Source organism: Martes martes (genome assembly GCF_963455335.1).
Source record: "Martes martes genome assembly, chromosome: 5".
Classification (NCBI taxonomy): domain Eukaryota; kingdom Metazoa; phylum Chordata; class Mammalia; order Carnivora; family Mustelidae; genus Martes; species Martes martes.
In genome coordinates, this window is record NC_137892.1 from 22,094,915 (window position 1) to 22,239,093 (window position 144,179).

The 144,179-nt window shown below is 42.7% G+C and overlaps 2 protein-coding genes across 4 annotated transcripts; both read right to left on the reverse strand.

Moving 5' to 3' along the window:
• Positions 1-16,748: 16,748 nt before the first annotated feature.
• PGGT1B (protein geranylgeranyltransferase type I subunit beta) lies at positions 16,749-67,312 on the reverse strand. 2 transcript variants are annotated; one of them, XM_080805114.1, is made up of 9 exons: positions 67,150-67,312; positions 56,978-57,096; positions 47,669-47,736; positions 42,982-43,133; positions 41,484-41,616; positions 35,709-35,754; positions 27,860-28,044; positions 22,761-22,869; positions 16,749-18,303 (listed from the first exon to the last, which is right to left on the reverse strand). In XM_080805114.1, the coding sequence occupies exons 1-9, from the start codon at positions 67,287-67,289 to the stop codon at positions 18,122-18,124; spliced, it is 1,134 nt and encodes a 377-aa protein (XP_080661240.1). In that variant the 5' UTR covers positions 67,290-67,312; the 3' UTR covers positions 16,749-18,121. The 2 variants fall into 2 exon arrangements, with proteins under 2 accessions (XP_080661240.1, XP_080661241.1); XM_080805115.1 differs by having other exon boundaries at positions 56,974-57,096; positions 67,150-67,299.
• A 1,842-nt stretch (positions 67,313-69,154) lies between these two features.
• On the reverse strand, positions 69,155-98,218 carry CCDC112 (coiled-coil domain containing 112). Of its 2 annotated transcripts, XM_080804043.1 has the most exons (10): positions 97,973-98,218; positions 87,850-87,971; positions 84,199-84,320; positions 81,058-81,147; positions 78,797-78,872; positions 77,999-78,389; positions 74,115-74,528; positions 72,160-72,255; positions 71,290-71,408; positions 69,155-70,938 (listed from the first exon to the last, which is right to left on the reverse strand). In XM_080804043.1, exons 1-10 carry the CDS (start codon positions 98,087-98,089, stop codon positions 70,896-70,898), a joined length of 1,590 nt encoding a protein of 529 aa, XP_080660169.1. In that variant the 5' UTR covers positions 98,090-98,218; the 3' UTR covers positions 69,155-70,895. The 2 variants fall into 2 exon arrangements, with proteins under 2 accessions (XP_080660169.1, XP_080660170.1); XM_080804044.1 differs by lacking the exon at positions 72,160-72,255.
• Positions 98,219-144,179: the final 45,961 nt, after the last annotated feature.

The following is a 144,179-nucleotide window of genomic DNA, read 5'->3' on the forward strand; positions in this document are numbered from 1 at the left end:
AAGCCCAGCTGAGGATGTGTGCGGAGATAAGTTTACAATTACTGAAGACGAGAAAGGACGTAACAGGAGAACATGATTTTTTTGAGAATGTGATTTTTTAAGGTGGATACAGATCGGCTCTCATAAGGACTTCTTAGTATCTTTACAGAAAGAAAACCAGGATCAATATTTAGGCTTAGGTTTTTTTAAAAAAATAAGCCCTGAATGGTGATTGATAGGGGGCCTATCAGAAGATGTTTTTGTTCTATAACTTATTTAGATGAGATGTAACTTCTCCTTGCAATACCTTTATTACAGTCTTGGAAAAGTGAGGCCATAATTTTACATCTGGCTTGAGGGATAAGCAATGGGTGTACACGTTATTTTGCATTTTGTGAAACTGGCTACAAATCAGAGAGTTACAAACAGAATTATCTTTAACTGATTTATACGTATCATACACGACGCTATGGCCTTTAGAGGAAATGGTTTTCTGGACGACACGGGCAGCAAGATTCCCTGATTGATGGATCCAATAAGCATGACTTTTTCACCTACCATGTGCTGTGTTCGCTCCCAGAAATTCAGAGATGAGTAAATCTGAGCTGCTGACACCAAGAGCTTGAGGTCTGCTTGAGAAAATAGATAGTAAACAGATGATTACTGTCTAATATGATGCATCTGTAACAGTCACAGAGACTGTGGGAACAGCAGGTGGACTTTATAAGGGACCAGTGTCCTGCTCTGCCTAATTCAGCTGGGGCTGGTGACCCCTGGCTTTTGAATTGATAGCTGAGGGGCACTTGGGTGGCTCAGTGGGTTAAGCCTCTGCCTTCGGCTCAGGTCATGATCTCAGGGTCCTGGGATCAAGCCCCGCATCGGGCTCTCTGCTCAGCAGGGAGCCTGCTTCCCCCTCTCTCTCTGCCTGCCTCTCTGCCTACTTGTGACCTCTCTCTCTCTCTCTGTCAAATAAATAAATAAAATCTTTAAAAGTAAAAATTTAAAAAAATAAAAATAAATACATACATTGACAGCCAAAGCGTGAGCAAGTGTTCAGAAGAGCAGGGAAGCGCGTTCTAGGCAGAGAACCCACCATGCAAAGAACAGAGCGCAAGGTGCCTTCCAGCGATACCGACACTTCACTGTGATCCGGCTGGGGAGGAGGAATGACCAAAGGGGAGGTTGGGAAGGTCCGTAGGGCCTAGCTCTCCTTACATAGGGCCTGACAGAGCACGCAAAGAAGGAAGACATTAGACATTACCCTGTAGACCAACACTTCTCCAACTTCAGCGTCCACAAGTTTCCTTTACGGAGCTCCTTTAAAATGATGGTGGAAAAACAATAAAAAATAAAAATAAAAATAAAATAAAACGACACTCTATGGGGGGCCTGGGTGGCTTTGTCGGTTGGGTTGCCAACTTCTGATTTTAGTTCAGCTCATGATTTCAGGGCCTTGGGATCCAGCCCCACACTGAGCCCTGCATCAAGCTTCACACTCAGCGGGGAACCGGTTTCAGGATTCTCTCTCTCTCCCTCTCCCCCTGCTTGCTCTCTCTCGCTCTCTCTCAAATGAATAGATAATTTTTATTTTTTTTTTATTTTTTTTTTAAAGATTTTATTTATTTATTTGAGAGAGAATGAGTGAGAGAGAGCATGAGAGAGGAGAAGGTCAGAGGGAGAAGCAGACTCCCCAAGGAGCTGGGAGCCCGATGCGGGACTCGATCCTGGAAGTCCAGGATCATGACCTGAGCCGAAGGCAGTTGCGCAACCAACTGAGCCACCCAGGCGCCCGAATAGATAATTTAAAAAAAAATAAAGATAAATAAAATGACATCTGATGGGTCTGAGTGCCCCGTCTCTAACGAGCCCCAGGTGCTCTACAATCAGGTGGCCTGCAGGCCTCACTGAGGGAGCAAATCATTATGGACTCCAGCACCAGGAATGGACTCCTTGTGTGCGCTAAGCTCTGATACCTTCTGCCCTTGAGAGGAGGGGTGCGCAGTGGGACCTGGGCCACCACAGCCTCTGGGCTGTGCCCACAAGCTGCGTCCTGGGTTTATGGCAGGTGCGCTGCGAGTAATATTTTCCATGCATTCTGCGATGGGCAGGAAAGGGGGAAAGAGTGCTGGTTCGAATAAGCAGGTGCACACTATCGGAGCCATAACTTGGCTTTCTGCTAGGAACCCCGTGTTGCAACAGCTCCTGTTGCCCAAAGCCGCTGACAGGGGCTGTTGGCATGTGTGGCCCACAGCCTCCTCTCCTTAAGCATTCAGTGTTTGGAGACTGAAATCCCAACTCCTAATCGTCTCTGCCGGTGGCGCTGAGTTCATCCCAGCCTGTGGTGGTTTTTGTAGCGGCCCCTGTTGCCCCTCAAAGTGGCAAGACTCTGTCATGTGGTGGCAGCCAAGGAATGATGGATGGAAAACACAGAATCTCATTCTGGGACCTCCCAGTAATTAGTGCTTCATTATTATAGTTATGGCTTTATATGTCATTTAAAGTCATTTATTTTTTTTTTTTTAAGAGTTTATTTGAGAGAGAGAGAGAGAGTGAGAGAGCGAGCGCACAAGCAGGGCAGAGGGAGAGGGAGAAGCAGGCTCCCTGCTCGGCAGGGAGCCTGATGCCAGACTCAATCCCAGGACTCTGAGATCTTGACCTGAGCTGCAGGCAGATGCTTAACTGACTGAGCCACCCCAGCGTCCCTTAAGTCATTTCTTTGTCCATTCTCAAAACAGAACCAAGATGATTAGGTTGGCCATTTCTCCTAATGAAGTAGTAGATATCCCTCTGGCATAGGAAAATGCCAGTCTATGTCAAATGAATGCCAATTTGAATTTCTGCTGAGGCTGTTGGTCTTTGGGTCACTATTGTGAGAAAGTGTGTGAGTATGAACATAATCACACATAGTTGGTTATGTCTGGAAGTCCATTTCTAGAAAAGAAATGGAGGGAGGTCTCTTTTTTTTTTTTTTTTTTAAGATTTTATTTATTAGAGAGAGACAGAGAGCAGGGGGAGAGGGAGAGAGAAAATCCCAACCAGACTCTGCACTGAGTACAGGGCCCAACCTGGGGCTCGATCTCACGACCCTGAGATCATGACCTGAGCCGAAATCAAGAGTCGGACGCTTAACCTTCTGAGCTACCTCAGTTGGCACCTCCCCGACTTTCTTAAAAAAGATTTTCTTTTTAAGTAATCTCTATACCCAATGTGGGCTCTGAACTCACAACCCCAAGATCAAGAGTCGCAAGCTCTTCCGAGTGAGCCAGCCAGGGGCCCTGGGGGCCTTCTTGTCCACACTGACTTCTGTCCTGCTTACAACTTTTCTGACATGATTGTTCACCTTTTCTAAAAAAAAAAAAAAAACAAACAAACAGAGAAGACAGAGGCGTGTTGCTGTGTGGAAAGCATGGGGACATTTGAAGCAGCCACTGGTTGTGCTGGTTTGGGTAGAAACACTCACTTCCCTCCGAGTGTATCTCGTCTCCAGACTCCTCCTGTTGTGTGCGTTTCGGGGGAAGACGTGAAAGTTCTTCCGTCTCCTGTGTTTGCACCCACACTGCTACGTTATCGGGAGTCTGCTAGTGAGGAAACACGTCTTTGAAATTACAAATTCCCCTTAAGTCATAGTGTTTTTAGCTGTGTCTCCAGCTGATGATTTCTGCGCTCCCTTACGACAGCAGTGAACCATAAGCGAAAGGAGATACGATATTACAAAATTAGAAGGACCGGGAGGGAAAACGTTTGTTTTTAACACAAGCAAGCCTCTTCCTTGCTGCCCCTCCCACCACCCTCTGTCCCCAAATACACTGTTGCAGAACTGTGGGGGGAAAGCAACGCCCAGAGATAAGTCATCCTTGCTCTCAACATTGAATAGATAACCTGCTTTATGTTATTATATATTTGTGAGCAGGGAAGAGGCATATTCATGTCTCATAAATACGACAATTAAACATTCAACAGCTAGAACCCACTTTGTAATCTTCTAGGACTTAAATGCAACCTCATTTTAATAAACTGGAATGAGTTTCATGGGCTCCTCTAGACTCTACAGTAATGCGAGTCTGTTCCCCTTGAAGGAACAGGAGCCGAAATCATTTGGTTTAGAGCTCTGTCACGCTGTCCCCTATCTCCTCGCCTCCTGGTGGGTAAGACGCTTAAGAGCCCTGTTTCCTGAAACTCTATTTGTCTGTTCACATATTAAGTACACCTTCCATTTAGACATGCTTCCTACCCTTGCCGGTTTCATCCTTGAGATATTCAGAGATAAAAGAGAAGTGCCTGGGTGGCTGGGTGGCTGAGTCAGTTAAGCGTCTGCCTTCAGTTCAGGTCATGATCCCAGGGTCTTCGGATTGAGCTCAGCGTTGGGCTGCCTGCTGGGCATGGAGCCTGCTTCTCCCTCTCCCTCTGCTGCTCCCCCTGCTTGTGCTCTCTCACTCTCTCTGTGAAATAAATTAATAAATAGAATCTTTAAAAAAAAAAAGAGAGAGAAAGAGAGAGAAGTGTTTCCTGTTGACAAAAAACCTAGAGTCAACCTCCAGCGTGAAATGTTTTCAATGACAGCTTCTTCCTTTTCCAGTGGTGGACACAGGCTAGACCAATGAGGACTGAAGTGGAAAATCGAAAGCTGAGCTTTCTTTTTTTTTTCTTCCTCCCTCCCTCCCTTACTCTCTCTCTTTTCTTCCTTTTTTCAAATCTCCGGGCTTCCTACTATTGATGCCCCTTCCAGAAAAGGGATCCTTTTGCTAGAAACTTAACAGCCTCCTAAAGCCACAGTTCCCGACCAATATTTTAAGAAACAGTGCATTTATGAGCTTGAGGTCACCTTAAGGCCATACACTCTCCTTGTTAGAGGGAACCTTTTGAATTATTTAATATAGTGATCCTAAACCCGGCTTCTCATCAAAATTGCCCACAGAGCTTAAAGATTTTTTTTTTAATTTATTTGACAGACAGAGATCACAAGTAGGCAGAGAGGCAGGCAGAGAGGTGGGGGGGGGGGGCGGGGGAAAGCAGGCCCCCTGCTGAGCAGAGAGCCTGATGCAGAGCTCAATCCTAGGACTCCCAGGACCCTGAGATCATGACCTGAGCCGAAGGCAGAGGCCCAACCCACTGAGCCACCCAGGTGTCCCCCACAGAGCTTAAAAAAAACGAAAAGATTGTTGTCTCTACTATAGTTTTCTGAATAAAAAGCTTTGGAGGTAAGTCCCACTAGTTTTTTTATTTTTAATTTTTTTTTTTTTTTAGATTTTAAGTAGTCTCCACACCCAACATGGGGCTCAAACTCACAATCCCAAGATCAAGAGTTTCATGCTCCACCAACGGAACCAGCCAGGCACACCCCACTATAGTCTTTTTTTTTTTTTTAAGATTTTATTTATTTGAGAAAGAGAGAAAGAGAACAAGCCAGGGAGGGGCAGAGGCAGAAGGAGAAGCAGGCACCCCACTGAGCAGGGAGCCCAATGTAGGGCTTGATCCCAGGACCCTGAGATAATCCCATGGTGAAGGCAGATGTTTAACTGAATGAGCCACCTAGGCACCACCCCCCCCCCATCTTTCTTTTTTTAAAGATTTACTTATTTAAGACAGAGACAGAATGTAGGAGCACATGAGGGAGGGAAGGGCAAAAGGAGAGGGAGTGAGAGTCCCGAGTGGACTTACCTCTGAGCATGGGGCCCAATGCAGGACCTGATCCCAGACCTGAGATCGAGACCAGAGCAGGAACCAAGAGTCAGATACCCAACCAACTGCACCACTCAGGCAGCTTCCCCCCCTACCCTAGAGTCTTTTTAAAGAAAAGTTCTGGAGATGCCTGGGTGGCTCAGTCGGTTAAGTGTCTGCCTTCAGCTCAGGTCATGATCTCAGGGTCCTGGGATGGAGCCCTGCATCGGGCTCTCTGCTCAGTGGGGAGTCTGCTTCTCCCTCTGCCCTTCCCCCCACTTGTGTGTTCTCTCTAATAAGTCAATAAAATGTTTTAAAAAAAAAAAAGCAAAATTTGTAATTTGTCAACCCAAATTCAGTACACATCTCTAAAATAAGAGAAAATTTTTATATAAGAAGCCGTTGTCACAACAAATGAAATTTAAAAATTCTTTAATGTTCTCTAAGATCTAGTTCACAACCAAATTTCCCTAACCAACTAAGAAATGTCTTTTAAAAGTTAGTTTGTACAGGGGCGCCTGGGGGTGCTCAGCCAGGTAGGTGTCTGACTCTTGATTTCAGCTCAAGTCATGATGTCAGGGTTGTGAGATAGAGCCCTGAGTCAGGCTCTGGGCTAAGCATGGAATCTGCTGGAGGTTCTCTCTCTCTCCCTCTCTCCTTGCCCTTGTTTTTTTTTTTTTTTTTTTTTCCCTCTCTCTCTCAAATAAATAAATCTTAAAAAAAAAAAAAAAGTTTGTACAAATTAAGACCCAAACAAACCCCACATGTTGCCTTTGCTTGCTCTGTCTCTTGTATTTCTTTTAATCTAGAGCTGCCAACCTCATCCCTGACCCCCCATATTTTTTATGCTACTGACCTGAAGAAACCAGGCTTGTCTTGAGGATGGCCTGTCTTCTGGGTGTGGCTGATGGCTTCTGTGTGGGGCCATTTTACTTTCCCCTCGGGAGAGGTTAGACCTAGCAGACTGGTGAAGATTTAGTCTCACCTCCTGGGATTAGCGATACTTCACAGATAAGACTCTTATTTCTCAGAGCATTTCACCGGGAGGCAGGTGATGCCAGCTTGTCCTCTCCGAGGCCGAGGACTCGGGCTCTGGCACCGGCCCTTCCACTGTCAGGTTCTCCACCAACTTCTCTCCCACCGGCTTTGGCGCTTGCTGCCTAGACCGCGTTAGCCTTGGCAGAACAGTTCTTTTTTTTTTTTTTTTTTAATAAAGATTTTATTTATTTGACAGACAGAGATCACAAGTAGTCAGAGAGGCAGGCAGAGAGAGAGGGGGAAGCAGGCTCCCCACTGAGCAGAGAGCCCGGTGTGGGGCTCGATCCCAGGACCCTGAGATCATGACCTGAGCCGAAGGCAGTGGCTTAACCCACTGAGCCACCCAGGTGCCCCAGAACAGTTCTTTTTTATCCCCACGGTTCTTCCATTATGAGCTGAGCATTTTTCTGACAAAGGGAACTTCCCCTCACCCCTTAGGATAATATGTTTGCTCTGAAAACGCAGTCTCAATGCTTGCTTTTTAGGGACATGGGTTAATAAAGACAAGCGTGTGCTTGTTTCCGCATGAAACACCGCCCGCCCTGTCCCGCCCAAATGCCCTCTGCCAGTGGGTCTCGCTGCGCCCTCCCAGCCTGCGGACCTGCGCTCCATCTCTGCCTTCCCGCTGAGCCTCCCCTTCTCCAGCACCAGGGGACTTACTGGGGCTTCCCCGGCCCCGCTTCCTGCAGCTCCCCATGTCCCAGGTTCTGTAGGTTTCTCACACAGCTATTCACGGGTGAACACCACCATTGCACAGGTGTTCTGGGGTGTGTGTGCTTGCTGGTGGAGCAGGAGTGCGGCTAAGCAGGGGTGTGCGGTTAAGACCGACCTAAATCCTCCCCCGTTCCCTCTAAAGCCACCTGACATAAATGCCTCACAAATATAAAGAGATCGAACGACACGCAAATCTCCTTCCAGGCAAGTCCTCCAGGCCTCATCTGCTTACTCACGGCCCTGCCTCGAGATTGTGAGTTCAAGCCCCCTGAAATGACAAATAGCTATTTTCGCCCCCTGCCTCTCTCCCCTCCCCCAAAACCTGATCTTCCCACCTCCGACCTTTTGAATGTGGGGCGGCTTGGACGGACGGCGGTGTCCTGAAAGTATAGAGCACACTGATGTCGCCTCTTCCCTGCATTCTAGCCAATGCCAAAAAATTTTAATGCATTTGCCTCGGCATTTCCTGTTCCCCCAGAGGCACTCATTTGCCTTGAAAGGTTCGGAGTATTTCCGCATGGAGAAAGGGGAAGAAAGGCGCAGCTTTTGAGGTTATAGCAAAACGAGATTCCTAAAGCCAGGCTTTTGTCACGTAGGAGAGGATTTTCCAGATTTCCTACAAGTCCAATGAACAAACACATCAGGTCAGCTGCAGAGAGGACCCGGGAGGAGGGTAGTTCTGGGACCCTGGGCCCTGGGATGGTGTGGAAGGCAGGGGCAGAGGAGGGGTGGGGAGGTGTCAGGATGTCCAAGGACCCGACATGCATGAACGGGGGCGCTGGTGGTCTGCCAGTCCCGCCCTGAGATCAAGCCCCCCACACTTCAGGGGACCCCATCCCAACCCTCCGTAAGATGAGGAATTGGTGGGGCCCCTTTCTAGATCCTGGTGCTCCTGACTGAACCCACTTCCTGGCTCCTTTCCCTGAAAGGGTGATGATGGTGAAGGGGGAGGCTGGGGACAGGTAAGCAAAGATGGCCTGACTCAGACCATGTGGCGTCTCAGATAGAGTGTGTGCAGATGGGCGAGGAGCTGCTCCTACACCCCCTCTAAGAAGAAAAAGCTGGGCACCTGGCCAGTTTAGTGGGTAGGGCATGCAATTCTTGATCTCGAGATGGTGAGTTCAAGCTCCACGTTGGGCAGAGTTTGCTTTAAAAATAAACAGAAAAAAAGAGGAGAAAGCTGATGCTTAGTCTGTGGATCTCCCCAGGGACTGCAGGAAGCCAGGACTGGCCAACCAGCACCCCAGGGAGACAGCTTTGCACACGGCAAACTCTGTTCTAGGCCGGTGACCACCACTGCCAGATAATGGCCTAGGGTGGAAAATGAAGTTAATCATGGATTTGTGTTATTTACAGTTATTTGTATGACCTGCTGTTTTTCCAAATCTGTCATTAGATATATTTGTCAACCAGGAAGAACATCGTAGTTTTTCTAGGTTGATGTGTAACTCTTAGACACTTACACATGGGGTAATGGGGTGACCTTGGGACCTGCTTCTCTCCAGGCATAGCCTCCAAGATGCTGAGTCCTAGAAGAAACACACTTTCCTTCGCTCTACGTCCAGCACCAAAGTGAGAGGGGAGGTAGCTAGATAATAGGAAATGGGGTCAGAGATTTGGGCATACAGACTGGCCTGAGAGCAAAGAGGCCACAGTGCTGGGACAGCGTTATCAGAGGCAAATGGCAGTGACCACCTGGAATGGACACACTAGACCTGCAGACACTCAGTGGGCACCAGGTGAGGGACAGGATCAGAATGGCAACCTACAGGAGAGAAGCCATCAACCTCCAGGAGGCACATACATCCAGACAGCAAGGAAGGGGAGACTGAAAACTGTCAGCTGGTGAATTTAAATGGCTCCACTCCTGGGCCTGCCCCACCCTGAGAGCCAAAGTTATCCACAAATGAAGACTGGGTCCATTCGAGAAAATGTTTTCTTTGCACATTTGAGCATTAACTACCTTTGCAGCCCTGCTACCACACACAAAGACAGCATCAACTTTCTGGGCTGGGAGTAAAGGCCACGTTGTTGAGCACATACTGAGCTGACTGTTGACTCAAACCTCTATGTTTTTTGGGGAGCTTGGCTGTCTCAGTCAGAGGAGCATGCAACTCTTGATCTTGGGGTTGTGAGTTGGAGCCCCACGTTGGGTGTACAGATTACTTAAATAAATCAAACTTAAAAAAAAACCTGTCTTTTAAAAATGATATTTGCAATAACTTATGGGGTTCTCATTTGCTTCTCCTGCCCAAGCTGCTTTTTCCACATCAGTGACTGGTTCTCAAACTTGACAGTACAGCAGGACCACTCGGAGGGCTTGCTAAAACACAGATGGCTGCTCTCCCCATCCCACTCCCCCCACTCCTGAGGCAATAGGCTGAAAGTGGGACCAGAGGATTTGCATTTCTAAAAGCTCCTAGATGATGTCAGTGCTCCTGACTGCTGGCCAGATACTTCAAAAACTATTGCTAAAAGCCTACGCTAATGGAGAAACATTATTCTGATTTCACTCTTACAGACATGAAACAATTAGCCTTGACTCCTACAGCACAAATCAACCTCACCCAGACTTAGCAGGGCTTGTTTGCTACATGTGGTTTTTATCAACAAGGGAACGCCAATTTTCTCAGTATGCAGAATGGGAAAACTTTAATACTGATAACATCCAGTGTTGCAGAGGATATAAGGAAGAGGTATTCCAATCTCCTGCTGATGAGCTTCTGAATGGCTAGCCTCTTTTTGGATCCAATTTAATAATAACTACCAATACTATATATATATATATATATATATACACACACACATATATATGTGTGTGTGTGTGTGTGTGTGTGTATTGGTGCCACAACCTGGCAACTACCAATACTTTTTAAGTACACATCCTCTAATCCAGAAATTGCCTGGTAGAAATCCCACAGGAAAAAAATATATATATGATGTTCACAGCAACACTTGTAAGTTGGAAATAATCAAATGTCCCTGAATGAGAAATATTAACATCAGTACCAAGAGTCATAAAAGTAAAAGGTATTACCTGAACGATGCTTCTTCTATGCATGCCTCTATAACTTAACCACTGAATAATTTTCTATAGTATGTTCTGTAGCAGAAAAGAAGATACTCTGTAGCAGAATATCGCTTGTGGATATTCTCACGTGAAGTCAGCTGCTGAAATTCAAATGCAAGATGAAAATCCATTAACATTCGAGCAAGCGACTTCTGTCCTTTATCAAATTGATTCTTTTAGTGATTTTCTTTTGCTCCTCAGAGAGTTCATAAGGTCCTACCAAACTCCCTGGCTTGCACATCTAGGATTACAGGAAAGCAAAAGGGGCTTGGAGTTCCTCTAGTGAATTTACATGCCTTTCGTGTTCCCGCAGATACTTTTAAAAACTTTTTGAAACGTTTAGGAACTCACAGTAGGTTGTGAGTGAACTATGAGGACGACCCCGGCACATCAGTGGTGTGAACGGCAGGGCCTCATGTCAATTCAGGGAACCCCACGTGCAGTTTTAACGGCAACTCTTAGTCAAAGCCTTGGGAGCCTCAGTGAAAAGTTACTAGAACTGAACATCCGGGAAAACCTGACAGTGGGCAAAGGGACACATACCTCAGTCAAAGGAATGTCACTGCGGGAGAGAGTATCTGTCCTGGAGACGGAAAGCGCTGCCACCAACTATACATATGTTAGAAAACATTTCTCTGTCTTGCATGTCTCTATTTATACATAGATATGTATGTTCTAGAGATAGAGACATTCTTATCTAATAGGGTACCTATATGATCATGCATGAGAGCTTTCGTCTTTGGGCCTCAGATTTATAGTTTGTAAAATCAGAGTGAGGAAAGAAGCCACTAAGGTCTTTTCCAATGGCACAAGTCTGAATCACATGATGGTGTTTTATTATTCGAAGATTATTTTCTGTTATTTAAAATCTCAATGTCAAGGTAGAAGCATGTCCCAGTACAATCTGAAAACAATGTCTTTTTTGGAAAAGCTATCAGAATTTAAAATGTGCGGACTCTTTGCCCAGCCATTCCACATCCATAAACTTAGCTCAAAGAGTCACCCAAGTAGGTGATGATACATTTTCAAGGATCTTACAACATTTTTGTGACTGTGAGAAATGATACTAATCATGATACATTTATGCAACATAATGCTAGTAATACTACTACTATTACACAACAGTTGAAAACAAAGTATGGATATTGAAAGACATTCTTAACATATCACTGAATGGAAACAATCTGCAATACTTAATACATAGTATCTCATGTTTGTATGGCAACTCATGTAATTCTTTATGTACGTATGTAGTGCTGGAATGACTACTGCTTAAATACAGTTGTATAAACATACATGTGTACGGAACAAGATGAAAAGATTGAAGATTCATACAACAGTGGTGATTATTAACTTCCAGAATGATAGGATGGGGGTGGGATGGGGTGAGGACTACTACTGTTTTATATTTTTTAAATTAAAAGAATAAAAAGTGTTCATTGTGTAAAAAAAAAAAAAGGTTCAAAATGAAGGAAGTTATAAATTCTTTAACAATATATGCAGATATCTGAGTAATCAATCACTGGTCATTCCCATCTGATTTATTTTAAAGTAAGTTCATTTTCTCTGGATGGCTGACTGGCTTAGTGGGTAGAGCATGCAACTCTTGATCTTGGGGTTCTGAGTTTGAGCCCCACACTGGGTATAGAGATTACTTAAAAATAGAATCTTTAAAAAAAAAAAAAGAAAGAAAAAAGTTCATCTTCTGAGTTGAGACTCTGCCTTTACAGTATGGCTACCATTATTGGGTCTATTCCTGGAATTTCTCCTCTGTCATGCCTATTCATGTGCCAATACCAAACTTTTAATTATGGAGGATTTAATAAGAGTGTGTTTTTATGTCTGGTAGGGCTAGTCCCTCTCATTCTTTTCAGTTCCATAGCTTTTCTTGCATGTTCTTTCAAATAGAAGCAAACATGATCACTTTTACTGGGATTTCATGTTGAGTCTTCTTAAGAATAAGATACATATATTTATTGTTAAAGTCTAATTTTCGAACAAGAGTTTATTTTTTAAAAGTTTTCCTCATAAGGGCACCTGGCTGGCTCACTGGGGAGGACATGTGACTCTTGACGTCAGGTTCATGAGTTTGAGCCCCACATTGGGCACAGAGATTGAAAAAATGAACTTTAAAAAAGGTTTACACGTACGTTTTTGTAATCGCAAAAAGGGGTCTTCTCTTTTCAAGGGCATCTTCTAACTAGGTTTGTATATATATAAAGTCTTTTATTCTTTTTAGTAAACATTTTTATTGAACTGTAACTATACATACGGAAAAGTGCACAAATCCTAAGTATACAGCTTGAGAAGTAGTCATAAAATGAATGCACCTATGTAACCAGCACCACAGACGCTGCCTCTACTCTCCCTGGCTTTGCTGAATAGAGAAGCCAGATGAAAAATAACTGTACATGATTCCACTTACATAAAGTTTAAAAACAGACAAAACCGATGGTGATTTCGTCATGATAGTGCCTACCTTGGGCGAGCGGGGTAGTGACTGAAAGACAATGCTGATTTTTGACATCTATATGTATGTTTTGCCTGTTTTGAACTTCATTGAAATGGAGTCAGAGTTACATACACTCTTTAGTGTCTGGCGAGTGCTGATGCTTAAATGCAAGTATGATATTTGAATGTTTATTTGTAATTGCTATTTTAGTAAAGTTCTCTTACAGTTATTCAACAAATTTCTTCAGGTCTTCCAGATATGTGTATCTGCAAATACTTCCTCCTTTCCATGAAATTCACACAGCTTTGTTTTGTCAAACAGCACTGGCTAAAACCAATACAATGTTAAGTGGTAGACAGAGATAGGGGTACGTCTTGTTTCACTTCGTGGAAAGCCTCTTTTGTTTCGACGTTGAGATGCTGGCATTTGGGCAGAGGTACAATGTGAATGACTTACTCATCAGTTTCTGTTTTTTGAGTACATTCAGCATGGACTGAAGTCTCAATTCTGTCAAATGCCTCTTCTGAAAAATGGAGAATGAGTTTCTCCTTAACTCTTTTAATATGATGGATATTAGTGGATTGTCTACTATCAAATTATCCTTGCATTCCTATAATAAACCCAACGTTGTCATGATTTACTACTTCTTTAAAGTGCTATTGGAGTGTTTGCTAATGCAAACACAATGTATATTGTGAGTGGTCTATAACTTCCTCTTTGGTACCATCTTTTGTCAAGTTTTAGAAATGCTATTGTACTCACTTTATAAAATCAATTCAGAAGTCTTAAAAAAAATTTTTGGCACCTTTTGGTTCAAGATTCTTTTTCTAGCTTCTGGAATTGTATCAACAACATTGTATTAAAGGTCTAGCAAAAATCCCTTGAAATAATTAAGGCCTTACAATTTTTTGGTAAGGAGTCCTTTATTAGTTCCTTCCATGGTAATTGGTTTAAATTTCTGTATCTATGAGGGTAAACCCCAGCACTCTGCATTTTTCTAGGCCAGTTGTTTTTCTAATTTATTATATAAAATTAGTCTTGTAACTCTGAAAATTCTCCTGTTTTGTGTTTATTTCTCCCATTGTGTATTTCAGTGTGTATTTCTGCGTCCTCCCTTTTTCTTGAATGGGTTAGCTGGTGGTTTGTCTATTTAAATTCACTCCCTCTTCTCCCTTTTTACGACTTCCTCCTTCTGTTTCCTTCTGGTTTGCTTTATTCCTCCAGTTTTTAAGGCTTGGTTGTATAATTTTCATCTTCTCCCATCTTTAAAGATACAGTTCTAAATACCATACATTTCCTGTCATAAATGCTTTTTAAACAAAGATTGAGGCCTGTATCAGTCTTGTGGTCATATCTGTCTGGTATGCTCTCCCCGTCTTCGGGGATGCTGCCTTGCTTATTCTCTTACTTCTTCTAACTTCTGAATGAGATTTGATTGTAATCCTCAGTTTTGTTTTGGTTTTTTCTTTGGAAGAGATTTTTCCTGTACTTTGTGGGAGGGGCCTGCTCCACGAGGACTTTTCTTAGCTCCACTGCCCTGAAGCTCCCTTTTCATTTCCACAAAGTGACAGGACATTGCTACTGACCTTCCTTCCCAACGTTTACCAGGACTTCTCTTTTCTTTGCCCTCTTGTACCTGTCCTGTCAGGCTGAAATCCGAATTCTAGCAGTTTCTCCTCAGTGCTAGGCTTTGTCTCATCAGCTGTGAAACACGCACAGCACTGGGCACACTCGTCAGACCTGGCTACATTGCCATGACACTCCCCTGCAAATGGAACTTGTCGAAGCCTGCCCAGTTCCAGCTTCTACGGACTGGCCCCTGCCAGTTGGCTGAAAAATGGGGGCGGGAGGGACTGTCAGAACACAGCCGCCTACGCTCCCCATCCCCACACACAGATGATGAAACTGTGTCGGCCAGTGGTCTGTCCTTCCTCACTTGTACTTTGAAGTTCATGGGGACAACGGTCATCTAGTTTTGTAGAACCGGTTCTGGGGCTACACTGGTTACTCTGTATTCTGGCTGCAAGGTTCAGAAAGTACACTGTTGCCATCATTGTCCCCGAGCTTAACCCCTGTGGGATCTCTATTACTGAAGAGAGATTTTAGTAACAATCATTTTTGATGGTTAGGATAGAAATTTTGATTAGGAATTTACTGTATTTCAGGTCCTATGCCAAGTGCTTTATAATTCATTCTTGAATAACCTCAGGAGTTGGGCCCCCCTCCCTGACTTTATGGATGGGAAAGTTAGGGCCCATGATCACACTGCGCAACCTGCAGATCTGGGATTTAAACCCAAGTCATCAGACCCCAGAGCACCTCCTTACATAAGAGACTCTCAAGTATCATTAGGTCTGACCATTTCCAAACTAGGGACCACTGTAAGCAAAACCTCTATGTGAACTGAAATTAAGTATTAACTATTAAAAGATCTGACAAAAATGTATACATATTACAGGTCAAACCTAAAAACACTGTAGGGGCGCCTGGGTGGCTCAGTGGGTTAAAGCCTCTGCCTTCAGCTCAGGTCATGTTCCCTGGGTCCTGGTATCGAGCCCCGCATCGGGTTCTCTGCTCAGCGGGGAGCCTGCTTCCCCTCTCTCTCTGCCTGCCTCTCTGCCTACTTGTGATCTCTGTCTGACAAATAAATAAATAAAATCTTTAAAAACACTGTAGATGATGAATACATTGAACTGTGTTGTATGACTTGATTAATCTTATTTTCATGCAAATGCTCAAAACAAAGCTTCCACTAACTTCCGAAAAATACCATAATGAGGGTGGGGGCGGAAACACAAGAGTTATTTGAGATTCTGGACTTCCTATTTCCCTGCTCATTATGATACCACTGCCAAAGAATAAGTATGTGAAATATTACTTATAATTTAGTCTATTAATAAATACTGCTCTTGTAAATAACTGTTTAGAAACAAGAGTCATTTCTCTGCAGTTCTCTGGCCTGTGTTTTGGTTGGCACGCCACAAAGGAAGGTAAACACTCAACTGGGCCACAAGATTTCATAAAAAGGCCCCTCACATGTGTACCAATTTGAATCATATTGTAATTTATAGTCTTATACTATTAAATTGTAGGAGTTAGGAAATATTTCTTAATAGTTCTATGAAATGGGGTGCCTGGGTGGCTCAGTGGGTTAAGCCTCTGCCTTTGGCTTGGTCACAATCTCAGGGTCCTGGGATCGAGCCCCGCATCGGACTCTGCTCAGCGGGGAGCCTGCTTCCCCTTCTCCCTCTGCCTGCCTCTCTGCCTACTTGTGATCTCTCTCTCTCTGTGTCAATAAATAAAATCTTTAAAAAAAATAGTTCTGTGAAATACTTTTAAACTTGGAATTCTCTTCCGTTTGTGGATATGGTTACTATTACTAACTTTCTTCTAACTGCTAGTGGCAATTCAAGAAAAACAATCTGGGTTTTTTATAATAGCTCTAAAGCCATTCCATACAGGCTATTTTAACTCCCAAAGTCTAGGAAGTGACTTAGTTTGAGATAGGGATGTCTTAATTTGCCAGGATTTAAATAGAAGCAACTGAAATAACTTGCTGAAAGATAACATCTGCTGTTAAGCTTCTATTTTCCCCACAATCAGAAAATGGATTTTATTTCTAATAAAAAAAAATAATAAAGTTGACTCTGGCAAGAGGAGTTTTAAAACTAAGGATCCAACAACAAATGAATCTTTTCCCAAGCACATACCAGATTTTCCTTTGGAAGGATCATTATTTAAGGGCATTTCCCCCTAAAATTTAGGAAAGAAATTAAAATTTATATATTATAATTCCTAAACAGTTATACTAGTAATTTAGTTTTTACACTCATAGTTGTAGAGTAGTTCCACATTTATTATCACCAAAACTTTAACTTTAACCCAGCTCCTGCAGTGAAAAGATTGTACTTTTCTCGCATCTCTGTACTTGTCTCACATCTCTGTACTTGTCTCACATCTCTGAACAACATTCAACAACAGTGATGGATGTGATTTACTGATAAATTGGTTACTAATGAAGATGAGTTTTTACACTATTTCCTTTATAATTAGCTAGTTCACAGACTGAACAAAACAAAAAGAATAAAAGTGACACCCTTTAACACCTAACAGAACACTTCCCTTCCACTTACCTGAAAATATAAAAATATAAATGACCATGTATGGAGCTGCACCATTAAATTTACTTTAGTGGTTTTGTTTTTTTACTGAGAGTTTTACTTATTTTGAAAAAATTAGAAAATTGTCATTTTGAAATCAGAACCACTAAAACATTGGACACAACAAACTAAAAAAAACCAAATGGCTAAAAATAACTCCCTTATAAAAGTACAAGTATAATTTACAATATCACGTATTTCAGAAAAATAAACCAAACCACTCAATGTCTCTTTCCTTCTAGGTGACTATTTTCTCCCCAGAAAGAAGAAAAAGCAACTAATGAAATTAAAAAATCAGACACAACTGTTATTCTCCCTCACAACATCTAAATAAGTGACCCACACAGCACAAAACTTTCTCATTCACAATCACATACAGTTAAATTATTTTTCCCTCAATTACATAATAGTCTTCTTAAATCAATGTCCTTTTAGAAAATTACTGTATTAGTTAAGCCTATTCATCCTTGCTATGAAGTTAATTTCATTTATATAGGCCACATAAGTTTAACTGGCACACTTAATAAGCCAAAATAAGTCATTCTTCTTTTTAAAAATTATGGAACCATCTGTTTTCAAAGAAGAATCCTAGATACTTAATTCATTAAAGCAATTTTCTACCATCAGCTATCAAGCTTTTTAAATGATCCCTAAGTGTTCACCCAAAGATTATCAATGCTAAGTGAACTGTAAACTTGTTTTGAAGATTTGTGTCCATTTATAGTATGATACAATTTGTACTGAAGAGTTTTTTAAAAAGATAACCTACATACATATAGTTAATTTGCCTCAAAGAACTTCTTAGAAATACAGTATAAACATTTAAGAACCACAACAGAGTCCACTGTGGTTCCAACTTCAACAAAGATTTTCTTGAAACCCAGTACAAAGGTTACTGGCTCAAGACCATATTCCAAAGTGACATCGGCACGAGATTTGATTGTGAGACTACCTCTTAAAAAAAGAGCACACTTGGTTATACATGGCTTTTAACCTTGAGCTACAGTTATGCTACAAATCCCCCCACCCTCCCAACCTAAGCGAAGTCAGTCATGTGGAGATGTGCACATTCTCTGGGGACTGTTTAGAGTCCTTGGTTTTCCAGCTCTGATGGAGATCTCGAAGGCGTTCAGAAGTCCGTGTGCTTACATTCAGGGCAGGATGAACTTTACAAATTCCGCTTTCCTCCATTAGTGACAGGCCACAGATCCCAAAGTATGCATGCAAAGCATCTGAAAATGAGGTATTTTTTTTTATCATAATAGGCATTCTTATTTGTACATGCTGCAAAGTACCACAGCTACATATCTATTCACCACATTAAAATTAAATTTAGAAAAATGTTAAATATAGGTTTTGAAACATGTGCTTTCTCAAAGTCTCAAAACACCAATTAAAAAAAAAAACCAGATGATCAAAATCAGGTATTTTATCCAAGCAAATATCATTAACAAAGGAAAACAGTTCTCAAATGAAAAGGTGACATTCTCAACATGCTCTGTGATTAAAACACAAAGTAGAGTAGCAGTAATACAAGACTTCTCACTTAGGGTGTTTCCCCTTTGCTTACTACACAATACAGAAACAAGAGGCTTTAGCTCTGTATCATAAAAGGAAAAATTTTCCTGAAAAATGAAAATAAACCTCTGACTCTAAGTAGCAATACCCCTTCCCACTAAATTTTACCTCTGACATTTCCGTGACCAATACTACCTCACTACTGTGTTTGGTGAAAGATGCCTAAATGGAATAATCCGTTATGGAATGCTGTACCAAATTTAGTTTTCCTATTTAGGGGAATGTCAGTCATCCAAAAAATGTCTGACCTGACAGTAAAAACAAACTCACATTCTCTGTGGTTATAAATACCATAACCTTTCTTCTATACTGGCCTCACTACTGTTCCCCATCTTTCAGGGGGCAGTGACCCTCTTCCACTCAAGTGGCCACAAGAATCACATGGCTGCTGCCTGCTGGACAGCCCTATACGGACTCTGAAGAGCTCAGAGCTCTGCCGTTATGGGCAGACTACAAAAAAATATATTTTGTAGCCATCAAGCATTTTTCCTTTTTTTTTTGTGCTGGCCATCATTTATGGCCTCAAGAGCTACTGAAGTTCAGAACACGTTACCGACTTAAACTTTGTTAGAAAAATTAGGAAGTTTTACTTACATGACCATCATCTACTTTTCAAAACAGAGGGACAGACAGTTGTGCTTAGTCAAGATTATTTCTGAAAAACTTAGCTCACTAGTGGAGGCCTATGTCAATCCTCCTTCATGGCCTCTCTAGAGAATGCTTAGGTTTCTTCTGGCTCACTTTTCTCTCATTTTCAGACCACAAAAAATAAATCTGATTTCCCCTGTACTATGAAATTTTTCTTGTAGTTATTCTAAAATTAGAGAAGGTACAAAGCAATGTATTTTACTGACTAGAAATGAGGAAACTTTTCTAGGAAAAAATGCAACTAAAAGAGAAATAAAATCCATTCAGAATAACATAAATAGGATCTTCTACTTTCCACATAATGTAAAAATAAAGCATTTTTTTTCCTCAAAAAGCTTTTTGTAAAAGCCAATGAACCAGAACTTGTTTCAAAGCTCAAAGCTTTTCTTTTAAACGTCCTTATCTGTAGGTGTATTCAAGCATATCAAATGCTGAAATATATAGTTTCTTCATAATAGAAGTTCATTATTTTCCTAAGTTTCTTCTGTAAATATGTAAGAATTACTTTGTGTCAAATCTGCTACTAAATTAACTAGAACCAAGAATACGCTAATTTTAAAAACTCTTAAAAAATGATTTCCCCAAAGGTCCTATTAAAAAGGCCTTTCCAGGGGCGCCTGGGTGGCTCAGTGGGTTGAAGCCTCTGCCTTCGGCTCGGGTCATGATCTCGGGGTCCTGGGATCGAGCCCCGCGTTGGGCTCTCTGCTCAGCAGGGAGCCTGCTTCCTCCTCCCTCTCTCTCTGCCTGCCTCTCTGCCTACTTGTGACCTCTGTCTGTCAAATAAATAAATAAAATCTTAAAAAAAAAAAAAGGCCTTTCCACATAAATTCAACTTATGATACACAGACTTTCTATATTCTGCAGTTTACAGGTTCTGAAGACATTTTACTATATCTGTAAAAAGTATTACATCCAAGTACTTACATATATATTAAAGTTAGCAACTAAGTGCTGGAAAAAACCTTCAAGAATTAAAAAAAAAAAAAAATTATTCTGGGGCACCTGGGTGGCTCAGTCGGTTAAGCATCTGACTCTTGATTTTGGCTCAGGTCCTAAGTCTCAGGGGTAGTGAGATCGAGCCCCTTGTGGGCCCTGCACTCAGCACGGAGTCTGCTTGAAGATTCTTTCCCTCTGCCCCTCCCCTCACTCACACTTGCTAAGATAAAGAAATCTTTAAAAATATCTATTGTAAATACTGAAAATGTATTTCAGTATGTTTATACCAGACATGTTTTCCAAGATATTGTCATTTCCCTATTCCCATCTGTTAAAATAGTACAGTATTTGTTAAACTAGTACAAGCTCTGATGAAAAACAATGTCATCAAGACAATTCTCAGTTCTCTTGAGGTACTGCTCTAACATTCTTCTAGCTACGGTAACACATAGCAAAATTTTAAAAATTTTATTTTGCTTTAGAAATTAGAACATAAAACAAACAAACAAACAAAAAAACCCAGAAAGAACTCCCATAACTCAACAGAAAAAAAGAAACCCAAGTAACCCAAAGAAGATATACAAAAGCCCTACCAGTGCATGATGAGATGCCTGACATCAATAACCATGAGGAAAATGCAAATTAAAACACAGGGTGAGGGCACCTGGGTGGTTCTGTGGATTAAGCCGCTGCCTTTGGCTCAGGTCATGATCGCGGGGTCCTGGGACTGAGCCCCGCATCGGGCTCTCTGCTCAGCGGGGAGCCTGCTTCCCCCTCTCTGCCTGCCTCTCTGCCTACTTGTGATCTCTCTGTCAAATAAATAAATAAAATCTTTAAAAAAAAAAAAACCACAGGGAGATACTACGTCACTCTTGCTAGAATGGCCATCTTCAAAAGGACAAGCGATAACAAATGCCGGCATGTATGTGGAGAAAGGGAACCCTCATGCACTGTTGGTGGGAATGTAAACTGGCAGAGCCCCTATGGAAAAATGCCTGGAGAAGCCTCAAAAATTAAAAACAGAACTACCATATGATCCAGTAATATCCCCAAAGGAAATGAAAACACTAACTTCGTATCTACACCCCCATGTTCACAGCAGAATTATGTACAATAGCCAAGATACAGAAACAACCTGAGTGTCCACCGACTGATGCATGGATAAACAATTTGTGGTAGATACATACACAATGGAACATGATTTGGCCATAAAAATGAGGAAATCCAACTATTTGCAACAACATGGATGGACCTTGAAGGTGTGATGCTAAGTGAAATAAGTCAGGCAAAGACAAATACTGTGTGATCTCACCTATATGTGGAATCTAAAAACCAAAAACAAAAAACCAAACTCATAGAAAAAAAGAGCCTGGACTTGTGCTTAGCAGGGGTGAGGGTCGGGGGAGGGGGAACTGGAGGAAGGGGGTTAAAAGGAACAAACTTCCACCAATAAGTAAGTACTGGAGGTGTAATACCCAACGTGAGACTACCGCTCACCCTAAATGTACAGGAAACATGTTAGGACAGTTAATCCTAAGACTTATCACAAAAATAAATTGTTTGCCTTTTACTATTGCCTTCTTTCCTTCAGTATCGCTGTGAGGAGACAGGTGCTAGCTGAGCCTACTCTGGTAGTCATTTCACAGCAGATGTACATCAAACCATCATGCTGTGTGCCTTTACCTTACACAGTGATGTATGTCAAGGATTTCTTAATAAAACTGGAAAAAACATTCTTTGGCTTTAGAAATGAAAAGCACTGAAGAGAAAATCCATTTATAGTATAATATAATATTTATCAGAAAAAATCCATTTATAAGTGGATAGGCACAATTCAAACCTGTGTGGCTCAAGGATCAACTGGACTTATTAAATCTAAGAATCTTTTGTTCTTTACTTCTCTGCCATTCCTGAGTTTGGAAAACAATGAATATCATATTGTCTGAACCTATCTGGCTCCTGAGTTGTAGACAGTGAATAAGAGTTCAGACTGGCAAAGTATCCTTCTAAAAAAAAAAACAACACGAATCTGCTGAAATTCAGAGAACAAGGGTATGGACAGTGACAGACAGCTACCTTCAAAATTAGAGAAATTTATTTAATGGCTTCTGAACAGATTAAGAACAAGTTCCCTTCTGGACTTAGTAGTTCATTCTACTTAGCTCCAGTGACAGCTAATAATCCTAAAGATTCTGGCTGGACCAAATGATTCTCTATTTTGGACAGGGCCCATTGAAACCACCTGCCTCATTGCCTCAAATGAAATAAAACATGGGTAAGCGAAATATACAGAAAAAAGGCATACTATAGCAATACATCTTGATAATCCAACCCTTCCTTTATATCCCTCAACATGCTAAACTTCCCCTAAACTTAAAAAATTTTACCTTTTTAAAAAACATATTCTTTAAGTTTACAACTGTAGTTAAATTTTCTATCTTATGCCCTTACTGCAAAGATGCCTGAGAGTCTACTCAAGAAAGAAACAAAATAAAGTTGTTCTAGATTCATACAAAAAATAAATTACCTGGATGACTATCTGGCCACTTGGCAAATCCCCCTACCAGGCGATCTTGAGTTGATAAGATGTAATTTCTATTTTTCTCAAAGTTGGTGTATTGAAAAATTTTCAGAAGCTAAAATGACAGAACAAATATAAATTTACTGACATCAAACTTTCATATTGACCTTTGGCTCAATTTTCAGTTATACATCAATTAAATATGCTTCTCTTTAGCTAAGGCTCTCAAAGCAAGCCTCTGGAGACCTCAGCACTTAGAATCAATCAACCACATTATTATTATTTTTGTCGTATCACAGCTACTCTCCTTTACTTAACCTACTCACTATTTCCTTCTTCTGAACCACGCCCAACCAATCTCATTGCACCACATTTAGCTTGGTTCAAAACACAACTCTGTCAACTGTTCAACTTAATCAATCATTTTAAAAAGGACAATTTTATCTACCCATATTTTAATTCTTATGATAGGCCTTTGAACTATTACTTACAGACCGGTAGTAACCCGAACCAAAAATATTTCAAAAAAGAGCAACGAAAATTATTAACAAGATGATTAGAGATAGTTCTATTTGAGAACAGTTAAAAAAATTGTAGCTTTTTAATCAGGAAAGGTAAAAGGTGAGACAAATACAATTTTAGCATAAAAAAACTATGTAGCTTTAAAATTTAGGATATATATTTATTCTTTCTCTCAAGATCCCATTAAATAGAAAAAAATAAAGGATAAACCAAACTATGAAAAGGGGTGTGGGAAAGGGTGGAACAAGACAAGCAGACAAGAGAGTTCAAAATATTTCTGTTAAGACACAGAGCAGACAAGGGAAGGGGTGGGTTGAAGCCTCTGCCTTTGGCTCAGGTCATGATCCCAGGGTCCTGGGATCGAGACCCGCATCGGGCTCTCTGATCAGCAGGGAGCCTGCTTCCCCCTCTCTCTTTCTCTGCCCACTTGTGATCTCTGCCTGTCAAATAAATAAAATAAAACCTTAAAAAAAAAAAAAGACACAGAGCAGTCAAAAGTATGTTATATAGCAATACATCAAAGAGCCACAGAAGATACGAATGATTAAAGAAGCACTATTTCTTGGGGCGTCTGGGTGGCTCAGTGGGTTAAGCCTCTGCTTTCAGCTCAGGTCATGACTCCAGGGTCCTGGGATGGAGCCCTGCATCAGGCTCTCTGCTCAGCAGGGATCCTGCTTCCCCCTCTTTCTCTCTGCCTGCCTCTCTGCCTACTTGTGATCTCTGTCAAATTAAATAAAATCTTTAAAAAAAAAAAAAAAGCATTATTTCTCAAAAAGAAAAACAAAGCCTAAAAGAATTACGATACAAATAAGAAACAAACTTATTCATTCATTTTAATTTAGTCAATACAATAAAAAGGAAAGAGACCCTTTAGAATCCATCAGCTAGAAACATGTTCCATCAAGTGGCATATGGGTCATTACGTAAGAAGAAACTATAATCTTAAGACTGTACTTGGTTCAGCAATAAACAATATTTACATGATCATAGTAAGTGCTGATTCTTGGTTTTTAAATTTTAGAATCAACTCACAGGCAAAGCATAAAATACGTGAACATTATTACTAAATAAAATATAAATGCTACTTAACTTGACATTATAAAAGTAAAGGTAATATGACAGAATTAGAAGGTGGAAGAGGAAGAGAAAAAGTTCAGAACTACAAACTATATAACCAGTAAAAATCTGCTTGAAAAAAGGGAGGTTAAATCTTCATTCTCCATAGTTGGGAATCAAAGATATGTCTAAAGAGAAGTTAAGAAATCACTGAAAGTTGGGGCCCCCGGCTGGCTCAGTCAGTAGAGCATGTGACTCTTGATCTCAAGGTCATGAGTTCATGCCCCACGATGGGTGCAGAACTTAGTTAAAAAAATAAAATAGAAAATATTTCTAAAAACAACAACAAAAAAATCAGTTAAACTTATGGTGATAGCGAGTTAAGAATTTTTAACATTTGTAAAGATGGCTGCTTTCAGAAAGTTCTCAAAGACTACCAAGGTCATATCGAAAAGACTCAAGAGGGGCACCTGGGTGGCTCAGTGGGCTAAGCCTCTGCCTTGGGATCAGGTCATGATCTCAGGGTCCTGGGATTGAGCCCGATACCAGACTCTCTGCTTGGCGAGGAGCCTCTTCTCCCTCTCTCTCTGCCTGTCTCTCTGCCTACTTATGATCTCTTTCTCTGTCAAATAAATAAATAAAATCTTTTAAAAGAAAAGAAAAAAGACTCAAGAGCCTACTTGAAGGGGCTTTGACTGGCTAAAAATGGGATACTTTGAGCATCAAAATGAACAATACAACGGATTAAAACATATGTTAACCTCAATGGCCACTAAAATGATTCTGTAAAAAAACCTTATAACTTTTTTATACAACAGCAACAAACAATCAAAAAAGAAATTAAGAAAGCAATTCCATTTAAAACAGTGTATAAAAGAATTAAGTATTTAGGAATAAACCTGATCAAGGACATGAGAGACTTGTATGCTGAAAACTACAAAATACTGCTGAAAGAAATTAAACATCTAAATAAATGGGAAGACATCCCATGCTCACTGTAGGAGAACTTACGCTGTTAAAAGTCAATACTACCCAAAGTGATCTTCAGATTCGATGTAATAGCCTTTTTTGTAAAAAATGGAAAAACCAATTCTTAAATTCCTATGAAATGCAAGGGGCCTGAACAGCACAAACAATGATGAAAAAGAACAAAGTTGAAGGACTCACACTTCCTGGCTTTGAAACTTACTATAAAAGCTGCAAGAATTAAAACAGGGCAGTACTGGCATAGGGGCAGACGTATGGGCCAATGGAATAGAATAGAGAGCCCATAAAAAAAATACCCCATGCGTTATGTGTTCAGTTGATTTTCCACAAGGGTGCCAACACCATTTAATAGGTCAAAGAATAGTCTTCTCAACAAATGATCCTGGAAAACCAGGATATCCACATGTAAAACAATGAAGCTGAGCCCTTAATTTATACCATATACAAAAATTAACTGAAAATGAATCAAAGACCTAAACTTAAAAGCTAAAACTATAAAACTGTTGGAAGAAAATAGTGGAGAAACTCCTTTGGCTTTGGCAATGATTTCATAGCTATGACAATCAAAAGCACAGGCAAACAAGAAAAAACAGATAAACTAGACTTGATCACAATTAAAAACTTTTGTATATCAAAGGACATTACCAACAGAGTGAGAGACAACCACAGAATAGGAAAATTTATTTGCATACCATATATCTTGATAAGGGATTAATATCCAGAACACTTGAAGAACAAAAAACATGATAAAAAAATGGGTGAAGGACCTGAACTGACACTTCTCCAAAATACAGAAATGGCCAATAAGCACATCAGAAGATGTTCAGTATCACTAGTCATTAGGGAAATGCAAATCAAAACCACAACGAGATAGCACTAGGATGGCTATTATAAAAACTAAAACCAGACAGAAAAGTTGAGTGTTGTTGAGGGTATAGAGAAACTGGAACCCTGGTACACCCGTAGGACTGTAGAATGGCGCACACCCTCACTGTAGAAAGCACGGTGGTACCTCACAAAGTTCCACAAAGAACTACCGTATCATCCAGCAATTCCACTTCTAGGTAAATATACAGAAGAAATGAAAATATCAGCTCAGTTATTTGTACACCTATGTTCAGAGCCGACTTATTCACAACAGCAAAAACATGGAAATAACCCAAGTGTCCATCAGCAGATGAATGGATAAAAAAATGTGGTATAAACATACAATAGCATATTACTCAGCCATAAAAAGGAATGAAATTTTGATATATGCTACAACATGGATGGACCTTGAAAGCATTATGCAAAGCAAAATAAGCCAGACATAGAAGGACACATATTGTGATTCCACCTATATAACATAGCAAGTACAAGCAAATTCATAAAGGCAGAAAGCAGAACAGAGATGACCAGAGGCCAGAGGGAGAGGAGAACGGTAAGGAGTGGAGAGTTTATATTGAGGATAATGGAAATTTGGGGTATGCATAGTGGTGAGGGTTACATAACATTGTGAATGTAATTAATACCACTGAATTATATATTTACAGTTAAACTGATAAATAATACATTATGTATATTTTGCCATCATAAAATAAAAAGCTGATGGGGGACTTTATAGTGGATAAATCAGGTTTGATAGCTCTGGAGCCCTCTGAACAAAAGGAGATAACCAGAGATTATGTGCCTCTTGATGTGATGCAAAAAGAAATACACATAACCACTGACTAGATACTTAGTTATCAAGGAATTATGGCTGATTTTTCAGATGTGAAAAAGGAGTGACCCAGGCGCCCAAGGGAAAAGCAATTTTAAGACAGAGCAAACCCACTGGCTGGCTCAGTGGGTTAATATAAGCCTCTGCCTTCGGCTCAGGTCATGATCTCAGGGTCCTGGAATAATGGCTCACATCGGGCTCTCTCCTCAGTGGGGAGCCTGTTTCCCCCTCTCTCTCTGCCTGCCTCTCTGCCTACTTGTGATCTCTCTCTGTCAAATAAATAAATAAAATCTTTAAAAAAAACACAACAGAGCAAACTTGAGGGTATTTAGGGGTTAATAAGCTTATGAAATTGGGCATGTCACAAGGTAAAAGATGAAGAGAAGTGTGCAAACGTGTCAATCATTGAGTCATTCAGAAGGGTTAGCCAAACAAATCAATAAAAAATTAAAAACCACAAACTATTTTCGAAGAAATATCCATGGTTTGTTTATCTTTTAAGAATATTAATTTCCTATAAAGCCTTTACTGTTATGTTCAGACAGATCCCTGCTCTAGATTGACTACCGGTCAGTTTTGGTAACAAGATTTTTTACAACCTTATCCTTTCTTATGTACGCTCTGGGCCACTTAAGTTTTGTAAGAATGGCAATTTTCAAGTAGCACAGTGGATACGTGAAATCTATGGAAAAACCATACAGAAATTAGCTTTGCCAGAGCAACAGAAAACAATCAGCAGCCTAAGTTTCATGGTATTAATGAACATTACAAAGACCAAACCTTTTGAAGCACAGTTTGTATTAACAGAGAATAGGTTTCTCAATTTTATTCTTTCTCTTACCTTTAGAGTTGCTCCCACCCAAAAAGAGTAACAGGTGTCTACGGGCTTATTAGGTCTTCCATGATAACCATTCTGTTGCCTCATTATACACCATCTCTTTATCCGGTTCAATTCTTTTTCTGAGAAAACTTCTTCTAGTTTACCCATCAGACACAGTGATGCGATGCCACAAAAAGTCGATCCTCCTGTTAATTGAAACCATACAATACTTCACATGTCAAATCAGATGCCTAGGAAAATAGCATAAATGGCTAGAGAAAAAAAAAACCAGGGTTATGTAATTCCAGAAATCAGTCAAATAAATTTAGAAGACAATTAATTATACCTTTAAAATAACCAGAAGGCACTGAAGTCTTCAGTGTTTAGCCTTCAATATTAACTTGAGGAAAAAGACAAGAATTTAAAATAATTTAAAGCTTTAAGAAATACTTCACTTATGGGAAAAAAAAAAAAAGACTTTGGAGCTTAAGGAACATGTTCAAAATTACATGGTTTAATGGAAGAGTTGACACTGAAACCTAGTACTACTCCCTATCCAGGACTCTGTCGCCCTCCCAGTCTGATTTCATTCCCTTGAAGACCGTACAGTGCTCATGAACTAAGGTTCCATCTGCCTGAGACCAGACTAGTTTTCACAGATGACAGAGACAAGCTAGAAGCTTGTAAGGTAAGACACTACTCAACTTAAAAAACCTAAGGAAAGCAAGGGATGAGGGAGAGATGGTGTTGGGGCAGGGGGAGGAGAAGAGCCTGTCAGGAAGGAGACACTCAAGGAGAAACCATTCCCTGTGGCAGAATGAATAACAGCCTGCAAAGATTCAGATGTCCACGTCCTAATACCTGGAATACGTCAATGTTCCCTCCTAGAGCAGAAGGGACTTTGCAGGAATGTGATTACAGATTTTGAGATGGGAGAGATTTTCCTGGATTATCTGGGTGGGCCCTAAATGCAACCACAAGTGTACTAAAAAGGGGGCAGAAGGGGATTATAGAAAGAGGCAGCGATATGAGTATGAAGGAGAGACTGGAGTGACTTGGCAACACGTCAGGAATGTCGGCAGCCACCAGAAGCTGGCAGAGGCAAAGGAACAGACTCTTCCTTGGAGCCTCCAGAAGGAACCAGTCCTGTGAAGTGCAGTTCAGACTTCTGTCTTCCAGAACTGGAAGAGAGTAGACTTGCGCTGTTTTATATCCTAAGTTCACAGCAAAATGCTACAGTAGCAGCAGGAAACCAATACACTCGCGAAAGTGATTCCTTTCCTCAGGAACTGAAAAGTCTGTATTTGTCCACAAAGGAACAAGAAACAACACTTTTCACTGGCACTATTTGGTCAAGTCCAAACAATATGAAAATACTTAATTCAATTTATCACGACTTCGCGTACTGATAAATTTCTGCTATGGAAATGGATGGTTTATAACAGGCTTCATCCTACAACTTCCCTTTTACTGTGTAAGTCCTCATGCATTCTCTGGCAGAAGACAAATGAGCATTCCCTCTAGGAAACTCAAGGCAGCCAGCCATCACATTGAAAAGGTCAATGTCAGTAAGAACTACTTAATCTTCAGAATTTTCCCAGTGACTTGGGAGATCTACGTCAGCCATATGTTAATAAAAACAGAAAAATAAAACAAATTTATAATAACCTTCTAGAATAATTTCTATTAAACAACTACCAATCTTACTTCCTCTTGAGTGACCTACCAATTTCAATTTCTATTTCATGACAACCTTGCCAGGACTTCAGGTATCATTATATCATTAAATCTCCAACAGATAATATGTACTCACTAACTACCAAAGAGTACGGGTGCCTGGCTAGCTCAGTTGGAAGAGTATGCAACCCTTGATCTCAGGGTTGTGAGTTCAAGCCCCACGCTGGGTGTGGAGATTACTTAAATAAATCAAACGTAAAAAACAACAACAACAACAACAAAAACCTACCAAAAGGTAAAAAGAGGCATTTAATTGTTACTCTCCAAATTACTTGTTAGGATTCTTTAAAGCAAACTGGCACAATTCAAAGTAAAAATACTCTCTACTTTGCCCAAATCACCAGCTTTGCACAATGATAACTTTTGAAGTAAGTATGAGTTCTGAGTAGCTAAGAATACTTATTGCAAAGTCTATGCTTTAAGCTAAAATTCATTTACCAACATTTATCCCTGAGTGGTTCTCATTTTACACAAAATTCTAAAAAACCAACTCTAAAAACCTGGGCTAAGAGTATTAACTTAGGAGAGTGTTAGACACAGATACAAAGAGCAAGAAAATATAGGTAACAACTTAGTAAGTCAATTAAGAAATATAAAGAAGTGGGCACAGGAACTCATACTCTATTTAGCACAAAAAGGGGCTAAATAAGGCTATGTCAATGATTCCTACAAGCTTCAAAAAATTTCAAGAATATTACATAATTACAGGGGCACCCAGGTAGCTCAGTCTGTTGAACGTCTGACTAGGCTTAGGTTAGGATCTCAGGGTCAGGAAGTCAAGCCCACCTTCGGCTTTCTCGCTCAGGGGGGAGTCTGCTTGTTCCTCTCCCTCTGCTCATCCCCCCACTTGCACAAGCTCTCTCTCAAACAAATAAAATCCTTTTCTTCTTAAAACAAAATTCTCTTAAAAATTTTATTAACATTTAACAACGATAAACCAGTCAGCATTTTCCACAGTCTTCATGAAGTTTTTGTCTTAAAGATGAAATTCACTTCAAATGTCTTCATTTAAACCAACCATACATGAATAAACTTTTATAATGAGCTTCTCAAACACATCTTTTTAATTTTGGTCTTTTTTCTTGGCAGTACTATGATAGTATTAAGATTTGTTTTTATTTTAATTCAGGGGTGCTTGGGTGGCTCAGTGGGTTAAAGTCTCTGCCTTTGGCTCAGGTCATGATCCCAGCCAGGGTCCTGGGATCGAGCCCCGCATCGGGCTCTCTGCTCTACAAGGAGCCTGCTTCCTCCCCTCAGCCAGCCTCTCTGCCTACTTGTGATCTGTCAAATAAATAAATAAAATCTTAAAAAAAAAAAGGATTTGTTTTTAATTAAAATCAATTGTTTTCAAGATTAATTGTTACTAGCAAATCTTGATTTTTATTACTCTGCTAAGGCAAGATAGAAACGTGATACTTTAAAATTACTTTCAATTCCCTGTGAACCTATTTTATAGTAAAAAAATTATTTGGTACTAAGTGTTTCTTATGCTCGAATTCTAAAAGTAATCTTTAATTTCAACTGAACTTGGTACCCCAAGATTTAACAAAATTTTTTAACATTTACATAATAAATATAACTTTAATCACTCAGTTCTTCCTCATCTCTGAAATACATGCTTTTCTTTATCCTTGGGTCAAATAAATAAAATCTTAAAAAAAAGAATATCACATCATTACATTAAAGGACAATACAAAACCGCTTCTCCTAAGTTTCTGAATTCATCAAGAGAAGGTTAAGTTGTGTTCATTATGCCTTGGTTGGAGAAGGTATGAAAAGAATCTTCTGTCCTGAAGGCTCTTCCAGCAAGGCACACTAAGGCACATGCCAGCAAGAGAAAGACTGCCCTGCTGAGTCTGTCACCTGAGGTCAGATGCTCCGGTCATATGGATCTTTCCTGTGTGCAGAATACCACAGCCATGGACACCACACACAGACGGAAGGAACCCTCAAGGCTGGTTCTCTCGAACAACCGACCTCACTGCTCCCGGGGCGGTGGGGGGGGCTGGGGGCAGGGTGAAGGAGGTGTTCCTGCCTCTAGTCATGGATGCTAGGACTTACTTACATTTTAACAGTGTTTAACAGGTGTAAGCTAACTTACTGCTCCCATAAGGTTTTAAGGCCCAATTTTAAGCACTGTCTTGTATTTATTTGCATGTACCAAATTATATGAAGGAGTCCATATGTTCTGAAATATATAACTGAAGAAGGTTAACAATCATATAGCTAGAGATGAAGTAGAAAGCTAAAAATAGGTATACAAATAAAATTACACCACTTCATACTTAAACACCCCATGGAAAGGTAAAGTGAGGAAAATTCAAGGAGCCAAATGCTTACATGAAATTAGGGCAAAGAGCTGAGTATTTCTCTTCTGGATTAAGTAGTAGAGACAGTTTTGAGGAATCATGGAATCAAGTTTATTTATCTGAACTATTACTTTTATATCACGAATCCTGAGAGGAGACAATAGCTTTAATCCTAGCAAAGCAAATCCAAACACACGACCACTTTACCGTATAACTGTGCTAATGCTTAAGAGACTCACTAGGCTAAGAAGGAATCCTCACATCTGATGATCACGGCCTAGAAGGGTATTGTGTGCCTGTCTGGTCTGCAGGACAAATGGGCTGTCTCAGCTAAGCAATCGTGGCAGAACAGGCTGCAGCAGAAGGATACAGCCCACCCAGCCTCCCGAGCTTCGGAATGCCGAGTGGGAGAGAGGACAGCCACTTTAAACACTTGCTGGACAGCCAGCCGCATGGTACAGGGCTGGACCTAATGAGACCTACCGGCTCACATTAGCTCACGTTAACAGAGCCGCTAAGGCAAACAGGGAGTGCCATGAAGATGGTATGAACCAAGTATGCTGGAATACAGAAAAGGGAGGCACTGCTCAGGGCCAGGGGATGAGAGATGATGAAATGCTTCAGAGAGAATGGAATCAGCCAAAGGCAGACTGGCAAAATCAGAAGGTGAGAAAAAGGGAAAAGAGGAGAAGCAAGTGGAAGGGGATGATTTCAGGCAAGGGAAGAATGTCAGCCACGTCCCAAGGTGAAAAGGCACGTGAGAACATCTGGGGAACACATGTTCTCTGCAGCCTGGGATGCACAGAAGGGTGGCTCACGTGTGTGACTACGAAGTGAGGCTGGAAGCGGACACGGAGAACTAAACGAGGGATGCAAACGTAGGCAGAAAGGCCCTGCTGAGCATGCACAGGGCTTCAAGCGGGCTACGCCACATACCCGATGATAGATGAGCCTACGGGGGAAGTCCCAACTCTGAGAAAAATGGCAACAGTTACTGTGGTGGTTTGCTACCGTGTCCACCCAGCTCAGCCAGAAGTGCTTCCCTATGGGGTCTGCAGTCCGCCAAGTCTGGGTGGGATCCGTGGAAACAGAGAGAAGCAGCAGCCACTATCCTGGCTGTGGTTCAAGGAGCCAAGAGACAAAGACAGAGGTGCCAGGAGACTGCACCTTGCCCTGATTCTCCCACATACTTGGAATGCAAGTCTGCTTCACTTCTTGCCCTGGTGACCCAACACCCACAGTCAGATGCCGAAGCAACAGCCCCCGCCAGACTCCTCCACCACAGCCCTGCTCTGGCCGCTGGATGCCCCTTGACCTTCCAGATTCTCCTGCCAGGTCTCGTTGTCCACCTGGGCCAGGGCCGCAGGACAGCTTGTCAGTGACTTCCCCTCCACCAACCTCCCCTTTAGGCCCTTCTCTCTCCATACTCCTCCACAGTCGTGTACAATCTTATTCCTAGGATAAATCCAGGTTCTTTACTATTCATGGGGGTTTCACGTCCCTGGTGGAATCCGAGTCACACAAAGATGTGACTCCCATTCACACTCCCAGAGGACTGGTGTGAGGACTAACTGAGACTAACTGGTAGCTGGCACAGAGCAACTGCTTCATCATAAATTCCAGTCCTTTCAGTCTGTAGATCAAGGATTATAAACAGGCAACCTACGGGAGAACACTGGCATAACTGCAAACAGGCAAACAAAACAACAAAACAAAACAGAACGCGAGATCAAACACCCCGAGTTCCGGACTTCTGGCTTCTATGAACTGAAAAACCAGTAGATCTGGAAGTAGTTGTTCCACATTCCTGAGGGGCAAATGCAGACACCAGAGGAAGGAACAAAAAAACGATGGCTTTAAAACTGCGGCTTATGATGCTGAAGAGCTACGCAAGGGCATGTGCCTGTGTGTCTGAGAGGGGGCTCCAGACACGCAAGGTAGAGGGAGCGGTACCTGGGTGTTCCTGGAGCCCCTTCGCAGGATGCCAGCCCACTGTGGCACCCTGAGTAGGATGCCCTCCTCTGGAGCTGTGGGTCTCAAGCCCACCAAACAAATCAAAGAGAAAAGGAAGACAGATAAAAGCTTTTGGCACCAACCACAGTCCACGGCTGATCTCAATGGGTGTAATCCTACTCAAGTCATACAGACTTCAAATCACTACTAGTGTGACTCAGTGAGACACGTCTTCCAGACAGGATCTGCCAGCGAGAATCATGTTTGAGCAGCCCTCTGCTTCACATCCCAGCAAATGCAATCCCCGTTTCCTGGGATCCACGGTATCTGTTCCACAGGTCTCCAATACTGGTGACGTTCGTCCTCGCCACAGTGCCCGTTAACACCCTCTCCAATACCCAGCACAAGACCCTGGCTTCTCAGAAATTCACAGACGCCAGATTTCCTCTCTGTGCACCTACAAGTACATATCCTCCTCACCAAGTGGTGAGGACCAGTGACAGAACTGCTACTACAGCTTGCCCCAAGCCCAGTCTCATTCAATTGTAGGCACACACGGGAATTGTGGTGTCCTGATTATAGCACAGCTTCAGAGGAAACACTGAGACCGTCTTCTACATGGCCCTTCACGATAAGCACTCTGCAAATATCGACACTGAAGAAGGGAGTGAAGAAGATGTGTGAGAGGGAGAAGACCAGATAAGACAGTCAGGTCTCAGGGAAGTACAAGGATATGGGTCATGGAGTATATGTTAAAAATATCGTTTTATACATGTTTTATAGTTTCCAAACCACATTCCCCCCTTATCTCAGAATCCTAGCAACAATTTTAAAATTAAAGGAAGGTCCAATTATTTCTCGTCTGTCAACGAGGAAACCCTCAGAGAGGATAGGCAAGGGGCCAGGTCCCAAGCAGGTATCAGGGCTGAGACCTGTTCTTTCTGAGATCTGTTCTTGCCACTCACATGCTGCCAGAGGGAGGGACACAAAAGGCGAGCACAAAGAGACTGCCATAATAAAGAGGAAACTTAAGGTGTTCACTCAGGGTGCCTCCTTGATCTAGGCTCTTTCTTTTTAAAGAAAGGAACACGGCTGGGGAGCCTGGCTGGCTCAGTCAGCAGAGCATGCAGCTGCTGATTGTGAGTTCAAACCCTATGCTAGTTGTAGAGATTACTTAAAAATAAAATCTTAAAAAGAGAAAAAAAAAGGAAAGAAAGAAATTTTAAAAAATTGAATAGGAGCATGTAAAAAATAAAATAAAATAAAAAGGAGCATGCAGCTTACTCCTACATGGACATACTTAATTTGAAAAACCTCAGGCCATCGATGTACTGATAGACTAAGTATATCATCTCCCTATTCTGGTTCCACCCCAAGTGGGGAAAAGGGTGAAAGGAGAAATTGCATTAATTTATGTACGGAACATTTTGCTATGCAGCAAAATGTTTTATGGCAATGACTAAGGATTATTATATTAAGAAAGGTAAACAAAACATTTTCATTTCTTCACAAATTCATTGATTCACGTTTAATATCCTGCATCTAGCTTTTTGGTGTTATGCCAAAAAAGAAAACTTGCTGTCTTCTAGTGCTATTTTAAGAAATCACCCCAGGATATTATCATGCAGCTGACAGTCAAATATGTAACCTGAAAATACTAGAAAAGTATAAATATCCTAGTCTGAACATTCTCGGACCGATTACTGACCTAGAAGACATTCCAAGTGGCATGAAGTGTCAAAAGAGAGAAGTAGGAAAGACAACAACCATGGGCTGAGGCAAACTTCCAGGGTCCTCGATGACGTAGACACCATTATGATACTTAAAGGAACAAAAGAAACTACACGTTCATTTACTTTAAGATGTCTTACCATGAGATTCAAGTCCAGCTCCCTGTGCCAGCCCATTGTCATAGGACTGAAAAAGAAAAACATTGTTCAGTTTAATAGGGAAATGATAATAAGTAAGTCCTCACTATGCTAATTTTTGGTCTCTGGATTGATTTTGGTTTCTCCCTCATATCTCCTAAAATACTCACTTTCCCACAAAGGAGTAGTTGTAGGCATTTTCAAGTATCTGGTCTTGGCTTATTCATCAAGTCAAAGCACTGAATGCATACAGTAGGCACATTCTGAGACAGACTGTTCAAAGATGGCATCTAGATGTTCGATCTCTACCCAATAAAAACCCCAACCCTTATTCTTTTCCTCCTTGCCAGACTATACAAGTTTAAGGAAAATGTAAAGATGCTATGCTAATAAATTATAACAAACCCATGGAACAGGTCTATTTTGAGGCTTGTGGGTAGCCAAGGATAACAGCACCTGCCTAAACGTGGATCTCCCCACATATCCTACACAATCAAAACAGAAGAACAACACAACTATATAAAACTGAAACGTCAGCAAAGCTGGAAGACATGTATGAGCTTTAAATTACCTGTCTATAGAGTAAGAAACCTCCAATCCCAGCAAGCTGCCTCTCCCACTCCTGACACCCCTTTGCAGAGAGCAAGGGAAGTCTGTGGAAAATGAGGAGGAAGCCAATGGTAGGCATGAGATGGATCTAAAGTTCCCACCGGAGGGAGAAGGTCCACCCTAAGAGCGAAACGCCGGCAGTTTTTGTGCAGTTCGGAAGCGCACAAATTCAGGTAGCATTCCTTAGCCAAACAACACAATATAGTTCTAGTTCTGCAAGCATGCCATATTAACTATGAGCAACTGCACAAAGTACCAACCTGCAGCAAGCACCTCAGTTCACAGATCACCACGCAAACGACAGGTGCACGTCACCATCAGTAACCAGTCCCACCTTTTTCAGAGTCTCAGTAACTGGTCACTGCACACAACATTCACTCAGTTCATGCACAGCCAGCAACCTGTATGGCTGTGCTGTCTCTTCCTTTGTCTTAGTAATAAACCCACAGGACGTTCTCTGAAAAGACAGAACTGAAAGAAGACTGGCTACCAAATCAAGAAACGAGAAGCAGCAGCGCTAGAAGTGAAACTGAGCTCAAACACAGAGTTACAGAAAAAAACGGCTGTTCCTGGGAAGGCCCCTGGAGCCCCCTTCACGGAAGAACTCCGTGAAGGCAGGCACCTGCATGAGTGAGGACCGCAGCTGTGACGCAAAGGGCGAAGATGCTGTCAAAGCACTTCATGGGAAAGGAATCCTTGGAGATGTTTCACAACGACGAAAACACAAAGGAGAAAGTGTTGGCAGCTGCTATAAACTTAGGAAGGAGTCTGATCATTTACCGAGACAGAAAAGATGCTCCCTCCCTGTCCTAAGTTACGTAAGGAAACAAGGCAAACACTGCCCAAACTACTTAACAGATACATATACATATATACACACACATATATATACACATATATATGCATTTTTTTTACAAAGAAAACACTTTAACTCTCAATATTTTTAATGTTTTAATAGTACAACATACTAAAGACTGGTGGTACCGCTTCATACTTCTCTGTACACACACTTACGACTCCCAGAGAGTTTGTGATGTGATGGCAAAAGCAGCACAGGCCCCAGAGCACTGGTGATCTCCCCGATGACTCAGATCCTGGGCTGCATGTCAGCCGGCAGGGTCACGGTCCCCATCACCGGCCAGCCCCACCGTGCCAAGCAAGCGCGGCCGTGACTGCATGAGCTCTGGAACAACAGAGCGCAGACCACAGGGAAGGGACTTCAGACGGTGCACTGGTCAGACTGCGTGACTTTGATGAATCAAGTCAACAGAGAAGAGAGACGGGCCCTCCAAAGATCAGGTAATAAAGGACACCAAAGGAGCAACACTCAGAGACATGAGAAACAAGAGAACCTCTCTCCTACCAGACAATCATGAAACACACACTTTCCCCAACATGAAAAAAAAAAAATCAAACCCCACACAAACTCTAAATTTAAAAAATCATGCTTTGTTGTCTGGAAAGAGTATACTCTTAAACAGAAATTTTTCCAAGAAAAAAAAGAACATCCACAAAATGACTAAACAAAGAGACAAGTCTATATAAAGTAACTCGGAAACGAAAACACAGCAAATGGAATGAAAACATCTTGGTGTATGAAAATCTGCCCTCGCCTCCCCAAAATGGCCATAAAGCAGAAGAACACTGAAATACATTAGCCCAGACTCTGCTGCATGTTATCAAGCAAGCACCTGGGAATATGAAAAGGAAACTAAAAGTTAAAAACAGAAAGGATAAACAGTAGGAAGAAATAAATGGAGTTCAATGACTTCAGGAAAGAAATGGAAGAAAATAAGGAATAAGAAAACCAAGGAATAACAGTCTCAAAAGAAAAAACAGTAAGGGACACTGACGACAAGGCAGAAAACAGCCAAGAGACTAAAACTAAGATATAGTAGTAAAAAAGGTCAGAGGGAAAGTGACTGAAATCAAAGACAAGCAGAGAAGACAAGCAGAGAAGAAAGAGCACACACAGAACTGGAGTCCCTATGGGAAAAAGCAAACTAATGGACTGGAGCTTGGAGTTAGCAAACTGGGCTGCAGGCTACAGGTGCCTCTGCCTGGTCCTGTATCATCCTGGAGTAAAGACAATGGCAAAGCTCACTCATAATAAAAGAAATACAAATTAAAAATAAATACACTGAAAGATCATTCTTCACCCACCAGACTGATAAAAATTAAAAAGGATGATGACACGCTGTTTTGGTGAGGTGGTGTGGAAACAGGCACTCTCCTGCACTGGTGGGAACAGAAATTGGTCTGCCCTTTTTGGAGAGAAAATAGTTAACGTCTAGTAAAATTACATATGCATTCACCTTTTGGTCCAGCAAGTACACTGCTAGGAATTCACTCTGAAGATCTCCACAAATACATAAATGCATATGCAGATGGTTATTAACTTCAACATTGTTTGTCTATGGAAAATACATGTTCCATGTACAGAGTAGTTAAAAAAACTAGGTACATGCACACAATGGAGTACTATGAAACTAAGTACTATGAAACTAAGCATCTACGGTGTGCTACCTGGTGAGGAAGAAGGGAAGAGAAACAAAAATGGACATACTTGCTCATCAAGAACAAATACAGGAAGGACAAAGAAAATACTAATGAGACTGGTTCCCTACAGAGTGAACAGAACAAGGTGGCAAATACAGGAGTGAGGAAGGGGGCAAGAGAGAAGGGACAGGAGGTGAGGAGTAACCCATCTTGGAATATCCTTTTCTGTGCAGTTCTGACTTTCAGAACCAAGTCAGTATTTCACATATTAAGTAAACTTTTAAAAATCAACAACATTGGGGCACCCGGGTGGCTCAGTGGGTTAAGCCTCTGCCTTTGATTTAGGTCATGATCCCAGGGTCCTGGGATTGAGTCCCACAACGGGCTCTCTGCTCAGCAGGGAGCCTGCTTCCCACCCCCCCCCACCCCCCCGTCTCTGCCTGCCTCTCTGCCTGCTTGTGATCTCTGTCAAGGAAAAAAAAAAAAAAAAGGGAGAAAACCCCAAAATGGAGCCCAAACACAAACAAACTTAGCTGTATTTTAAATAAAAAAACATAACTATACTAAAGGGGTGGGGGGAATAAAAGAAGTAACTCTAGTTTTTTCTTTTTTTTTTAAGAGTTAATTTTTAAGTAATCTCTGCACCCAACGTGGGGCTCGAACTCACAGCCCGGAGTCAAGAAGGGCAGGCTCTACCCACTGAGCCAGCCAGGAGCCCATTAAAGTACTTCTTAAATATGGTATTTTGACTATATACCCTCAGGTTCAAAACAAATAGAGCCAATGTCTCCTGGATAATGGGAACCAGACTGACTGCTCACTGTCCGAGAAGGGAGTTTTAGAAAGAAAGGAGGAAGATAAAAAAGAACTGTGGTGCTGGACTGAAATTTGAGCAATCAATAGGACTCATGTTTTTTAATGCACACATAGATAAGGAAATAGATAGAGGGGAGAAGGTGCATATCAGGGGTTTCTGTGTACAGACACACGCATACGTACATTTCCTCACTCAGCCTGCTGAAAGAGGGACTAGGAGCCATGATATCCCAACACCCATGAGCACAGCTATCGAGCCCAAATCCTTGTTTCTACACACCATCCTCCAGTAGGAACCAGGCCTCCTTGCCGAAATGACTGAATCCAGGACTACAGCTAGGAAAGTACAAGATCAACCTGGAAAATCTTGAGCCAGAAAGCAAATTGCTTCTCAAAGAATGAAGGGGGTGAAACAAAAAAAAGGCACAAGCGTCTCCTTGAAGGGGCTCGCATTGGCTGAATGTGGGACAACATGGCCATCAGAATAAGTAATGACAGTAACAGGTAACAGCCCACAGGGTAAAACAAGAATCTAGAGTTCTAAGTGATGGAGACAGATGTAAAGAGAAAGCTTTCTCTAAAAGCAGAACTTCAACTGAAAATTAAAAAAGGAATGACAGAGCTGGAAGACCATCAACTGCAGACCACCACCAGTGGATAAAAGTCCGATTCGGACAGGTTATTTAATAGTCTCCAAATCCCTCACCAGAGGATACTGCATAATGACAAGCTGAGAAAAACTCACTTTCGAGAGAAAGACACGGCATACACTGCCTTAACCGGTGATCCATAGTCACCATCGCTGGTAGCGGGGCAAATCGACAGGCTGTATTTCCAAATACGACACACTGAGAAGAACCCAGTTTCACCACTGCAGCAGTCACCCCAAAACACACATCACCCATCCTTCTACTGAACAGAAACCTCCTCTCCCTCTGAAGCTCCTCAAAGGGCCTGTTCTGTCTGCTCCACTGGCCCTCCAAAATTTGGGCTCTTGCAGATCCTACAAAAACTGAGCCCATAATCACACGTTCAGTTAAAAAAATGTCACTCCTCTAAGAACTTAATTTTCATTTTGAAATACTGACTAGTAAAAGTTGAGTTAACAGCCTAAAATAGTCTCATCTATAAAACTACAACTTCAGATTTGGGAAGTAATAAACCTGGGAAGCAACATTTCTATGTCTCGGTTTCATGGGAAAGATGAAAAAGTAGAGCAAGGATAATTCCAGCCGAGACTAACTACTGCCAATGAAAAGATTAAGTTGTATCCTGAAAGAACAGCACTTCTGTTTGATACTTGCCTTAAAATAAACCTTAGGTTAAAAACAAAAAAAGCACACATACAAGTATTAACAAAAAGATCCAAAAATCTATTGTTAGCCCAGTCAATCTTGTTATATTTGGTTCTTGCTCATCAAATGGCTTACTGAACTCCCACCTCACACCAGATATAGAAAGAGTCTCGTCAACATATCGTCATTTTCCATTGCCTGGCCAGGGCTCTGCACTGACTCTGCTAGCCAAGACTATAGACTATCAAACACAGGCCTGTGAGATTTTACGTCTTCTTTTTTTTTTTTTTTTTTTTGCTTTAAGGCTGACCAATCTCTTTCTAGTAAAGCCATCTGTTTCCTTAGATATAATCAAATGACATTTGAATTTTAATGGTCAGTGAAGCAATCTGTCCTTTACAATTAAATGGCCGTTCTGATTAAACAAGGTATCCAAAAAGCAACCTTACTGCCCTTTTTTCCAGATTCTTGGTGGAGGAGAGATGGGACGTGCATTATACTGCGTCCCCATACAACAACAATAATAGCCTAAAATGGTCAATTTATCAACATAACTCACCATACTTCTTCTGATGTAATTGATGGCTTTTTTCATATCCATGCCAGACCAATTGTTGAGCATATAGCAAACACAGGAGGCACAGTATACAAATCGCATATCATTTTCACTGCCTTCAGGGACTGCACAGAAGCTGAAAGGAATAACAGTATGATTTATGATTACATCACACTAAAATTTAGTTTTTATTTCTTTTGTGGAGGGGGGAGGGTTGAGAAACTCTTATTCCTTCACGTGTTTACTCACAGAAAAACCCATGATTAAAACGGGTTTAAAAACCATATACTACTTGTATTAGTCAATAAAGAACAGGACTATTAACTTGAGTAATAGTAAATGATCTCCAAATCACTGTTCCATTTCAAAGTTCTGATTTCTGGGTAGCTTTACACACTGTCAGCTACTCGAAGTTTCTATGTTCCCTATCACAGACAGTTGGGACACACTAGCTTGAGAACTAACGAGGGGAAAAGCACCTAGGACCCACTGGGTAGTAAGAAATCCCCAAACCCAAGTTTTGACATGTGAAATTTCTTCTAAATGTGTATGTAGATAACCACTAATTGACAATATTGTATGGTAATTTTTTTTTTTACCTATTTCATTAGGTTTAGCAAGGTAACAGTCTGAGTCTGCTATCTATTCCTTTATTTATAAACAAGGAAAACGTGGCAGTCATCAATGACTATATGGAAACTTTGAGATACTAGTCACATGCACTAGCTGAGGTAAAGATTCAGTTCTACAGTATTTCCAACTAATGACAATTTATCTTACAAGTCTACATTAGTTTTCCCCTCATCAAGAGCAGTGTTTTCTAAAACCCTCAAAGGAAAACAGAGATACCAGCTGGTGGGAGCGCTGACATAACAATACAGCAGAATTGATCTGCAAAATCTTTTCCCTAGACATTAATCATTACTGCTTTGCCACTTCCTAGATTTGCGGGGAAAAGAAAGTTTCACCTAACTCCTAGGAACTCCAGGAAGATTCCTTAGACATACCATATAAACCACCAACTATTACTAACCAAGTTCTTTTTCTATTCTTTACAAATGTCACTGACACTACCTACACTAGAATATAGCAGTCAATGTTCCTTCCTTTCTCCCCCCAGCCACTGTGTCTTAAGGAACAGAAGTTCAGACTAAATGTATGCTCACTTTGTAATATCCAAGTTTTTCACCCAGAAGGTAAACTGAAGTCCATCCTAATATTAAAACCATTCAACCACTTCTTTATGAATGTATTCACTGTCTCAGGTAAAACAAGAGAACAAACAAGGAGCTCTGCTACTGTGATTTCTTTCTACTGAAATAGGAAAACTTGTATTATTTTCTGATTAGGGATGGAACAGACCGCGAACTTGAAAGGATTCTAAAAGGGTTTATGATAAACTCTAAAGTTCTCATAAAGTATTATACCCATTTTTCAGTTCCATAAAATTTTTCCAAAAAAAAAAGAAAAGGGAAAAAACGGAAGAGTGACCGACCCATACCTGCCATCTTCTAGCTGAAGGGCTCTCAAGCCTGCTAAACAAGCTTCCTTATTTACTCGGCTTAAGTCGTCTCCAAGAATAACTAAGCATGAAAGGCCCGTGTAGGTCATTGCTATGTGGCCACTATCGTAAGGATGAGCTGTTCCAGGATTCTAAATTCAAAATTAACATAATGTTAATTAACTAGTAAACTGAAAACTTCTTTCATTAAGTAATCTGACACTAGTTTCAAGAACTAGTAAAATTAAATGTTTGTACTGACTTATACCAACACCTGACTGAAAAAAAACAAACCTCCATTTTGTAGGTCTCAGGCTTTCCAGGCTACACAATTTTTAAATTTATCCTGCAAACCTCAAGCTTCTTAGAAGCAGTTCTGATACACAAATAAGCCAAAGTATTTGAACTCCGTATGTAGTCAACCGTATTACTTTTAACTTAAGTCTCATGAAGTTAGAAAAGCATACAGTCTTTCAATAAAAAAAGGTTTATAAAAGAACTAAAAATTCTTTTACTGTACAAATCCAATAACAGTAATCACCATATAAAAATATTATAAAACAATACAACTGAAAAACCTTATTCTGCTCTCATTTACAATTAAGTTATTTGAGCTCCTAATAAACATCAGCACTTAGAATAACTGTTACCCTATAGTATGTTGGATTAGTTTCACCGACCTGATTGTTTTAACAAAAGATAACGACAGTTAACAAAGATCTCTTAGGCTATAAAATATGTGGCAAAGTAGGAAATCCTGCAAAGAATCTAGATATTGGCACTGGCAATGATAAAACTGGACATAAAAAGTGTTTATTACACCAAGTAACTTGACGTTCCACCGGATATAAAGCATTTAGAAGATTTTTTTCCTTTAAAGATTTTATTTATTTATTTATTTGACAGACAGAGATCACAAGCAGGCAGAGAGGCAGGCAGAGAGGGTGGGGGGGAAGCAGGTTCCCTGCCGAGCAGAGAGCCCGACTTGGGACTCCATCCAGGACCCTGGGATCACAACCTGAGCCAAACGCAGAGGCCCAACCCACTGAGCCACCCAGGCGCCCCAAGCATTTAGAGTTTTATAATTAATTTCAAATAATCAGCCAAGCCTACGAATCAATTATTTTTAAAAAAAGATTTCACTTGTAAAATTTCATATTATATAACCGTATTTGTCAGCTTAAGAATGTTTTAAGTTTTGGAGCACCAGGGTGGGTCAGTTGGTTAAATGGCAGACTTGATTTGGCTTGCGACACGATCTTAGGGTGGGAGGACTGAGCTCCACGTCAGGCTCCACACTCAGCATGGAGTCTACTTCAGGATTCTCTCTCTTTCTCTGCCCCTCCTCCCCCTTTCTCTCTCCCTCTCTCTCAAATAAATAAATCTTTTTTTTTTTTTTTAAAGATTTTATTTAGGGTGCTGGGTGGCTCAGTCATTAAGTGGCTGCCTTCAGCTCAGGTCATGATCCCAGGGTCCTGGGATCAAGGCCTGCATCGGGCTCCCTGTTCAACAGGAAGCCCGCTTCTCCCTCTCCTGCTCCCCCGCCCCCGCTTGTATTCCCTCTCTCTCTGTCTCTCTCTCTCTGTCAAATAAATAAATAAAATCTTTTAAAAAATTTATTTATTTGAGAGATGGAGAGAGAGAGAGAGAGAGAGAGGCAGAGGCAGAGAAGCAGGCTGCCCTCAGAGCAGGGAGCATGATGCAGGACTTGATCCCAGGCCCCTGGTGATCACAACCTGAGCCAAAGGCAGACGCTTAATGGACTAAGCCACCCAGGCACTCTCAAATAAAGAAAAAAAAAAAAAGAATTTAATTTTTTTTTAAAGGTTTTATCTATTTATTTGACAGAGAGAGAGATCACAAGTAGGCAGAGGGAGAGGGGGAAGCAGGCTCCCCGCTGAGCAGAGAGCCCAATGCAGGGCTCCATCCCAGGACCCTGAGATCATGACCTGAGCCGAAGACAGAGGCCCAACCACTGAGCCACCCAGGCGCCCTTAATTTCTTTTTAAAATTGAAGTACAGCTGACACACAGTGAAGAACATTTTAATTTTGACAGAATACAGCATATTTTAAAATTCATCTCTGTCATAGGTTTCCCTTCTATTTGAGTCTGGGTTCATCAATAACTGCTTCAACTTCTAGAAAAATTGTTTATCATACTAGAAAGCCAAAGTGAAACTTGTACTGTTTCAGTTGAAGCAGACTCCTCTAACCACTATAATAAACGTTAACTTCTACAACCACTGATATGCATCAAATCCTGGCTCTACTACTCATTGGCTCACTTCACTTCCTCCTTCTGGAAAATGGGTATCAGCACCTCCCTCACAAGGTTACTGTGAGAATTTAATAAAATTACCGTCACAGAGATACTAGTTATCCTAATGATGATGCAATTACAAGGCAAATATCCAAAGGGCCACTACTTCTTGGGAGTCATGAACTAGGTTCCTGGAACCACCAGGGAGTGAATCACATTATTCTCCTGCTTGCCCACCCTCTGTGGTTCCTCATGCAACAGATTTGCAAGGTGTTCAATACCTTCTCTAATCGGAACCTACCCCACCCATCTGGCCTTACATAGACGATTCTTTATGTGGTCTCACAAACATATCAAAAAATTTTCATCTTGCTAACCCTTTCATTCCATGTTCCTCCCTAGAGCTCACACTCTGGCACTCCCAGCTGTTCCATTCCACATTTATAATAGCCTGCCTAGAACTCCTACAGCATATTTCAGTTTTGGGTACTTAAACTAAACATCTACCATGTTAAAAGCACTGTGGGGAATCCAAACAGAAATCAAATGTGGAGCTTAACCATAAGGGCAGAAGAAAGGGTCTGATCGAGTAATTACAATACAAAGTAGAATGTAGTAAGTGTCATGAGGGAGATGGAGTAACACCAAGATTCACTTTTTTTTTTTTTTAAGATTTTATTTATTTAACACAGAGTGTGCACAAGCAGGGGAGCAGGAGGGAGAGGGAGAAGCAGGCTTCCCACTGAGCAGAGCCCCATATAGGGCTCAATCCCAGGACCCTGAGATCATGACCTGAGCTGAAGGCAGATGCTTAACTGACTGAGCCACCCAGGTGTCCCAAGATTTATTCTTTTTAATTGTCATCTAATCTTCTGTTAGTTAAATCTGAAGACTGTTTCAATTTTTTTTTTAGGCTCCATGCCCAGTTGGGGCTTGAACTCACACTATGAGATCAAGATTTGCATGCTCTACTAACTCAGCCAGCCAGAGACCCCAGTAACACAAAGATTTAAATAAGGGATTTTTTTCTACAGCAGAAGAGGAGCTTGGTGGGTGGAAAGGAGAGGAGGCTTCCTAGGTAGAGAAAAAGTAAAAGCAAAAAAGCTAAAAGTAAAAGCAAAGTAGAAAAAGAAAATTCTGGGTATCTAGAATATATTGGGTACAACGCATAATTTAGCAGAGAATACAGAATTTGTGAAGGAAAACAATGAGAAAAGTGGGCTGAGAGGATCCAAAAGTGTCTCCCAAAAAGTACTCTATGGCCACCGAAGGTCCTGGGCATCTACCAGTAAGGCAACGGCCTGCAGGTGGGTTTGGTGGTTTCGGAAGAAAAGCTCCTGACACTACTGTGTTTATATACTTTATCAGACAATCTTATGTGCCTCCTCAGATTCCTGCAGACTCTCAGCCAACCACTCTCAGTGACAACTCCTGGGGGGCCAATATGAATCCCCTGGAGTCTCCTGCTCCTTCCACCACTCAAATTCAGATGAGCACAATGTGACATAGAGTGTGACCTGGCCTCCCCAGAAGATGCCAGGGGTCTAGGTGAGTGAGGACCAAAAATGGATGTCAGGAGACTCTGTAAACCAAGACAAAAATGGTTTCTTCTTCAATTTTACTCCTATTAGTTTAAAAATGTCTTGGGGGTGGAGGAGGCAAGAGGAAAGGGACTGGGTTTTAAAAGTAATGTTCTCGGGGTGCCTGGGTGGCTCAATGGTCATGGTCTTAGGGTCCTGGGGATCGAGCCCCACATCGGGCTCTCTGCTCGGCGGGGAGCCTGCTTCCCCTTCTCTCTCTGCCTGCCTCTCTGCCTACTTGTGATCTCTCTGTCAAATAAATAAATAAAATCTTTAAAAAAATAAAAGCAATGTTCTCAAAGCCCTGTTTTATTTCAGCCAGGGCAGGTATACATAAGGTATGGCACCACAGAGCGGTCACAATGAGCACGTGTCATGGCACCCAGATAGCCTGTCCACGAGGAGTAAAGGGAACGCGACCTTCCTCAGGACCGGTATCTGTTGGAAAAGATTACATGTATAGGAAAAAGGGAACATAGTTCACGAATCCTTTGTTTTTAGATTCCCTGCTAAAAGCAATGGACACACATGATTAGAGACATCATGGCAAATTCATCTGACCTTGATGCAGGCATTGGACCTACAGCCTATGACAGAGGAAGAAAGCTGAAGTAGGGCCTCTGTGATATCATGTTGCCTTCTCCCAAATCACTGCTATTTACTCCAGAATTTTGAAACACTGCATGAAAAAAATGGGGAACTGTAGCTACAATGTACGTTAGTAGATAGTATTCAGCTCTACCGAAACATGGAAGCTTGGGTCTATCTGGATAATTTCTCAGTTTTCTTTTGCACTAAATCCACCCACCTCCCTTCTCCTTCCTCCTGACCCAGAGAATAACTCACCTTTGACGGATTGAATGGAATACCCAGGTATGAAGAGCCTCGGAAACCACAGCGATTTAGATTTGATCCTAGAAAATAAAAACATGTACTTATTTAGAATGTACTTTATTTTTGTACTGACTCTAAAGCAGGTCAATTAAACTTTCTTTCAGAAACTGAGCATTTTAGTTCCAAAGCTTTGTCACTGTGTCCATTTTCATCCTAGCTAAATGTTAATGCTCACCATGTCCCAGGGCTGTTCTCTCTTTATGGGAATTTCTTCATTTAATTTTCAAAAAGATTTTTAAGTTTGTTTATTTTTTTTTTTTAAGATTTTATTTATTTGAGAGAGAGAGAGAGAGAATGTGTGCGTGCACCAGCAGGGAGAGAGGCAAAGGGAGAAGGAGAAGTGGGCTTCCCACTGAGCAGGGAGCCCAATGCGGGACTCTATACCCAGACCCTGAGATCATAACCTGAGCCAAAGGCAGACGCTTAACTGAAAGAGCCACTCAGGCATCCCTACTTATTCATTTTAAAGCAATCTATACCCCCAACATAGGGCTCAAACTCACAACCCTGAGATCAAGAATCGCACTCTTCCAACTGAGCCAGCAAGATACCCTTCTTGTTTATTTTTCAAACCAGAGACAAAATAATTATTTCCTACCATGCACCTTTAGTTTACAGCCTCCCTCACTGCATACAAAATGCTTCCATACCTTTCTATACAATCATTTTTCATGTGATCAACATATTCAACCCCATGCTAAAGAACAGAAAGTAGAAGCTCAGAGGTTAAAGGACATGTTCAAGGTAACGCATCAGAATCTGGAATTCTAATTTCCCATCCAGTGTCTTTTTACTTTACTTCACTGCTTCCTTATATGTGAGCAAACTAAAGGTATAAGCTCCTCTAGTTGCAAAAAATATATGTACTTTGTATTTTAGTATGGGATAAACTTTAATTCTGAGTCTAATAACACTTTGCTTTGACATCCTGGCTGGAAATGGACTCAGGCTGGAAACGTGAGTCACATCCATGAAAGGGGAGCCCTGTGCACTGGTGGCAGGAATATAAACTGGTACACCCATTATGGAAAATAGTATAGAGGTTCTTCAAAATACTATAAATAGAACTACCATATGATCCAGCAATCCCCTGGGTATACCTACCCAGCAATACCTACTGGGTATATATCCAAAGGAAACAAGATGACCATCTCGAAGAGATGTCTTGCTGCCCTGTGATCACTGCAACATCATTTATAATAGCCAAGACATGGGAACAACCTAAGCATCCAATGACAGATGAGTGGATAAAAAAAATTTCTCTCTCTCACACACACACAACCAGAATGTCATTCAGCCATAAAAGAGGAAATTCTGCCTTACGTGACATAACAGATGGAACTTGAAGGCATTATGCCACATGACATAGGTCAGAGGAAGAGACGAATACTATAATACTTTATGTTCTCCCTTCTACATGGAATTTAAAAAGGATGAACTCACAGAAACATAGTAGAATAGTGGTGGTCAGGAACTGAGAGAAATGGGGAGATGCTGGTCAAAAGTACAAACGTCTACCTGAGAGACGAGTAAGTTCTGGGGATCTAATGTATACCATGATGACTCTAATTCACAGGACTGGACTATATCCTTGAAAGTTATACAGAGAAACATCAAATGTCACCATACACACACACACACACATACACACACGAGGAAATTCTGTGAGGGGACTGTGGTAATCATTTTGCAATATGTTCATGTATCAAATCATCATGTTATATACCTTACACTTATATGTATGTCAATAATACCTCTACAAAGCTGGGGAAAAAAATAAGAAAACTAAAAAATGAGCAATTAGTTATACCCACAATAAGAAAGTAATTCAGATTTTGATAGCTATTAGGAAATCAGCATGACAGATATAGAGGACAGAAATGTATTATCCACAGAATGTACATGCATTCATTGTTAATAAAAAGTCAAGTAGATTTGGGGTGCCTGGGTGGTACAGTCAGTACAGCGCCTAACTCTTGGTTTCAGCTCAAGTGTGATCTCAGGGTTATGAGCTTGAGCCCCACGTCTGGGTCCGGACTCAGCATGGAGTCTCCTTGTGTTTCTTCTCTCTCCCTCTCCCTCTGCCCTACCCCCTGCACTTTTTCACTCTCTTAGTCTAAAAATAAATAAATCTTAAAAAAAAATCAAGTAGATTTATAAATAGGTTTTGATCTAAGAAACTAGTTTCCTATCTCTTACAACTGGAACATGACTAATTCATAGTAATTGGTTTTCACTCTTCTATTTCTTCAAATCAGGTACTCTACCCAGCTTTATATCTTGAAAGTACTCAGAGTAGCAGCTTAAACATTAATTTCTTGAACAATTTAGGGAACTTTACCCACTAAATTTAAAACTTTCCACTAACTACCTTTCCCTGTTGACAAAAAACGTATTTGAAAAACGGTATTATCTAATATAATGAACAGTTCTCCCATCTTTGCTAAAGGCTTTTAAATGGGTAAGCCACTTAAGACTTGTCAATATATAACAAGAGTATTAAAAAGGCTCAGACTCTGACTGGGTAATGATACATCTGAGAATTTACTCCAGTAACTTCTAATGTAAGAAAGGCCACATGTACAGAAACACCCAATGCAGTATCACACTGGCGAAACCCCGAAGCAAACAGAAGTGCAACAGGTTAAATGCAACACTGTATCTCCTGAAACACTTAGGGAAAACTATGGACCAACAAAGAGAAATGATCAAGAGAAAAAGTAGGACACAAACATTTATGTGATTATGTTTATAATTAAGCAAAGGACACTTATCAATAAACCCAGAAGGGAATAAACAAAATAATACCGGGTGGTATGACAGGAGCGTGAATTCTGTTCTTTGTAGGAGTCATTTTTGCCTTCACAAATTATCACAAACTTACTACCTTGATACCACACCCACTTACTATCGCACCATTCTGTAAGCTCTGAAGTCTGAGACAGGTCCCCAAGGCCAGAGCCCAGCGCTGGTAGGGGCTGCACCCCTACCGGAGGCTCTGGGGAACAATCCCCCTCAAGCTCCTTCAGCTTGTTCAGCAGTCGTGGGACTGAGGGCTCCATGTGTTTGCTCGCCACTGTGGGCTGGGGCCCCATAGCTCCCGGAGGCCACTCTTGCCACTGCCGGCATCTGGGCCCCTGCACAGCAGGGCCTGAAACATAGCTGAAATTCTTCTCGTGCTGAGATTCTCTCTGGCTTCCCCTTCTGCAGCACCTCTCAGACTCTTGGACCTTCCTCTCTTTGAAAGGGCTCATATGATTGTACCAGGCAACCCCCTTTCCCTGTACACGCAACACCTGCAAGCAATCTCCCTATTTTGATGTCAGCTGATTAGTAACCTTAACTTCATCTTCAAAGTCCATAGTGCCTGGTGCCTGAGGGACCAATAAAACTTGAACACCAGTAAGACTTTCACCACATCAGCAATCAGGTTGTTTTGCTTTATCATTCGTGTGTTCACTTTTTTTTAAGTTTTATTTTTGCTTAAGTAATCTCTTAGTTCGAGCCATGTGAGGCTCAAGCTAACATACCCGAGATCAAGCACTGCACGCTTTTCCAACGGAGCCAGCCAGGCTCTCCTGGAGTAGCAGTTCTAATTTGCTGCAAGAACTCTTCCTTTGCACGCACAACATGGCCAACTGGCTCCAGAGGCCTAGCTTTCAGCCTGTCTAGGCTTTTGATATGCCTTCCTCACCAAACTTGATCATTTCTAGCTTATGATTTTGTGTGACAGATGTGCGACTACCCCTTTCGCTTGGACGCTTACATGCCATTGTGGGATTATTAATTGGCCTAATTTCAATATTGTTGTATCTCAGGGATTAAAGAGTCCTGAGGAGAGGGATAAAGGGGAATGGCTGGTCAGTGGAGCAGTCACACCACACACATTTATCAATGAAGTGCACCATCTTATATGCGCATGGTTTATCATGCCCCAAAACAATCAGATTTTATTTATTTATTGAGAGAGCAAGTGTGCACAAACATGAGGGGAAAGGAGGGAGAGGCAGAGGGAGAAGCAGACTCCCTGCTGAGCAGGGAGCCTGACACGGGACTCGATCCCAGACTGTGGGATCATGACCTGAGCTGAAGGCAGACGTTTAACCGACCAAGCCCCGCAGGTGCCCCCAGAAAACTTTATTTAAAATGAAAACGACGTCCTCTATCCCCTTTTTCAAGAGTGTATACTGTCACTGAAAAAATATTCATTAGGCAATCCTTTCTGGTTCTTTTCAAGATTTGCCTGCTATTGTGCTTTCCTTTATAATTCTAGTAAGCTTCCCTATTCATGATAATTAGTAAGTATAATGCACAATTCATTCCAAGTTTACAACTGGATGCCTGTCCACAATAGCCTGAGTTCCCTTGGAGGCTGTTAGACGGCGCCATCTAGTGGTAAACCGGAAGGGTGGGTCTGGGTCCCAAGAGGATCAATTGCATAGTCTGAAAAAGCACACAGGCCTCTTGGGTCCTAACTCAGGCCCACATCAAAACCCTCAGTTAGGGCCTGGATGATCATACATAAGAAGAAAAACAATCCCTGTTTGACAGACAAGTCAGAATCGAGAGCCACTGATGTAGTAAATGTACCCCCTACTATGAGAGCCAGCCTCAAACTAGTTTACCTTGTTACAGGGAAGTCATTTGGACAGCAATGTATCATAAGCACTTAGATATATATTACACAACTCCTAGTTTCACACTGTCAAGAGACCCAGACAAGGTGGGGGGAAAAAACAGTCTAGAGCCTACAAAATGGGTTTGTATACTTATTTTCTAAATTTCACAGATTAGTTTCAGAGTCAGACCTAGGCCAACTAAGGAAAAGGCAGGTGAGAGACTTCCTTTCACAGATAATTAGAGACTTAATAGTTTCATGTAACAAAACAGTAAATGGAGAATTGAGAATTGCAGTTGGACTGTGACAAGATCTGAGGTGTGGCCCACCAGATACACGGTGAGGGACAGCTGGGTACATAATCACTGTGGGCCTATCTTTGCAAAAAAAATCCTTGATCTAGAATTCTTCCAAAACAGATATGCTATGATTTTTGAAATGTGAACATGCTCGGTTAGGCACATGCGACTATACCTACACCTGTAAGTACCGTATTTACAAAAGGCAGCAACGGGACTTAAAATTTTTCATCTACTTAAAAAAAAAGAAAACTCTCACAGGAAAACACACACGCTAAACAGAGCATCTATTATATGGAATCAGTATTGGAAATCTCTAGGAATGGGAATCTCAAAGGACCAGAAAACAGAAAACTGTTCTCTAATAATTTTGCCTCTGGCATTAAGGAGGTTTATTATCATGGACAAATTATTCATTCCTTTGTATCTTAATACCCTCATTTGTAAAATGACAGACTATAATATCCCTTCCTCTGTTCTAGCTCCAATATTCTCTGGCTGTGTCCTTGATGAGAGAAGGGAAAAAACAACTCCCAGCCTGATCCCGTGTGTTTCCTAAACACTTCTGGAGGTTGCTGGGAAGGGCCCCAACCCTCCAATGGTCTGACCACACACTTAAAGTAAGATACCACTGGTGTCTTTACAACCCTGGGGCTAAGTGAAAAACCAGGGTTAACTCTGATTAAATATTCACAATGTACTTAAATGCACACGAGAGAAGTCTTCCCCAAGGACCTATATACTTCACCAGCAAAGCAGCACTAGGGCCTGGAGTCAGAAGCCTGGAATTTCAGCAGACTCTATCCCTTAATAGCTATGTGTGCCCTCAGGCAGGTCTCTCACATTCCTCTTCTGGGGAAGGCAGATTAGGGGAAGCACAAATTTGACAATGTATTTGACAGTGCCTAAAAAATCATAAAATTTTAATTAACGATCCCATCTACTTCCCCCTCCACAAAGATTTTCTGTGTCCTTTCAGAGTTTTCCCCAAATATTGACAGCTAAAGATTATTATCTCTGCAGACGCTGGTATTTATAATTTAACCATATATGAACATTTCCATGTCAGTATATACACAGACCTACCTCGATCACTTTACTACTGCATAGTATTCTCTGTGGACCATAGTTTATTGTTTCTCTTTTGTGAACATTTATTCCCCTACTAACTGGTCAGTGTAATGAACAATGCCAAAACATATCCTACACAGATTTTTGTGCACGTGTTATTAGTTTCTAGAGGTATCAAATTCCTACAAATCTGGAGGATTTCAACAATGGACATTTATTCTCTTGGAGTTCTGGAAACCAGAAGTCCAAAATCAAGGTGCTGGCAGGGCTGGTTCCTTCTGGAGGTTCTGAGGGAGAAACCATTCCACGTTCCATGCTTCTCTCTCTCAGCTGCTGGTGGCTCCAGGGATTAATCCTGGCATTCCTCCATGCAGTATCATCACTCTAACCGCCCCCCCCCCCCATCCTCCGGCCCTTACAGGGCCTTCCCCTTCCCGTCTGGCATCTTCCTCTTCCCTTCTCCTAGAACGCCACCACTCACCAATATGGAGATGCTGACCTTAATTACACCTGCAAAAGCCCTTTTTCCAAGGTCATATTCTGTGATTCTGCGCAGACTGATCCTTTTGGGGCCATTATTCAACCCACTACAACATGCAAGAGAGTATGTCACATGAGATAAAAGATTATACTTGAAAATGCCTCTCAAAGGTTACAATGATTTTCAGTTTCACCAGAATGATATTAGGGTGCTCTTTTGGGACGCCTGGGTGGCTTAGTCAGTTAAGCAGCTGCCTTCAGCTCAGGTCATGATCCCGGCGGATCCTGGGATAGAGTCCCACATAGAGTTCCTTGCTCAAGCGGGGAACCTGCTTCTCCCTCTGCCTCTGCTTGCCTCCCCCGTGCTTGTGCTCGCTCTCTGACAAATAAATAAATAAAATATTTTTTAAAAATGTGTTCTTTCCCTGTATTTCTTGCCAACTTTCAAAACTTCCAGCTAAATTGACAAGTTAAATAAAATATAATGCACCAATTCTTGGAACACTAGAAAAAAAAATAAAATTAAGATGTTAAAAAAAATAATGCACCATTGTTTCTACTGCATTTCTGACTTTTCTAGCTAACCTTGCACTTTCACGTAGTTACTGACTTGAGTTCCTCCTATTCTTAAATTCTGTCATTTTCTAAACAGTGATGTGTCATTTTCCTCTTAGTCGTTAAGAATTCATCACAGTCTGGACATTAATATTCTATTATATATATTGCCACAATTTTCAAGCCCGTCTACTTATTCAACCTTACCTCTTACTACACAACATTTAATACTGTTTATTTAATCAAACTTATGATGTTTTTCTTTTATGGTCCTGGGTTAACATTTCTAGAGTTTTAAATTCCGTAAGATTTTATGTGGTCTCACGAAGCAGGACAAACACAGATCTATGAGTTACAGAAAGCAACTTCTACTTGGTCTGCAAATGCCTTCTAAATGAGAAAATATCTGAAGAGCCAGAGGATCCTTAAATTAGGTGTTCTGAGATGCAATTTCCAGCAAGCAATTCTCGGAACACTAGCCACTCATTCAACTCAACTGCAGACAACTCAATACCACCAACTCCTTTCTGACACTACGGAGAGACAGCATCAGACCACACAGGCTGAGGGGCTCAGTCTGTCAGGACACCAAACCCTCACCCCACCAACTTCAGGCACCAGATGCCAGCCCGGTTAGCTGTGCTCTTCTGACCGATTGGCTATGGACCGTAGGTTCTCATGAATCTCTCTCCGTGGGTACAATTAACTTCCCAGAGCAACTCACAGAACTCAAGTGAAACCTGTTACCTGACAATAAAAGAATGTAACTAAGAAACTGCTAGATGCTTAGGACAAGGCATGGGGAATGGGCGGGGAGCTTCCACTCTGTCCGGGAGCCCCTCTCTCCCGGGACCTCCACGTTTTTGCCAACCCGGAAGCACTCTGAATCCTGTCCCTCTGGGTTTTAACGTAGGCTCCATGACAGAAGCAAGAATGATTACATCACTGGCCACTGGCAACGGCTTCAACCTCTGGGCCCTCCCCCATCCCCTCCCCCAAGATCAGGTGGTGGCACTGATTGTTCCAACCCTCCAATCACTGATTGGCTCCAAGGGCCAACAGCCCTCAATCCTCAGGCACTTTCCAAAAGTTACCTCATGAACATAACAAAAGACGTGTAACACTCTCAAGGCTTAGGAAATGCCAAGGGTTAGGGAACTGTGAGTCAGGAACTGTGACTGAAGACCAAATACACATTTCTTACAAATCACAATATCATGATGCTATAGACCAAATACAGCAAAGAGGAGCAGTTAAGTTAGAATAAATCAAACCTCTTTCTTTCTAAACAAAGCTTTAGCTTACTATTTCCCTAAAGTTCATCTAGGTGAGACATTTATAAATGTTTACTCCAACCAACGAAACGCACGGTTGATTTATAAATATTGGCTCTTAAAAGCCAGGTAAGTGGTGACCATGATAAAAACTGTCATTTTATGGGAGTTTATCTGTTTCTCTTTTCAAGGTTAGAATTTCTAACACCTACAAGTTAAATCAATGTTAAGTATGTTACACTTAGTGTGAACAATAAGGTGTATAAAGCTTGTGTGCATTTAGTTGATTAAGTAACATATAAATTTCAAACATCAATTAAAAAAAAAGAAAAAGAATTTAACTGACCAAAATTCATAAAGTTTAAGAAGCATAAAAAGGACTACAGTGCTAGTAACGGTCCTAAGAAACCATCAGAGAAAGGCTAACGAAACCCGAGAGAAACCACCAGGAGAGAACACCAAAGAGTTCACTGAAAAGATAAGAAGAATGGCTGGGAGTGAAAAATACAGCAAATGTTATGAAACTAAACAAGCAAAAATAACAAATATAAAATAACTGATAAGCAGTCATCCCTGTGGAAGTGAAGAACATAACATGCAGCTACAACAGCAAATCTCCAATTCCAGACAACCGCACAGTGGTTTTCTCAAGAGATTAACAAGTAGACTTTTTAATTTTTTATTTATTTTTATTTTTTAAGTGATCTCTACCCTCAACGTGGGGCTGGAACTCATGACCCTAAGATCAAGAGTAGCAGCCTGAGTCAGCTGGGCACCCCAATGATTAGACTTCTCAAGTGTCAGATCTGAACAGGATGGGAGCGCAGCGTTACAAGGAAAACATGGCGGAATAAAATATGGTAAGAGTTTATGAATTCATACTGAGATTTGCTTGTCTGACACATGTTATGCCAAGTACAACTAACTAGTCACACTAAAAATAAAATGCTAAAAACTCACTCACTGTCTTCTGTGGGAAGGACCTGCAGGGAGTAAATCCACTCTATTATATCATCTTTGTTCACCAGATCTAAGGAATCCAACATATCCAGCCCGGAGAGCGCAAAAAATGCAATTGTCAGCCTAAAAGAAAAAAAACAAAAAACAAAAATGTAAAATTCCATCTCAACTGTCAAAACACTGAAGTCTTTCTGGTTCAGAAAAATAATAAAGTCTTTCTAATTTTAAACTTAATTTCAAACAGTACTCTCATTTTGCAAAACCCAAAAAGCCCTATTTATACTTATAGTTTAATATCAATCAAACCTTTATTTCATTTAGGGGTTAAAAAACCAGTCCCATTCATCTGATGCATACATGGATCATGTATGATTCTTTTTAAATGTATTAAAAAAGAATTCCCTGCACCTAGTTAGTACAACTAAGTTCAAAAGGCTTCAAAATACATAAAATCCCTATTTCCACTTATTTGCCAAGAGCAACTATGCTTACAGTTGGTGCTTAATTCTTAAGGAATGTTAGAATAAATCCATCTGTACTCAAATTTGTTTACAAATAGTGTGACTGGAAAAACCTTAAAATGAATTTTGGGAAATACTACTTTAAAAATACACATGCATTTTAACTCCATTTTCCCAGAGAGCATTCTTTGATGGAATGAGAAACTCTAAGGCAACACACTCCCCTCCAAGAGTGCACACTGAAGAGAAATGTAAACTTTGTTTTCACATAAAAGCTAGAACTTTAGTGATTACTTTTTAAATAAAGAGTTTGTTATATATAATTCTTTTCAGGCTGTGACGAATTCTGTACTGCTGTCTGAGCATAGTTATCTCATTTCCGTATTCTAACAATTCTGATGACTAATATACAAAATTAATATTTTGAATCGTTTGGTCTAAAATCTGGCAACAAAGCCACTGGACACACTCTGTAACCTTTTCAACTAAGATTCCAAAAGAGAAATAAGCCTTAATGCCCTAAGGCATCCACTGTGTGTAATAAATTAAATTCTTTCCCACGCATTTATCAAAAACACTACCAACTTAAGGAAAAATGAGAAAAGTCACTTTTTTCTTTTTTAAGGGTACAATTCTCTTTGATTCCTGGTTGAAAAAGACTGGCATACATTAGATAACAGGAGGAAAAAATCAGGAGAGTAACTCTAACCAAAGCTTAAGGGCAAAAACTAAAACTAATGCAATATTGGTACACTTAAGAACAACAGATTTGGGGAAACTTACATTGCTGAAGATTATTACTGTGTACTAGACACTGATCTAGAAAATTTCTTATATACTCTCTCGATTTAATTCTACAAACCACTGAGAGCCACCAGAATTAGGGAAGTGATTTATCTGAGCAGGATTAAATTAAGGTCAGTGAAACCCCTTCCTGTGCCAGGCTACAGTTCAGAGTTCAGATTACATCATCAAATGAGCTAGAGTGAAATCCTAGGCTGGCTGATTCACAGCCATTTATAACCCAGGCAGGCCCTTCACTAAATCTTTTCTAAGGCCCTTCCTTACCTATAGATGACTACGCCTCGCCTCACCGTTAGTGCACTACCTGCCCACAAGCAATCACTCCTCAAACAGAAAACTGTCATTACTGGTATTTTCCCTGGTTTTGATGAGGGAGGGAGCAGAAGGCAAGCTGAGGACAAAGCAGAAGCTGACACCCTGCAACCTCCCCCCATCCCCTACTGCTGGGTGGGACATGTATGACAGTGTTCCAGGAAATCTCCCATCTTATGTTAATACCTTGTAGAGGGGAAAAGCAACCTTAACAGGACAATGGCAAGGCCTCAAGGCCTCCCGTATCTTGTAGGTCCTCTTTAGCATGTGAAAGTTCTTTCGAAACCATTCTCCTTACCTCCCCCAACCCCACAGCATGTGACCAGCCACCCCTCACAAGCCCCGGCAGCAGCTCTTTCTGCCCACACGTCCTGTCCCCAGGCTTTAATAAGCCACCATTCTGCACCAATGACATCTCAAGAATTCTTTCTTGGTCGTCGGCTCTGGACTCCACCCCACTGAACCTCACCTATACTCTAAAACTTCATCAATTTGACAGGCATTAATGACGACCCCAGCGTCTAAACATGTTGTCACACTACAGGCCTTTTCTCCAGGTCACTGGTTGGCAACCTTCTTCCCCCAGACGACACTGCTCGCTTCCCCTACCCCCAAAAAGGATACTTTAGAAATGGGAAGAACTTCTCTCTGACAGCAGCAAGTCTGAGAATCGCTGCTTTTCATTATCAGTATGTCTCAGGAGGTAAGTCCACCTCACCGTGATACGTGCCTGCATTACTTCATGTAACCCTGCTGGGGAGTTCTCACTGGGGTTCTCGGTTTTGCTGTAAATGGTTACAGTTGGATATAATCAATTAAAATTATCCAGTAATTTAGTTTATTAAAGCATTGTTACAGAAAAACCCAAAAGGAAGACAGAAAAGTGGAGGACAACAAGAGGCTGTTAACAAGACAATCTATGGAGGCTGGATAAATCCAAGATCTTCCTGTCAGTAAAAAATACATGATCAGAAAACATCTAAAGGGCTACAAAAAGAAGCTGGTATTCTTTTCTAAGTTAAGTACTCTCTTAAATTTTTCTAGCTCAAGATCATAAAGTCCAGAGAACGCCAAGTCATTTGCTTGAGTTTGCAAGGCCAGATAACCAATGGAAACTACTCAGGAGCTCTTGAGTCGTAGGGTGGTGGGCTCCACTGGGGTGTTGGTCAAACCTGGCTGCGCATTAGAATCAGCTTAAAAACACACACCTAAAACACCACCAATAAAACACAGAGAGGCCTAGGTCTTACTCTATGATAATGAAATGGAAATTCTAGGTGGAAGTGGAGTCTGGCTACCTGTTATGGGGGGCAGGGGGGGGCTTCCCAGGTGAGGTAACGTGCAGTCAGGCTTTAGAAGCACTGCTCTAGGGGCTCCTAGAGGCTCAGTCAGTTAAGCGTATGGCTTTCTTTCTTTTTTAAAATTTATTTGAGAGAGAGAAGGAGAGAGCACAAGCAGGGGGAACAACAGAGGCAGAGGGAGAAGCAGGCTCCCCATTAAGCAAGGAGCCAGATGCGGGGCTGGATCCCAGGGCTCTGGGATCATACCTGAGCTGAAGGCAGACCCTTAAGCGACTGAGACACCCAGGTGCCCCAAGTGTATGACTTAATCTCAGCTCAGGTCTTAATCTCGGGGTGGTGAGTTTAAGTCCCGTTTGGGCTCCATACTAGGCATGGAGCCTGTTTAAAACAATTAAAAAAAAAAAAAAAGGCTTGCTTTAGAGCAGTGATGCCCCAGGATACATTCTAAAGACATTTTTGGTTGTCCCGAGAGAAGGGTGCCAATGCCAGCTAGCTGATAAGCACTACAATGCACAGGGCAGCACCATTCAACAAAATGTCAACAGTGCGAAGGTTAAGTAACCCTGCTCCAAAGTCCAGTGTTAGCTCCATGTAAGTGTCATATGAATGATCTATTTTTCATTTTATTTGCTTCTAAATATGGATGCAAATACCAGAAATCAAGTCAGATGCTGATAAACAACTTAAAAATCTTGCCTACTTAATTATTAAAGGCTCCCGAGAGTACGCTATTTTCAACTCCTAGCCATGAGTTGACAGGATTAACACTGCTCTAGTGAAAAGCTTATGCTTATGGGGGCGCCTGGGTGGCACAGTGGGTTAAAGCCCCTGCCTTCGGCTCAGGTCATGATCCCGGGATAGAGCCCCGCATCCGGCTCTCTGCTCAGCAGGGAACCTGCTTCCTCCTCTCTCTCTCTCCCTGCCTCTCTGCCTTCTTGTGATCTCCATCTGTCAAATAAATAAATAAAATCTTAAAAAAAAAAAAAGAAAAGAAAAGCTTATGCTTATGAAATGAGGCACCCAGCAGCGGCGGGCAGAACCAAGAAGTTAATTTGGAGCTAATGTCTCGCCTTTCTCTAAGGCCAGGAAAATATTCCTTTCTCACTGCACCAGAGTTCTCAAGCAGTCCTAAAACTCAGAGAGGGAATGGCTCAAGTAAGGCATAAGAAAAAGCAATTTGGGGCTGTGGGCCTCTGAGAGAAATAATGGTGAGAGAAATATGGTGTCCCCGGGAATGCTACTTGGGGTATGGATTGCTGGGAACCCACCTGGGGGTAGGTGTCTAGAGGCGAAATTGTGCGAAGACATATGCCTAAAATCAGGCCAGTGAAGGTATTTCTACGTTAGTTACTTTGGAGAGCATTTGTTTGTTCTCTTGCTTTCTTCTCTTACCTAGAATTGAACTCTAAAACTATAACCTGCAAAAGCAAAGTAAACCAGCTACATCTTCCTGACCCTTCTTTCACTCCGAACAACACATATGAAAACTACATCTTACATGGATGAGGTAGTGAAGTTTGTCTCCTCTAAATAAAGTTGCTGCCCCAGTGAATTGATTCACAGATAAGAGGCATCAATTAAATGATGTCCCCAGAAGATCTCCAACTTTTCATGTTGAAGAATAAAATTTTCAGGCTTAAAAAAGAGCGCAAAAAAAACCCAAAAACAAAAAACTCAAGGATTACATGGGGCGGGGGGTAGGGGACAACCAGTCTGGGCAGTGAAAAAGAATTGAGCAATAGTGATAAATTTCCTGTGCCAATAAAGGAGTAGTGTACCATTAGGCTAGAGCAGGTAAGTGACCATTTGCGAGTACACCGCGAACACTGATGTATAGGCACTGACTAGATTACCAAACTTTGGATCACCTGCTCTGCTCCCTTCTGCCAGTAGTCTCTACTAGCATCTCCAAGTGTCTTTAACACGTGACTGCATTCCTGCCTAGATCTTAGGAGAGGTTATAATGAAATCATAATGCAAAGAATTCTAAAATTATGAACACGCATTTAGAAATAGAAAATATTTAGAAATAGGAACACAGTTGCTCAATAAATTTGCTGGAAATGATAAGAGAGCCTCAGAGGACAGATGGAAATTAATCACGAAGTTAAAATACACAGCACAAACAGCCCCAGTAAACACTCTGGAATGAATGATTTGAAACGCTGCAGGAATGCTAGAATTTTAAGCCTTACCCTTTTCTTTTTTTTAAAGATTTTATTTATTTATTTGACAGACAGAGATCACAAGCAGGCAGAGAGGCAGGCAGAGCGAGAGGAGGAAGCAGGCTCCCTGCTGAGCAGAGAGCCTGATGTGGGGCTTGATCCCAGGACCCTTGGATCATGACCTGAGCCGAAGGCAGAGGCTTTAACCCACTGAGCCACCCAGGGACTCCTAAGCTTTACTCTTTATCCTTAATATTTTTCAGTAGCTGGCTTGACGTAAGTATTTTTAAGTACAGTCACACTTCTTTGGAATTATTTTACATGCAAAATAATTTTTCAATAAGAAATGTTTACCAATTATTCCAACAACAACAAAAAAAGAAATGTTTACCAAACATCTACTACAGACTAGATCGTGACAAAAATGATTAAAACAAGCTTCTTAGCCTTAGCAGGCTAAATTATGGGGAAAAAATAACTAAGTAGCTATATAATAAGCACTCTTAAGGAAATCATCTTCAGGGCACCTGGGTGGTTCAGTTGGTTAAGCGTCTGACTTTTGATTTTCGGGTGGTGAGACAGAGCCTTGCCTCACTTGGTGTTGGGTGTGGAGCTTGCTTAAGATCCTCTCCCTCCCTTCTCCCCTCCACCTTTCCATCCTCTCTCCCCAAGCCACTAGTGCTCTGTCCCCCCAAAAACCCCAAAAACAAAAACAAAAATCTTCCTTTCTAAACCTACTCCTTTTGCCTCTTGTTCTCTAGACCATGGCAGTTCCAATCCCAGAATCCCGGAACTCCTCCTTTTCCCTAAACTCCTTCATTCTATCCCATTCTGCCCCAGCATCTGGCTCCCAGATTCGTGCATACTACAACTGCTCTCGAACTGGTCTTCCTGATTCCGATCTGGTATCACTTACTCTACAACAACCAATCTCAAATTCAACGATCACTCTAAAATGCGTATTTCAGAAGATCCACTAGAATCCACTTCCACCAGAAGATCCACTGCTTGGCAAATTTCCTTCACTTCGGTGCTATGAAATTCAAGTTTCTTGACCTGGCACACAAGGCCTTCTGTAATATGGGCCATGTCTGCCCTCCTGACTAAATTCCTACCACACCTGCCTTACATTTTGAACCACTGCTGGACAAATGATTGCAGTTCCTCTGCTCAACACTCATTATCTACCTTTATCGGCTTGTCCATTTGCCTATAATCCAGCCCCCCAAACTAAACACGTTCTTTAATATTTAACTTCAGGGTTACATCTTCCAACAAGCCATCTCTGAGACATGTCTCTCTTCAGGTTGAGCTAAGGTGCTTCCATAATATCCTGTAAATACCACAATCATTGTGCAAACAAGTTCAAGTGTGGTCAGGGGATCAGCAACACCGGCATCACCTGGGAACCTGTTAGACCTGCAAGACTTTAGACCCCTCCCAGACCTATGCAATCAGAATCGGCGTTTAAACAGGATACCCAGGTGATTTTTACGCACGTTAGAGTTGGGAGGCACTGTGTTATGAATCTGTTTGTACATGTGTTTTTCCTATCAGGCAGTCTCCAACATTAGGGTGCATGAGCACCCTCTGGGATACTGGTCACAATGCACATGGGCAGCCCGTGCAGAGTCTGAGGCAGAACCGGGGAGGGGCCCAGGTACTTGCATTCTTATAAGCATGTGATGATGTCACTGATTTAGAGCCTCCCGCCGTGACCATCACACTTTGAGAAATATACTGTGGGACTGCAACAGATTTCTGATAAGGGAGGGAATGAAAGAGCAGAGCAGTGGCTAGATGGTAGTGAGCCGAGCACTTATAACACAGGCTACACAGGGGAAGGACATGTGAATGGAAAGACTAGGTAGACTGGAATGTCCTGTAAAATAAAAACCAAACATCTAAACCTTCTTTGAGAGCAGCTGGATCTGTAAAAATAACATACACAGAAAATGGTCAGTATTTTGTTCTTCAGTTAAAAAAACCTACTCTAACTCCCGTTACCAAAATACAAATGGCAGTAACAACTTATGACCAAAAACTCTCTAAACCACTCAAATGGGGGGCCTGAGTGGCTCAGTCAGTTAAGCGTCTGCCTTCAGCTCAGGTCCTGATCCCGGGGTCTTGGGATCAAATACCACATCAGGCCCCTTGCTCAGCAGGAAGCCTGCTTCTCCCTCTGCCTGCTGTTCCCCCTGACGTGCTCTCTCTCTCTGACAAATAAAATCTTTAAATAAATAAATATATAAAAATAAACCACTCACGAAAAAGAAACCTGTTAATGCACAAAGCTCACAATCCAAGGTTTAATATTCACATGAGGTAACTAAGAACTACCACCTTTCATAATTTAATATGAAAAAAAGTCACAGGCAAAATAAGTATTTTGTTTTCATAAAGACGTTATTAGAAAAATAAAAATTACTTAGTCCTATTTGTCAAACTAAAAACAAAGGGGGAAATGAAAGTAATTTTGCCAAAATGGTGGGTCAGAAAATAAGTGTCTAAATGTCTAGTCCGTTATCACCCTTCCTAAGAATCTTCTTTGTCCCATCGATCAGTAAGAAGAAAGGCACACCAAAAATCACTGGTTTTGCACTGCATCCCTGTACCCAAACAGCAGGCACTCAACAAATGTCTATGGAATTAAACAGCAATACCAGGTTAAGAACTGTGACTTAGCAAACACATTGTTTTATCTGCAAAGTGGCAACAGCAGAAATTTCACAGTCAGTCACCTTTGCTTAAAAGCTCGGAGCTCCTTTGTAAGCATACAATTATAAACCACAGACACCACAAAAGGACTTAACCCTAAACTAAGAAAAGTAAACCTGACTCAGGAAGACAAAAACTGAAAAACGTTTAAAAAATCACTACAAAAACTGCTATGTGCACATTAGCTTAAATGTGGTTAAGTATGCCATAAGAAAACAAGAAACAAAAAATACTCTACTCAAGTGATAAACATTAGGTGTACAAAGGATATAATTAAATTTCTTAACTAATGCACCATGACCGTATACACTATCATCTACCATATAATGCCTGGTGTAGATCCTAAGATTACACTGAAATTATTAAATCAGTTGTCCAATCAGAAAATTTTTGAAGTTTTACTTATGCTATGGGCACCATTACACAGTTTACCAACATGCATTAGTATAATGGTTTCGTCCATGCTGGAATTTTATTTTATTTTTAAAGATTATTTATTTCTTTCTTTGACAGAGATCTCAAGCAGGCAGAGAGGCATAGAGAAAGGGGGAAGCAGGCTCCCTGCTGAGCAGAGTCCAATTGGGGCTAGATCCCAGGACCCCGAGATCATGACCCAAGCTGAAAGCAGAGGCTTTAACCCACTGAGCCACCAGGTGCCCCTATGCTGGAATTTTAAATAGAACAATCAAACAGTGGCATTTTGAAAATACAACCACAGACCTAAAATGATGGCTACGAGCAAAGTTCAACTGTTTAACAAGCACCGTTAAGATGGAAGATTTCTTTTTATCCAAATGCTTCGAATTCACATAAAGTCAATCCCCATAAAATGTGTGATCTATTAACATCTTTGTTTCATCACATATCCTTCCAATCAATGGAGTTTTGGAAACCTTAATTCAGGTCTAGGATGTGCTCTGCTAGTCAACACCTATGGATAGAGAAAGGAATGTAAATAATGCTTCACTCTTTCTTCAGCAAGAATGTGCCCATTATTCAGGGCTCAGCTCACATTATTCAACAAATTTACTTCTTGCCTCCTTTGTGCAGTACTGCCCAAGAGACTTTCTGGGATGATGGAAATGTTGAAACAGCCACAAAAGCAACTGACCAATGTGGTGACTAAGCACTTGAAATGCAGCAGCTATTGCAAACCGTAAAACTTAATTTTTAATGTGATTTCATTTTAATTAATCCAAATTTAAACAGCCAAATGTGGCTAGTGACTACTAGCAACTCTAGTAGCATACAATTAAACTAGAAAAAAGATCTTTCCTGAAGTTTACAATCCCGTGTGAAAGAAAAATATTAAACAAATAAACCAATAAATATATAATTTCAGGTGGTGACTGGAAGGGGCGGATCTCTTTTGGGAAGGCCTCTCTAAAGAAACCTGGATTAGGTATCCCCCTTCCTACGTGCTCCCACTAACCCTATGCTAACACAGATTAACATACATTAACCCTATGCTGCAAAGACCTCTATGGAAATCACTTGTCTTGTTCCGCTGTACTCCAGCACCTATCATACTGAGTTTCTGGAGCACCAGGCAGAAGTAATCTAAAAAACTCACAAACCTGACCCAGCCATGCAATGTTCAAAATACACCAGAGAATCAGAGTTCAAAAAAATACGGAGAGATTAGAGCAAACCCAATCGGCTCTCTTCGTACCCAGTCCCAGGTAGCGTTGGAGCCTCACTTCAAAACAGCACTGCAGAGCAAGGACCGCCTCCTTTTTCTCATCCCCAGACTTTTACTCCGAATGACTAATTCACAGTTTTTTAGCCGCAGCCAAATCACACTCCTCAGCCAACTCCAACTCACAAGGCTACAGCAAATACACTTTTAACAGGCTGCTTCACGGAACACCGCACCTCATCCGCCAACCTTCTCCTACCCTTAGATTTACAATTCCTGGAAAGTTAATCTCTACTCGAACCTGACAGGCTCTGCGCCGCTCCTATCCATCCAACACCATACGGATATTCCATCAAGAGGGAATGACGTTTTGGAGGGAAGGGTAGCCCTGGAGAGGCTATTAATCTAAAATACGAAGGCAAAGTGATGCGTCTTTTCCCTTCTGTACTCGGAAGTAATGAGGCCAAGTGATTCACAGCCTCGTAGTGGGAATTTACAGGAAGCTCGGAACTGACAGGAAAAATGGTTGGGAAGTGATAAAGGCAGACACCGGAGGTTCCACAAGCCCTCGACTTACTGCTGCCCCAATCCTCCCGCCACAGCCCGGGGGGAATGAGGGTGACTGCAGACCCGCCCGGGAGGAGAAGCCCCTCGCACTGCCGGGTGGGCGGTGGCGCAGGGCCCGCAGGCGCCGGGTCAGCCGGCCGGCTCCGCGGAGCCTTTCTGCTGGGGCCAAGAGCCCCGTGCCCACCCCGCTGACCGTGGCCACCAGTTACCTGCTGGTCTCGAGCGAAGAATAACGCTCGGGCAAAACCTGAAGGCAGCGCTGGAAGAACCGCACGTGCCGGTCTCGCAGGAAATCCAGCCGCTCTCCCTCACCGCTCCCCGCCGGCCGCTCTTCCTCCGTGGCCGCCATGCTGCTGCGGAAGCGACGTCCGCCGCGACCCGGAAGCACTTGGCGCGCGGCGTGAGGGAAGCCCGAGGGGCCACATGGGGCTGGCGCGTGGGGTTGGGCAGTGCGCCCGCCGCGCGCCGGTCTCGTTGAAACGACTCGCTGTTCACAGTCTGAACGCAGCACTTGGTGCCTTCGCATTTCTCTCTATAGCCCACCTTTTCTAGTCTGAGCCCCGCAGGCTTGGAGACCCCTCTCAAGCCTTGTAAAATTCAGCCCACAAATCCACCAATCCCTCCAGAACTTTGATCCTCGTTCGGAATTTGGAAATGCAAGATCAAAAGCTTCTAGTTCGCTTTAAGACGATCGCGGCCCTAAAGGATGGTATAGATGAAAATGGATGGATCAGAATAAATCCTTTCTGCAAGTCCCCAGCTTTCAGCTGAATTGATAGGGAGGCTAGATCTTCAAATCAAGCTGTGAAGATAAATGTTTATTAAAAATTACGGACGCTTCCTGAGCTCAGAGACGTTCCTAGTCCTCTCTAAGATACCAGCAATCATACACACACACACACACACACACACACACACGAATAATAACAAATATAAATATATAAACACACACACATATACACAATTTACATTTATATTTCTATGTGTGACTGCATCATTTTCTTTTGCAAGATTTTACTCTTAATGTTGAGTCTGTGTTCATCTAGCATCGTTGTCCATCAATTTGCCATGGCAAACAAGCTCAAATGTTCTCCAACTACCCCTATATTAAAATGAAATAGCATGCTTCTAGCAATTTTTTTTCTTTAAGTTGGAACTTAATTTGCTTCAACCATATATTATTCCCTTTTAAAGGTCATGAGGCAGTCGGAGGGGGGAAAAATCCACCAAAAGATCAGGCTCAAACCTAAGTTCTCTATAGTCGGCTAAGCTAAGTTTGAGTATAATTTTAATTGTTACCTTTTTAGAAAAATCTATTTAAAATACATGCTGTGTGGGCTGCAGTTATCTTCTCCTTATTCAATAACCCAAAGCGCCTAATTTTAGGTACCAGTTACTACTTATTCACAGGTATTCCTGTATGTCTGAAACAAATACGGCATTACCAATGGGCTGGGTATAAGCCAAGGGCTGTTCTTGGGCTTCCTTACAAATAGGGAGGCCACGTTCCTTGTTTTTCAGGTATGCCTCATCTAGAGGAGTTTTCATTGTCATTACAGTTAAGATCTTTCTCTCTCCCTTACACACACGCACCACCGAATGTTTGAGAATGTTGAAAGTGGGGTCATATCACACACATTTAATTTACTACAAACAATGCAGTCGATACATGCTCAGAAAGGCAATCCTGTTCAACTGGGCCACCTAAAGAGAACACAGATAATTTTCCTCTGAGTCTCAGCTCAGGAACCAGCAATCTAATCCAAATTCCATGATGGACTCACTGAGAGATAATATGCCTCCTAGGTAAGCAAAAGTGGGTGACTTTGACCACACAAGATTGTTGACAGAGGCATGACAGAAGCCAACCCCCATGCAAAGTGCCACTCTACGTTACTAGGTAAGAAGTGTAAATAACTCAGGTTTTCAACATATAGGCATGATAAGACATCTATATAATTAAACATTATTTAGCCATTAAACAATAATGTTTGAATTCTATAGAAACATAGGAAAGTATGTATAACTTAGTATAGTAAATAAAACATACTCTATGACTGTAGCTACTTTAAAATATGTAGGTATGTTTTTGGAAAAAGTTAGCATGGAGTGATGGAATTAAGGGTGCTTTATTAACATTTTCCCTTTAGGGTTTTTTTTTCCTAAAGTTCTTACTCAGATCCTTTTTATTTATTTTTTATTTTTTTATTTTTTAAAGATTTTATTTATTTATTTGACAGAGAGAGATCACAAGTAGGCAGAGAGGCAGGCAGAGAGAGGGAGGGGGGAAGCAGGCTCCCCACTGAGCAGAGAGCCTGATGCGGGGCTCGATCCCAACACCCTGAGATCGTGACCTGAGCCGAAGGCAGAGGCTTTAACCCCCTGAGCCACCCTGGTGCCCCTCAGATCCTTTTTAAACCAGTAAATGAAATGTTTATTTATCTCTTCTCTGAGCCTACAACTGAAGATACTATTAATTATGCTCATTCTATACCTTTTATACATCCCTCATTTGTTTTAGATTCAGTTAGAAGGACTGGTTTTGTCAAAGAAAATTCCATACTTTTATTAAGAAACAAACCAAAAAAAAAAAAATAACAGACAAAAAGCCAAAAATCACACTACCCAGTATGCTTACCTTTGATGCAGGAAATGGAAAGCTACCTTTGTGTGCAACAAAAAGGAGTGTTCAAAAGCCGTATATAAGAAGGCTTTCTTTTGTGTATCTTATAGTATAGTAGTTCCATTCTGTGTTTAAAATCTGTTGTCCAATATTGTGTCTCTAAACTGCCTCCAACCATTTAAAAACAAAGTTAAAGAGAACAAGGGCTACAAATAAAACAGGCATTCCTGATTAAGGATATTTTATGTTATTTCTCTCATTTTGCACCAATAATTGTGTAATCAAATTCAGTTTCCAAAATTTGGAAGCCATCAACTTTGACAATTAACTGTGAAATAAGTAAAGGTTACTACTAACAGTTTACTAACAGTAAACTTCTGAGTCATTTGACCTAGATGTTTCAAGTTATAAATTAAAGATATTCTAAGATAAAATATAAAAAACACAAGTTCTTTCATATTTATTATGTATATGATACCTTTCCTATAAGATGGGGACTGATTAAAGTTAGGAACTAAGATTTTATAATATGAGAAGTTGAGTTAAATTGTGTTTTCACGTATAAAAGTTTGGAAATTTTAAAGTTGCCTCTTTTGACCAAATATTCTGAGCCAAACAGAAGCAGTAAAGAAAACTGCACCAGCCAGAAGATGTGAAAGACTCAAAGGCTTTATAAATGTGTGACATCCAGAAAGGCTAATGGGAAATCTGGCATAGCCAAAGGAAACCAAAAAGATGTCGATAATATAAATAATAGGGTATTTCGAGGTGAGGCATATTTTTAAAATAAATATTCTCTATATAAAACAAAGCATGCTTCCAACAAATACAAAATATTTATTACACAAAAATGTAGCAACTGACAAACTACCAATTTGTTAAACTTAGAAAAGTACTGACTTATTTCCCCCCAGAAAGGAAAATCTTTACATTTCTGTTCCTTGAGCTCATTCACCTCTAAGTTATAAATGTTACAAAATTTTTGTTTAAAAAAAAAAAAAGATACTCTATGATTGACCCAATTTATTTTGCTATGCCATGACAAAAACAAAATATCTTTGAAATGTTCTCAGAATTTAAATGAAATCATGTGTGTAACATACACTTATTCAAATAACGTTTACGTCAATAATAGGCCAACATACACATTAAATACCCACTGAGTATAGACGAGCTCCAACAGCGCCGCAGGGAACTCAGTACCTGTGCGTTCACAAACAACAGGGTTACCAATCTGACTGGGGCTAGTACTACTTAAAGAACATGGGCACTGACTCTCTCCTGGTCTGAACATGCTGACACTTTCATCAACTTAATACCAACTTCATTATCTCATATTCTTTTCTCAAGTCCTTGTCTCCAGGTCGGAATAGCCCTAGGGAGAAGAAGAAGGGCAATTATAAATACAAAAGGAATTTTTTAGAAATCCTAACTAATTAAATTCTATGTTGGACTCACTGAGAGGTAATATACTACGCCTCCTAGATAAGTAAAATGTTTTTCTGGGTGACTTAAATGCCACTCTATGTTATTAGGTAAGAAGTGTAAATAGCTCAAGTTTTCAATGCATGGGAATGATAGAACATCTATGTAACTGAACATTATTTAGCAACTTTTATCAACTTTTTAACTGTAAAATAGAGCATACAAATAGAAACTGTCTAAAATAGAAACATGTAGTTATGAAGTTATTGTAAAGTGGACACCCACTTTAACTCCTTTTTACCTGTGTGGGATATGCAAAAGTGGCCCGGAGCCTGTGGGTCCCGTCTTCTTGGTCCGTTCCTCCCAACCTTTGGTAGGTCTGTAAAGCCTAGAGGGATCCCTACCAACGTTGTTTTCAACCTGTAATGAGAAAGAAAATGAGTGCCAGTTAACATTATATGTGCTATTAAGTTTGGGCTAGTGAGTGAGATCTTTAGTAACAACAGCAAGCAGTTACAAGAAACACCCTTGAAATTTGCTAAACAAATAAAACTGTTAATAACCTTTTTGGCAAACTTCCGATTGTGCTCCTAGAGCTAACATAAAATCTGGACTCCATTAATCTATTAATAAACTGTTTAATTTAGTTTCTTTTTTTCTAGTTCAATTATTGTATTCTGCTTCCACTGTTGTTCTATTTTTTGTTTCTATTCTGAGGGAAATGTAATGCCTCCAAGGGTGATTGTGGGATAGCAAGACAATGAATTTAGGATAAATAACCACCAGGAAAATCCTTCGTTTCCAGGAGAGTCACCAACATCTGTAGTCCGTGTACTCCCAGGGAGATTAAGCAATGCTCCTAGCAACTATAGGTCTAAAACAGAGGCACGTATGAAAAAAAAATGAAAAACAGAATGAAGAGTAAGAAGAGAAAATTAATTCAGGGTAAAAGAAAATAAGGTGCTTAGAATGTGAAATGGCAGAATCCCAACAGTTGCTTAAGTTGTGCTAAGCTGTGCTTTGTAATATGTAAATCCTTTAAGTACGAAATCTAGAGGAAGCGATACAGAAATAGAGTTCTGGATATAAAGAAAATGGATTTCATGCTTGCCTCCTTACCAATCAAGGAGTTAGGATAATAACAATAAAAATAAATCTTAGCACACAGCACCTTTTCTTTTAATTTTGCCAGTTTTCTTTGTTTTTCTGCCTTTTCATCTTCCTTTAACTGTCGATCTAGAATTTTCAATTCAAGTTTATGTAAATCCTAAAAAAAAAAATACACCAACAATAGAGGGTAACATTAAGAAAATAAAATTCATTAGAATTTATTTCAAAGGTCAGTAGCTTGCAAGAAAAATTAAATTACCCTAAATATCAATACTTCAATATCAACCTTTTCCAACAAAGGCTAAGAGCTGTCTTTATCCTGAATATAAATGTAACACATGCCCATCCTTTCTGAATCGCTTTCTTTAGCTGTTTTATTTTATAGTTCAATCTAAAACTCCTTTTCTTTGATAGTTGAGCTAAGCCCATTTTCACTTTTCAATACAGATATATCTGGTTTTAGATCTCTCACATATGTTCTATTTTACAGGATTTCTTGTTTTTTTCTTGGTCTTTTATTATGTGGCCTGCTTGCCTTTTTTTGGTGGGCAGTGGGGAGTATGCATGGGATCTTTTGTTATTTAGGAAGATTTTCACGTATGGACCAAGGGAAATTCCATTAATGTGGTTTTGTCTATGATTTTTCTTTGCATTTCCCTTATTTTTTGCTTCATGACAGCTGCGTCTATGTCTTTTGACGCACATAACAATTCATAAGAATTATTTCATAACAGTTCTATCTCATTTTTTAAAAGAGTATTTATTTGGCAGAGAGAGAGAGCGAGCGAACACAGCAGGGGGAGCAGGAGACTCCCCGCTGAGCAGGCAGCCAACCACTGGGGCTGGAACCCAACACGGGGCTCGATCCCAGGACCCTGGGATCATGACCTGAGCTGAAGGCAGACGCTAAACCCACTGAGCCATTCAGGCACCCCCAGTTATATCTCATTTGAACCCTTTTTCATTTTAAAGTATCCTTCTTGGGGTACCTGGGATAAGCACCCCACATTAAGTTGGGGTTAAGTTGGTTAAGCACCTGCCTCCTGGTTTCAGGCCATGATCTCAGGGTCATGAGATCGAGCCCCACCCTGGGCTCCAGGCCCAGCAAGGAGTCTGCTGGGGCTTCTCCCTCGGCCAGCCCCTCCCTGCCTGTCCTGCGTGCTGCATGTGCCCTCTCTCTCTCTCTCTCTCTCTCTAATAAACACATCTTGAAAAAATAAAGAATTTTCCTTATCTTTTTAAATACTTTTTGGACTGAATTCCACTTTAATAGTAAAACTGTACTCTTTCTTCGATTAGCATTTTTCTTGTGTATGTTTTTTATTTTCCCCTACCTCTCAGCAGTTACCTTGATTCCATTAAGTACACACTGAGTTTCTACACCATACTAGACCTGAGGGTACACGGATGAACCAAAAGGACGAGACCTCTGCTCTCATGGAGCTTTCATGACGGTGGGGAGACGGACAGTGAACAAGGGAGCGCATCACCAGTGGGCGCAGGGCCAGCAGGTCTGGCAGAGAGCACAGCCCATGTGTGGCCTGACCCGTGACTACCTTTCCAGCGTCCTCCCCGGCTGCTTCCCAGCTCCTGTCTGGTGCCCTGAGATCGCTGCGGTTCTTACAGGTTCCCCCCAAACCACACTGCTACCCTTCATGCTGTTCCCTCTGCCCTTCATGCTGTTCCCTCTGCCAGGAAGGATCCCCGCCTTTCTTCTCCTTCAAGACTGCACCCCAGCATCACCTCTGTCTGACCCCCACAGCTCTGGAACACTTCCCTCGCTGCTTGCCTGCCTCCTGAAGTCCCCGGCGAACCCCCCCATCACCCCACTTCTGCGCGGTCTCACATCTGTCTTTCCCTGGGGGCGGGACAACCCACTAGGATTCAGGGAGCATGGCTTCCTCACTTTCACCACATGAACGCCGGGTACGGGCCCGTTTTGGCGGACCTCAGTCTGGAGCGGGACACCCCCACGTGGGGCCCTGAAGGCGGACCCAGGAACCATTACTGACTCACTCGTTCTTGAAACCTGGAGATCTCCTCGGCAGCCGTTTTCCTCTTTTCTGCCTTTTCTGCCTTTTCCCTCGTCTCCTTCTCAAGCCTCAGAAATTCTTCCTGCTCTTTCTTCTGCTGGGCGTAACTCTCCAGGAGCAATTTCAGTTTAAACTGGCGTTGCCGCGCTTTCTGCTGCTTCTTCTCTTTCTCTTCCTCTTCTCTCACCTGGGAGGCGCGTCTCACGGACCTTTCTAGACTTTTCTGCTTCTTCCACGCTTCCACGGCCAGCTTCTGCTTCTTCCTTTGCTCCTCTTTTCGCTTCTGATGATCTTCGTTTTTACTGTGGAAGAGCAGAGATATGTTCTCCGCCTTTTCCTTTAACTTGAGAATTTCCTCCTTCTTTTGCTGCTTTTTGGTTTTCCAATTCTGAATAGACTGATTAAAAAAAAGAGAGAGAGACAGGAAGAGAAAAACATTTTTAATAACCAAGAGCACTTGAAAAGGCAACCCCAAATCCATCTTTCTAGAAAGAACATTGCTTGCAGGAGGCTGGTTGCTTAGGTTTTAAAGCATTTTTTTTTTCCTGAACCAATGCAATTTTTTTCTACTTCATTTAAAAAAAAAAAATCATGTATCTTTTAAACACTGAAGAGTGGTTTGTTCTTTTGGCCTTCCCCTTCCTCTCTTAGTTCTCAGGTTCACAAGGACGGCACCTCGTCAAGTAGCTTCCTCTCCTTTACCCTCTTCGTTTGCGTTCGTGGGGAACATCTCTTTCTTCTGATCATCTCACTCTGCTTCCAAACCGTCTGTCCAGGCTTAGAATGGTGACCTCTTCCTCTGGTCAAATATCAAAAGAGGAATTAAAAGTGGGCGGCTTGGGAGCATGGGGTCTGAAGCCAGCTGTCTGAGACCAAATCCTGGCCCCGCCATTTAGTAGGTGTGCACTTGGATGTGTCACGGAACCTCTCTGACCTCCCTCTGCGTATCAGTAAAAGCGGTGGGGGAGTACCTCTCAAACAGGGCTGCTATGAAGATTCAGTGAGTCAGTGCCTGGCACATAACGATTCACGAGTGTGAAAAAAAGAAAAGTAAAATTGCTGTACTGCACTTGTGAGTATATAAATATTATTTAAAATTCTAGCAGCCTGCTAGCAGCCATAAAGGAGACGTCTCCTGAAACACTCTCCCCTCTAGTCAGGAAAATGTTTTTTCATCTTTTCTCATGGTGCAGCGTACACTCATGAAAGAAATCCCCATGGCACGTGCACTGTACACAAGGCAGTGGGAGAGGAGCCACAGATAATTAAAACACCACCAAGCACCTTCTAGAAGAGTCTCTCAGAGTGCAGGTCCTCAAAAATACCGAGAATTCATGCCAGAATGTAAATCAACGCACTGCTTCCTTTAGTGAGGAAGCACACAGGGTGCTTACTGAGTACCTGATTCTGGCACAATTTATCCTACTGGAAACCAGCAACAGTTCACAAAGTGACATCCAGTCTGCGGGCGACGTTTGAGTAGCACAGCTCGGGGTGAGATAAGATACATGCCAAAACACTAGCATATAGAATGCGCCCTAGCACATCATTAAAGAGGTATAAACAAGGTATAAACAAGGGGCGCCTGGGTGGCTCAGTCGGTTAAGCACCCGACTATTAATTTCAGCTCGGGTCATGATCTGAGGGTTGTGGGATCAAGCCCCAGATCGGGCTCAGCGCTGGGTACAGCGCCTGCTTGAGATTCTCTCTCTCCCTCTCCCTCGGCCCTCCCCCCAACCCTTGCTCACACTCATTCTCTAAAAAAAAAAAAAAAGTATACGCAAGACGTCTGTGAATTCTGAGGAACTTCTGTGTCTGAGTGGGCAAACAGGAAGTAGCTTCTGATCTGGGCAGATTTTGATGGGCTGGTATTGGAGGGGAAAGAAAGAATGGAGGCTCTAAAAAGACAGAACAAGACAAGCAAGGATGCTCGGGCCAGAAAGTTCAGAGCACGTCTGAAAGTCACTATCTTCAGTTGGGCAAAACACAGGGCATGTTAAAGGAAGTCCGAGATAAAAATGGAAAATTTCCTACCCATCATCTTTTTTTTTTTTTAGAAGATTTTATTTTTAAGTAATCTCTACACCCAACGTGGGGCTCGAACTCTCAACCCTGAGATGCTGAGTTGAACGCTTCACCCACGGAGCCAGCCAGGCGTCCCTCCTACTCATCACCTTAAACTCTGTAGAGTTAAAACTACAGTCGCAATGCTTTCCCCCAAACTTCCCTCTTCTCCTCCAACATGTCCTACTTCAGTGAACGACCCTCAACCTGACTCAACCACACTCCTACATTCAATCAAGAGTCAAATATCAGGAAACAGACTGCGGAGAAGAGGGAGCTAGAATCCAGGTGGTTCACCTTTATTGCAAGAAGCACTGTTCCTGCCCCTTTTCCCCAGAGAGGTGGCTCTCAAGCTTGAGCTCTTAATGGACTAACCCAGTGGCGTCGTGAGAACACACCCGGAGCTCAGATTAGGTCTGGGGTTGGGGCCCGGAAAGTTCTAATAAGTCCCCAGGTGATGTTGACTTTGCTGGTCCAGGGACCCCATGTTTTCAGCATCCTGGAAAAAAGCCCAAATAATTCTTAACAGCTCATTATTTTGAGTTTTTAAAAATGACTTGTTTCCAGGGCCTTGGGTGGCTCAGTCGGTTAAGCATCTGACTCGTGATTTCGGTGCAGGTCATGGTCTCAGGGTCATGAGATTGAACCCAGTGATAGGCTCCCTGCTGGATGTGGAGCCTGCTTAAGATTCTCTCTCTTCCTCTCCCTCTGCCCCTCCTCCCCTCACCGTCCCCCTGGCATGATCTCAAATGTGCACACTCTCAATCTCTCTCTCAAAAAAAAAAAAAGACTTATTTAAAAGAATTTTCTTAAAGTCCCAAATGCCAATTTTCCTATCCTCAACTTATTTCACAGGGAAAAAAATAACACACAAACCCTAGTTATTTCCTCTAAAATTTTAAATTAAACCTGGAATCCACATTTCTTCAATGCTCCTTAGGTACATCATGTGTTGAACAATCATACTTTTGCTGTCAAACCAAACCAGCTGATGTTTATTGCAGCAGAAGTCTACAAGAGGGACTCGGACTCAGACTCAAGACTATCTAAACCCACAGGACCCCACCAGGGGCAATTCTTGCGCTGCAGGGGGCACTGGGCCATGTCTGGAGACATCGTTGATGATCACAATGATCACAACTAAGGGGGTGTTACTGCACCTTGAAGGTCAAGGCTAGGGACACTGCTAACCATCTACAGCACACAGGACAGCAAAGTCTCCAACCCAAATAGTCCACGGTGCCAAGGCTGAGAAGTCCTGATTTAAACCAAAGCCAAAATAATATCATTGTGAAAATGGAACCTGTAAGGTATCTGCTACCAGTAATAGTTACTCTTTCCCCTGGGGTAGCCAACATCTTGAGTCTTTTAAAATAAACAATGAGGCTTAAGTGCCAAAACTCCAAGAACTGTTAAGAATCAAAGAGTCTTTCCCTACTGCCTCTTTATTTTCTCTTGAAAACAGCCGGGCCTCGGTGGGAAGATGACTTTTACCAAAAGCCTAAGTAGCTCTGGATTTCCCACATTTCAGGAGGACACGGAGGGTTCTGCCCACCCTCAGAAGGTCTGTGGCCTGCTGTTGTATTTCTCAGGGCCTGAGACGCTCAGCTGGAGCTCTACCAGTTGGGTAAAATTACTTAACTTCTCATTGCCTCTGTTTCTCTTTTATTGGACAGTGGGGTGGGGGACTATAAACACACTTCCCAAGTGGGTGTAAAGTTAATGATCCGTGTTAAAGAGTCTAACACAGTGCCTGGAAGACAGAAACATACAGCAAGTAATAGCTATTGTCATGATTATTACCTCTTTTTTTCTTTCTTCCAGGGCCAGAAATTTTTGATACCATTTCTCGTGCTGCTGAACTTCCTCCTGCGTTCTTCCAGGAAGGTTTTCTAGAACTTCTCCCATGAACGCTGGCTTCCCTTTATGTTTGTTTCTCACCTTCACAAAGTTCTGGTGGTCATAGTCATCCCAGCCCCCCTGTCGCCCGCCTGTTTGCTGAAGGAATTTTTCGAAATCTACCACTTCTTCTGGAAGAGTGCTTGGCATTTCTCTGTCTACAGGAAGCTTGCCTGGCATGGCTCTGAGGGCCGCCTCAGCTCCTGAGCTTCCCAAAGCCCACATGTCGATTTTTCTGGATATGGCGCTCAACTCATTACTGGTGGTTTTCTCTTCTTTCAGAAGGTCTTCATATCTAAAATTTTAAAGGTAAACTTTGACTAATAAGCCACAAACCAATCCAAATGGACCTTGCCTCCCCCTCTTCAAATTTCATTATTCCCAACTCTTTTCATGTCATCTTCTTGAATTAAAATTATTTACATTATAAATCTAAGCCGTAAAAGAGTTTCCTCAGAGGGGGAAAAAACATCTTTCAAATCCTTATTTGGGTTTTCTATCTTGTCCAAATATAAATGAAAATTCACGTGAAACATGAAAAGCAATCTAAAACCCAAAACAAAGGAAGAGAGATGTTATATTGCTCTTGTGTATAATACTAAATACAGAACAAAAAAAAATGCCTTGTGTACAACAACCTACTGGAGAGGTAATAAAAGATAAAGGTCCATAATCTTATATCAAAAGGAATTTAAAACATACATCAACCTCTGTTCTTCCTTAAAAGTGTTAATCGCATTTTCAATTTCTTCCATCATTTCTCTGAGCTTTTCAACAACTGTAAAAAACAAACAAACAAACAAACAAACATGGAAAGACTTTTATGTTGTATTTTAGTAGGACTAAGAATAAAATGTTAGGAGAAAATGGAATGTTGCCTTAATTTTGAAACATTTCTAAACCTAAAGGATAACACAGTTGTGCTTTCATAAAGCTAATGTTTATGCCTGCTGTATTTTTCCCAATTATAGATTTATTCCTGTGCACACGTATAATTAAACTGTACTATCATTATTTTTCACACAGAAATGTCTACTACTACACATACTGCCTTGTGACAGCAGTTTTCATTTAACAAAATGGGGTTAAATACATGTGGTTAGGTTCCCATGTCAATATACATATGTCCCCCCTCATTCTTTTTTCATGCTATCTCGATGTCTACATTTACCCTAAGTCTTTTCATTAACTCTCCAAGTGATGAACCTTTCGGTAGATACAATGCTGGGGCGAATACTTTTGTGTAGTGATCCTGTACACTCAAGTGTTCTTAGACAACAACTGAAAAATGTGAATGCCACACCAAAAAGTATGCATGCTTTACGGTAGGATCAATGATGGCGCACTGTTCTGCTGGGGAGCTCTACACCACTTATGGCTCCTGAGCGCCCCCTTCCTGTGCACCGTGGACCATTTCCAAAAGGAAAGGCGAAATGGGTCGGGACTGATTTCACTGACATTTTTGTGATCATTAATGAGCCTGAGCAGTTTCTTCATGTGCGTTTTGTATTTCTTTTGCTATAAACAAGCCCCTGATAATCTTCACCCATTTCCCCATTAGGTTATTTAATCTTTGTTGCTCCAATCTTGTTGGCACTTTTTGTATGTTATGGACATTAGTTTTTTAAGTTACATATGTATTGTTGATATTTTCCTAATTTGTTTGTCAACTTTATGGTTCCGGGATTTTTTGTGTGTGTATGAAGGAGGCAGTTATGTCTACTTTTGGCTCTATGGCTTCTGATCATCACTCTTAGAAACTAGAATACAACTGTAAAAATATGCTCTCTTGTTCTTTTCTACAATTTTTATGGCTTCATGTATTACTTTAGTAAATAATAATTAGCATAGTCATAGTTACCATTTTTTAGTGCCTCCTAGGTTATAAACACTGGGTAAGTGCTTCATATGCATTGTCTCACTTTATCTCCCCAAGAATCCTGAGGTAGGTCCTATAATTATCTCCGTTTTTACAGCTAAGGAAATAAAAGCTCAGAGAGTTCAAGTCATTTGCCTAAAAGCATATAAGTAGTAAGTGATTTGATCCTTCAGGAATGAATGCTGGGGGGTGCCTGGGTGGCTTAGTCAGTCAAGAATTTGCCTTCGGCTCTGGCCATGATCCTGGGGTCCTGGGATCGGGTCCCACATCGGGTTCCTTGCTGAGTGCAGAAAGCCTGCTTCTCCCTCTCACTCTACCCCTGCTTGTGTTCCCTCTCTCACTGTGTCTCTCCCTGTCAAATAAATAAATAAAATCTTAAAAAAAAAAAAAAGGAATGAATGTTGGCGTACTCAGGCAGGTAAGGATGCTATTTCATTTGTTTCCAAATGGCTAGCATTTGTCCCAACACTATTAAGCTTTTCCTTCTATATTTGAAATGCAATTATTTGAAAGGCGATTATTTCAAAAAGCAAATGGTGGGAAAAACACTAGGCTAGGAATCAGGAAATTGGTCCTTTTCCTCTTCAGTAGCTGAACCTGAACGCCTCCACACCAGAGTTTCCATCCTGCACGTGACACTATGATCTGTTCTATCCACTTCCTAACTTGGGGGATGCGACAGCATTTTAAAGGTAAAGAACTACATAAATACCACCTGTCACGGTTAATTATCCAATCTATCTTTCCCGATCCCTAACCAATATGGCCTAGCTCCATTAATGCCAGGGGGAAAAAGGTGCTTATTAGGAGAATATATAAATATTTTTTTTTAAAAAGATTTTATATATTTATTTGACCACAAGAAGGCAGATCAGCAGGCAGAGAGAGAGAGGGGGAAGCAGGCTCCCTGCTGAGCAGAGAGCCCGATGTGGGGCTTGATCCCAGGACCCTGAGATCTTGACCTGAGCCAAAGGCAGAGGCTTAACGCACTGAGCCACCCAGGTGACCCAAGTATATAAATATTTCTAATGAAAACAGCAAATATAAATATGTAAGTCAGATCATGAAATCTAAATTCACTCACCATCAGGGGTAGGCTTCACATCTTTTAACTGGTGTTGAAGCTTCTTTACATTGTTGTGTATTTTGGCCAATTGCTGCTGGAGTTTTGCTCCTACAAGGAAGAAGTATGTACTTTCAAATAACTCTATGACAAAGGTGGTTATAACTCAGGGTTCTTCACATAAGACTGATCACCATCACTCAGTGAAAGATAGCCAAGAGCAATTAAATAAAGGAAAAAAGATGGTTATTTGTGTCAAAACAGCCCAAACATTCTTAAGTACCCTTGCTCTAACTAAAGCATCCCTCAGTTTCCTCCAATACTTAAAAGCACAATGGGTTAAGTCTTACTATGAAAGGAAATGTTTGTTCTCTCTCTCTCTCTCTTTTTAACTCTTAGGAGATTGAGTGAGTGGACACTGTTCTAAATACAGGGAACGGCAGCTCAGATGTAATCATGTTCTGCTCTTAGAAAGTTTTTTTTTTTGCTTTTTGTTATAATTTATGGAAATACAATTTGATCTCTACTGTTGGAATATTAAAACTGTCTACCCAATATTAATTCTATGCATACCGTCAAACCTCCTGATGAGAATTAATGTCATCTAACCGCAGCCTCCGTGACCGGGGTTGGGGAGACCCACTGGTGTCATGGTCATGGCTTTGCGGAGATGCCCAGCTGCTATGTAGTGGTACTTGTGCTACAAGTCACCAAGCTTGACCAAGGGGCTAGCCCGAAGGAACAGCCTAGGCCCACTGTAAAAGCCAGATGAAGGTCTCACAAAGACATTTTCAGATGTTCTGTATCAGCAGCAGAAAAGACTGGATTCTTCTTTCATATTTTCTTTCTGAAATAATCACCTCACTTTAAATGTTTATTTAAGTTATTAAGCTAGTATCACATATTCATATACATACTCGTAGAATAATATTATTTTATCATCATTGGGGTACTTTATGTGCCCCCTCTTCCTTTTTTACAACTTTTCCACAAATAAGCATGAGGCACCCAATAGCTGTCTAAAAGTCCTTAAAACCAATTTTTAAAAAGATTTTATTTATTTATTTATTTCTCAGAGAAAGAGAGTGCACAAGCAGGGGGAACAGCAGACAGAGGGAGAGGGAGAAGCAGACTCCCCGCTGAGCAGGAAGGGCAGTGCAGGACTCCATCCCAGGATCCTGAGATCAGGGCCTGAGCCAAAGGCAGATGCTCAACCGACTGAGCCATCCAGGTACCCCTTAAAACCAATTATCTTTTTTTTAAGTTTACCTACAGGCTCAGAGCCAGTGTTAATATTCAAAACAAACATCACACATGTACATGTGACTTTGGTTTGTTCTATCTTTTTTTTTTTTTAAGTAATCTGTTTATTTATTTCCGTAATCTCTACACCCAACGTGGGGCTTGAACTCACAGCCCCGAGATCAGGAGTCACGTGTTCTTCTGACTGAGTCAGCCAGGCGCCCCAAGGTTTGTTCTAATTTCTGTTAAAAATCAAGAGTTCCATAAGCAGAAACATATCCAATGTATTTTATGGGGTTTCATTCATTCACTGTTGGAACTCTAGGTCAGGCAACTTCTCTAGCAAAGTGTAGTAACTAGGGAAGTAACAGTTTTGTTATTTCATTTTTGCCACAGTTTGATCAACTACAGTGCTAATGCCACAGGCAAATGATCCCTTAATTATTCATTTGGAAATGACAGTATGTTCGGGCGGACCGTTAAGGACAGCATTACGTAAACACAGGCCAAAATTGTGGCATGATGTTTGAGGCGAGGAAAAGGTATTTACTTCTTCTAAGTTGTAACATGGCAAAGAGAAACTTCTATAAACTTATACTGAGACAATGCTCTCCCAGAGAAGATGAACACAAAGTGCGAATAAAGAGAGGTGAAACTGTGCAACAATGGGAAATGAAAAGACAGAAACGAAGTTGTCCTACTAAAGGGAATGCACAGAAGGGAGACCCTCCAGGAATGGCATGATCAAGAGATAGAAAGATCAGCCTTGGGGCGCCTGGGTGACTCAGTCAGTTATGTGTCTGACTCTTGATTTTGGCTTGAGATTCTCTCTCTCCCTCCTCCCCTCCCCCTGCTCATACTCTTGCTCTCTCTCTCTAAAATAAATAAACAAACAAAATCTTTTTTAAAAAAGATAAGTTTCTTAGTCATCTATAAAAGAACTGAGAGAAAGGAAGAAATATTAAACTAGGGATGTTTCAGTTTCTCCATAAATCAAAGAGGAGAACTGGACATTTGGTAATTATATTAGGTCCTGCTGTCATCCCAACAAAAGACGAAGAATGGTTCTTGCCATTACCTGACAGAAGATGACTTTTTACAATACTACAATCTTAGACTCTGCAAGAGAATATTTATTAAGAATTTCTTTTAACTGACTATAAAGGAGTAGAGGCAGTGTGATTTTTATACAAGTCTTAACGGTTCACAAGGCTTAGTTGATAACCATTATTTTTCCTTTATGCAACGCGAAGCAGTTTTTTTTTTCATTTTGCAACACATAAAATCTACAACAAAATCAGATATTTTTATAGAATTCTTTTCTGAAGGGCAATAGTTAGTACACCATTAACAATGATTAATATTCGTAACAAACAACAGAACATAATTCATCGTGCACTTTATATGGCACTTTCTCATGTATTACCTCACAGGATGCCCAGCAGCTCCCCTGAGGCAGAAATGGTGGGTTTTCTACCACAGACAAGCAAACTCAGGTTTAAGCAGCTGTGTGCCTTCCCCACTTCGTACCACTACTAAGTCTAGTTCCTGCATCCGCTGATGTTGACTTATTCAGTCACTAATACCAGGTTGAGGATCTAAGACCTGAGAGCCCAGGAACCAATTTCCCTTCATTTTAAGAAATTTTAATGACATGAACGGGTTTGGCAACAGAAAAAAAAAAACCCAAAACCCTCTTTTTCTTCTTAAAGAGAGAGAAATGTATATTGAAAACAATCCAGTTTGGATGACCAAACTGGGACCAGAAGGAACAGACCCAAATCCCTACCAGACAGACATATTACCAAACAGAAAGTATTCTGACAGAGAATATAACAGAGTCAATCCACAAAGACAGAGCAACACAACCACAACTTGATGTCACTCAACAGTTTGTACCTCATCGTAAACTCAACTTACTTTCTGTTTTCCTGCTGTTGATCAATTTATTTTCCAGTTCTTCCAGCATACTGTGCTCACTTCTAAAGTCACTTTTTTGGTTGTAGAAATGACTGTGTTTGTCTTTTTCTATGTTAATAACTCTTTAGGAAAAGAAACAAATGGCATAAATGTGATTTAAGTATATTTTTCATTGTTTAAAATACGAAGATGCTCATTATAATCAGTACTTATGGACGGGTTAATGCGTCCAAGGAGCCCAAATATAATTATGAGAATTAATTAAGGCTAAGGAGTCACAGCAGTAGTTAGAAAAGAGTCAAGTTCAACTATAATCATGAGTAATTTGAATCGCTGTTTAAATGAAAAAATGTGAGTTTCAGAAAAGACACTCACGCACTTGCTTTGAAAATACAATAGTTGTCTGGCTTGGCTCTTGATTCCAGGTCAGTCTTCCTGTGGCCTGAAAACGGCCACCGTTGATGATGGCTGCTTTCAGGAGATGCAGTTAGCTTTGTAAATGGACCCAAGCCCTTTAGCCCTTTAGCCTCTGCTGGGGTGAACTTTCTCCTCACTAAAATGCGAGCCCTAAACAGGGCTGTGATTAAATTATATAAGGGCACACCCCCATACGGTAAAAATGTACTACGCAAGTGCATTATTAATATAATGAATAAAACTAAAATTTCAAGAGGCAAACAATCTGCACAGACAGGCATTTTGGTGTATTTAGGGATATCGTCTACAAGGACTACAAAGCATTTTTGGTGTCATCTTTGCTCCTTGGGCTTAGTCCATATTCCAGTAAGGAGATCTAATGTTAGTTTGAACCCTGGGGTAAGACAAAACAGACACCAGCAAGAAGAGTTTCTGGTTGGACAACGAAATTTATTTTCTTCTTCCAGAAATCAACACAAATTCTTCTCCAGGAATCCTGTATTTAATGAACGGTGGAATGTCTCAGGCCATTGACTTAATTTCATACAACCTGAGGGGTAACTATCTAAGGGAGAGTTTCCCAATATTCCCCACTTCGCCATCCATTAAAAAAAGTTAATATTTATAAAGTTCAGTGGGGTAAACAGATGGGACCGTTCTGGGCCCTACCTGGCTATCTCAAAGGCCGAGAAGATCATACAGTAGTATGTGGGCTTGGGAGAGGAAGCGAAGGGTAGAACAGAGCTGTCAAGCAGATATCAGTTGGCATGTCAACTCTTAAGGACTAAGCATGGCTCCTGGAGTCCTGTGCTGGGACTGGGAAGCCCAGCTAGGCTCTGGTTGCTGGTGGGGGAAATTACAGGGTCAGACAGAAATGTCTACATGGACAGGGGATATGCTAGGACGGTAAGTAAGTTACGTTTTGTGGTTCCTGATTTAGAAATATACCCCTATAAAGACACTCAAAATGGACTAATGGAGACAAACAGCTAAACACAGGGAAAGATGCTCAACCTCACTCACAAGAGGAGAAATGCAAAGTAAAACTAGACCACAGTAACGTCATACACCTATCAGACTGGCGAGCATCCCAAGTGTAAGTACACCTTCTGTGGACGAAACTGTGGGGGAAACGGATCCTCTCACACCTTATTGGTGGCATTGCAAATTGCCTATAGTGCTCTGTTTGGCAATATTTATTACATCTGCAAACCCACAGGCCTTTGACTGAGCATTTCTCCCCCTAGGAATTCTTCCTAAAGATGCACTTAGACATACAAAAAATGACACGGACCTATGCAGATACTGTGATTTGTTGTGGCCAAAGATGGACTAGAACCTAAGTGCCCACCACTATGGGGGCAGGTTACATAAATCATGGTACATTCACGCCCTGGGACACAGCCCAGCAATACCGTGTTCTGTGTGCTGACGGGGAAAGAGCTGCCAAGATGCACTCTTCTTCTAACAAAGGTTTTATATGAAAATGTCAGACACAGCCAAAAGTAGAGAGTGACCAAATGACTCCCCTCGCGTACCCTCATGCCACTCTGATTTGACAACGTGACCTCTCTTTTGCACCTAGCTCTTTTCCGTTTTCATCTCTCTCTGTGTTTTGTGAAGGCATTCTAAATCAATCCACTACATGATATAATTCCACCCCAGGACACCTGAGTGTGCGTCTCTGGGGACTACAGATGCTGAACTAGAAGGCCACAATCCTGCCTGACAAAATCAACAAGTCCTTGGTATCTAAGATACACTCGTAGTTTAAAAATAAAACAAAACAAAGCAAGATGCACAGCAGTGTGTACAGTATGCTCCCATTTATATAAAAAAGGAAAACTCTGAATATGTATTTTTATTTCCTCCTAAGCGTATAAAAATGCTGTGGAAGGATACATAAGAAACTAAAAACAGCGGCTGTCTGAAGGGAAGGAAGTGGGTGGGGTGAAACAGAGACTTTCCACTGTGTACCCCTCGGTGTGTATTGAGTTTTGAATCGTGTGACTGTATTGTTACCTATGCGGAAAACTAAACAGAATTATATTCTGAACTGTTTGTTTTTTCTGTATTCAATGAAAATTTTTGGCCAGAGACACTCTACCGATGGATTTTTCTAATACTCTTTCCATGAGTTTTTGCAAAATCTTAGAACAAGATGAAGAAAGCCTAATCAGAGCTGTAAAACGAGCACATACTGGCAAAGAAAGTCTCTACTGGTTTGGTTTGCTGTAGACATGGCCATTAACCACTTGGCCGGTTACCCATCTAAGGACAAACAGAAGCCAGACCCCCAACCTAAGGTCCAGTCCTACCTCAAATCATGCATTTTTGACATAAAAAGAAAATAAAATTGTATTTTCCGAAATTCTGAGTTTTAAAAAATATAAGTAGTACATCCCTGCGGAGAGCATTCAATCCCCCAAAGCTACAATATGGTCTAACGTTTCACAACGCAGGAGTATACTTTTTTGTTTGCAGAATTTCTAAACAGAACTGCCACTAATCCTGGGCCAGAGACCATTCCCTACAACAGGCTCCAGTTCTCCTGACTTCTTTAGCAAACTGATCTTGTACAAATTCAAAGCAGCTGCAGGGTAGGGTTGGGTGCTGTGAGCTCTAAGGCTTTTGCTCCTCCTTCACAATATTTCTCATATCATGGCGCTGCTGACAAGGCTGAACATGCAATAGACATCACTGGCTATTAAAAGAAAAAAGTACACACACGCTAACAGTTAAAACAAATGGCAACTGCTCAGTTACTTTAGTCTTAATGAGCTGGACGGATCTGAAAGGAGAGAGACCGAGGGAGGGAGATCAATGAAAAGGCCATTTCAAGAAAAATAACTTGAGGGTACAGACTCTTCGTTAAAACTACTGACTCTCTCAAAAATATTTACCAAGTGCTTACATTGGTCCGTGAAAATGTACAGATGCATGCGATCTAAAGAAATAACTGTTTTGTTTCCCTTGAAATATGCTGACTCAAAATAACACACGAAACTGAGATAACTCCACTTAAAACTGTGTGGGACATAGTCTGTTATCATTTGTCTTTTTCATATCCCTCCCTCTCTCGTTCATCTCTGGAAAGCCAGTGACTAGAATTTTGTAACTTAATGTGAGATTGGAGAAGGCGTAGAGTAGAATTAGAAGGAGTAGAATGAACTTCATGCTGTCCACAATAACATGGCGAGCAATGTTAATTGAAGATAATGCTCTTATACTTACTGATTTTTTAATTTTTCTGCTGTGCGAATGAACTCTGCTTTCTTTGTCCGACTAACTTTCTGCTTCCAGTTTTGAAGCTGAAAAGGACGAATCCCACCCGAAGTACCGAAACAGCTGTCGTTCTACACAGAGAATAAAAACAAATTTACCATCGATAATAGAAATGGCATAAGATGAAGACAGGATTTTTTTCAGAGAGAAAGCATCGGTAATGAAGTCTCTTGGGGGATAATGTGGGGGCCCATCTTATTTAATATATTAAAAATTATTTTTGTTTATTTTAATTGAAATTAAAAATATATTTTGTGGAAGGAATATCTACCTTAAAATCTAAATTAAATATTAAGTCTCTGGGGATTTTTACAAAAAGATCTAATTCTTTCAGTCATTGAACAATATGTACTGAACACTTATGATGTGATGTGTGGTATGCTGGACGCCAGGGAAACAATGATGACCCCGTCAACAGGGCCCTGGGCTTAAAGTCTGGTGGGGGAAACAGAAAAGGGTAAACAAACAATAAATTTAAAAAATACCAATTGCAATAAGTGCTACTTAAGAAATAAACAGGACTGAGTTAGAGATAATGGATTAACAAACTTTTTTTCAGTTAGAATGGCTACAGAAGTTCTATTGAGAGGATGACACGTAATAAGGAAGACTGGAGCCAGCCATGTCAGAGCAGTAGGGAAAGGGGTCCCAGGCAGAGGGCCCAGTGTGTGCAAAAGTGGCAGGGCAGGAAAGACCTTGGCTGGTTCAACAGAGAAAGAGCAGAAGTGACATGATGTTAGTAAAGGTGGGGAGTTTGGTAGGAGATGAAGGTAGACGGGCAGGTATGTGGCCCGTCATTTTGGCATTTTAAGTCATTGGGGGCCTGGATTTTACTCAAGGGTTTTGAGCTAGGAGAATATCACGATACATGTAATCTTTTAAGAAACTCTCTCTGGCCATTTTCGGAGAATAAATTGGTGGGAGGAAGGAGAGGAGGTAAAGCAAGCCTGGAAGCAGAAGGATGGAGGAAGCACCTGGTACAGCAACACTAGAATGATGGTGTCTAGGACCACTGGGGAGGCGGTGGGTAGGAAAAGAAGGAGGGGCGCCTGGGTGGCTCAGTCGGTTGAATATCCGACTCTTGGTTTTGGCTCAGGTCATGATCTCTGGGTCCTGGGACTGAGTCCCACGCTGGGCTCCCTGCTCATTGCAGAGTCTACTTGTCCCTCTCCCTCCCCTTCTGCTCCTCCCCCTGTTCTCTCTCTCTCTCTCTCAAGTAAATAAAATCTTAAAAAAAAAAATGAAAGACTAAATCTATCTTGGATCTATAACAAAGAGGAATTGCTGACACATCGATTTATATGAGAGAGAAGGGAAACAAGGCTTTACATTTCTTTTACATTTCTAGAAACAAGCTAAAAAAAAAGTAATGAATTTAGGAAATATTTTTTTCCACTGAGATATAATTCACATTACCATATATATATGTGCATATATATATATATATATCCATCTAAAACATACAATGCGATGGTTTTTAAGATATTCACAAATGTGTGCAATTATCACTACTATCTAATTCCAGAAAATTTCTGTTATACCAAAAAGAAATCCCATACCCGTCAGCAGTTCACTCCCCACTCCCCTTCCCTATAAGCCTCTGGCAACCATCTAATCTATTTTTGACTCCATGGATTTGCCTGTTCTGGACAATTAATATAAACAGGATCCCACAATGTGTTGACCGTTTGTGTCCAGCTTCTTTCACATAGCATAACGTTTTCAATATTCATCTACATTGCATGATAAATCTGTACTTCATTTCTTTTTATGGCTGAATAATATTCTATTGTGTGGATCTACCATCTTTTGTTTATCCATTCATCAGTTGATGGACAATGGGCTATTTTCCAATATTTGGCCAATATGAATAACGCTACTCTGAATATTTGTGTACAAGTTTCAGTATGAATATGCATTCTCTTGAGCATACAACTCACCGCAGAATTTTTGGATCCTAGGGTTAACTCCAACATTTTACTTTCTCATTTTAAAAATTGGGTTGTTGGGGTATGTGGATTGGCTCAGTTGGTTAAGCATCTGCCCTTGGCTCAGGTCATGATCCCAGGGTCACGGGACTGAGCCCCACGTCAGGCTCTCTGCTCAGCAGGGAGTCTGCTTTTCCTTCTCCCTCTGTCCCTCCCCCGAGCTCATGTGTTCTCTCTCTCTCTCAAATACATAAAATCTTTTAAAAATAAAAAATAAAAAAATGAAAATTGGGTTTTCTTTTTATTGTTCAGTTGGGGGCATTCTTTATATATTCAGGATATAACTCCCTTCTCAGGTAAAAGACCTGCAAATATTTTCCCAATTTCCCTGAGCCATCTTTCCATTTTCTTGGTAACACCCTTCAAAGCACAAACATTCTCAATTTTGATAAAGCCCCATTTATCCATTTTATCTTTGGCTGCTTGTGCATTAGACAGCCTACAGAAAACATTCAAAGGGCATGAAGACTCACATCTATATCTTTTTTCTAAGAATTTTATAGTTTTATGTCTTACATTTAGGTCTCCATCAATTTAGGGTTTGTGTTTACATATGGTGTGTGGCAGGAGTCTAAGTGTTCTATTTTGTGTGTACATATCTAGTTATCCCAATGCCACTTGTTGAAAAGAATCTTCTTTCCTTATTGATTTATCTTGGCACCCTTGTTGAAAATCAACTGCCCATACATAGGATGCACCTCTTAAATGTCATTGACCTATATGTCTATCCTTATACCAGTACCACACAGCTGAGTATTATAGCTTTGTTATAAGTTTTGAAATTGGGAATAGGGGGATGCCTGGGTGGCTCAGTGGGTTAAGCCTCTGCGTTTGGCTCAGGTCATGATCTCAGGGTCTTGGGATCCAGCCCTGCATCAGGCTCTCTGCTCAGCGGGGAGGCTGCTTCCTCCTCTCTCTCTGCCAGCCTCTCTGTCTACTTGTGATCAATCTCTCTCTATGTGTCCAAAAAAAAAAAAATTCTCCCATGTATTCTTTAGGGGCGCCTGGGTGGCTCAGTGGGTTAAAGCCTCTGCCTTCAGCTCGGGTCATGATCCCAGGGTCCTGGGATTGAGCCCCGCATTGGACTCTCTGCTCAGCAGGGAGCCTGCTTCCCTTCCTCTCTCTCTGCCTGCCTCTCTGCCTACTTGTGATCTCTGTCTGTCAAATGAATAAAAAAAAAAAAAAGAAAGAAAGAAATTGGGATTAGGAGTCCTCCAACTTTGGTCTTCAAGATTGTTTTAGCTATTTTGGGTTCCATGCCTTTCCCATGTGAATTTTAGGATCAGTTTATCAATTTATGCACAAGAAGGCAACTGAGGTTTTCAGAGGGATTTCCACTCTGTAAATCAATCTGGGGATTACGGCCATTTTAACTCTTCATATTCATAAGCCTAAAATATCCAATGATGTATGTCTTCCTTTCTTTCAGTGATGTTCTGGAATTTTTAGAGTATAAGCTTTGCTTTTTTCTTTTGTTAAATTCATTCCTATGCATTCTAGTTTTGTGATACCACTATAAACAGAATTATTTTCTTAATTCCATTTTTGATTTGTCCATTGCTAGTATATGGAATTAAAACTGATTTTTATTGATTGCTTTTTTATCCTTCAATCTTGCCAAATTTATTTGCTTTAGCAGTTTTTACATAGATCCTCTAAGTTTTTTTATATACAAATCATGCCACCTGCAAATAAGGATAGTTTTACTTCTTCTTTTCTAATTTGTTCCTCTTGCCTAATTGTCCTTGCTAGACTTCCCAGTGGATAAGTGCTGAGAATGGACACTCTTGTCTTGTTCCTTACCTTATGTGGGAAGACTTTTTAAAAATTTTTAAATTTTTAATTATTTTTTTATTTTTATAGAGAAAGAGAGAGCACAAGTAAGGACAAAGGTCAGAGGGAGAGGGAGAAGCAGCCTCGATCCTAGGACCCCAATCATGACCTGAGCCCAACGTGGATGCTTAACCAACTGAGCCACCCAGACGCCCCTGCGGAAAGCTTTTTATCCTTTGTCATTAAGTATTATGTCACCTGCAGGCATTTTATAGATGTCTGTATCAGATTGAGGAGTTTCCATATATTGCTAGTTTGTTGAATGTTCTTTTTATCACCAAAAGGTGTTGATTCTTGTACATTGTTCTTTCTAAATCTATTGAGATGATTATGAGGTCTGTCCTTTATTCTATTAATAAATAAGTTCTATTATATTGATTGATTTTCATATGCTGAACCAAGCTTGCATGTCTGGAACAAATCCCAACTCATCATGGTATGTAATCCTTTTCATATGTTGTTAGATTTGGGTTGCTAGTGTTTTGTTGGAGAATTTGCATCTGTATTCATAAGAAATACTAGTCTGTTATTTTCTTTCTTGTGATTTCTTTGTCTGATTGTGGTATCGGGGCAATAATAATGAGTTGAAAATGTTGAATGAGTTGAAAAATGTTCCCTCCTCTATCTTCTGAAAAAAAGTTTGTTACAAAAAAAGTACATTTAGGACTGACTTCTATCTTTATCTCCCCATTTACTTTTTACCAGTACTCTTTATTCATATTCTTCTTCATTTGGATTTGAATTTCTATGTAGTCTTTTTATTTCAGTTCAAAGGACTTCCTTTAATATTTCTTGTAGGGATATATGTTACTGTTTGTTTGTCTGGGAATGTCTTATTTTCCCCATTTTTAGAGAATAATTTTGGTGGACATAGAATTCTTGATTGACAGTCCTTTTCTTTCAGCAATTTGACTATGTCATCCCACTGCCTTCTGGAATACAAAGTTTCTCATGAGCGGTCCACTGTCAATCTTACTGAAGATCCTTGTATGTGTCGAGTTGTTTCTCTTCTGGTGCTTTCAAGATGTTTAAAATTTTTGTCTTTGTCTTTCAACAGTTTGATTATGATGTGTCCAGCTATGATCTCTGAGTTTACTTTACTTGGAGTTCATCAAACTCTAACAATACGTAGATTAATATTTTTCATCAAATTTGTGGAGTCCTGCATCTGGCTCCACATTGGCTGTGGAGCCTGCTTAAAAAAAACTGGGCAAGTTTTTAGCCATTATTTCTTCCAATATTCTGCCCCTCCCCTTTTCTCTCTCCTCTCCTGAGCCTCTCACTATGTATGACCTTCATGGTGTCTCACAGGACTCTGAGGCTCTATTCATTTTTCTCTTTTTCTTTATGTTCCTCAGTCTGGATACTCTGAATTGGCCTATCTTCAAGTTTCCTGAATCTTTCTTTTGCCAGCTCAAATCGGATCCTGAACCCCTCTAATGAACTTTTCATCTGAGTTCTTGTAATTTTTGACTCCAGAATTTCTCTTTGATTTTTTTAAGACTTTTAATTTATTTATTTGACAGAGAGAGATCACAAGTAGGCAGAGAGAGGAGCAGGGGGGCGGGTAGGCGCGGGGGAAGCAGGCTCCCTGCCGAGCAGAGAGCTTGATGCGGGGCTCAATCCCAGGACCCTGAGATCACGACCTGAGCTGAAGGCAGAGGCTTAACCTACTGAGCCACCCAGGTGCCTCTCTATTTGATTTTTTAAAAACAATTTTAATCTCCTTATAGGTATTTTTAATTTGGTGAGAAATCATCTTCATGCTTTCTTTTAGTTCTGTAGCCATGGTTTCCTTTAGTTTTTTGAATGAATTTAAAACAGCTTATTTAAAGTTTTTGTCTATTATTTCCAACATCTAGTCTTCCTCTGAGATAGCTTCTTTTTACTGCTTAAGAAAAAAATTATCTTGTTGTGAATCATACGTCCTTGGTTTTTTGTATGTCTCATAGTTTTTGTTAAAAGCTTGATATTTAAAAACTATAATTTGGTTAATATAATTGAATACCATATCAATATACAATTATTATTATATTATAAACAGAACAATTTTATTAAGAAAATATAATTTAACTCTGAAAGTAGAATTTTCTTCCAACCCTAAGCTTCTTTGTTGTTGCCATCTGTTTAGTCAACTTCCTGAACTAATTCTGTGAAGTCTATATTCTTTGTTTGTATGGCACTGCTTGGTTAGCTCAGTTATCACCTAATGGTTGACTGGTCAGAAGTTTTCCTAGATGCTGTGACCAGTACGTCTCCCAGCCCTTGCTGAAGGGGTCTGTGTGCATACTGGGATATAGCCTCAACACGTAGACAGGCAGTTTACACGTCAACGTTAGCCCTTGTTGTCTCTTGCACAGAGCTTCAAGGCCAGACAAAGATGAAGGCTCAGAGCTTTCTCAGGTCATCTCTGGTGTACTGGTTTCCTACTGCGACTGCAACAACTTACTACAAATTAGTTTAACACAACCTTTTTGGCTTAAACCACACAAATTTATTCTCTTACAGTTCTGGGGGCCCAGTTATAATTACAGTGTCGACACGTTCGTGTTCCTTCTGGAGACTTCAGGAGAATCTAGTTCTATGCTTTTTTTTTTTTTTTCAGCTCTTAGAAGCCCCCTTCATCCTTGCCTCATGCCCCTTCCTCACATCATTGCATCCTCTTGCTTCCATCGTCACATCTCCTACGACTGGCTCTGATCCTTCTGCCTCCCTCTAATAAGGACCTTTGTGAATACACTAGGCTCACACAGATACACCAGGATAATTTCCATTTTAAGATCCCTAATTCAATCACATCTGCAAAGTCCCTTTGACCATGTAAGGTCATAGGGTCACAGGTAGTGGGGATTAGAATGTGAATATGCTTAGGGGGCCATTTTTCAGCCTACCACACCTGAACATGGGCATAGCCCTATGCATGTGTGTGATCTTCTAGAAGAAATCCCTTGTGAGGAACCATGTCAAGTTAGAGAAGAAATGTAGTTATTACTTAAGGACTACTCCAAGCAGCCCAGGGCTATAACATTTAGGCCATCAGAGGGAAGTTCACTTAAGGAACAAAATGAAACAGAAGACCCAGCCCTATCCCGGTTTAAAGCAGGGCCATGCACTAGTGTGATACTGTTAGAGATACCTTTAAAAACTCATAATTCAACTATTAAAATGATGAAGAGGGAAACGGCATTAGAGAGGAAGGTAGAGAGATCTGTAGTCTCCAGTCCTGAAAGGCACTGGTGAGGGGGATTATCAACAAATAATACACAAATATTACAAAAGGACAGACAGGGCACGTTATTACTTTTCTTTATGGGTAAGAACTTTTTGGGTTCCACACCCTAAGGAAGTTGGAGAATAAAATAAAATATACAATATTTCTAAAACTTCAAAGACAGTTTCTCCAAAATAATTTAAAGGATCTGCTCTAGACTGATTTATGTCCCCCTCTATTCATATATTGAGGTCTTACCCTCCCCCCACTTTGTGACTATATTTGGAGACAGGCCTTTAAGGAGATAATTAAAGTTAAATGAGGTCAGAAGGGTGAGGTCCTATTCCAATAGGACTAGTGCTTTCTTATAAGAAAAGGAAGGGACAACAGTGATCTCTCTCTCTTTCTGTGTGCACAGACAAAAGGCCACGTGAGGACACCTGAGAAGGCAGCTATCTACCTGACAAGAAGAGACCTCACACCACAGAACAATCCTGGCGGGCACCTTCATCTTGGACGTCTAGCCTCCAGAACTGTGCGAAAATTAACTTCCATTGCGTAAGCCACCCAGTCTGTGGTATTTTGTTACGGATGCCTTAACAGACTAATACAGGGCTTTTAGATATTTTGGGGAACACCTCTTACATTAGGAGGTTGTCATCAGGAAAATCTCTCCTCAAGAAAACATTAATTGGTTTCACTATTAGAGTCAGTGGGAATACTCATTCACTTAATCATAGGACAAATATTCAAGCTCAGCGGTAGGCTGAGAATTTAAGTGTGTAGGTGTGTGTGTTGTATACTGAGGGAAGTCCAAAGATGGGTAACACCTAGTTAAAATCCTCAAAAACCTCACAATATGGCACAGCTGTGATTCTAATTTCTTTTTTAAAGTCCAAACACCCTCGAGAGAGTCTACTCTGTTATTGCTGTCATCATCAACTACGAGGCTCTGCCTTCCCTAAAATGATGAAAACAGAAAGCAGGGTGTTTCGAGCTCAACACTCCCAACATTTTGGACTGGATAATTTTTGTTGTTGTTGTTGGGGGGCTGTCCTTCAGCTTCTACCCACTAGATGCTGGTAGCATACGCAACCCATCCCCACCCCAGTCCTGACAACCAAAAACATCTCCAAACATTGCTAAATGTCGGGAACAGATAAAACATTTGAAACGGCTCCACAGGTGATTTTGGTCCAAGCCCTGGAAAGGCAAACCTCTGAGGACCACCCGAAGGGAGTGATAAAAAGGTTCATTAATAACAATATTATGCAACCTGTGAGAAATGCAAACCAGGAGGCAAAACATGGTTATAAGAATTTAGAGAACAAATCGATTTGAACTAGAGTAAGCCAGAAGGGCTTCAGGGAGAAAGCCAGAAAGATGGCTAAACCACTGGGATCATACATTAAACAAAATGTTAAAAATTACTTTTAAAATATCTTATGCATTATCTATTTTTATATATTTTACTTTCTTTTTTCTCCCCCTGAGACATTTGGGCCAGAGTTAGAATAATAAAGAGAATTACAGAGGATGTGTGAAAACATTTGCCTAAGATGGAATTTCCTGAGCTGATATAAGTAAAGACAGAAAATTGCTATATTCCTTTAGAGGAAGAAAAAAGATGGAACCTATCCTCAGCTCCCAACGGCCTTCCTTCAGGTTTGGATTGATGCTTAAATATTTAGTGAGTGCCTACTATGTTCCAGGACTAAACTCAAAAGTGGAACTGGGAACACAATAGTGAATAAGACTTCCAAAAGTTTCTGCCTTCATACAACTTACATGCCCATGAGGGGGGTGGAGGTGTGGGGAAAAATGAAAATATGTAATACAGCATACAGTAGTAGTAAGTGCTACGGAGCAAAATAAAACCAGAAAAGGGGATACGGTGCGCTGAGTAAGGGGATTCAGTTTAGGGAGGTCATGAAAAGAATCACTGAGCTGATGGCATTGGAACAAAGATAAATGAAAGAAACGGAGTAAGCCCTAGAACCAAGAGGAAAGAGCAATTACAAAGCTCAGAAGGTAGGAGAGAACCAGGCATGTCTGAGGGTCAACCAGGAGGGGGGTATAACTGCAGCAGACTCAGAGCCAGGAACTGGAGAAGAGCCAACAGGAAGATGGTGGGGGTAGCTCAGGGGCCCTGCAGACCATGGTAAGGACACTGGCTTTGACCATGAGGGTTCTGAGCAGAAAGAGTGTCATTGCTGGACTGAATCGCCCTGGCTGTTGGGAATCCTTCAGGAAGGCAAGAGTGTTGCAACAGAAACCAACTAGGAAAGTATTTCAGGCAGGAAGGTATGATGATGTGGACAAAACAGGGGCACCGGGGTGTTAAGAGTGGGATTCCCGGCTTATTCTGGGTTCTACCTAGAACACGGAGGAATTCCCCATGCTTTGGGTGTGGGCCTTGAGACAATGGGAACAGGGAAGGTCTTCGGCTTAAACAACTGGATCCAGCCATTCCTGAGGATCCTGTGGTCCACGCCGCCAGAGAAAGGGGTCCGGGGCAGATCTTTGGAAACACATCTGCCTCGGACCACCCCGTATTCATTCCTCCTTGTGTTCCCCAGCGCAGGGGCAATAACAAAGCAGCCACCCACGACTGGGCACCGAAAGTCTCTCCAACCACGCTCTGTGCCAGGGCCTCCCCAGACGTGAGGACCACAGCCCGGTAAGGTGCCGTTACCAGATCCAGTTTCTGGAGAAGGCACCGAGTCGCGGAGAGGGCATGCTCGCCTCACAAGGCTAGGAAGCGGCAGAGCCGGGGCTTCCACCCAGATCTTCCCCCGATTCCAAAACCACATGGAGGTGGCTCTGCAAAGGCAGCGGAAAGCACGAGCCAACAAAGCACAGCGCCCGGCGTGGGCCAGGCCGCGAGCAAAGGGAGGCTAACGCGGCGCCTCCCGCCTCCGGAACCGCGCTGCAGAGGACACCTGTTCGGCGAGGGCCGGGACCCCGTCCTGCACCCGGCACCCACCTCCCCCTCGGGCCTCCGCCCGCCGCCAGCGGCTTCGGGCCCTCCCGGATTTACCTGTTGCGGCACCTGCGCTGCTCCCACTCCGCTCCCGGCGGCCGCGCCCGCCCCCGCCACAGCCCCGGCTACCGCGGTGGCCGCCGCCGCCACCACGACCGTCGTCAGGGCGGCCATCTTTCCTCGCCAAGCCGCTCGGGCCGCAGCGGCCACCCGGGGCCAGGGGGTTCCGGCCGCGGGAGCTCCTGGTCCTGCAGACCGTTCCCGGCACCGCGGGGCTCCGCGGGACGCACAGCACAGCCGAGCCAAGGCGCAGGGCGGGGCCGGGGCGCGGGGCGGGGCCGGGGCGCGGGGCGGGGCCAGGGCGCGGGGCGGGGCTCTGACAGGTTGCCGGGCGCCGCAGAGCGGGAGTTCAGGGTGGGCAGGGCGGGGCTCTGCCGGGATGCGGAGCGGGGTCGGAATGCTGGGCGGGGCGGGAGCGGGGGCGGGGCCGGGGCTCAGGGCGGAGCGGGAGCGCAGGCGGGGTAGAGATGTGGGGCAGGGTCTGTGTGCAGGGTGGGTCGGAGAGGGGCAGGGCCAAGATGTGGGGCGGGGCCGGGGCGGAGTATGGGGCGGGGTCGGGGGGGCAAGGCGGGGCTCAGCGGGGATGCTAGGCGGGGCCAGAGTGCCGGGCGGGGCTGGAGCAGGGAGCCAGTCCGGGGTTCAGGGCGGGGCGGGGGCGCAGGCGGGGTCCAGACGTGGAGCAGGGCCTGAGAGCAGGGTGGGTAGAGGGGCGGGGCCAAGAGGTGGGGCGGGGCCGGAGCGCCTGCCGGAGCCACACCTGGGAGCCGTGTGGGACGGGGTCAAGGCGGGATGCGGGGCGGGGCCGGACTGAAGCCCGAGCCTGCCGGAGCGGGGGCAGTGCGCGGGGCCCGGGTGCGGGGCGGGGCGGAGTAGAGGCTAGGCGGGGACGGCGTGCAGGGGGGCGGCGATCCGCCGAGCCTCCCTGCGCTGCTGCCGGTTTGTGTAAACTTTCCCCGTGCACTTGTCTACTCTTATTCAGCAAAATCTTTCTAAACCCCTCATTGAGCTCCGCTCCGGTCCCCCACCCACCTCTTACTGTCAAACTTCCTCGTCTCATATAAGCACACAGCTCTATCTATAGATACCTAAAGATACTTTACGTAACAGAACTTCTTTCTAGGTTTCTACTAAGCGCTGGCGAAACTGGGTGTAAATGAAAAAAGGATTTATTTATGCGCTTGAACGATGAACTATTAACTAACACTTTCGAAGAAACGAAAGAGGGCATGCCCCATACTGTCAGATACCAGAGGCAGAAATGCCACACTTGGTCAATAAGAAGAGCGATGTCAAAGATACTGTGTCGGGGGGGCGGGGGTGGTTGGAAAAAAGCCATAGATGACCCCTGCAATTAAAGCACAGGCAACCAGCGGCAATTCGCCTGGTTCCCGGACGCACCGCCTTTTCCTCCCGTATAAAGAAATAGATTCATTCATTCATCCCTTCACTCATTCAATCAATATCCAGCTCCTACTAGATACCAGGCACTGTTCTAGGTCTTTAGAATTCACTGTACAGTTAGACAGGAGTGCGCACGCGCGGGAACACACACACACACACACACACACACACACACACGGCTCCTTCTAAGATTTAGGGAATTTAAACAAGTAAACACACAGGGTATTTACTGAGCACTTCCTTTGTGCTTTCACTGTTCTAAGTAACCCAGTGAAGTAGGTCCTGCTATTATCTCTTTTCACAGAGAAGGATACAAACCTAGGCAGTCTGACTGCAGAGACCATCTGGGAAGAGACGTTCAACGTGCAGCTGGATACATGCTTCTGGAGCCCGGAGAGAGACTGGAGATAAAGATGTGATTCTGGTCTTCATCTGCATGTAGGAAATATTTTATGTGCAAGTGCAGGGAGGGGCAGAACGTGAAGCAGACTCCCCACCCTACCTGGGGCTCCATCTCGTAACCCCCAGATCATGACCCCAACCCAAATCGAATCGGATGCTTTACCAACTGAATCACATAGGTGCCCCTGCATGTAGAAAATATTTTACATAACTCTGAATGAGCTCACACAGGCGGGGGATAAACTGAAGTCTAAGAACAGGAGGAGAAGGAGGAGGGAGACTCAGAAGGAGGGGTCCCAGAGAAGGGAGGAAAACCAGAAGCCCATGGGAAAGTGTTTCCACTTTCAAAAAGTATTTCGAGGAGAGAATGATCACAGACCCGGTGGGGTTTGCCATTGGGGGGGCTCAGTCAGGTGAAAACAGAAATGCTGCTTGGGTTTGGTAACAGGGAAGTGGAGGCCGACCCAGCAGGAGCACTTCGGTGGGATAATGAGAAGGACCAAAGCCTCAGGAGAGAGCTGAGGAAGGAGATACTGAAGGTGAAGAACAGAAATGACAGGGATTTCCATGATTTTGCAATACAGGTGATCAGACAAAGGAGGTGGTCGCTACAAGATGTGGGATCTTTGCTGGGTCATGTTCCAAGGTGAGGACCAGTGGAGAGTGTCCATGCCCTGGGGTCTGGGACACAAGGGGAAAGGTCAGTCTTTGATAGGAGGATGGGCTCTTCCTGACTGGAGAGTTGCAGCACAAAGTCATCGGGAGATGTGGAGAGAGAAGAAGGCTTGCTCTCCTCTCCCCGTTAAGTAGGAGGAAGTAGGCAGCTTGGTATTGTGAAGGTAAAACCTTTCTAATTTATATACGCACATTTTGTCCAAGATGAGGTCTGTTGCTATAGCACCGCCTGAGCTCCTGTAACTGTGAGTCTAGAAAAATCTGGCAGCCTCAGGGGAAATCAGTCAATCAACAATTTCAGTTCAGTGGTCTCTGCATGGGTCAAAACCAGAATGGATACTCTAAGGGAAGGCAGGCACGAGTGAGATGCCTGCTGTTTAAGGCTTTCAATGGTTTATTACAGTGGAAAATTCCGAGAAGTGATTAGGAATCTCACAAACAGAAAACCAGAGCAGACCTCTGCAATGAGATCAGGCAGCTGCCTGGGTCCTCACGTCCAGACCCCTGTCATAGATCAGAGCTACAAAATATGGTTTCATTTCTTACATTTTGTATCAACTCTAGTTTAACATCAGAGGTTTGTCTTTCCTTACCCTCTTTTGTATTTACATTTCTTCTCTCTTGCACTGAAAATCTTGGCTCCTTATACTACCAACACAGTACTTCTTTGGGTACTTCCAAATTACTTTCTAATATGTCCACTAACAGTAAACCTACTGAGTGAAGTTTTAAAGCCATTTGGCGTTCTTTTTGCCTTTAGGCTACGTCCTGCACTAGACAGCCCATCAGAGAATTTACTGTATTTGAGAGTTTTGTGAAATCTGTGTTTTCTCTCTGTGGTTATAGAACCAGTTTGTATGCGGTGGGGTTCTTTCTATTGTATTTGCGTTTCGTTTCAGGGCTTCCTCTTTTTTATTTTCTCTCTGGTTTACTTTTTTTTTTTTTTAAAAGATGCAAAATTTTGTGTACCATATGTAAGGTCAAAACCATACAACCAGGTCTATTTAAAGAAATCTTGCTTGCTAACACATTTTCTCCCTGCCATTTCAAATGATCCTCTATGCGTAACGGTTTTTACTAATATCTGGCTCATCTTATAGGTTTCTTTTTCTAAAAATGAGTTTATACATAGATATATATACACTCATATATATATATAAGATATATGTAAGTATATTTATAATCTATGTATTCTTTTTTAAAAAATTTATTTGAAAGAGAGAGAGAGTGGGGAGGGACAGAAGGAGAGAATCTTCAAGCAGACTCCCTGCTGAGCACGGAGCCCAACCTGGGGCTCGATCCCACGACCCATGAGATCACAACGTGAGTCAAAACCAAGAGTCGGGTTCCCAACTGAGTGAGCCACCCAGGTGTCCCTATAGGTATTCTTATTTTCCTTCTTTCTTCACAAAAATATGTAGCATATTGTATCAGCATCTTAGGGCTGCCATGACAAAGTATTACAAACTGGGTGGTTTCTAACTATAGCAATTTATTCCCTCACCATTCAGGAGGCTAGAAGTACTTTCTTGGGGCTTGGGTGGGGGGGTCAGTCCCATGGCTCGCTCCTAGCAGCAACCTGCAGTGTTCCTTGGCTTGTGGAAGCACGACTTCCGTCTCTTGTCTCTATCTCTGCATGGGCTTCTCCCACCAGCCCCCAACCCCTGTGTGATGTCTCTCTGTATCCAAATTGTCCTCTTCTTTATTTTTTTTTAAGATTTTATTTTATTTATTTATTTGACAGACAGATCACAAGTAGGCAGAGAGGCAGGCAGAGAGAGAGGAAGGGAAGCAGGATCCCTGCTGAGCATAGAGCCTGACGTGGGGCTTGATCCCAGGACCCTGAGACCATGACCTGAGCCGAAGGCAGAGGCTTTAACCACTGAGCCACCCAGGCACCCCCCAAATTGTCCTCTTCTTATAAGCAGCCCTTGGATTAGGGTTCATCCTAATCCAGTAGTAGGACTTTACCTCGACTACAATTGCAAAGATCTTATTTCCAAAGAAGTTCACATTCACAGGTACTCTATGGCATTAGGACCTCAGCATCTCTTTGGAAGATGCAATTCAACTCATGACACATATTACATATAATCCTTTACACCTTACATTTTTCACCTAATGACATCTCCTGGAACTCACTTGGTATCAGTTCACAGAAATCTTCCCCATTTTTTTTTTTAAATTTTATTTATTTATTTGTCAGAGAGAGAGTGGGAGAGTGAGCGAGCAGAGGCAAAGGGAGAAGCAGGCTCCCCGCCAAGCAAGGAGCCCGATGTGGGACACGATCCCAGGACGCTGGGATCATGACCTGAGCCAAAGGCAGCCGCCCAACCAACTGAGCCACCCAGGCGTCCCCCCCATTTTTTTTTTAATGGAGGCATCATACTCCATTGTTTCATTCAATCAGCCATCTACTGATAGATGCACGGGTTATTTCAAATCTTTTGCTACTAAAAGTAATAATTCATTAGTATTTCATATCAGGGAAGGGTTTCTTTGAATGTAAACACAGCACAGGTATTGATAAATTCTTTTCCATAGGAGTTGTATTATTTTGCACTCCCACTAGTGAAGCCTAAGGATGCCCATTTCTTTATCACTTGCTATCACTGTGTTTCTTCAACTTTTTGGATTTTTGACTATCTGAATAGGCAGAAAATGATATCTCTCTGTAATTTTAATATGCCTCTCTCTGAGGAGTGAAAGTCAGCCTTTTTTTACAAGTGGAAGGACATCAACTTTCCTTTTCTTTGAATTCTCTATTCACATGCTCTCCCCTTTGGTATTTGGGCTTTTCTTTCCATTTTTTAAAAGAGCTCTTTATCAATTAGGTGATTCTGATATAATTTTGTGAGATAAATTGCAAAGATTTCCTTCTAGGTTTTTAATTTGTTTTGTGACTTTTTTTTTTTTTTGCTTCAAAAAAGTTCTTTTTATCTTTATGTAGTCAAATTTGTCAATATTTTAGAATTGTCTTTGATGTTTCTGGATTTATAATCATAGTTGGAAAGACTTTTCTCACTCCAAGTTTGTAAAGAAATGATTTCTTGTTTTCTTGTGTGGTTTCACTTTTTACATGTAGATATCTGGATTACTTGGGCTTCATTTCGATATCCCTTATGAGATATGGATTCAATTTTGCCTTTTCCCAAATGGCTCTCTAGTTATGCCAACAACATTTATTAAAAACAGTATATTTTCACCATTGATTTTAGGTGTCACCTAACTTTGCACATATAATTGTCTTATTCTGAATTTTCTTTTTTTTTTAAGATTTATTTATTTATTTGAAAGAGAGAGCACAAGTGGAGAGAGGGGCAGAGGGAGAGGGAGAGAATCTCAAGCAGACTCTCCTCCCCCAAACCCCCGCCTCCTGAGTGCAGTGCCTGATGCAGGGCCCAACTCACAACCCGAGGATCAGTACCTGAGCCCAAATCAAAGATGGACCTTTAACTGACTCAGCCACCCAGGTGCTCCTACACTGAATTTTCTATTCTATCATTCCATTTCTATTTATGTACCAATGAATATACACTTTAAAAATTGTAGCGTCTTTATAAAATGTTTTGGTATCTTATAGGTCTAGTTCCTCTCATTTAGAATTAATAGTCTACTTTGGGGGAAAAATAAGTCCAGGTATTTATTGCAATTACATTAAATTTATTTATTAACTTGGGAAGAATTAACATATATATGATATAAAGTTATCCTATCCATGAACGAGGTATGCCTTTACATTTGTTCATGTCTACTTTCATGCCTTTGAAGAGTAAATATTTTTCTTTAAGTTTATTCCTAAGTTTTTTATTGCAACTATAAGTATGAGTCCCCTCCCTTCATATCATCTCACTAGCTATTCTTCGAAAATAGGAAGATAATAGATTTTCGTTAGTTTCTTATATCACGACTTTAATCAATTCTCTGAATTCTGCTACTATTTTTAGAGTGATTCTCTTAGAGTTTCCACTTATGCTATTATATAACCTGCAAATAGAGATCATGGTGTATCTTCCCTTGTAATTCTCATGCCTGTATTCCAACGAGGAAGAAGGAAGAAGACTGCAGGTTTAGGTTTCCCCGAAATCAGAGTGAGTCAAAGGCTTGGGTAGCAGAAGGAGCTTATCTGGGAGGTGGTCCTAAGAAGCCAAGTGAGGGAGTAGAGACAGTGAGGGAAGGAAGGAAAACCTACAAAGAGGTTTTGGTGGTTATTGGTGTGGACACATGGACTCATTCTACCTAGAGACCGCCTAAGGAAGCTCACAGAATGTTTCTCACAATTGCTCCACCAAGGGATGGGAAAGCTGAGATATTTATCTAACAAATCCTCCGATTCCCTGGTTGAAGACTTCTCTGAACGCTGGGGCGCTTCTCTGGGGCGCTGAACTCCAGCATATACAGGCTGCCACACACAAGGACTAAGTAAGCTCCCAGAGAAAGCCATTAAGCCAAGAAGCAGAGCGGCGTGGGCAGAAGTGGGAAGCTGTCAGTGTAGATGGGTTAACTCGGAGGTACACCTACAAGATCTGCTACAGAGACAAAGAGCAAAAGGAGCATGACAGTGAATCGTTCCCCCCTCCCTTTTTTTTTAAGTCTTTCTTAAGAAAAAAGATTTTATTTATTTATTTGGGAGAGAGAGGGTGCATGCATGAGCGGGAGTTGGGGGTGGGACAGAGGGAGAAGTAAGCTCCCCAATGAGCAGAGAGCCCAACGTGGGACCCAATCCCAGGACCCCGGAATCATGACCTGAGCTAAAAGCAGACATTTAACCTACTGAGTCACCCAGGGGCCCAATCCGTTCCTCTTTAAGGAGCTCTCCTAAGAGTGCTATAGAGTGCCTTCCATTTATGTATCATTAACTATAACTGAGTCACATAGGACTACCCCTACCTGCAGAGCATTCTGAAAAGGTATTTATCTGGGTTGTTATGAGCTGGAAGTTGCTAGCACTGCCTGTCCCACCAGCTTGACAGGCTTTTTAAAAGATTTTATTTATTTATTATTTGACAGACAGAAATCACAAGTAAGCAGAGAGGCAGGCAGAGAGAAAGGGGGAAGCAGGCTCCCTGCTGAGCAGAGAGCCCGAGGTGGGGCTCGATCCCAGGACCCTGAGATCATGACCTGAGCAGAAGGCAGAGGCCCAACTCACTGAGCCACCCAGGCAACCCTTGACAGGCTTTTTAAACCGTTGCTATATTTCCTGGTTCAGTCTTGAAATGCAAACATATTTTTCCTCTAAATCTATTTATTACTAAAAAATTATTTTAGTAATAATAACGTTAATAAACAGTGAAGAGAATCATTTATTTTACAGTTAATTTTGCCCCACATCGTTATATTCCTTACCAATATACCAATCTCTACTTAAGTTTTTGGATTCTTGATCTGTCTTAGACTGAGAGAGGTAAATGAAGTCTCCTGATGCTAATGTTTCTCTGTGTTTTCTTCTTTTCTCTCCTGTGGTCCTTCCCGTAAATGTCGAGGCTGTGTTAGTATACAGACATTTATAACTCTTAGATCTTCACTGTGGATTTCTCCTGTTATTGTCGTAAAGCACCCTCTTGTTTAAAGATTTTAGCCCTGCATTCAGTCTTGTCTTCTGTTAAGAGCATTATCTGATGGCTCATTTTTACTGGTATTTTTTCCCCATACGCCTTTGTCCACACACTATTTTCAACATTTTATTTTTATTTTTTTTTAAGATTTTATTTATTTATTTGAGAGAGAGACAGCATGAGCAGGGGGGAGAGGCAGAGAGAGACGGAGAAGCAGGCTTCATACTGAGCAGGGAGCCCAACGTAGGACTTGATCCCAAGACCCCCGGGACCACGACCTGAGCTGAAGACAGACATTTAACCCACTGAGCCACCCAGGGGTCCCCAAAAAAGGCATCATTATTTACAAAATATTTGTATTACTGTCATAGACACACTAAAAAAGGGACAGTTTTAGGGTGCCCTACAGACTCCACCAGTGTGAATTGTGGGGCTGTAAGAAAGTTGTTTCATATTGACTTCTGAAATCAGAATAAGAGCTAGCCAATACTATTTACATGGGGAGATAACACCCTCCGCTATTTTCATTTGTAATGGAAACAGCTGACCTTTAAATGACTATCCCTCTATAAGACATTCAACCGTTTAATCATACCTGGGTTTCTGGAAACTGAAAAGAAACAGCAGAATCAAGAGTCCTCTGTCAAGGATGAATACCCAACTTTTGTAGCAACATGGACAGGACTGGAAGAGATTATGCTGAGTGAAATACGGCAAGCAGAGAGAGTCAAGTATCATATGGTTTCACTTATTTGTGGAGCATAAGAAATAACATGGAGGACAAGGGGAGATGGAGAGGAGAAGGGAGTTGAGGGAAATTGGAAGGGGAGGTGAACCATGAGAGACTATGGACTCTGAAAAACAACCTGAGGGTTTTGAAGGGGCGGGGGGTGGGAGGTTGGGGGAACCAGGTGGTGGGTATTAGGGAGGGCACGGATTGCATGGAGCACTGGGTGTGGTGCAAAAACGATGAATACTGTTACGCTGAAAAGAAATAAAAAATTAAAAAAAAAAAAAAGAGTCCCCTGTCTTCCAGCTCTTCCTTCACTCCTGGGTAAGGTTAGGGTTCCCTGACACTCTGACAGCAGACTCTCAGTTCAGGATGGCCCCAAGCAATTTACTGTGGAACAATCACAGCAAAAAGAGCTGAAAAATCAGCGCAACTTTGCTTCACCTACGGCTGTGAAGGCAGCGGTGAGGGCAGGTTCTGACGGAAGTGTAACTATGTATCCAAAAAATAATCTTTACTTTTTTGATTACCTGCTGTGTGCCAAACACTCTCACTAACCCCATCACTACCCGCCTTGGTGTACATAAATAAATTAAGGTGGGGAACCTTAGTGAACAAACTTTTTTTCCAAAAACAGGGTGAAGATTCCTTAAGAAATGAAAAATAGAGCTTCCCTATGACCCTGCAATTGCACTACCGGGTATTTACCCCAAAGATACAAATGCAGTGAAAAGAAGGGCCATCTGTACCCCAATGTTCATAGCAGCAATGGCCACAGTCGCCGAACTGTGGAAAGAACCAAGATGCCCTTCAATGGACGAATGGATAAAGAAGATGTGGTCCATATACACTATGGAGTATTATGCCTCCATCAGAAAGGACGAATACCCAACTTTTGTAGCAACATGGACGGGACTGGAAGAGATTATGCTGAGTGAAATAAGCCAAGCAGAGAGACTCAGTTATCATATGGTTTCACTTACTTGTGGAGCATAAGGAATAACACACAGGACATGGGGAGATGGAGAGGAGAAGTGAGTTGGGGGAAATCAGAGGGGGAGACAAACCATGAGAGACTGTGGACTCTGAGAAACCAACTGAGGGTTTTGGAGGGGAGGTGGGGTGGGGGGATGGGTGAGCCTGGTGGTGGGTATTGTGGAGGGCACGTATTGCATGGAGCACTGGGTGTGGTGCATAAACAATGAATTATGGAACACTGAAAAAAATTAAATTAAAAAAATAAAAAAGGTTTATTTATTTTTGAAAGAGAGCATGAGCAGGGGGGAGGGGAGGGAGAAGGAGAAGCAGATTCTCTGCTGAGCAGGGAGCCCGATGCACAACTCGATCCCAGGACCCTGAGATCCTGACCTGAGCTGAAGGCAGACGCTTAACTGACAGAGCCACCCAGGTGCCCCCCCACCACCTGTTAACAAACTTAAAGATAATATGGTTTGAACACATAGACTAGATCACGACGAAGCCTGCATCTGACTTGACAATTAATTCTTAATTTCCTAAACCAAAATAACCTCCAAGTCTCTTTTTCTTCTTTTGAAGATTAGTTTTCTCGGGCAGCTAGGAGACAATAAAGCTATTAATGTAAAAATTATTATGTATTAATCAATACATTATTAATTTAATAATGTAAAAATATCATGTATTAATTAACTGGGCCCCTCTGGACTTCTTTTTAAGTGAGAAAAACAATCCTCTCTTTTAAAAACCACTGTTTTTTTTTAAATACCACCACTTTTTTTGAGTTTTTATTATGCATAGGCTGAGATAATCCTGATGCTGAAAATTTAACATTAACTAGTGCCTATCAAATATAACAAAAATATAACAAAAAGTAAACATCTAGTGATGTGCCTAATTGGGTCCACAGAAGCATTTTACGGCTTGCTCACACCCAAACGCCTTGGCCGTTACCAAGGCGAGACTGCAGGCACCACACCATGGTGACAAGGACAGGGACATCCATGGAAATGGACATCCCACCCTGACTTCGGCAAGAAAATAGGTTGTATTGAGAGACTGCTCAGAGGGTGTTATACGGATCAGTCTGTGTGAAGCAGCTGGCGGAAACTGTGGTAGAAGCAAAAGAGAAAGAAGAAAGGCAAGTTTTCTTTCTTTCTTTTTTTTTTTTTTAAGAGATTTTATTTGTTTACTTATTTTGGAGAGAGAGAGACAGTGCATGCACCTCCAAGTGGGGATGGGGGAGGGAGTGGGAAAATCTCAAGCAGACTCCACCCCAAGCACAGAGCCCAGCATGGGGCTCGATCCCACCATCCTGAGACCCTGACCTGAGAAGAAACCAATAGTCAGAGGCTTAACCAACAGAGCCACCCAGGCACCCCAATGTTTTGGGTTTGTGTAAATGCGTAAATCCAAGTGTGTACTTGAGCTGGCTGCTGGTTAGTCGAAATGAATGACTGGTTCTTACAGGTTTGTTTCCTTTGCCTATCAATACCTCTGCTAAGGACTGGTTTTTGGCTTGGGAGGCAAGGATTTTAGGATCTTAGCCGTCAAACACCTAGAGCAAAACCATTGTCCTCATTTAAGGCTGCCAAGCCATGGGGAGACGACCTGGAGGACATAGAGAAGGGGCTTTCAATATAAAGTGGACTAAATGATATATATTTTATAACCCAGATCTGACATATATTGAACTCTGTTCACTGAATAGAGAGGTAGTAACCTTTTTTAAAAAAGATTTTTATTTATTTATTAGAGAGAGAGACCGAACACAAGCAGGGGGAGAGCAGGGGGAGAGGCAGGAGGTGAGGCAGGGGGAGAGGTGGGGGGAGAAGTCCCCACTGGGCAAGGAGCCTGATGTGGGACTTGATCCCAGGACCCCAGGATCATGACCTGAGCCAAAGGCAGATGCTTAACAACTGAGCCACCCAAGCGCCCTGACAATACTCTTTTTTCACACTCATGAAACATTCACAGAAACCTCAATAAATGCCAAAAAAAAAAAGCAGAAATCATGAAGATATAATTCTCTGATCACTAAGCAAATGGATTGAGAAGGCAAAAACACCCTGTTACTTGAAACTTTAAAACTCTCATAAAGCTCTAGAGTCAAGGAAGGTACCAAAACCAAAATTCTGGTAACGCTACATATTTGTCTCTGTGGAACACAGCTAAAGCAATCCTCAGAAGCAAATTTGTGAGGCCAAATGTTATATTAATAAATAAGAAAGGATCAAAATAAATTAATTAACCACCCAACTCAAGAAGACTCGGGAGGGGGGTTAAATCAAAAGCCAAAAAAGGACAGAGGAAAAATGAATTGAGAAACGTGAAAGCAGAAAATACTAAAATTTAAAATGCAGAAATTACCTCAATGAATAAATTTAACCAATTAAGGGATGCCTGGGTGACTCAGATGGTTAAGTGGCTGCCTTTGGCTCAGATCATGATCCCAGGGTCCTGGGAGTGAGTCCCACATCTCCCTGTTTCAAATAAATAAATAAAATTTTAAAAAAAATTTAACCAATTAAGATAGGTAAACTACTAGCTAACCTGATTATGAATGAAGAAAGCACAAATATACATAATATAAAATGCAAAGGAAAGTGAAAGAATCCCAAGACACAATTTTGTTCAATTGTCTGCAAATAAATTTTTTTTAAATATTTTATTTATTTATTTATTTATTTGACAGAGAGAGAGAGAACAAGTAGGCAGAGAGGTAGGCAGAGAGAGGGAAGCAGGCTCCCCGCTGAGCGGAGAGCCTGATGTGGGGCTCGATTCCAGGACCCTGGGATCAAGACCTGAGCCAAAGGCAGAGGCTTAACCCACTGAGCCACCCAGGTGCCTCTGCAAATAAATTTAAAAATCCAGATGAAATGAAAACTTTTTCTAAGAAAATACAATCTGCTAAAATTGGTAAGAGAAACGTCTAAACACTATGAAAAACTTAAGAAAAAGGAAAAAAATATTTAATTGGTAGACTCCCAAAGAACACTGGGCCCAGAAAACTTCACAGGCTAATCTTAACTAAAATCTCGGGAAACAAACAGGTTCTGATGCTTTTTAAAAATTGTTCCAGAACAGAGACAAAAGAGAAAAGCTTCCAAATTCTAGTAGTAAAAGTACCATATGCTTGTTACCAACAATGGACAGCAACAGCACAAAGAAAACTGCTGGTAAAAATCAATTATGAGCATTGATGCAAAAAATGTTGAGTGAAGTTCTAGCAAATGGAATTCAGAGGTACCTTAGAAGAAATAAGAGAAAAATAGATTTCCCCCCCTTAGGGCTGCAAAAATGATTCCACATAATTTACCATGTTGGAAGTGGTTGGGTGCAGCTGATTGGTTCATTCAGCTTCTCTTTTGAGTCCTTTTGAAAAGCAAACACAAAAGCAAATCTAGCTATTAATTGTCAGGTTTGAGCAGGGCTGAAAGCCTGCCAAATCCAGGGAAGAACTACCGTTCTCTCCATCACATCTCATTCCATAACGCCTACTCGCTGTGGATCATACAACGCCAAAAATTTAAGCAAAATTCATCGCCAACCAATTCAACTCAAATTCTTTAATGATTTCCTACGCAAAGAATTTGAGAACCTCACTGAATTCTTAACTACATAAACCCGCATTTCACTTTTTAACCACCAGGTGTCACCTGAGAAACAGTAAGCAAGAGCCTACACTTGATTATTTGCAAAAGAAAAATAATTTTCATTTTTTAGGCATCAAAATTAGAATATCCTTATTAGGACATATCAGCCATAGGGGTAGGAAAGTGTATGAAACATAGATGAATAAAAACATTTACACGTATTCAGATTTTCAAATACAAACTGACATTTCTTCTCTTAAATCGATGTCAGTTTTTTCCAAACGTTATACAAAAATCTAGGAGTTCTTTTTAGAGAAAGTCACTGGAATAGTTTTTAATGCTATCAATTTCCATGTGATCTAAAAAGACAAAACTCACCTACTCACAGCAGAAGGTAAAACAAAAGAATAGAGACGAGTAACTCTGAAGTTCATGAACTCATTTTTTACCTACAACCCCAGCCCCTCTTCTGTAATCTATTATTTTCTTCTGTGTGTGACCAGATTCCTTCCATGACCCGTAAAACCCTGCATGATCTGGCGCAGGCCACCTTTCCTGCTTCCGTTTCTTTCCCTCCTGGCTCTCCAGCCGCCCTGGGTCTCGTTCAGATCCCAGATCCCAGATGCCACCATCCTTTTGCACATGTTAGGGGCTTCGTCGGGAATGAGCCTCCCAACCTCCCTTCATCTTATTAGTCAGGAACCTTCCAGACACAGTCTGAATGTCAGCTCCCAAGGAAGCCTTCCTTGGCTACCTCTAGTGCCATTTAAATTTGGAGTCCCTCCATTCCTCTTTTCCTTCACAACAGATGCCACCATTGGTTATGATCTATTCGTGTGACTATATGAGCTGGAGGGGATCCTCCTCCACGGGGCACCCTTGTGTCTCTGCCATTAACCAACAGCCCTTAATACATATTTGCTGAAAGAAAGAATCACTGAATACAGATTACCATGTTTGCGTGCCTCCCCCACTAGAAGGCAAGCTCCGGGAAGCCTCATCTTTCCAATCTGTGTCCTGTTGCAACTCCAGGTCTGATAGAGATGCACAATTAGCATCAATGTTGCTAAATGGATCCATGAATCAATGCATGCGTATCTAACAGCGCAGTGGGACTATTTCACAGCTAGCTGGAAGGGCGGAGCAGCTCTCCCACCCGGAGGGGGGCTCAGAAGGGGATTTCTCCAGGCACTGCCATGATGTCTCACAGGGACTCTGATTGGGACTACTCAGTCATCCCACAAACTGTATGCATTCATTCAACAGCTTTTTCCTGAAAAACCATTACGTGCCTGTTACGCTGGTTAAAGCTAGGGCTACAGAGCGAAATGAGACACGGTCCTGGCCCCCAAGAAGCTGGTCATCTTTGAGGGAAGACGGGCCAGTAGAGCCATCACTGAAGTCCACTGTGACCCACGTATGCTGCACAGTGTGTTACAGGAATACACAGCTCGACAGAAATTAAGAGTTGTGGTCGCAGGTCTTCGGGAGTTTCCTTGAGGAGGAGACACACCCCTAGCTTAGTTTTCAAGGATGAGAAGCATTGAGTTGTAGAAATAAGAGAAGAGGAAGCAGAGCTTTTGAGAAAACAGCTTGAGGAAGGGCACAGTGGTTGGTTTAGGGAACCTAAAGAAAGTCAGCACGTCTCTAACCATGAGCCTGTTTCAACCACAAGCTAGGAGACTCTCCAGGGTCCTGAGCGAGTTGGCAAGCGAATTCCTCCATCCCCACCCTCCCAATCCCAATCTCCCAACGAGAAACTCTCCTTTTGCACATAGGGCAACACTAAACGACAGACAGTAGGAGAGAAGCCTCCAGCATGAGCAATAGCTATGGCGAGCGTCTCTTATTAGTCTTCCAGGGAAAATAATTGAGGCTGGTCAAGGAGACCCAGCTAGGAGCAGGGAGAATGCGTTGCATCTGCCACAAGCTGCTCTTCCAAGCGTGGGTTCCCTAAGAAACCAGAGCCCAAGGCAAAAGCTGACGAGTTGTCCCTTTGTAGGGAGCTGCAAGCCCAGGGAAGTGAGAGTGAGGGAGAAGGAAGTGAGTCCGGGGCAAATGCAAAAGAGGCCACAGTCAGCCTCTTACTGGTTGCGTGAGGTTAATACTCCATCTCCCGGGATGGGTTCAGCAAGACCAAAAAACTGCTGCATCTCAAGGCAGGAGAGAGGAAGAGAAAGGAATTTCTCTGCTGGCTGTTTTCCACTGCCTATGTCCCATGGGGTGAGAGCCTGACCCAGTGGGTCATTAAGTCTCCTGGCAAGGAGTGTCTTAGCCTCTCTGGGCATCTAGCAGAAGCCCGAGTGATGCTACTTTACCCACGGGAGCATTTGACATGGTTTTTTTTTTTTTTTTTTTTTTTTTGGCCACCCATTGCTTTTCAGCCCATTTTATATTTGGAGAATGTCCTGATTTTGGAGCACTTGCTCTCCAAAGCAGTCAGAAGCCCCCGTGACATCTTTGATCTGAGGATGGAGGATCCAGGTTCTGCCAAATCAGACCCACCTCCTGGGGACCTCTAGCAGAGGCCATGGTGGCAGGGGGAGGGAGAGGCAGCCCCCTCTGGGGACCACAGCCAGAGGTGCTGGCTGTAGCCTCCAGTGCCCTCCACTGAGAGGTGAGAGCTGGGCTGTCCCCACCCTAGGACAGTGGGGTGTCACTCAGAACCATCCTGCTGTGTAATGTGCCCGTGGCTCCTGGTCTCGAAGCATCCGAGGCTGATGCTATGGCCCTCACTGAAGCCCTGACAGCTTACCTAAAACCTGTAACAAACTTCTTTTTCTGCTTCAACTAGCTACGGTGGGTCTTGCTTCCGAAATCGAGAACCCTGAAAGATTCGCAGAACCTAAAAATAAATCTGAGGTTGTCTCCAAGTTCTGGCAGACCTCTCACCCACGATCTGCTCGTTTGCAGGGAGCGGGTCTCATTGATTTCCACTCCACATGCTGTAATCATAGGATTCTCGGGCCTTAGAGGCAGAAGGATCCTTTTAGAGACCACTGTATTTGATCCCTCACCTTTGGCTCTGAGCAAATTTTTCATATCACCACATCCTTCACTCGAGAGAACCGAGTTTCTGCTGAAACAGACAAACAAGGTAATTTATTCCGGCAAAATATCTTTGTGCCAGTCATCCAACGTGGAGGGCCGAAAGGGCACTCTTGGGAAATTTTATTTGTGTGAGAGACAGGTGAAGGACCTGCAGGCCATAATCTAATTTAGTCAGACACTTCTGGCAGGAAAAAAAAAAAAAAATCAGTGACCTATAAATCTGTAATTTTCCTGCAGTATTTAGCGAAACCAGGTCACTATTTCCAGCCCCGAGTTTGCTCCCTGGTCTCTTAGTGTTGAGCTATGTCACGAATTTCCTTTTGATAATGTTGATTCGTAAGTTGTGGGGAAACCAAAAATGTAAGGTAAAACCCACCAGAATCTTTGGAGAGTGGGACTCCTTAAAGTAACCACTTATGTCCCAACTGTATTATACTAGGATCACAAATGATTATAAGAGTGGTGGTAATGTTTTCCCTTCTTGCCCATTAAGAAGAAGATGGTGGAATTTACTTTTGATTTGATTTAACTTCCCTCTTGAGGGGAAGGTTTTCATGGCCAATGGCTGCCAACCATCTTTGCTTTAGAGCTATTGGATTCCCCAGGGTGGCTGAGGGAGTGAGTGTGGGTGTCAGGTTGGGGTGTGTTTCAGAATCACCAAAGGATACTATCACCACTCTCCTTCCCTGCGGTTCTCCTACACCACTCTTTAGGTTAGGATGGCAAAGGAACAGAGTACTCTACTAGGTTTAGGATAGGCTACCCAGAAACATTTATTTTATTTTATTATCATCTTATTATTTTATTTTATTTTGAGAGCGAGTGTGTGCATATGAGCAGGTATGGGGAGAGGGTAGGGATAGAGGAGGAGGGAGAGGGAAAGAATCTCATGTAGACTCCCTGCTGAGCACAAAACCTCCCTCGGGCTTCGATCTCAAGACCCTGAGATTTTGACCTGAGCTGAAATGAAGAGTCCTGAGAGCCCAGAAGACTTTTTCAGTGTTTGAAGTAAAAAACCAAACCAAACCAAAACAAAACAAAACAAAAACCCACAAAAAACAAAAAACCAAAAACGACCCACAAAAAACAACCCGGGGGTGGGGGGAGGGTTGTAAAAAAAGAGTCCAATGCTCAACTGACTGAGCCACCCAGGTGCCCCTACCCAGAAACATTTAAATGCATTAGCTGGTCAGATGGCCGTATGCCAGAGAACACATACAGAACGCATAGACATATTTTTTAAATTATTTATTTATTTGACAGAGAGAGAGAGATCACAAGTAGGCACAGAGGCAGGCAGAGGGAGAGAGAGAAGCAGGCTTCCTGCTGAGCAGAGAGCCCAATGCGGGGCACGATCCCAGGACCCTGAGATCATGACCTGAGCCGAAGGCAGAGGCTTTAACCCACTGAGCCACCCAGGCGCCCCTCACAGAGACATATTTTAAAAAAAACAAACTAAACTGGTACAAGAGGGGATACAAGTGAATCATTCTTGCAGAAGTACGTCTAATAAATTCATAAAGACGTGCTTCTCTAAAGGAAACCATTCTGTGATCGCTTTTCTGGGAGTATTCTGCTGCTCCGTTCCTCTTTGCCTGGGGCCCCTTGAACAAGTTCCAGGCTACTTTTCCTGGCCCTGAGGGATGTGCACCCCCACTGAGAACCACTTTCAGGAGGACTGGCTGTTCTTCAGTGGCGTGGATCCTACCCTCCGTGTGTTGGGCCAAAACCAAACTGAGCAGAATTAACTTAGGAAAAATAGAGGCTAGGTCTTGCCATAGGTGCCCTCCCTTGTCCCTTGATTTCAAGTGGCAATTACTAAGTTTGTGTGCATGGGATTCTAATCCTTCATCTGAAACACCATGCTCAGTAGGCAGGGGTCAGTATTTTCTGGCTAGCTTGCAGGCAGGGGCACTGGCTCTCACCAGCGGACGGTGGTATGTAGAAGCCAGGTGTGTACTCTCTGGACCAAAGCACCTGAAGAGCTATGTACCTTCCCCCACTCTTTCCCTTTCTCTGTCTTCTGGCTGGATGCCCACAAACGGGCTGACCTCCAACCGAGCGGGAACGCCCTTCAGCCTGGCCTTGGGATGGTTCTGTTGGAACAGAGCCTCCGCCCTCCCTCGCTCCCACCTTGTACTCGGGACTTCACATAAACAAGAAATAAACTTCCCTGATGCTGCATCACTGAGATTTCAGGGTGTGTCTGTTACATTATCCAGCACATCGTAACTCACAGAGCTACCGGCCTTAGAAAAACTCTTGCGCTCAGGAACAGATACGTGAGTATCAATGACAGCACCGTTCGGGGGGCTCCCCGCCGCTGCCTGACTCCTGAATCAATCAATACAGCAATTAGATCTTCAAATTAAAACAAACTGTAGCACTGCTCACTCAGAGGGAAATAAGTGGGAAAACACAACTCCAGTTGGCTCACACGATGAAACACGGCAGAGGGGTCAGAAAGGAAGAGACTCCAGGTCCATCGAGAGGGGGAGAAGATCTCAAAACCAATAATGATCAGAAGAGGCAAGCTACAGAGGAATGTGCAGAGGATGATACCATCGGACAAAATTTTTAAGCACACGAAGCAACATAATATTATTCACACTCATATGCCGATATAGTAAAAATACCAAAAACATGTATGGAAAGGAGCATTTGGGTTGGGATCAGCATAAGGAAAGGCAAATGGGGTGGGCAGGGAGCTTTAGCTGTAACTGTAATTGTTATTCTTTTTTTTTAAAGATTTATTTATATATGTGGGGACGTGGTAGGGGCAGAGGGAGAGAGAGAATCTCCAGCAGACTCCCCACTGAGCATTGAGCCTGACGTGGGGCTCCATCCCAGGACCCTGAGACCAAGACCTGAGCCGGTATCAAGGGTCGGATGCTCAACCAACTGAGCCACCCAGGTGCCCCTGTAACTGTTACTCATTTTAAGAAGGTGGGTCCTTAGCATGGTTAGATTCTAATGCTGAGGTTTGAGGGGTCCCTCAAAACAGCACCCCTCTTCCCGCAGAAGTTCTGAATCAAATAAAAGAAAGGTGACGAGTCAGAATGATCAACAACAAAAGATCACATTTATGACTAAGTTAAACAGATGACGGAAATGTGGAATTCTGGAATTCTAAATACTGACCCCCCTCCCACCCCCCGCCAAACAGAAGCGCTGCTCCAGTCACCAACAGGGCTGTACCCCCAAAGCGATCCCTACATGGGCACCTTTGAAACTTGGCTTGTTACGTGGCACAAAGCCATGGAGAGATTACAGTCTCGGGTGGCAAACACGCTCTGAAGAGGAAGGAGGGAGCATTGGACAACCATCGCCATGAGTAATTCCGGTTCGTAAACCTGCCAGGGAAGGCACTCTACCTCCCATGACAAAGAAACCAGGACTGTGTCAGTCACTCGGCATCCTTCACAGAGAAGGAGATCTTAGGACGGCAGAAGAATGCACCCACTGTCTCCCCAGCACTAAGCATCTCCTTAAAATCCTGGAGGTGGTTACACAGGCATCTGTCAGATTATTTTCTAGAGTCGTCTGTGTATTTGAAATGTTTCATAATTAAATTTTAAGTTAGAAGAACCCTTCGTGTGGGGGCATCTGGATGGCTCAGTTGGTTAAGCATCTGCCTTTGGCTCAGATCTTGATCCCAGGATCCTGGGATCGAGTCCCGCATTGGGCTCCCTGCTCAGCAGGGAGCCTGCTTTTCCCTCTCTCTCTGCACCACACCCCCACTTGTGCTCTCTTGCTCTCTCTAGTAAGGGAATAAAATCTTTTAAAAAAGAAGAATCCTTAGTGTCAATGCCTCATACCTCTGCCCAGAAGCCCTCCTCTGATGGAGAGCATTCTTCAATGACAATGCTTCATTTGCATCATGACCCACAGTGAGGGACTAAAGCACAAGGAAGACCAAACACCTTTGCTGGCTTTGTAAAAAGGAGCCCTTTGAAGGCTCTAGAGTTTCACCCAGTGGGTCTGACCACTTCACTTTTGAGAAACAGCCAAATGACCCATAACATCGTCTTGATTCAGATTCAAGTTTAACGGACATTTCTCAACTAAGAGGGAGACCCCAGGAAAGTGGTTGAGTGCTTATGGACCCCAGAGTGGGGTCCATAAACTTGCTGACCTACTAGCTGTGGCAACAGTGGGAAAATTGCTTACCTCCGTTGCCTTTTGTTTCCCTACCTGCCTGGTCAGATTGTGTGTCAGGTTTATTTACGTATTAAAAAAATTTTTATTGGGGCGCCTGGACGTCTCAATCACTTAAGCATCTGACTCTTGATTTCAACTCAGGTCACGATTTCAGGGTCGTAGGATGGAGCCCTGCACATGGTTCTGCGCTCAGCGGGGAGTCTGCTCGACATTCTCTCTCCCTCTCCCTCTGCCCCTTCCCCTCTTGTGCATGTCCACACTCTCTCTCAAATAAATAAATCTTTTTAAAAAATCAGTAACCTCTTCAACCTCACCCACAGCAACTTCTTCCTAGAAACATCGCCAAAGGCAAGGGAAGCAAGGGCAAAAATGAACTATTGGGATTTCATCAAGACCAAAAGCTTTTGCACAGCTAAGGAAACAGTCAACAAAACCAAAAGACAACTGACAGAATGGGAGAAGATATTTGCAAACGACATATCAGATAAAGGGCTAGTATCCAAAATCTATAAAGAACTTATCAAACTCAACACCCAAAGAACAAATAATCCAATCAAGAAATGGGCAGAGGACATGAACAGACATTTCTGCGAAGAAGACATCCAGATAGCCAACAGACACATGAAAAGTGCTCCACATCACTCGGCATCAGGGAAATACAAATCAAAACCAAAGTGATATACCACCTCCCACCAGTCAGAATGGCTAAAATTAACAAGTCAGGAAATGACAGGTGTTGGTGAGGATGTGGAGAAAGGGGAACCCTCCTACACTGTTGGTGGGAATGTAAGCTGGTGCAACCACTCTGGAAAACAATATGGAGGTTCCTCAAAAAGTTGAAAATGGAGTTACCCTATGACCCAGCAATTGCACTACTGGGTATTTACCCTAAAGATACAAATGTAGGGATCCAAAGGAGCACGTGCACCCGAATGTTTATAGCAGCAACATCCACAATAGCCAAACTACAGAAAGAACCTAGATGTCCATCAACAGATGAATGGATAAAGAAGATGTGGTTCATATATACAATGGAATACTATGCAGCCATCAAAAGAAATGAAATCTTGCCATTTGCAATGACGTGGATGGAACTAGAGGATATTACGCTGAGCAAAGTAAGTCAATCAGAGAAAGATAATTATCATATGATCTCTCTGATATGAGGAATTTGAGAGGCAGGGTGGGGGATTGTGGGGGGCACAGGAGGGAAAAAATGAAACCAGATGGGACCGGGAAGGGAGGCAAACCATAAGAGACTCTTAATCTCATGAAACAAACTGAGGGTTGCTGGGGGGGGCGGGGGGTAGGAGGGGTAGGGTGGTTGTGTTATGGACACTGGGGAGGGTATGTGCTATGGTGAGTGCTGTGAAGTGTGTAAGACCTGTACCCCTGAAGCAAATAATACATTAGATGTTAATTTAAAAAAAAAATAAACAAATTTTTTAAATTGAAGTATAATCAATGTACAATATCCTATTAGTTTCAGGTGTCCACCACAGTGATTCAATATTTTCACACATTACAATACGATCCCTCTGATAAGTGTGGTCACCACCTATCACCTTACAGAGTTATTACAATATTATTGACTATACTCCCTAGGCTGTACTTTTCATTCCCATGCCTTATTTATTTTATAACTGGAAGGTTTGAACCTCTTAATCCCTTTCCCTTGTTCTGCCTGCTCCGCAAGACCTCTCCATCTGGTAACCAGCCCCTTGATTCCCGTATCCATGGTTTGAGTGAGGTCAGGGTGTACATAAGGTCCCCACACCTAGCAGAGACCAAGCAACCTGTAAACAAGGCTCGCGTTTTCTAAGATACAGGTGGGCTCTCCTTCAGTGTGCGCCCTGTGGAGAACGCAAAATGTGCCACTCCACGAAACATGAATCTTTCTAATGCACCAAATACATAAAAAGCCATTTTATGTTATAAACGCCATTTGGAAAATACGTTTTGCTCCACGATGAGGACAAATGCCCTGCATTTATTTCGCTTCCGTAAAAATCCGAGTCCAATCCTTTCGGTGTGGTAAAAATGTGATCTTCCCGGAAGACACGCATCTCGTCTGCCCCACTTTGAAATTCTCCCTCAAGTCTGCATCTGTGTGAAATTCAGAATTCTCGCCAGAGTTAATATTCCCTACGTCTGTTCAGATAGATGTTAAATAATTCACCTGAAGAATATTGAAGATTAGTCAAGACTATAATTCTTTTGGATATTTTGCTTGACATTCAGAACTTCCATTTTAAATTCTGGAATTAAATTTTTTTTTTCCTATTTGATAACTGCCTGTCTCGCTTCACCAGTACGTAAGGTCTGTGAGAGCCTAGAATTTCACCTGGGACGTAATCGGTAGTTAAGAAGTCACTGTTCAGGGTGCCAGGGTGGCTCAGTCGGTTAGGTGTCTGCCTTCGGCTTGGGCCATGATCCCAGGGTCCTGGGATCAACCCCCACATCAAGGGATTGAGCCTGCCTCTCCCTCTCCCTCTGCTACTCTTTCTCTCTCAAATAAATAAAATCTTTAAAAAAAAAGTCACTGTTGAAGAATGAGTAAATGAACAAGTGAATAAAGCAGCAAGGCCTTTACTGCACAACTGAAAAAACAATGTATGAAGTAGAAAGGAAGGGCTCTACTTAGGAGCTTGTTACATCAAAATGCATTTTTTCCTCTAAATTCAATGGATTCCCTTAAATTCTGCCTTTAACTTGTGAAGTTCATCTAGAGCTTTCCACATATATGGACCTGTGCATTTTATGTTGTACGTTAATTTAAATATTTTCAATGAGATATCTGTGCACAGTTGTCCAGTGCACTGGACATGCTTGGTCCTCAGAGCGGATCTGGAAGGGCCCCATGCTTGTTTTCACTGCAGCCTTTGTTTGCCCTGGTGTAGGGAATTGAAGGGGCTGTTTCCATCTCTCATTCTGTGCGGAATGTTTATTTAATTTCTTTTTAAGATTTTATTTATTTATTTGACAGACAGAGATCACAAGTAGGCAGAGAGGCAGGCAGAGGGAGAGAGAGGGGGAAGCAGGCTCCCTACTGAGCAGAGAGCGTGATGTGGGGTTTGATCCCAGGACCCTGGGACCATGACCCAAGCCGAAGGCAGAGACTTTAACCCACTGAGCCACCCAGGCACCCCTGTTTATTTAATTTTAGTACTACTGAAAAAGAACTCTGGGGGTGCCTGGCTGGCTCTGTGTGCTACTCTTGATTTCAGGGTCGTGACTGTGAGTTCAAGTCCCATGCTGGGTGTAGAGAGAACATAAACAAAACTTTAAAAAGAAACAGAACTCTCTTAGAGGGGCTTTCCAAGGGCTAAGGACATCATTTCTTCCCTACAATAATTCTACTTTTAGTTTTTGTGAAAATATTGAAGAACTACTGTCAGGTGCAAGGGTATTTTCCTTAACGGTCTTTTCTATATGTTAATAACTTTACATATATTTTTAAAATATTTTATTTATTTATTTATTTGACAGCAAGAGAGAGAGGGAGAGAGGGAGATAGTGCACAAGCAGGGGCAGAGGGAGAGGGAGAAGCAGACTACCTGCTGAGTAGGGAGCCTGATGCAGGACTCAATCCCAGGACCCCGGGATCATGACCTGAGCTGAAGGCAGACATTCGACCAACTGAGCCACCCAAGTGCCCCAACTTCACATATTTTTTTAAAATACAGGAAATGGAGCCATAAACAAAAAGCTCAAAGAACGTTCTTGAGTCATTTGTGTTTTCTTCCGAAAGAGGGACTTGACTTTTGGAGCATGCGCAATCCCAGAGACACTGAAGAGGATGACGACCTGTTGGCATTCAGGGGACTCAGTGCTCAGGGCAATTACAACCGTTTGCTCGGTTTCCCAGCAGTCTGAGGAAGATTAACAAGGAGGAGTATAATTGCTGGTTAAAACACATTTCCACAGACTTTCCAAGTCCTTTGCCTAACTGGCAGGAGAGAGGATGCATGTATCAGAAGAAGGCATTTTGAAAGCACATTCCAAATAGTTCTGCAGACACATTCTTCTGTCCCTTGACTGCACTCCAACCACATACTGCTCCTTCACCTAAATGAATGTTCCCTGAAGCATTCTTATCTTCTACCTCGGCCAGTTTTTTTTGTTTTGTTTTGTTTCCTTTTTTTTTTTTTTTTTTAAGTTGTGGGGTTAAAAACCTCGCCAGCTCATTCATTCACTGAACAACTATTTATCAAGTACCAATTTTGTAAGAGAAATTCCAGGCTCTCCCAGAGTTTACGTGCTAGTGCAGGAAGACAGACCATCACCGAGTCAGCAAGCAAATCAACAAGATCCTTTCAGCTGGTGATGAGGGTGATGAATGACCTCAAATGGAAGGAGGGCTGGAAAATGTGAGTGGTTGGTCTCCAGAGAAAGTTGGCTGGGGCTGAGACCCAAAACATGAGCAGGAACCAGGGACAAGAGGGAGCCAAGCAGGCACAAGGGTTGGCAACCAAAGAAGGCCTCCACGGTCAGCCCAGGGGAGCGAGGGGGAGAGACGCAGGGCAGACTAAGGTCAGAGAAGGAGATGGTGCAGGGCCAAGGAATTTGGATGGTATGCTAAAATGAGAAGTCGGTGGGTGATTCTAGAGGTTTACTCAAGGGAGGGAAATAATCTGACCTGTGGTTTCATAGCTCACCCTGCAGGCCGTGGGAAGAGTAGATCTGTTTCGGCCTTCTGAATGGGGCTGAGACAAACTCAGCCAGGAGATCTACCTGGGCCAGTGACGGGATTCTGAATTTCATTTCCCACCTGTTGCAAATCCAGATGAGTTTGTGATCTCTCCCCTTTGTTCTTCCTCAGCTTTAGACCGGTCCCCCGGAAAGAGCAGGGCCTTTTAGGTAATGATGCTTCCCTTCCCCAGAGAACATGACCATGGGGACCCAGCAGGTGGCCAGAAGGTTGGTGGGAGGGAAGCAATCCACTGCCTCACACTATCTTGCAAATGCGTTGGTTGATGTGTCCCGGAAAAGTCATGCTGCAACTTTGCCCCAAACCAAGATTTTTTGACAAAAAATACCCCCCCAAAGATTAACCTAAAGTGACTCTGCAGTTTTCTCAGTAAGGAGAGACCTGTTCTACCAGGAGGATTCCCCCCAGCACAGGCCTAAGGCATGGCTGAGTGCACGGGATTTTTAAGTGAATTATAATCAGAACACGTATCACTTGAGGTATGAATGGTGCTGGACCCTCAGTGATGGGGGAGTCTGTTCTCCAAGCCTTTGGTGTGAACGTTAACAGCAACAGGGACAACGGCACTTAGCTTCTGCCAGGTGCTCAACTAAATCAGGTGATGGCAAACTTTTCTGGAAAGGACAAGCTGGCAAATGTTCTGGGCTCTGTGGGCCATGATCTCGGTCGCACCTGCTCAATGTTGCTGTTAGAGTGAGAAAGGAGCCACAGATAACACGTACAGAGCGAGTGTGGGTCTGTTCCAATAAAACTTAATTTCCCAAAACAGGCAGTGGGCTGCTGCTTATCCGTGGCTCCTGATTAAGGGGTTTATATCCATGAAGTTCTTTGATCCTCAGAATCCACTGGTTGTTACTACTGCCCTTAATTTACAGACGAGGGACCTGTGGCACAGAGAAGTCATGTAACCGGCCCGGAAGGCACAGCTCACACATGGCAGAGCTGAGATTCACACCACAGAGCATGGTCCAGAAGCCGACAGCCGAGTCAGCGTGAGCGTGGCTAGGCCAGGATGAGCCCCAGACTCAGTCACCTCTAGGCTTCCTTTGCAAATTTACGAGTGATGTGCTTTCTTTATCTATAAGATGCCTACCTCACAGGATAACGAGCAGAATGAAATGTTGCAGAACGGAATAGACCAAACAGTACAATGTTTACATTGGCATAGTGCTTTGGGGGAGTTGTCAAGTCATTTCACATTTTTGTGTCCTTTTAGTGTAATATGTGAGCGATACTGGGGGGTGGAGGGCAGTCTCTGAATTACTGGGGACACCTGTGTCTGGCTACGTGTGATCGTCTTGGCAGTTCATAGAAGAATGGTCAAATTAGCAGCCTGGCATTTTTCTGCTTCTGTTCTTTCCTCTACCCACCTCATGCAATTATTAAAAGGATCAAACAGAAGAGAAAGAAATACAGACAACTGTGGAGAATAAGGAATTTTAAATCTGTAGTATGCAGCAGGCATGCAGGGAGAAACTTGACGCTTCATTTTCCTTCTCTGAAAATAGGGACAAGTGTGTGTGTTCTTTAACAGCTATGCTGGGATCTCTCTTGGACTTTTTTTTTTAAGATTTTATTTATTTATTTGACAGAGAGAGATCACAAGTAGGCAGAGAGAGAGGAGGAAGCAGGCTCCCTGCTGAGCAGAGAGCCCGATGTGGGGCTCGATCCCAGGACCCTGAGATCACGACCTGAGCCGAAGGCAGAGGCTTAACCCACTGAGTCACCCAGGTGCCCCTCTCTTGGATTTTTAAGAGATTAATCAAAATCCTTGGGAGTTCAAATGTAATCGTTATTTCAGAGAGCAAAGTTTTTATGGTCACATCGACTCCATCTGTGTTAAGTGCTAAGTGCAGATGGAGAGAAAGACAAGTCAAAGAGAAAGTTTGTTGGGTTACATTTTTGAGCCCCAAAGCTTGCCTTCTTTTTTTTTTTTAAATTTTGTATTTATTTATTTGTGAGAGAGAGTGAGCACATGAGTTGGGGAAAGGGCAGAGGAAGAGAGAGAGATTTTCAAGCAGACTCTGTGCTGAATGTAGAGCTGGCCCTGGGGCTCGATCTCACGACCTTGAGATCATGACCTGAGCCAAAATCAAAAGTCAGAAGCTTACCCAACTGAGCCACCCAGGTGCCCCCAAGGCTCATGTTCTGTATATCATTTCTAATACCATAAGGCTCCCTTTCTAGATAGGTCTATTGAGGAAAAGCTAACATCTGCAGTGGAAATTGATCTTGCACAGGACTCCTGTATTTCCTTTTCGTATTTTTGTTTTAAGTTTTTATCTTGGGAAGAATTAGAGCATTACCAGCAGTTGCAAAATATCTATGCAGGGAGGTCCCACATGCCTTTCTCCCAGCTTGCTCCAACGGTACCACCGTGCAGAGCTAGAGTTCAACATCAAAACCAGGACACTGATGTTGACAGAAGACAAAGAGCTTCACCAGGCATCACCAGTATTATATGCTGGTTTGTGTGTGTGTGTGTGTGTGTGTGTCTGTGCGTGCATGTACACTTCTATGCAATTTTATCACCAGAATCAGAATACAGAACGGCTTCATCAACCCAAGCTTCCCTTGTGCTACCCTTTTACAGCTAAGACCTCTCTCCTTCACAGTTTCTTCAGCCAGTGATTTGTTCTCCATCTCTGTAATTTTGTTACACTTCAAGAGTGTTACATAAATACAGTCAGAGGGTACGTAACCTTTTGAGACTGGCTTCTTTCCTTCACAGAATTCCTGATGCATGTATCTGGAATTCATCCTTTTTATGGCTGAGTAGTGGTCCACAGTATGGACATAGCATGATTTGTTCAACCGTGCCCCAGGGAAGGACACTGGGGTAATTTCCAGTTTGGGACAATATATTGTGAATAAGGCTACGATGAGTATGCATGGGCAAGTTTTTGTGTGAACATAAATTTTCATTTTTTCTGGAATAAACACCCATAAGTACAGCTGCTAGATGATACCAAGTACATGTTTCATTTTTAGGAAACTGACACAGTGTATTCCTAAGTGACTGTACTATTTCATTTTTATTTGTCTTTAAAGTATAAGTTAAACTGGGGCTCCTAGGTGGCTCAGTCTGTTAAGCGTCCAACTGTTGGTTTCAGTTCAGGTCGTGATCTCAAGGTCGTGAGACCAAGCCCCACATCAGGCTGCACGCACAGTGGGGAGTTTGCTTAAGTTTCTTTCTCTCCCCTTCCCTCTGCTCGTCCCAGCTCAAATAAATAAATAAATCTTTAAAAAAAAGTAAAGTATATGCTAAACATAAAAACTCCCTTGTGAGTTCAACATTAACTGTAATACCTATCATGCATATTTGAAGATTTAACTCACTGATTTCTTTTGCTATCTGATAAAGTACAAAATTCATCATATATCAGATCTACTTTTAACTTAAAATTCACTCAGTGGTGGAGAAAAATGCAATCCTCTTCACGTCCCTACTATTGAATACACTTTATGGCATGTCTCTTTATTGATATCGTCTATAAAAACACAACAATCACACTGCATTCAAAAACCCATTTTTCTCCTCTTTTTCCAAGTGGAGAATATAAAGCAAAGTGAAACCACATTTTTTTTTCTCCCAATATCCTATAGTTTAAGAGCAGGAAAAAACAAGTTCTTACTGGGTTGACTCAAAAGGTACACTTTTAAAAAAACTTGATTTTTTTCTCCTTTCTTTTCCTTGACCTCATGTAGGTAGACCAAAAGATCAAATCGCAGAAATTTCTTTTTCTAAAAAAAATTTTTTTAAAAGTCAGAATGTGCCTAGACGCAGGTGGCATTCTCTACAAAAGAGCAAACAGAAACAAGGGCAGGTAGAGCCACAGGATCTCGGGGGCTGCAGGAGAAAAGGGGGTGTCTGAGCTCAGCTGCAGAACTTAGGAGGCAATGGACAAGAACCCGTTCAGAACTCACTGTACGCCCGACACGGTGCCGGGTGGGGAGATGGGAGGACACAGGACGCAGGCTGAGAAGAACAATGGTATCCAGCACCTCCTGTCCAGCTGGGTGCCATGTGGTTCCCCCATGAGGGACAGGAGAGGGACTCAGGCCAGCATATGCTTAATGACAATGGCCCACATGCGCATTGACCGCGGGCCAGACGCTGGACAGAGAGCTTAGCATATATTACTTGTTCAGTTGTCCCCACTGCCCTGTGAGGCGCCTGCCATCATTCCCATTTGACAGATGAGGACACTGAGGCTTGGAGAGTTCGTTAAAATACAACATGTCCTTTGCCACAGCCTGATTTTCCACGGTCACCGAAAATGTCTCTCATCTACGTTACCTTTCCTGTGCCAAGGGTGGAAGGCGCAGGCCCCCTCCTGTAGGCCACCACAATCGCCCTTGGCCTGATGTGACTTTTGGCCAAAGCCTTCTTTGACCCAGACTTATTTCATCGTAGCATCTGCATATGAACTCACCTGAGCTCGGAGAAGAAGGAAGCAGAGCCCTTTTCCATTCCAGAAAACATGATCACCTTCACTTTCCATCTTTATTGGGACACAGAACTCCCTTTTTCAACATTTTACACTGGAAAAAAAAAAGCGGGGGGGGACAAACAAGGAATTGTTTTAGTTGAAGAAGAAGGTAGAGGAGGGGGCGCCTGGGTGGCTCAGTGGGTTAATCCTCTGCCTTCGGCTCAGGTCATGATCTCAGGGTCCTGGGATCGAGTCCCGCGTCGGGCTCCCTGCTTCTCCCTCTCCCTCCTCTTCTTCCCCTGCTCGTGCTCTCTCTCTCTCTCTCTCAAATAAATAAATAAAATTTTTTAAAAAGGAAGGTGGAGGAGGGCCCAAGGTCCCACCCATTCTCACAACTTTCCTCCCCTGGAGGCCTCTGAGAGGCTCATCGCTGAGCAGTTAACTGTTCACCACCTGGCTGACTCCTACCCACCTCATCTCTGAACCGAAGAGGCACAAAAGCAACACCCTGTTTTGGCCACAACTGGATGAAAGCCCCAGGGAGACACTGGAAGTGGCACCCAGGTGTGCAGCTGAAGGGGGCACTTTTTAACCACCTCACGCACTTGAATGTCCGGGCGCCCACACCGTCCCCCCGCACCTGCTCCACACCTGCTCACTCACCCCAGGCTTCCATAATTCCAGCACGTATGTTAACAAGCAGGCATTTTCCAAGCAGTAGAAAGCTGAGGCTAAAGCCATTCATTTGCTCCTAAATCTAATAAAGAATCTGAACATTCTTAAGGGCTGGGAGACAGAAGAAAACACAAGAAGAGAAAGACTGTCCAAAGTGGGGAACCAGGGTGCTTAACAAAGACCAAAAAACAAACAAACAAACAAACAAACCCAAAAAAACAAAAAACAAACCAAAAAAACACAACAACTCTGCTTTGCAGCGTTGCTGAGATCCAGGCTTGAGGCTGGGCTTTGTGGCCAGAACCCTTCCTGCCGACCTGAGCAGGTGAAACCCCGCGGTAGGTCAAGGTAGGGCACCAGTGGGACAGGACGCTTGCTTGGACTCTTGTACGGGACTTGAAACAGAAAACAGAATGCCTGTGTCCAGATTTAAGAGTTTTGTATGGGACTCGAGGTCATTTTGCTGCTCTTTAAAATAAGCAAAGCTTTTAAAGGAGATTTTATTGCTTCCAAAAAATTATTCTTTATTCTTTGGAGGCTTTCTTTCTCTGGTACCATGGGTTTTCTTTCGGGTTCTTAGATTAAAAGTCCATGATAAATATACTCAGCATTAAAAAAAAGAAAAAAAAAACAAGCTCAACGTTCTACCTTTTCAAGAGAGAGAACTTTGACCCTTGCGTTTGGGGTGCGAGTCTTTGATACTCTGCCAGGATTTGATTTCGAGCCATTCATCATTAGGGTGATATAAAAACGTCCATCCTCTGCTCCATGACCCACAGCTAAAGGCATTCACCGGAAAAACTAACAGTACACATGATGTTTCACAGAGCCCACGGGCGGGTTTTGGGGTCAGAGATTTCCAAAAGAGGAAAATTTCCTAGAGAGTTTCTATGTAAAGATTTGGAGCCAGTGTTTCTCTTTTGACAATTCTGAGAATGTGATGTCAGCCTGAGCCCAGAGGCCCACCTCCCCAAATCCTTTCAATTAACAGGATATATATTTTTAAAAATAAGTAATGCTTGGGGCACCTGGGTGGCTCAGTTGGTTGAGCAGCTGCCTTCGGGCTCAGGTCATGATCTCAGGGTCCCGGCATCGCGTCCTGCATCGGGCTTCCTGCTCAGCGAGGAGTTTGCTTCTCCCTCTGACCCTCCCCCTCATGCTCTTTCTCTCTCTCAAATAAATAAATCTTTAAAAAAAAAGAAAAAAAAGTACTACAGCAATGCTAGAAGATAAGAGCTGCCATTACATGGAGGACATGTTGCAGACTCCCCAGGAGGCAGAAAGAAGACAGGATTGGATTGACAGAGGACACTGTTGGAGAAGGTTGCCGCAGAGGTGGGGAGCTGTTCTGCCCGGGGCTCTCAGCTCGGAGATGGTAGGTTCCAGATGTGGGGCAGACACTTAACCGACTGAGCCACCCAGGTCCCCCCAGGATCGACACTTTACATGTGCATGATTTTCAATTAGGAAATTCCAATTATAATGTATTGACCCCAGAAAAATACATGTACATGTGTATAAAGAGTACGAGCAATATGTCCCCTAAGAGAGTGATTGATTTATGAATAATTGTGTGGTATGTCCGTAACAGTGGGGGGAAAAAAACCTGTGCTGACTGTAAATATCATGTATGAGCATGTAGTATGATAATGTCTTTTTAAAAAGGTTTTAAGGGGCGCCTGGGTGGCTCAGTGGGTTAAGCATCTGCTTTCAGCTCAGGTCATGATCTCAAGGTACTGGGATCGAGCCCCACATCAGGCTCTCTGCTCAGTGGGGAGTCTGTTTCTCCCTCTTCCTCTGCCCCTCTGCCTGGTTGTGTGCCTTCTCTCTCTCTCTCAAATAAATAAATAAACAAACCTTTTTAAAAAAGTACTAAACGATGCCACTTACATTTTAAAAAATTTCAATGACTAGATTTCTAAATGTAGATCTGTAAATATGTATGTACGTATATAAATGGACATAAAGTTGTCTGGAAGGGTATACATCAAACTAAGAGGTGTTGGCTACGACTGCCTTCTTCTCCAGATGTTTATAGAGTTTGAACATTTTTTAAAAGATTTTATTTATTTATTTGACAGACAGATCACAAGTAGGCAGAGAGGCAGGCAGGGAGAGAGGGGGAAGCAGGCTCCCCACCGATCAGAGAGCCCAATGCAGGGCTCAATCCCAGGACCCTGGGATCATGACCTGAGCCGAAGGCAGAGGCTTTAACCCACTGAGCCACCCAGGCGCCCCTAGAGTTTGAACTTTTAAAACAGATTAGACTCTACTCGTGTATTGTGCACACTTTTTTTCACACTTTTTTTAAAAACTAAAGTTTTTAATAATATGGAGTTTCCTCAGAAAGTTAAAAATGGAACTACCCAACAGTCCAGTAATTGCACTACTGGGTATTTGCCCCCAAAATACAAGAACACTGATTCAAAGGGATACATGTCACCACCCCCCCATGTTTATTGCAGGATTATCTACAATAGCCAAATTATGGAAGCAGCCCCCGTGTCCACGGACTGATGAATGGGTAGAGAAGAGACAGTACAGATCTACAATGGAATATTACTCAGCCATAAGAAAAGAAAGAAAACTCACCATTTCAGTTTGGAAATTTCTGGAAGCACTATGATTACAAACACCATGGAGGGGAGTCTCCACCACCTTCTTATAGCACGGGGAGGGCAGATGCCTCACTCAACCTTTGCTGGGCTGGGATCCCAGTTTTCTCCATGGTGTGCGGCTGGGATAGAATGGCAAAGTTATGTCAAAATTCTCTGCCTTACTAGGCTGCCCTTTTCCCCGTCCTTTGGCTACAGAGTGTAGGCTTTGCCTGGACCTCTGTGCGTCTGTCCCTGCTGGCTTTTGCTGGCCAGACGGCATCTTCAGCGCCAAGGCAGGGATACAGGAGGGCAGAAAGAAAACCCAGGAAATCAAATGCCAAGTTGTTCTGGAGATCCCTGCCGCTCAGAGACCACCAACCTCCTCTCGCCATCCTTCAGAGTCTTTTATTTTTTATATACAACGTCTAGAGTTTTTAGTTGTATTTACTGGGAAGGATAGGAAGAAGCATGTCTGTTCCAGCTTCCTAGATACGGAAGTCCATTTAGTCCTTTTAAAATGTTCTCTATTTGGGGGCACCCGGTGTCTCCCTCTGCTGAGCATCTGCCTTAGGCTCAGGTCCTGATCCCAGGGTCCTGGGATCAAATATATATATATACTATTTTATATGTATATAAAATAGTATATTATGTTATATTATACCCTGCTCAGGGAGGAGCCTGCTTCTCCCTCTGCATCTGTACCCCCCCCCCCCCGCTTCTGCACACGCACGCGCGCTCTCTCTCTCTGACAAATAAATAAATAATCTTTACTTAAAAAAAAAAAAAAAAGAAACACAGGCCTGATGTACGGATCAAATATACATTAGGACAAGGCTGGGCACACAACGAGCATTCCTAACTTATCAGCTGGTGATAATTGCTCGATTTCCCAATACCACTGCATTTCACAAACATACATAGAGTCGCAGGGGCCCACAAGCTCCCTGGCCTTCATCATTCTCCTTTGATAAGTTTTGGACAGAGGGGACAGGAACCTAGATCTGTTAGTGACCGTGGGGAAAGGGCCGGGAGCAAGATCTCGGGAGAGCAAGGCTGAGCGGGGGCGGGGAGGAGATGGACAGACAGCTGGACAGCTGGATCTAAGGAAGGATGAGGGCAAAATAGTATGTAGGCAAAGTCAAGGTTGTTTTAGATTGAAAATGCCGGCTGACAGCCTTCTGTTTCCAGCCCCACACACACACAGTCTGTCCTCTGAGATGGAATTTGGGAAGGTGCTGGAGGAAGGCATTTCTCCCCTCGGAAGGCGGAGGGGGTGTGAGACTGTCTGCTTCAGAGACCGAGCAGGAATGCTCTTCTCCCCTCTGCGCTGTAGGAAATAAGTCCCTCCATATCACCATGCCCACGTTTGCTCTCAAATTTAGGCTGGCCCGGAGAGGTAGCGCTTCTCCCCAGGTCCACCACTCCTCTCAAAAGCTGACTTCGTCAACATTGTTTTGTGTTTCTGTTTTTGTGCCTTCTTCATTGACTTGATCATTTCCATGCCTCCCCCCCAATCCCTTTAAATAAAGCCAGGTTAATCGGGCGTACGGTTGGAAGCCAGGCTCAAAACAGGAGCAGTTAAATTCACTAGATCTTGGAGGGATGAATTAGTTCAAGTCATTTTTGTTTCCCCCCAAGAAATGGTACAACAGCGTGAAACCTGTTTCACAGCTACATTTCAATGCCTTCAATATTATGAGAGAATATGGGCATTCACTCCTACGGAACTATTTATACTTTGCCATCCTAAAGCAAAGGATCTTCTGTTGCTGAACTCCCAGAGATGTGGATGGATTTGAATAATGAATAGGGAACTTCCTTTAGGAACAGAGTCTCTGTCGTGGAAAAACTTCATTTCTTAGACATAGCCAGCTGGGACTAGGCCACGATACCCCATCTATCCCAAGGCCCGTGTTGTGGGGAAGGGACGACAGACATTCCCCATCAGGTACTTGCTTGCGCAATATTATACCTTGAAAGGGGGCGGAGCATTTACAACCAATTTTACCTGCATATGATTTTTCCCAAGTACCGGACATATCAAGGTTGTGGAGGAACACAGTACGAAGCTGAGGCTCTATATTCATTCCTGAAAAATTACAAACACTGCTCTGAATTTATCTGTTTAATAACCTGAATACTCACGGATCACATTACTGGACTGTGGTTTTTTTTTTCTTATTTTTTATATGTTTTATTTATTCATGAGAGAGAGAAAGAGAGAGAGAGAGAACAAGCAGGCAGAGGGGCAGAGGGAGAGAGAGAAACAGACTCACTTCTGAGCCGGGAGCCTGATGTGGGGCTCGATCCCGAGACCCTGGGATCATGACCTGAGCCAAAACCAAGAGTCAGACACCCCAGGGACAGCGTTCACCCAGCCGCCCACATCAGTAAAGGTTTTTAAGCAAGCACATCTTGCACCATTTACTGATGAATCAGAGAAGCAAAGTTCGCCTTTTGCCGTGATACAAGAGTGGAGGTCCGGCGCTGCTGTATGTATACAGAAAACCTTCTATCTCTTTGTTCATGGTTAAATATTGGCTTTGAGTAGCTATGGATCTCTCCGGTTGAGCACTCTCTGTCTTGCTGTCTTTTCCCAGGCAAGCCAATCCACCTCTCTCCAGATTCATCCAACCTCTTCCATGTCCATTTAATTTAAGGGGAGGAGACGTTATCTGGCTGTGGATGAGTATTGTGTTGGATTTTCCACGTTCGGGCTTGAGTTTCTGCTTGCCTGGGTCATTTGTCAGACATGTCAGTGAGAGCTGCCCCAGGGACTGGTGAACACTTCACTGTGAGTCGTCTTCATGGATACTGATCACACATAATAAGTTCACCTCATCTATTAAAACTTCTGGGGGGCGCCTGGGTGGCTCAGTTGGTTGGGTGTCTGCCTTTAGCTCAGGTCGTGATCTCAGGGTCCTGGGATCGAGTCCTCGTGTCAGGCTCCCTGCTCAGTGGGGAGCCTCCTTCTCCCTCTGCCGCTCCCCCTGCCCATACTCTCTCTCTCTCTCTCATATAAACAATTAAAATCTAAAAAAAAAAAAAAAAAAAAAAAAAGACTTCTGATATATGGGCCCAGGAATATTTGGTCCCCCACCAACATACCATACACAGTGCCGTTCTTACTCTAACAGAGGACTAGTCAAATGTCCCAAGTAAGAAACATTACACTTTCCGGCTACAGAAAACTAGTTCAACTTCTCTACTCATCACCCAACAGCAACTGCTGAGAGATAATTCTCCCTGGGTTCTCTCAAAGTGCTGCCTGCCTTGTGAAAAGAGGCACCGGCTGCCTTTGTTCTGAAATAGCTTCTCAAGGAGGTTTGTGCGGAGAACAGCCTTCGCGAACAGAGATCCTGCCTCCCTCCGGGGCAAAGGGCAGGTGTGTTTCCTGCACTGCGTAGAAAACATTGGGCTTTCTTACGCTCTGGGTTCCTCTCTTGACATGCAACTCGCAGCACACGGAGAGGGTCATGGGGTCTTCCTGGAATGGCCCTGTGGGGCTCGGGCCTCAAGACCTGACCCGGGAAAATGCTGATACCCTGGCTACGGCCCCCAGTACTGAGGTTCCACGTCTCTGCCCCGAGAGCGCGGTGTCCTTTGCCAAGATCGGTTGAATGACGGCAGGCTAACTTGTGAAGCCTGCAAGTGGTGTGAAATCTCAGGCCCTTCACAGTTCCTGACAACAGCGATGCCACTATGACCGCTTTGAACGTGGCTAACCGCCATCTGTCGAGGACCTGTCGGGAGCCGGTGAATCAGACTCAGTTCTAGAAATGCACCACCCGATGTCATCAGGCCCTCACCAGATTGTGGTCTGGGAGAGAATGCCGACAACGAGAATATTCTGACTTTTGTTCTAATACCCATCCCTTTCCGACCAGCGGGGAAGTCCTCCCTCCCTCCCACTTACTTAGGGGTAACCCGGTCCCCTTTGCAGGTGACCGGATCTGAACTTTATTCTAAAACGAACAAGGTCACAGCATGCCTGGGTGGCTCGGTCGGTGAAGTGTCTGCCTTTAGCTCAAGCCATGATCCCAGGATTCTGGGATGGAGTCCTGCATTGGGCTCCTTGCTCAGCAGGGAGCCTGCTTCTCCCTCTCCCTCTGCCTCTCCCCCGCTTGTGTTCTCTGAGAAATAAGTAAAAGAAGTGATAAAGCCATAAAGACAGGCTGTCCTCCTGCAAATGTTAACATATGTTGAAACGATGCCTATTTATTCTGATGGACGTTGGATATAGCCAAAGCAGGGTCTAGAGTTCCCCAGTGTGCCATACATCGCCCTGTTAGTGCTGGACCGGGGGGAGGTTCTGGGGGTCGGAGAGCTATAGCCGCTGATGTTGGGAGCACTTAGCGGGTGCAGAGCAATAGTCACTTATCAACGGGTACCAAAGTATTTTACTACACAAATAACGGGTACGGCTATCGTCGGGTTGGCAGGTGTGATCCCTGGCAACCGACCCACCCATCTCCTTGCAGTCGGAGGAAGACACTCACGCACCAAGGAGGGCCCAGCCAGAACCATCACAGAGGGATGGCGAGACAGCCAAGGGACCGAGAGGACCCCGACAGCCGTCCTCCCTCGAGTCTCTTTTCCAACGAGTAGACTACAGATTCCCTGTTCACGGAAGCCAGCCTGGGTTTGGCTCTCAGTTACCTGCAGCTAGAAGCACCCACCGAAGCATGAAGGAACAGGTCCAGGAACTTAGAGCATAAAGACGGCCACACTAGAATAGAAGGGCAAGTCCCTCTGGCTTCCCTGCGCCACGGTGCTCCCAAGCCTCAGGCGGATATGAAAACGTTATTTGCAAAACCATAGAGACCATATTCAAATTTTAGTCACAGAGACTAAGAACTCCCGGAAAAATACCAAGAGGATGCTGTTACCCTCCTGTATCTCACGGAGAGTTCGCCCCACCCCTACTAGAAACATCTCGCTTAATAACAATACTATCATAGAGAGGAAGATATATTAAAATATATCTGATGTTCGGATTATTTTCTGAGCTGACTGGTGATTATTTTCTTCATCTGACAGCTGAAGTCAGACCAGATGACCAGAAACCGGTTCCAGGAAAGGCCTCTCACATTATCGCCATCTTGAGAGCATATTGCTCTTGAGAGCAATATTCCTGGATTCGTCCCAGGAATATTTTGAACACTGTCATCAGCATGTCCCCATGATCCCAACACCTCCCAGAGGCCTGCACAGGGAGAATTTGCTTCTTTTTCATCTCACGGTCATGCCAAAGTCCAAAAAATTAACCACTCTTCCATTCTTCGCACAATCAGGAATCCATGTGAACAAAGGCTATACACGTGCGTCTAGTTTAATTAATGGCCCCTAACCATGTTTTCTGGTAACAAAATCTATAGGCCTTGAAAAAAAAACAATTAAATTGTTCCTTTTTTGGTAGGTGACCTCAAGTAAGAGTTTGCTTTCAAAACAAGGAAAGCCTTGGCTACTGACGTCTACCAATTTAGATTCGTTTCTTAATATATATTACCAGAAAATAAAAATGACTGGAAATCTGGCTGTGGTGTAATTAGAAATACAGCTCCAGAAAGTGTAATTAGAAATACAACCTTGGTAAATTCCTTCCTGGCTGACCATTTTACCACTTGGACAATAAAGTCCGTTCATAAATGCAGGTGACACACAGATATCTCTTGGGTGTGCCTAAATATTTGAACTTATGGGGTTATAGCTCTTTAATTTTCAAAAAAGTATGCTTGGAATGACCATCCCAGCCTTCCCCAGATATTTCCAAGGATTCTCAAAAGCTGACACATCTCCGGCCATCTCTGGTCCAATTGTTTCCTTCCGCTGAAATTTTAATTTCTGCTTCAGTCTCTCATCTGAGACAGATAGACCCTTTCCAGGTTAACACTGCCTCATGCTGGCCATTATGAAACCCTCCAAGGCACCGCAAACAAAGCTAGGCATCTGAGTTTACTAACCGTCTCCACACTTTAGAATATAACAATGCCCACCGCTACCTTCAACCTGTACTTTGAAAATCACCGTTTCTGGAACCTAAGGCAAAAAAGTCAAACCCTTTGCAGGTGTGCCGGCTTCCCAGCCTTTCTGCCTGCATCAAGGCCCACCTTGCTCTCTTTTATGGGAGAGGACACCCTTTTATAAATTAAGAATGTTCCACTCAGGGCACCTGGGTGGCTCAGTGGGTTAAGCATTTGCCTTCAGCTCAGGTCATGATCTCAGGTTCCTGGGTTCAAGCCCCGCAGTGGGCTCCCTGCTCAGTGGGGAGCCTGCTTCTCCCTCTTCCTCTGCCTGCTGCTCCTCCTGCTTGTGCTCTCTCTGTGTCAAATAAATAAATAACAATCTTTAAAAAAAAAAAAAAAAAAAGAATGTTTCACTACCGACAGGAGTCGGTTTTCCTCTGGGACTCATTAGACACCCTCAGAACACATTTCCAAAGTCAACACTGTGGCAGAAGCAGGGAGCAAGTGGTTCGTACCTAGAGCAGGCTGTTGGCTTGGTAAATACAGTCTACGTGGAAGTTTCTGGGCCTCAACCTAAGAGTGACTATAAAGTATAAGGAAGCTCTAGATGGTATCCTAGAGCTGAGAGAGTTCTCAGAGGGGGAAAGACAAACATGAGAGCAGTTCGGACCTCACTGGAGAAGGTGTAGTTCAGCCCCGTTGACAGAAGAGAAGTTGACTGGTTTGCCCCAGCAGGAGCTGGTTTGGAGTCACTGGGTAAGCAGGAAGCAGAGTGAGGCTTCGATGGCAGCCCTCCAGACCGAGGGTGAGCTGAAGTCGGGAGGTCTGCAGAGGGAGTCAGGGTGCTGTTGTGGGAGGAGGCCCATGCCACGTTGAGAGGCAGGAAGTTCATTACCTACATTTCTGTGCATCTGACTGCAATAATTTTCCCTTTGCCTGAAAAACTTCATTTAGCGTTTCTTAATTCAGGTCCGTGGGTAGCAGATTTTTCTCAGAATTATCTGGAAATTACTATTTCGCCTTCATCTTTGAAGAATATGCTGACGTGTATAGATTTCTACGTTGGCAACTGTTTTCTTGTAGTGCTTTAAAGACGCTATTACATTGTCTTCCAACTTCCAGTGTTCTCTCTTGGGAACCAATTTGTCATTCTTCTTGTTCTTCTGAGGATAGTGTCCATTTTCCCAGCTTCCTTTACTCCCCTTTTCCATCCTTCTTTCCCTTCCTTCTGTTTTTGAAGGTTCCCACTTTGTCATTTTTAGCAGCATGACTACGATGGACCCAACTGTGGTTTTCTTTGTAGGTATCTCCATCTGGGGATTGGAGAGTCTACTGAATTTGTGGCTGAATGTACTTACCATTTTTGGAAAATTCTTCAAACACCCCATGTCTTCTCTGCCTTGAACTCATCTCACTTTAGGCCTTTTTACCATACTTTATCTGTACCTTCGTCATGTCCCAAATGTCCAGTCCATTTCCTTAAACATATTAATTACACTTAACACAGAGTAATGGGGTCATCCATGGGTCTCTTTCTGTTGTCTGTTTTTTCTCCTTCTCGTCTTGTTTCTTGATACACTTGGCATGAGTTCCTTTTTTTTTTTTTTTTTAATTTATTTGACAGAGATCACAAGTAGACAGAGAGGCAGGCAGAGAGAGAGGAGGAAGCAGGCTCCCCGGGGAGCAGAGAGCCCAATGCAGGGCTTGATCCCAGAACCCTGGGATCATGACCCGAGCCAAAGGCAGAGGCTTTAACTCTCTGAGCCACCCAGGTGCCCCCTTGGAATGATTTCTTAAATTAAATGCTAGGTATTGGGTCTAAAAATTATGGAGGCTTTGGAAGACATCATATTTCTCCGGAGAAGGATTTACAGTACTTTCTGTGGTAGGTAGTGGGTTAGGCTTTGGGAAAACAGAAGCAAATAAAGCAGGCAGAATCCCTGCCTTCATGGAGTTTACATCCAGTGAGGGCACTACACGACAACAAATGAATAAATAATAATAAAGCAAACAGTGATAATGGGATATCAAGTAAATAAAGTAAGGGGATAGAGGTTAAAAGGTGGTGCGTTTAGAGAGTTGTCAGAGGCAACATTTGAGCTAAGGCTGAATAAAGTGAGGGAGACAAACATGAAAATATTTAGGGGAAAAGTGGTCCAGGCAGAGGGAGAAACAAATAGAAAGGCCTCAAGGCAGTGGAGTGTTGGACTTGGTATAGGAATGGCTACAATGGAGTGATGAGTGGGGACAGTGGCAGACATGAGCAGGGGCTATATACAAGGACCCTGGAGCCTACAGGAAGGACTTTGGATTTTATTCTGTGTGGGATGGATAACCATGAATGGTTTAGGGGAAACGGATGATGTAATTGGATTTTGATTTAAAAGGATCATTGTGTCTGACATGTTTGGAACAGAGGGCAGCAGAGCAAGTGGGGAGAGTTGCAAGGGGGAGAGTTAAGGGCCAGAAGCTTGGGCAATTATGCCATTGCTGGCAGTGGGTTGGTCTGGAGAGGGAGTGGTGGATGTAGGGAGGAGCAGTTGAACTTGGACATATTTCTGAAGACAGAGGCCATGGATGCCAAGGATGGCTATGGTAGAGGGTCTGCAGAGGGGGGCTCCCTGCCACTTGCACCAGCCCACCCAAAATCAATATTCACTTGTGAACTCAGCTTTATAGTCTTTTTCTTAAAGAGAACCCTTGCTCTCCACCAGTGTGTGAGATTCATTTCCATCACACCTGACCCTGTCCCTGGGGTCTGAGAGAAAAACAAAGTGAAATGTGATGACTCCTAGGTTTGGGCCAGAGGGCAGGAAGGATGGGAGGGCCATTTGGGAGCCACAAGACCCTGGGAAAAGAACAGTTTGGAGGCGATCTGGAATTCTATTCTGGACATACTCCTCCCACCGGTACTCAAGACCTCATCCAACTCACAGAAGTTGCTCTTCTACAGCAACTTGGGCTTCTGTTGGTAAGAATTTTCGGGTGAAATGTCTTTTCCTGCTCTTATTCATTTTTATTCTCCTGTTTTGGAAACCTTACCCCCTCTTCAAGGTTTATTTCAAACAAAACTTTTCCAGAAGGGTTAACTTCTTCCTCAAGTTGCAGGGATGGAAAAATGGAAGCCCACAATAGGCCGCGGGTGATTTTTTTTTTTTTTTCAATTAAATTCGAGTGTTTTAGAAGAGCAAGCATCCTCCTTTGTCTGCTCCTCCCTCCTTCCTGCCTTGGTCACAGCCACACATTTGCATTACCTGCTTTGGTCCTGTAGCCTTCTGAGTTTGTGACACGTGATCGTCTCATGTCACCTCACTTGTGTCTCTTGCCTAGGAGTTACCCACGAGTACTTTATAAATATCTCCTAAACCAACAGAAGGCAAAAATGCTGCGTTTTCCACACAGATACACTTTTCAACCGACAGCGATTTCGCCAAGGCCTGTCTTACATATTTTCATCGTATTCCGCGTTTCTTATTATTTCCCTTCTTTTGTTCTTTTTCTCTGCTGTTACATTTTTCCCCCCTGATGGAAAATTTAAGGCTGGTGGGAAAGGAGGCAAAGGTAGAGGAAAAGACCTGTTACCCAACCTGACTGCTGATTTTATCTGACCTGATTTCGAACTGCTCTGAGTTTATTTTGTGATGGAGCAAACAGTTCCTACTCCTGCCACTGAGGACGGAAAGTAAATTTTATCCTTTACGAGGCTGGGGCTATGTGAAATAGGTCAGTTTATTTTGCATTAGAAATGCGGAAGAACAAAATAAATATTCTGACCGTGAAGCCTTTGAAGCGTTTTTACGAATAAAATCCACTCCCAGGGCGCCCGGCTGGCTCTGCGGAGGAGCACGTGACTCTCGATCTCGGGGTCGTGGGCTTGAGCCCCACGTTTGGGTGTAGAGATTACTTAAAAATAAAATCTAAAAAAAAAAAAAGAAAGAAAAGAAAATCCCAAGCCCACCTCTTAGGTCAGCCCTTGGGGGGCGGGACAAGAATGAAGTCAATCCACCTTTTATCAGAATAATGTCTTTGAACCTATTTGCAGTTGACAAACACAGGCAGGTGGTCAAGTCCATGGACGGCTTTCACAGAGAAGGGCTTGGTGAAGCCCGATGACTCAGTGTTTGTCTGATTTAGCGGTTGGAACACATACCCTTGCCAGTTTGTTCTGTTCCCCCTTAATTCCCAACTTCCCATGTCCTTTCTAATGAAAAATCAAGTCTGAAACACAGCTCACCAAACCACCTTCGGCGTGTCAAAATCTCCTAAGATAGCCCTGATTGATGAAGTCCCTGGAATGCTGGCTATTTGCTAAGTTACCTCTGGGAATCAGTCGGTGGGGGAGCGATGGGGGGAAATGAGCTGACAGGACAGACCCTTTCTTTTCAGCATGTTCCAGAACCAGAGTGGGGTTGTAACAGTGATTGCTTTGATTTTTCTCCCATCTCTTTTCAGAGATTTCTTTTCAGAAATTCTCTCTGACGAAGTGTCTTGAGGTGTCCGGATGAAGAGCATTATGTAAACTCAAGGTGTCCAGTGCGTCTCTGGTCTCTGCCTCGGGGAGAAGGAGGGTTATTCTGTAGGCTCCACAGACAAGAGAAGAGGGACCTTCTAGCCCTACCTAGATGGCTGCCGTTTCACATGGTCTCTGGGCTCTCTGCTGCTTGCAGCCATGGCCAAGTGCACACAAGGCGCCATCTGCCCCTGCCCAATAGCTCTGACACCTCCTGTAACTTAGTCAGAAGACTCATGGGTCTGTCTCTATGCTTCTCCAGAGTTCTCATTCCAGGCGCTGACGATAGGTACATGGAGGGAATCTTTTCAGTTCCTCCATGGCCAAAGGGCAATATAGTGTCAGTGGCAAAGCCATTAGTCACATTTAACCTCGTTCAAAATGGAGGGAGCCTCTTCCAGGCTCCGAGGGCCGCCATTTTGGGCAGGAAGATGGCGGCAGGTAGGGTCCTTCTCCATAAGATTCACCTGGCTTTCCTCCCTGAGGTGCCACCAAGTCACGAGGCACCCCCCAAAGAGGCTGTTGACGGGGAAAACACCTGCCCCTCTCAATGCAGACCTAACGAGCCCAATGATGGGGTCAGGGCCCGAGGGTGAAGCTGCCTATAACCATTTTTCTGCTCACACTGGGGTGGGATGCTTCCCAGCAGCAATGCCCAATATTTCCAAGGGGGAGCCATGAGCACTGAGGGAGGGGTTTTCTCTCCTTCATACTCAGGAGGCTGCACTCCATTCTGCATTTCTTCCTTCCCAAAGTTAAAAAAGCAATGTGTGTATACACACCATACATACATGCACACACACACACACACATCAAAATATATAGTCTATATCGGATGTCAAACAGAGATGTGATGTATATTAAACACAATGCGTCTTGTACAAATACACGCCTTCTGCGTATAGAGACAGTGTGTATTGTGTGTATTGGGAAGATCTCAGTTTGCATTCCTGTCCACAGTCAGGCACGTGCTGGCCCTTCTTTTCTTCAACAGACAATAGGGTACTCGAATCAAACAAGACGCTGATGCGTAGGGATCCCACTCAGCCCCTCACAAATGTAATTCTGTTGGGAGAATTACTCCCTACCACCTTAAGACGTGCATCACAGGCAATGCATGAACTCTGCTCTAGGCATTCATGGCAGTGCTTGTGATGGTTTATCTGGCCTCTATGCGTCTAGAATGGTACGTGCCATTCTGAGCACCCCCCATTACTGTCCTGTCCTGGAAGTCTGGACCCTGGAAAGGGATGAGCGGCTTTTTCCCTCGCTTAGACGGCAGAAGCAGACAGCAGGGTGGGACAGATACAACAGAAAGCACGTATCCCCTGTGCAGTGCAGGAGCTGTCTTCACACTTTCTTCCCTGAGCCCCCCCTCCCCTCCCCTGCAACGTCTCCTCCCCCCCCCCGCCCACTTCCAAGCAGGGCTGTGGGAAGACTCCGCTCAGACAGTAAGGCACCTGTAACATGTGAAAGTGCATTCTGGAAGCATTCCAATCAGGCTAAGAGTAACGTGTGTCCGATGCGCTGGCTTGCCGAGGGAGAGACTTAAGACCACCCATTTATACGGTGATACAAGACGTACTTTGCTAGATAACAGAAGCAAATACTACTTGTGCAGTCAAAACAATATAAAAATAAAGATCCAAAGACTGGCTTTCTATGCCAATGTGTTATTAATGTTTCAAGGGGGTGACATTTTCTTCATCTCATGCACCTGACTCTCGGCAGCCCCGCTTGGCAGTTGAGAGGACGGAACTCGCGTTCGCCCTGAGTAAGAAGCTCGATCCTTCAACCTGCCTTATGTAGCTACTATGTGTCAAGCGCTATAGATTAAATAGTATCATATAAATAACAGCAGCTTAAAAAGAACCAGGATGGTCGAAAGCACACTGGTTGTTGTTCAACTCTCAGAGCTGTTTCTTGTCATGCATTCAGAGCGTCTGGTTCACTCTCTGAGCCAAATGGAATCCACCTTGACCTCCAGCGTGGTGGGTGCAGGGTTGGGGGTGGTGGTGGTGGTGGTGGTCCACGAACCAAAAAGGATCCACAGGACCCTAGACCCCTGAGGGTCCAGAAGAGCAAGAGCCTTTTCTGGACAAGTATGGAAGAGCTCCAAATTTTTCATTTGTTCATTCATTCACTCATCCATTTTTAAAGATTTTATTTATTTATCTGAGAGAGAGCATGAATGGTGGGGAGGGGCAGAGGGGGGGGGAAGCAGGCTCCCTGCTGAGCAGAGAGCCCGATGCGGGACTCGATTCCAGGACCCTGAGATCATGACCTGAGCCGAAGACGGACGCTTAACCCACTGGGCCACCCAGAACAGAATTTTTTTTTTTTTTTTTTTTTTTTTAAAGCTAGGTTCAGAAACTTTGTGAAACCAACAGAGGTCCTTCCGTCAGGGACTTGCTATCAAGACCACAGGCAGCCCTAGGCAATAATGTCAACATGATAAATAAGAAAAACCGTCTGTAAGAGTCCAAGCTCTTGGAAATCAGAGACAAATTACACTCCTCTGCCTCCCTGAAGGGGAGCCACAGGAAAGGATTGCTTTGTAGGAAGGTAAACAGACTCTTCCTTGGGCAGACACTATGTTACATCAAGTTGTGTTCAGACACCGTGAGTTTTAACTGCTAAAATCAAATTGAGGAATGCTGTCCTGGCTCTTTACAGCATTCCCACGTCTCATGCAGCTCAGGGCAAGGCCCAAAGCTCAGCAGTGCATTTACTCTCTTTTTAATTTGCTTATTATTATTTTTGAAA

What these genes read in the sequence shown, in the direction of transcription:
- CCDC112 (XM_080804043.1), bottom strand. Translation starts at nt 98,089, where the DNA reads ATGGCCGCCCTGACGACGGTCGTGGTGGCGGCGGCGGCCACCGCGGTA. An exon ending in GCAGAAAAATTAAAAAATCA is followed by an intron (nt 84,321 to 87,849) that starts GTAAGTATAAGA and finishes CTTTTCCTAAAG; the next exon opens with AGTTATTAACATAGAAAAAG. An exon ending in TGGCAAAATTAAAAGAAAAG is followed by an intron (nt 71,409 to 72,159) that starts GTGCTGTGTGCT and finishes TTCTCATTACAG; the next exon opens with GTTGAAAACAACGTTGGTAG.
- PGGT1B (XM_080805114.1), bottom strand. Translation starts at nt 67,289, where the DNA reads ATGGCGGCCACGGAGGAAGAGCGGCCGGCGGGGAGCGGTGAGGGAGAG. An exon ending in CTTCAGCTAGAAGATGGCAG is followed by an intron (nt 41,617 to 42,981) that starts GTATGGGTCGGT and finishes TATTCCTTTCAG; the next exon opens with CTTCTGTGCAGTCCCTGAAG. An exon ending in ATTACATCAGAAGAAGTATG is followed by an intron (nt 35,755 to 41,483) that starts GTGAGTTATGTT and finishes TTTCTTTTTCAG; the next exon opens with TCCTATGACAATGGGCTGGC.